Below are 144,179 nucleotides of genomic sequence, written 5' to 3'. Positions count from 1 at the left end.
TCCAAGAGTCGGACACGACTGAGCGACTTCACTTCTTCACTTCACTTCACTACCCAATCAGAAGCCATTATCATCCAACTGATAACAGGCCCCTAATTCTTTAGCTACTCTAACATACAAGAACCAGCTCCCCAGTTGGTGGAGCTCTTCTCTGTGATTATGATACTAGCAAGTTGATGCTACCTCAAGTGGAATGAACCGCATATGACTTAAGTATAGATTTGAAGTTATTTTTAATTCTGCTTTGTGTCAGAGGTAGTGTCAATGGAGACTTTTAATGCTCAAAACAGTAATAATTATGTTGTATCATTGTGCTTCTTAGATATCTAAGTGAAGTTGGTGAGTTGGTAGTTTGAGTGTTAAGCACAATAAAATGATCTGACCTAGAGATAGGGTCTTTGTATGGCTGTTAGTATAACTGATGCCATCCTGGACCCATAGAGTTCCTCCAGTTCTTCCACTGACTCTACTCAGGACTCTACTTTGTGGCAGATTACTTATCTGTTATCAAGGGCTTTGTAGTTAATACATATTGTTTAATAAACAGTTGACTGAGCATAGCACACACTGCACAGAACCAGGTGACTTCTATGTTCTGTTAATACCCAAACAATGATGAGACCTTTGCTGACATAATCCTGGCACCCATGAGACTGGTTACTCATTCATAAATCTTGACATCGGAATGCATATCTGATTTCCAAGCATGTACTCCTATACCCTAGGTTGACTATAAAACAGTCCCAATGGCTTCTAATTGGTGTGGAATGCATTTGCAAATGCTTTCCTATTATCCCACCCTGTGAGTATGTTACTCTATAATAAATTGATCCATTGATTATATGCAGCTGCCTTCCTCATTTTTCAATCTCAAGATGCCCTCTCACTTTGGTGGGCACTTTTTGTTCCCTCCATCCTCCAACAGCCCTCTTCTGAGAAAATAAAACCCAAGATTAAAGTAATGTTTTGAGATATTGATGTTTTTCTCCTCTGTGTATTTTCCTTTATTTATTTATTTTCAGAACTTTCCCTTAGCCATCTCCATCCCAGAAGTTGGTCCAGTTTAATTTTCTCAGGGAAGGAGAGCAATAGCAGAAAACACCCTGATAGTCTCTGGCTAAAACTCAAACTCACTAAGAAGATTAAGTGAGATGCCTCTGAGGGTAAACACCACAATAGAGGGAGTGCCTTTTAGTCTAAAGTCATAATTAAAAGTTCCTTTGGGCAGGGTGGGGCTGGGAGGAAGCTGGGAGTCTGGAGTTAGGAAGGTTCCAGAAGGGAATGGTCATAGCCTCTTAGTGTTGGTCCCCAAATCCAAGACCCAGAACATTAGGTAGGTCCTGAAGAGGGTCTGCTGATGATGCTCTCTGGGCAGAGTTGTTGACTGAGTGGGGAAAGGAAAGGTCAGTAAGACTCCAGAGAGATCTTAGGGGACCCAAGTCCAGTGAATAGCAGTGGTATCACAGAGATGGCCCAGAGGAGGCAGAGAAATATGAGGTGGGGTAGGGATGAACTAAAACATACTGGGATTAAATTTCCACTCTTCCTATGGAACAATGGCTTTGCTGGTGGTGGTGGAGCTCCAAATAGAAATTGAAGTAAATCTAGATGAAGTTATATTTCTTTTATATGAATCTGAGGACTGAGAGTCCTCCCTGAGACACAGATAACATCTTGTTCTTATCAATATTACACAGAAATGCAGAAATAAATACGACACAGTAATACAGAAGAAATGAAGGGGAGGAGGAGAGAAAATCTTGAGACACCAATGAGAGAGAACAGTCTTAAGGACCAAATTGATGTGCAGGGGAGGCAGGACCGGGGCGGGGTGGGGGGAAGAAGGAAATGGCATCTATGATGAGCCTCAGGTTTCTTGCCTGGGGCCTTGGTAGTAAAAGTTGGGGTCATTTACTTGAGCTTGGAACACATGAACGAGAGAGGCTATGTGAGCCTGGGAGATTGAGTGAAGGCACCTAATTCTCTCTCCTACTCATCTTTATAAAGTAGGGACAATGCTACACACCACAGGGCCCCGCCGATTTCACAAAGACCTGTTAGAATGCTGTGGGCTAGAGTTGATAACTGAGGAGAGGCTAACAGTTGAGAACAACAGGTGATGGAGAACATTAGACAGGAAGGAAATTTTTAAAATGAAATTTAAAAAACTTAAATTTAAGATGAAATTTTAAAAATTCTAAGTGAATAGATCAGAGCCAGAGACATTCCTTCCATTGGACACTACTGCTTCGTATCCATATCATTGCTCACCTTCATTAGATCTCCATCACCTGTAAAATGAGGATCACAGTGTGGTCCCAAGACAAGAAAGGGGCAGGGCACAACATTTAAAACGTTGACATTGTCCAAGGACAAGACACAAACTGATTAGAACCAGCTAGGTCCAAGATGGTGTACAAGTGGACTTACCCGAGACCTGGAGACTCAGTGTTTGCTCATTTTAGTACATCAGCAAGCTAAATGACACACCCACAGGTGTCATGACAGTTCTAAGACCGAACATAAGGTCAAAAAGTGGATGGTGGCCCAATTTCTGGAAATCCCCAACCCTTTCTCAAAATGGCTAGAATATTCCTCCCACTCATTAGCCTATGAAATTACTCACCCCTGTAAAAACTAACAACTCCATACCCTATTGCTTCTCTTGCCTTCCAAAATGGTCTACATTCTGTCTCTGGAGTGTGTTTCCTCCCTGAATTAACCTTCTTTCACGTTAGTATGGCGTGCTCTTGAATTTTTTCCTTGTGCAGCCAAGATCCCACACTTGGTGGCTGTTACAGGGACTCTCATGTGACCTGGGATGTGACCATTTTCTCATACCCCACTCTCTTTCCTATAACAGTCCCATTTCTAAGCAGGAGCAGTCATGAGGAGGGAGGGAAGGGGACTTCAGATAATGGTTGCTACTGATTGATCTGTCCTCAGAAGCATGGCAGCAGCCTGCAAGATGAGTATGGAGCCAAATCAGTGCCCAGAGAGGACTGGATGCTGCAGAGGGACAGAGGCAGGAGAGACATGAGACGTGGGTGAGGGGTGGGTGCCTTGCCGATGGTTGGGGGATAGTTGTGGGGGAGGGAGTTCAGAGATCGTCTATGACCTAGGAAAATCAGGGTGGTTCAGGACTGAGACTGCCACATCAGCCCCCTCCCTGGGCCCTGGAAAGCATTATCAGATTTAGGGCAGCCCCAGGATGGCAGTATTCTTTGAGAGGAAGGCATAGGACTCACAAGGCAGGCCCTCACCACAGGGTCCTCAGCGTAGACAGGAAAAGAGAAAAAGGAGATCATTGGCTTCAATGATCTCTGAGCTAAAGGGCACCCAGTCTGGCTCTGGACTATTTCTTTTTCTGGCTAATGTCATAGTGGAGTCACTAGACTTTTCTCAAAGGTAACTGGCAGGACTTTGAGGGTAAAAGCTCTTGTTCTTGCACCTCCTCTGTATTCCAAAGGCATGTATTCCAGCAAGGCATGGCAAGGAAACAGTGCTGGGTAAAGATACAGGTCTCACTCAAATAGCTAGAAAGGCTAGTTTATATAACAATAAAAATTCAAGACAGAGGGACTGTCACAGAAAGTAGAGAAAAGGTGGTGGGCTTCACTGGTGACTCAGATGGTAAAGAATCTGCCTGCAATGCAGGAGACCTAGGTCCAATCCCTGAGTTGGAAGGATCCCCTGGAGAAGGAAATGGCAATCCACTCCAGTATTCTTGCCTGGGAAATCCCACAGATAGAAGGAGCCTGGTGAGCTACAGTCCATGGGTTCACAGGGTCAGACACATGTGAGTGACTAACACTTTTCTCATGTAAAACATGGCCTTGAAGACAGGGGCTGGCCTTAATCATCTATTTGTAGACCATCTTGAGACATTGCTGTACCTTAGTAATGATTCATGAAAGGGAAACTGCTACCAAAAATGATATTTAGAGGAGGTCATGATAGCAGGGCAGTAGGACATGGAATTCATCTCTCCCCACAAATGCACGAAGAATACATCTACAAACAGAATAATTCTCACAAAGCACCAGCTGAACACTAGCAGAGAACCTGAGAGACTTCAAAGGACAGGAAAGATCCCCAAGTGACTGGGTAGGATGAAAGAAAGAAGGGGAAAAGAAGAGAGCAAGCAGGATGAGACTGGTTCCCAGGGGTGCGGGGATCTGAAGGAGAGGTTCCCACATCTGGGGAACTCCCCTCACCAGCAGGAACATCAAGTGGTACAGAAGGAGAACTTAGGGTGCTATCAGAGGAGAGTTCAGTAAGCGATCTGTGGCATGCAAGACAGAGTCAGACTTACACAGACAGTCTATGTCACAGCCCTGTGCACTCTACCCTGAGACATGTGTCTTCCACTGTGAATGGGGATTGGGGGCTGGAACCTGGGGTTGGAGAGCAAACCTGGGAAGAGCTGTGAGGAGACAGCCTGAAGGAGTGGCAGTGAGGAAGTTTGCAACTAGGAATGTTTCTGTAGAAAACTTGGACTGCCATAGAAGCAAAAAGTGAAGTGTTAGTAACTCAGTCATGTCTGACTCTTTGCATCCCCATGGACTGTAGCCTGTCAGGCTCCTTTGTCCATGGCTTTTCTCCAGGCCTTTATCAGGACATCACAGGTTCAAGTCCTGGGCCATGACCAGAAGTGAATATGCTCTGGGAGAACAGATCACATCAATCAAGTTCTCAAGAAAATACACCAACCAACACGCTTATTAATTGACAACTGCAGAGCCACCTGGCCCAAGATCTAGATCAGATTATCTACTAAATAAGTTGACCCTGGGGATTATCTTGTCTAGGGTAGAATTATGACTGTGTGTGTTGTGTGCTATTGCTTAGTTGTATCTGATTCTTTGTGACCCCGTGGACTGTAGCCTGCCAGGCTCCTCTGTCCATAGAATTCTCCAGGCAAGAATACTGGTGTGGGTGGCCAGCACCACTGTTAAGTGACGCATGAGGGGCGGGGTCGCCGTTGCAGCCTCTCTCCCCACATGGTAGCCTGGCCTCACGGGCACTGGCAGGGTCCCCTCCCAGGTCTGGCTCTCTCAGGCCCACAGTCTCTGGCTCCCTCACATGACTTGTCACTGGGACCAGCCCTCTCACGCCTGTGGCTCCTGGCTTCCCTGCATACCCCAGAACACCAGGGCCGGCTCTTTTGTACCAACAGCTGGGCACTAGGAAAGACCCCTGCTGGGGCTGATTTTCTCTCACCCGTAACTGCTGACCTTCCTACATGCCTGTCAGCACTAGGGCCAGCTCTCTTATGCCCATGGCCAAGCACTGGGAAGGACCCCATTGGGGCTGATCTTCTTGCACCTGGGGCTACCAGCTCCCGTATGTGCCTGTCATTGCCTGGGCTTCCATGACCCCATCCACAGAACCACCTCCACACTCCCTCCTTGAATGGGTGGACTTGTGTGCTCCAAGGAAACCACAGAAGCAGACCTGCTGTGGGTGGTCCACACACAGAGGTGGGGCTAAAACCATTGAACTCGAGCCAGCCATGCAGCTAAAGAAGAAAAGCTCAAATCTCTCCTTGAAACTGCATAAACAGTGAATTGAGAGTCTTGTAACTGACTTTGTAAGCTCAGTAACTATAGATCATCTATATGGGCAAGTGCTCCTAATAGCCAGGATGAGTCTGGCTTTAGTAACTCTATATTTTGTGGGTATATACACCCAGGGGTTGGACCAGGGTAGAATCTAAGCTGCCTCAGTAGCACCCACAGTGGGTCTAAATTCATTATTACTGCAATCCTGGGACCTGAATCCAGTGAATCTATACTGGTGGCCTGGTGAAAACAATGTCTGAGATACTAGGGTCAATGCTGGCATACCCACAGTTAAGTTGGGGCCAAGAGCAGTGCCAACAACAGTGTAATCTGAGAGCTCACACAAAGGGTGAAAGGTGACTCAATAGAGTACACCACACGTGAACAACTCCAGAGGAGGAATACTCAGTCACTTCCATCCCAGTGGGAGTGCTGCAATACCACCTATCTTACACTATGGATCAGAAACACAGTGAAGAAACAAACCTGGGGGCCTCTACTCCAACCAATAGGAAGCAGACTTCACTTCTGACAAGACAGTGACAAACACAGAACAAAGGGAAGGCCCTGCTCAATATGTAGGGCAGCCTCTGGTTATGACACTGGTCAAACCCCCATCAAGAGGATAATGGCACAAGCCTCTGGACCAATGTCATCCACCAGTGGGCAGACACCAGAAGCAAGAGGAACTATGATCCTGCAACCTGTAGAAAGCTGACCACAAACACAGTAAGTTAGACAAAATGAAATAAAGAAATATATTGCTGATGAAGGAGCAAGAAAAAACCTATAAGAGCACCTAAATGAAGAGGAGATACACAATCTATCTAGAAAAGAATTCAGAGTAATGATAGTGGAGATGATCCAAGATTTTGGAAAAAGAATGGAGGCACAGAATGAAAAGATGCAAGAAATGTTTAACAAAGACCTAGAAGAAAATCGATTATCCTCCAACTAAAAATAAAATTTTAAAAAGACCTAGGAGAACTGAAGAACTAAAGAACAAACACAAAAAAATAACTGAAATGAAAAATAAACTAAAAGGGATCGTTGAAGAATAACTGAGGCAGAAAAATGAATAAGTGAGCTAGAAGACAGAATGGTAGAAATTACTACCATGGAACAGAATAAGAAAAAAGAATGAAAATAAATTTCAGAGTATCTGGGAAAACATTAAACACACCAACATTGAATTATAGGGGTCTCAGAAGAGGTAGATAAAGAGAAAGGGTGTGAGAAAATATTTGAAGAAATTATAGTTGAAAACGTCCCTAATATGGGAAAGGAATTTACCACCCAAATCCAGAAAGTGTGGAGTCCTGTACAGGATAAACCTAAAGAGGATCATGCCCAGGCACATATTAATCAAACTGTTAAAACCGAATACAAAGAAAAATATTAAAAGCAAAAAGGGAAAAGCACCAAACGACATACAAGGGACTCCCCAGAAGATTATCAGCTGAGTTTTCAGCAGGAAGTCTGTGGGTCAGAAGGGAGTGACATTATATGTTTAACTTGATGAAAGGGATAAAATTACAATCAAGAATACTCTATCAGCAAAGATTTGACAAAGAAATCAAAAGCTTTACAGAAAAGCAAAAGCTGGAATTCAGCACCATCAAACCAGCTTTACAACAAATGCTACAGGAACTTCTCTAGGCAGAGGAAGAAAAATAGTTCACAACTAGAAACAAGAAAATCACAAATGGGAAACCTCACTGGTAAAACAAAACCTAAAGTAAAAGCAGGAAATCATCCATACACAAATATGACATCAAAACTAGCAACCATAAGAAGAGGCAAGCACAAATGCAGGAAATGGGGAATTGAGAGGCCAGCAATTTAAGCTTGAATATATATATAGTGGTTTCCCTGGTGGCTTAGTGGCAAAGAATCTGCCTACCGATGCAGAAGATGCAGGTTCAATCCCTGAGTCAGGAAGGTCCCCTGGAGAAGGAAATGGCAACCTCCTCCAGTATTCTTGCCTGGGAAATCCTATGGAAAGAAAAGCCTGGAGGGCTGTAGTTCATGGGTCACAAAGAGTCTGATATGACTTAGTGACTCAGTAACAACAGTGACACCATATTTATATGTATATATATACATACATATATATATATATATATATATATAGAGAGAGAGAGAGAGAGAGAGAGAGACTGCTAACCAACATCTCAGGGGAAATGCAAATTAAAAGCTATGATAGATACACACAAAAATAAGAAAGCAACCCAACCACAACACTAAAGATGGTTATCAAACCACAAGAGAGGAGAACAAAAGAGGAAGGAAAGAAGAAAAGACCTACAAAAACAAACTGAAAATAATTAAGAAAATGGCAATAGAAATACACATATCAAAAATTACTTTAAATGTAAATGTATAAATGGATTAAATGCTCCAGCCAAAAGACATAGATTGGCTGAATGGATACAAAAACAGACTGAAAGTTGGAAAAGGATATTTCATGCAAATGGAAATCAAAAGAAAACTGGAATAGCAATAGTCATATCAGAAAATAGACTTTAAATAAAGACTGCTACAGGAGATAAGGAAAGATACTACCTAGTGATCAAGGGTTCAATCCAAGAAGAAGACATACCATTGTAAATATATATGCACACAACAAAGGAGAACCTCAATGTATAAGGCACATGCAAACAACCATATAAGGGGAAATCAATATTAACACCCAATAGTGGGTGACTTTAACACCCCACTTAATCAATGGACAGTTGACCCAGTCAGAAAATAGATAAGAAAACACTAGCTTTAAATGACACATTAGACCAGATAGACTTAATTGATGTTTATTGGAGCATTCCATCTAAAAGCAGCAGAATACACTGTTTTCCCAGGTGTATATGGAACTATCTCCAAGACAGATCACATCTTGGGTCACAAATCAAGCCCTGGTAAATTTAGGAAAATTGAAAACATCATGCATCTATTCCAACCACCATGATATGAAATTAGAAATCAATTAAAGGGGGAAAACTGTTTTTAAAAAAAGCACACACATTCACATAGAGGCTAAACAATATGTTCTAAATAACCAATGGGTCACTGAGGAAATCAAAGAGGAAATTTAAAAATACCTAGAGACAAATAGAAAATTATCCAAAACCTATGGGATAGAGCAAAAGCAGTTCTAAGAGAGAAATTTATAGCAATGCAATCTTACCTCAAGAAACAAGAAAAATCTCAAATAGACAACCTAACCTTATACTTAAAGCAACCTTATACTTAAAGAGAAAGAACAAACAGAACCCCAAGATAATAGAGGGAAAGAAATCATAAAAATCAAGGCAGAAAAAAATGAAATAGAGACAAAGAAAACAATAGTAAAGATTAATGAAAATAAAAGGCGGTTCTTTAAGAAAATAAACAGAAGTGATAAATCTTTATTAAGCCTCAGCAAAGAAAAAAGGCAAAAGATACAAATAAATAAAATTAGAAATAAAAAAGGAAAAATTGCAAAAGACACTACAGAAATACAAAGAATCATGAGGTTTCCACAAGTTACTATATGCTAATAAAATGGACAACCTATGAGATTGAATAAATGCTTAGAAAAGTATGATTTTCTAAGGCTGAGCCAGGATGAAATAGAAAATATGAGTAGAAAACCACAGTACTGAAATTGAAACTGTGATTAAAAAAACAAAAATCCAGGACCAGATGGCTTCAAAGACAAATTCTACCAAACATTTAGAGAAGAGTTAACACCTATTCTTCTGAAAATATTCCAAAATATTGCAGAGGAAGGAACACTCTGACGCTCATTCTATGAGATGACAATCACCTGGATACCAAAACCAGAGAAAAATATCACAAAAAAGAAAATTACAGGACAATATCACTGATGAACATAGACACAAAAGTCCTCAACAAATTATTAGCAAACTGAAACCAACACACATTAAAAGGGTCATTGTCCATAATCAAGTGTGATTTACCCCAGAGATGCAAAGATTCTTAAGCATATGTAAAGCAATCAATGTGATACATCACATTAACAACCTACAGGATAAATACCACATGATCATTTCAGTAGATGCAGAGAAAGCTTTTGACAACATTCAACACTCATTTATGATAAAAAAAAAAAATTCTGTGCCCCCAGAAAGTGGGCACAGAGGGAACTTACCTCAATATTATAAAGGTAATATGAAAAACACAGCAAACATCATTCTCAGTGGTGAAAAACAGAAAACATCTCCTCTACGACTAGGAACAAGACAAGGATGTCCACCCTCACCACTTTTATTCAACATCGTTTTGGAAGTCCTAGCCATAGCAATCAAAGAAGAAAAAGAAATGAAAGTAATCTAAATCGGAAAAGAAGTAAAATTGTCACTGTTTGCAGATAACATGATACTATACAAAGAAAATCCTAAAAATGCTGTCAGAAAACTACTAGAGCTCATCAATGAGTTTGGTAAAGTTGCCAGATAAAAAATCTATACACAGAACTCTCTTGCACACCTATACACTAACAACAAAAGATCAGAAAGAGAAATTAAGGAAACAATCCCATTTCCCATAACAGCAAAAAGAATAAATTACCTAGGAATAAACCTACCTCAGGAGGCAAAAGACTTGTACTCAGAAAATTGTAAGATACCAATGAAAGAAATCAAAGATGATGTCCATCAACGGAGGAATGGATAAAGAAGACGTGGTACATGTATACCATGGAATATACTCAGTCATAAAAAAAGAACAAAATAATGCCATTTTCAGCAACACAGATGGATAGAGAGACTGCCATACTGAGTGAGGTAAGTCAGACAAAGACAATATATGATATCACTTATATATGGAATCTTACAAATGGTACAAATAAACCTATTTACAAAACAGAAATTGGGCCACAGATGTAGAAAACAAACTTATGATTACCAAGGGGGTAAGGGGTGGGGGGTGAAGGGATAAACTGGAATATAGGGATTGACATATACACACTGCTCTACATAAAAGACAACTAATAATAATCTACCATATAGCACAGGGAATTCTATTTGGTGCTCTGTAAGATGATGCTGTGAAAGTGCTGCACTCAATATGCTGGCAAATTTAGAAAATTCAGAAGTGGCCACAGGACTAGAAAAGGTCAGTTTTCATTCCAATCCCAAAGAAAGGCAATGCCAAAGAATGCTCAAACTACCGCACAATTGCCCTCATCTCATCTTCTAGTAAAGTAACGCTCAAAATTCTCCAAGCCAGGCTTCAGCAATACATGAACCGTGAACTTCCAGATGTTTAAGCTGGTTTTAGAAAAGGCAGAGGAACCAGAGATCAAGTCGCCAACATCCGCTGGATCATCGAAAAAGCAAGAGAATTCCAGAAAAACATCTATTTCTGCTTTATTGACTATGCCAAAGACTTTGACTGTGTGGATCACAATAAACTGGAAAATTCTTCAAGAGATGGGAATACCAGACCACCTGACCTGCCTCTTGAGAAATCTGTATTCAGGTCAGGAAGCAACAATTAGAACTGGACATGGAACAACAGACTGGTTCCAAATAGGGAAAGGAGTACGTCAAGGCTGTATATTGTCACCCCGCTTATTTAACTTACATGCAGAGTACATCATGAGAAATGTTGGGCTGGAAGAAGCACAAACTGGAATCAAGATTGCTGGGAGAAATTTCAAAAACAGATATGCAGATGACACCACCCTTATTGCAGAAAGTGAAGAACTAAAGAGCCTCCTGATGAAAGTGAAAGAGGAGAGTGAAAAAGTTGGCTTAAAACTCAACATTCAGAAAACTAAGATTATGGCATCTGGTCCCATCACTTCATGGCAAATAGATGGGGAACCAGTGGAAACTGGCGGTCTTTATTTTTCTGGGCTCCAAAATCACTGCAGATGGTGATTGGAGCCATGAAATTGAAAGAGGATCTTCCCAACTCAGGGATCAAACTAGCATCTCCTGCATTGCAGGCATATTCTTTGCCACTGAGCCACCAAGGAAGCTCGTTAGCTATTTCAAAATTTCCTGTACCCTCTCTGGCCTTTGCGAACACAGTGCAAGGTCTTCTACTGCAACCATAAAAGTCCTCTCATTAAGCCTGAGGGACAGAGGCTGCTTCTAGACCCTCCCTGAAAGGGAGTAGGAACTTGGCAATAGCAACCTCCAGATAAATCTTTTCGAAATTCTTCTTCCTCTTTCCTCTCTAGATACAGGCTCTTCTATATTCTCAAGTAGGCAACAGTGCTTGAGGACCATAGAACCAGATCTGGAAATTTCCTTTGTGAATTCTGCACATTGTGAGCTGGCCTTTACCCAAACTTGCTCAGGTCTCAGTTGAGACTGAGTCAGGAAAAACCCCATCTAACATGTCTTTGACATGAAGCTCTAGTAGGATGAGATGTCAGTTCAGAGATTCTCAATATGCTCACTTGTTTGCTCCCTCATCACTCACACAGCGCCTGTTCTTTGAGTCAGACACCTGGAAACACCTCCAGAGACTGTCCAACTTAACTGGACAGTCAAGTATCCTTTACTGCATTCAATTTGGATTGCTTCATCAGGTTTTAGGTGCAGCTACTGACTGGGACTGGGGCTTCCCTGGTAGCTCAGTGGTAAAGAAAATGCCTGCTGATACAGGAGACATGGGTTCAATCCCTGAGTTGGGGAGATCTCCTGGAGAAGGAAATGGCAACCCACTCCAGTGTTCTTGCCTGGGAAAACCCATGGACAGAGAAGCCTGGTGGGCTACAGTCCATGGGGTTGCAAAAGAATCAGACATGACTGAGTGACTAAAAGCAACAACTGATTGGGACTAAATTCAGCAGCATATGGAAGCAGTCAAGATGGCTCTGAAAACTTGGGGTGCAAATGTGAGCAACTCTCTTTTTTCCACTGATATAGCAAGTAACCTCCAACCACTCTGCCTTTCCTTGAGGTCACACTCCTCACCTGAGATGATCTGAGAAGGTCCAGGATGTACGAGGGAGAGAGCAGTGGGATCAACTGTCCTCCCAATGCTGCCACATGGTGGCAGCTGTTGAAGGTCCTGCAGCCTTCCACAAAAGGGCTTTTCTCTGTGTCCCCACAGAGCCACTCAGGTTCTCTGAAGGAGGATGAACCCATTCCTTCAGCAGTAACCTCAGCCAGGGGTGACCCTCCCACTGGAGCTCAGAAGGTTGCAGCTTAGCTGAGTTCTGCTGCCAGTTTTCTTTCACAGCTCCTGTTTGGGAGCCAGTTGGCCCCAGGATCCCCAGGGCAGCACAGGCTACCAGGAATCCCAACAAGTGTTTGTTTTCAACTCAAAACACAGTGTCCTGTTACCATCTCCTCTTCCTGGACAACCAAGATACTTGCCACTCATCTAGAATTCTGGAAAAAAGTAACCTCAGTAACTCTCTAGGGAATTTCAGCTTGCCTATCTCTTCCCTTCCCCTTCCCTCCACTTAAAGTTAGCAGCTCATGGAGTTCAAATTGGTTTTCTGTCAGAATCTACAGACCAATAAGAAGTTGGCACTCTTCTCACTTAAGAAAGGAACTGCAAATGTAATTTTTAGATTTTCCTTAGACATCCCTCAAAGTAAGAGGTGCCTCAAAGTCACTCTGCCTGAAAGTAAAAGCCTGTCTCACATGCTTTAAGATCTGGAACTGTCTATGGCCCTGATTTTCAGAGCAGACCTCTGGGAGTGCGTTTGAAAACAGTGCCACAAGACTCTACAGTCATGGCCAAGACTAAGGTTTGAGACCTTTGCAGCAAGAAGAAGGAGGAGCTGCTGAAATAGCTGGAGGATCTAAAGGTGGAGCTGTCTCAGCTGCGTGTGGCTGAAGTGACAGGTGGCATGGCTTCCAAACTCTCCAAGATCCGAGTTGTTCATAAAGCCATCGCCATCATTAACCAGACTCAGAAACAGAAATTCTATAAGGGCAAGAAGTACAAGCCCCTGGATCTGTGGCCTAGGAGAACATGTCCCATGGGCCGCTGACTCAACAAGCATGAAGAGAGCCTGAAAGACCAAGAAACAGAAAGGCAGGAGTGGCTGTACCTACTCCAGATGCACACATCTGAGCACCCAGGGGGCAATGGAACAACAAACTGGCAAAAAGAAAAAGGACATAGTGCAACAGTCTGACCTCTCTGACTTAGGAAATTGATTTTAGGTTCAAAAGGCTTGTTCATTCGTGGCAATTAGTTTTTAAAGCTTCACGGGATAAAGGTTAGTCCCCATGGAGATGCAGAATGGGGAACCCAGTGTTTTTGAGGCAGGGATGTAGGTCATGGAGTGCTGGATGTTGCATCAGTGACTAAGCCACTTCTTACCTTTACTCAGTAGGACCAGGCACTGAGGGGACCAGAGGGCTCACAGGGTGAGAATGAGACAGTACATCTTACAATCTGGGATAACAACAGTTAACATCTTTGAACATGGGTTATATGCCAAACATTTTTGGGCTTACTTTGCACATGTTCTTTCTTATTGTCACGAGCACTCTATTCGGTGGATGTTTATCACCCCCCATTTTACAGATGAGGAAAGTATCTCAGAGGAGTGAGCAGTCCAGTGTCACACAGCTATTAGAGGAATTGGGATTTAAACCCACTTTTCAAGACCCTACAACTCATTCTCTTCACACTGTCCTATGTGGCCTCTCAAGAATAGTAGCCATCTTGGAAGATGGATGACAAGGAGAAGGCAGCTGGGAATGGATCTTGCAGGGCTCCTTGTGAGATTTGAAGTTTAGAAAAATGATAGGCTTGCCAATAAGGTAACAGTGAAAATTATTCTCACCTACAGTCCCTTACAGAAAGAGTGGTAGAAGCCAAGGGCACAGAGTAAATGTGACCACTTCACTTCCTTGGGAGTGGGTGGGCTTCTTATTAATTTGGCATCCTCTTTCATGTCTCTGTAGTGTTTCCTCTGCTTCTTCCTTCTCTGGAGTTACCTTCAGCCCCCACTCTGCTCCCCTTGGAGAAAGTCTGACCATCTCCTCTGTGTAAGAGGCCTTCTGTGTAAGAAGGCCTTTCCTGATAGGTCCTCTAATATGTAGGTGGAGTTAGGAACTCTCTCATCTGTGTCCACATTGTTCTTGTGCAGGCTCTAGAACAGCATGCATTATTCAAAGCACAGTCATTGTTTAGGCCTGGGGCTAAATGCAGTGGCAGGGGAGTTATTTTTTACACAAGACAATAGCAGGTGCCAGGAATGTTCAGAGCCCCAACTATTCAAGAACGGGGAGATCTGAAGGGAGTCTACACGGCCCAAAGGCAGTTATGTTAGAGGATGAAGCTAGAGCCAGGAACCTGGAACCTGGAGAGGATGAGAGAAGCAAGCACTAGCAAGTCAAGCTGGAAGGTGCAGTATCTAGTGAGGGCCCTGCCTGTAGATGGCTGGTCCTCAGTAAGCAGGTGATAAATCGGAGAGGAACTGATAAAGTATGATGAGCTGCCTCTCTTAAGCCAAACCTGAGGCTGTATTTGTCACAGGCAGCTGCTAACGTGAAACTGGAGTCATAATTCTCCCAAGAGCTCATCATTTTCTTGAAACTTCTCCCTGTGTTTCCCGAATGACTTCCCCACAGGTTTGACCAAAGATCTGGACCACTTGAATTGATAAGCCACACCAACCATCCTGGCCAGCCACACTCTGAGAAACACTTCCCTCTCTAGGTGCCTTCATGCACAGCTAGAAATAGCTGAACCAAAATGACAGTTCAGTATAACTGAGATGCCTCATTTGGGAGTCAGCCCTTACTCCTGGTCATAAATCTACTTGTGCCCAACACCTCTTTTGTTCTTCTGGAAGTTGGGATTTCTTTGGTTAAGCCTCCAGGTCTTCCCTATTTCTGCATTTAATGAATTCATTTATTTTTCACCTAGCAGGTTTTAGGGCTGGTTAATGAATGGTGGGGTTCTCTTTAACTGCCCAAGTGGGCCAAACTCGGACACTTTTCTTGCTATTTCCAGCTTTCAAGTCCCCAGTGTCTCTTTCAGTCTCTCCTCTACTCTGGAAATTGCCTTCCTTAGTACAGTTCCAATCTGTGGAAATTTCTGCAGTACAATGATATGTAGGCCTCAGGTTTTGTTTTATTTATTCACCTATCTTCCCTTGGACAGTTGTTTCAAAATGAGCTTATTCTTTTTAAAAAGAAATCTGTGTTGAAGTGTCAGGGAGAGAGATTTGCTTTTAAACATAGTTTCTTCTCTGGGATTTGTCTGAAACTTTTGGTAGATTTTGGGGTGGGGGTTGGTTATGAATCCCAGAGAGATTTGCCAAAGGCTGTTTCAACCTCCTTTGGGTGAAGCTGTTATAAAGAGCTGCCAGGAGGAAACACTAATGAAAGGGAACTTAGAAGCCTCGCTTGGTGATTGACACCTGGGAAATTTTCAGCCTAGAGCAAATGAGTGTAGGGTCTGTGCAGCAAGAACAGGAATCTACAGTGACTCAATGGCTGACTCCGTTCCCAATAGCTCCTTGTGGTAATGACATCGCAGCTGCTTTATGGAATCATTAACCATAGAAAGTTTAACCCATAGGATCTCTGTATCGTTGATCCTGCTTGTGATGCCAATTGTCTTGCTATTCACACTGTCCGCACTGTTTGCTGAACCCAGGATAGGCAAGGTGCGAGCTAAGAGGCTGGAAGGAGACTTGAGGAGCTGAACTGCAGACACGTTTATTCTCCTCTGGCTGACACAGCAGCCGTAGCGGTGTTCACACTTTAGTCTCTGCTCTCATGGCTGACCACACAGACACAGCCCTGATGCAGCATTAATGCTGACACTTTTTAGGTGGATCTCACATGTACGTATAGCACACAACCCGTGACCAAGCAGGAACCTCATAACACTCATGTGCAGTGCTATAAGTGATCTCAGCTGTTATATAAACCTCGGGATGTGCGTGCACAGTGCTATAAATGAAGTCAGCTGTTATATGGTCATTATTTACAAAACGTAGGGAGAGAGAGCCTGAACACACTATCTTGGCCAATTTGCTCTCTCCCCACAATCTACTTATGTGTTTGCCCACCATCCTTTGATCTTCCATTCATTGATCTAGCTATCCATCCATCTATCCATCCAGTAAATGAAGGCTGACCACTTACTGTGAGGCAGGCCCTGGACTAGGTACTAGGGTGGCAGGAGGAACGATTAGACACAGCACCAATGAATAACTACAGGTCACCTTTGCACATTTCACAGTAAGGATTCTTGTGTGGTAGAGGCCAAAAGACAGTGGGGAGGCGATGGAGAATAATTCACAGAAACCTCAGCATGCCATGTTTGGGTGGTTCACAGAGTGATTGTTAACTCCTTGTCCCCTGCTGAATCTCTAAAGCTTGGGCACAGCACTCTGCCTCCTCAACCTCTGCTGCCTCCTATGAAGTCACAGCTTTCAACCTGCTTCTCCATGGGGTCTAGGCAGTGGGTAGCATTAGAGAGTCTGAGGTGCTTCCATCCCAGGTGAGATTAGAGAGACAAGCTCAGGTGGGGAGGCAGTCTGCCTTCATCTGTGTGCTGTTGCTGGGCTTCCCAGGTGGCTCAGTGATAAAGAATTCATCGGCCAATGCAGGAGACGCAGGAGACTAGGGTTTGATCCCTGGGTCAGGAAGAGCCCCTGGAGGAGGAAATGGCAACCCACTTCAGTATCCTTGCCTGTAAAAATCCCATGGACAGAGGAGCCTGGCAGGCTATAATCCATGGGGTTGTAAAGAGCTCAACACAACTGAGCACCTTAGTTTGCTAGGGCTGCTGTAACAGAGCACCACCTGGGTGGCTTAAACAGTAGGAATTTGTTGTCTCACAGTTCTGGAGGCTAGAAATCCAGGATGAGCGTGTCAGGAGGATTAATTCCTTCTGAGGATTATGAGAGAGAATCTGTTCCAGATTCATATGAAATCTGTTCCATTTTTCTTCTGGTTTCTGGTGGTTAGCTGATAATCTTTGGCTGCTCTTGGCTTTTCTTTTTTAGTGTAGAAATTCTTTTTTTTTTTACTTTTTTTTCCATTTATTTTTATTAGTTGGAGGTTAATTACTTTACAATATTGTAGTGGTTTTTGCCATACATTGACATGAATCAGCCATGGATTTACATGTGTTCCCCATCCTGAACCCCTCCTCCCACCTCACTCCCCATCCCATCCCTCTGGGTCATCCCAGTGCACCAGCCCCGAGCACTTGTCTTATGCATCTAACCTGGACTGGCGATCTGTTTCACACTTGATAATATACATGTTTCGATGCTATTCTCTCAGATCATCCCACCCTCTCCTTCTCCCATAGAGTCCAAAAGTCTGTTCTATACATCTGTGTCTCTTTTTCTGTCTTGCATATAGGGTTATCGTTACCAACTTTCTAAATTCCATATATATGCGTTAGTATACTGTATTGGTGTTTATCTTTCTGGCTTACTTCACTCTGTGTAATGGGCTCCAGTTTTATCTATCTCATTAGAACTGATTCAAATGTATTCTTTTTAATGGCTGAGTAATATTCCATTGTGTATATGTACCACAGCTTTCTTATCCATTCATCTGCTGATGGGCATCTAGGTTGCTCCCATGTCCTGGCTATTGTAAACAGTGCTACAATGAACATTGGGGTGCACGTGTCTCTTTCAGATCTGGTTTCCTCAGTGTGTATGCCCAGGAGTGGGATTGCTGGGTCATATGGCAGTTCTATTTCCAGTTTTTTTAAGGAATCTCCACACTGTTCTCCATAGTGGCTGTACTAGTTTGCATTCCCACCAACAGTGTAAGAGGGTTCCCTTTTCTCCACACCCTCTCCAGCATTTATTGCTTGTAGACCTTTGAATAGCCCCATCTGAGCCACCAGGGAAGCCCGTTTAAAAGCCAAGAGCACTGCTCAGGCTCCAAAGCAGTGCTGTTGGCTTTTAAACAGGCTTCCCTGGTGGCTCAGACGGTAAAGAATCTGCCTGCAATGCAGGAGACCCAGGTTCAATCTCTGGGTTGAGAAGATCCCCTGGAGAAGGGCATGGCAACCCGCTCCAGTATTCTTGCCTAGAGAATTCCATGGACAGAGGAACCTGGCAGGCTACAGTGTGTGGTGTTACAAACAGTCAGACATGACTAAGCGAATCTCTGTCTTCATTTTCACATGGCATTCTCCCTGTGTGTGTGTGTCTCTGGGTCTAAATTTTCCCTTTTAATAAGGGTACCAGTCATATTGAATGGACTTTAATGACTTAACTGATTATATCTACAGTGACCCTATTTCCCAATAAGGTCACATTCTAAGGTACTGGGGGTTAGACTTTAGTACATGAATTTTAGGGAGACACAGTTCTACTCATAACATCTTGTTTCTGACTTTATCCTCTTCTTCCTGCCATCAGCAGTGCCTTTGAAAAGGAGGCCACAGTGATTTGTGCTGGAGAGCAGCATGGTAAATTTAATTATTTAGAGAGTTCCTTGGTGGTCTAATGGTTAGGGTTTGGATCTTTCGCACCTGTGGCCCAGGTTTGTTCCCTGGATGAGGAAGTGAGGTTCCACAAGCCACACAGTGTGGCCAAAACAAAAAAATTAATCATTTATTCATCACCCTGGCAAAAATTAAAAAGACCAGTGACATCTTGTGCTAGAGGGAATGCAGGGGAATGAGCACTTAGTATACCTTGCTGGTAGGACTGTGAACTGTTGAAAGCTCCAGGGAAAACTAATCTGGTAATGTTTATTAAAGTCCACAGACTCAGCAACCCTATTTTTTGCTTTAATCATTTGATACCATTGAATCCATTATGTAAGTTTTATTTGTTTATTGAAGTATAGTTGATTTATGCTGCATTAGTTTCAGGTGTACAGGAAAGTGATTCAGTTTTATATATATATACATATATATGTTTTATTTTTCAGATTCTTTTCCCTTATAGGTTGTTACAAAATATTGAACATAGTTCTCTGTGCTATACAGTAGGCCCTGGTTGGTTATTTATTTTATACATAGTAATATGTTGGAGAAGGAAATGGCAACCCACTTTAGCATTCTTGCCTGGGAAATCCCTTGGATAGAGGAGCCTGGTGGGCTACAGTCCTTGGGGTTGCAAAGAGTTGGACACAACCGAGTGACTAACACTTATGGAGAAGAAGGGGCTTCCCTGGTGGCCCAGATAGTAAAGAATCCACCTGCAATGTGGGTGACCTGGTTTCTTTCCCTAGGTTGGGAAGATCCTCTGGAGGAGGGAATGGCAACCCACTCCAGTATTCTTGCCTGGAGAATCCCCATGGACAGAGGAGCCTGTAGGCTACAGTCCATGGGGTTGCAGAGTTGGACATGACTGAGCAACTAAACACTCACACATATGGGTGTGTATATGTTAATTCCAAACTTCTAATTCATCCCTCCCCCTGCTTTCCCCATTGGTAACCATAAGTTTGTTTCCTATGTCTGTGGATCTATTTCTGTCCTGTTATATAAATTTATTTGCATAATTTTTCCACATACAAGTAATATCATTTATTTGTCTTTCTTTGTTGGATTTACTTCACTTAGTATAATAATCTCTAGGTTGAGCCATATTGCTACAAATGGCATTATTTCATTTTTATGGCTGAGTAATATTCCACTGTGTGTGTGTGTGTGTGTGTGTGTGTGTGTGTGTGATATCTTCTTTATCCACTCATCTGTCAATGGACTTTTAGGTTGCTTCCATGTCTTGGTCATTATGATAGTACTTCAATGAACACTGGGGTGCAATTTCAAATTATTATGGTTTCCTCTGGATACATGCCAAGGAGTGGGCTTGCAGGCTCACATGGTAGTCTGTTTTCAGTTTTTTAAGGAACCTCCATACTGTTCTCCACAGTGACTGAACCAATTTACATTCCTACCAACAGTGTAAGAGGATTTCTTTTTCTCCATACCCTCTCTAGCATTTACTACTGTAGACTTTTTGATGATAGCCATTCTGACCTGTGTGAGGTGATAACTTACTGTAATTTTGATTTGCACGTCTCTAGTAACTAGCAATGTTGAACATCTTTTCATAACCTGCTGTTTATCTGTAAGTCTTCTTTGAAGAAAGTTTATTTAGATCTGTGCATTTTTTGATTCAGTTGTTGGTCTTTTTTATATTGAGCTGTATGAGCTGTTTATATTTTGGAGGTTAATCCCTTGTTGGTCACATGGTTTCAGCAACCCCACTTTAAGCTGTTCTTCCAGTGAGATATGAAAGTACTTATACCTAAGAATGTATGACAGGGGTACTTATGGAAGCACTGTTTGCTGTGGCAAAATACTGGACAATGCACCAGAATCTGTCAATGATAAATGGCCAAATGAACACTGTGCCTCCATGCTGTAGGATGTTACGTGACTATCACAAAGAAAAAGTAAATTAGATTTATCAACATATTCACATGGAGAAATGTTACTGTGTTAAGTGCAAAAGCAAGTTGTTTTTAAATGTACATACCATAATTGCATTTTTATAGAAAAACTGGTAAGCAAATAAAACACAATACTCATGCCTATTCTGTGTTTATATTTATAACATTTTGGAGAAGCATGGCTTAACAGCATAAATTGCCTCAGGGAATAAGAATAATAGAGTGATTTTTAACTTACCCTTTCTATACCTTGAGTTGTTTTGCTTTTTAGAAGAATCATGTTTTTGCTTTTTTAATTAAAAGCAATTGGTTAAAGGCAATTTTCAAGGGGAAAAAAAAGACAAAGTGCTTAAAACATTTTTGTGACTCACTGGAATCTCAGGTTAAAGTTCTTTAATGGACACACAAAGCCTGTGGGATCTGATGTCTGCATACAATAACAGCCTTTCCCCCCCTTTATTTTGCTGTTTCTCCTCTGTTCCCCAACTGTGCAGGACCAGGAGCCTTCTTGGCAGTATTCTTCCCTCTCTGCATACCTGGATCTCACTTCCCATGGGAATCCCTGAAACTGGCTTAAGTACCCACCTAACCATTCCTACAGCTCCTTGTGCCTATGTCCCTAATGGGATTGCTGTAATTGTCTGTTGGTTTCGTTTTATCCCCACTGGATGGTAGGTACCATAAAGGGAGAAATAGCTTTTTTCATGGTGCCCGCAGTGCCTTGTCCAGTTCATTGTGGGTAATAAATACAATAAAAGTTTGCTGAATGAATAAAGGAAAGACGAGCAAAATTAATGAATGAATGTCAAGCATTAGAGATACAAAGAAGAAAACATAGTCTGTGCCCTCAAAATTGCATAGTGGAGAGACAGGCATGTAAACAGCACAGTTATAATAGAAAAGAATGATTATTGTTATAGGACAGAAGGATCATAAGCTACCTAGAATTGCCCAGAGAAAGTCTGGAAGATTTCACCAATGAGGAAACATTAAATTAGAGATCTAAAGTATAAATAGACATTTACTAGGAAAATAAGAGGATGGCGTGATTTTCCTCGCACAAGGACAAGCTCCGGCAAGGGCATAAAAGAGCATAACATAGTCTGAAAAACCTCAATAGATTTAGCATTGCTTGAGTGTAAAGTTCAAGGTTGGGAAAAGAAGTATATGAAAGGTCATAAATGGAGGCAGTTTTATTGGAACCAAATTGTTAATGAAGTTCCCTGCTTAGCCATGACCATGACTTTAGAGATTACATGGGGAATTACTGAGGAAGACTTTAAGAAGGGGTATGATATGAGAGGAGAAGGCAATGGCACCCCACTCCAGTACTCTTGCTTGGAAAATCCCATGGACGGAGGAGCTTGGTAGGCTGCAGTCCATGGGGTTGCTAAGAGTTGGACACAACTGAGCGACTTCACTTTCACTTTTCACTTTCATGCACTGGTAAAGGAAATGGCAACCCACTCCAGTATTCTTGCCTGGAGAATCCCAGGGGTGGGGGAGCCTGGTGGGCTGCCATCTATGGGGTTACACAGAGTTGGATACGACTGAAGCGACTTAGCAGCAGCAGCAACAACAGCATGATATGAGAAGTTTTAGATCATACCTGATAAGATTTGAAGTTTGGGGCAGGAGATGATTATCAAATAAAGGGAGACTGGCCAAGAGTGCAACAGAAAGGAGGTTACTACAACCTTCTGAAAGTGGAAGTTGTTCAGTTGTGTCCAACTCTTTGCGACCCTGTGGACTATATCAGTCTATGGAATTCTCCAGGACAGAATACTGGAATGGGTAGCCTTTCCCTTCCCCAGGGGATCTTCCCAACCCAGGGATCAAACTCAGGCCTCCCATATTGCAGGTGGATTCTTTACCAGCTGAACCACAAGGGAAGTCCAAGAATACTGAAGTGGGTAGCCTATCCTTTCTCCAGTGGATCTTCTCAACCTAGAAATTGAACCGGGGCCTCCTGCATTGCATGCAGATTCTTTACCAACTGAGCTATGAGAGAAGCCCACCACAACCTTCTACTAGAGAAGTAATCTGGGCTGAACCATAGCAGAGACTACGCTTCAAATAGGAGGGATTGGTGAAGTACTAAGGAGGTTAAGTGCTTGATGGTTAAGTGCTGTAGTAGCCAAAAGTCCAAATGATGCCTCAAATTTCTGATTTGGCAACTTCAGAAATATTACAATAAGAAACATCAGAGTAGACGCATATATAAGAAAGGTAGGAAACAAATTCAGTCTGGCCCGTGTACAGGGTATTCATTTCCTAGGGCTTAAGTTCTAAAAACTGCATGGCTCAAATCAATAGGAATTTATTCTCTTACAGCTCTGGAGGCTGGAAGGCCAAAATCAAGATGTCAGCAGGGCCATGCTCCCTCTGAAGGCTGTAGCGGAGAGTTCTTCTTTTCTTGCCTCTTCCTAGCTTCCTGGTGGTTTCTCTCAATCTTCACAGTTACTGGGCTTTCGGCTTGAGTCTCTGCCTCTGCCACCCATGAACTTCTCCCTGTGTGTCTCTGTTTCCATACAGCATTTTTCTTTTATTATAAAGACTGGCCATATTGATTAGGATCCACCCTACCAGCCTCGTATTAATCTGATTATACCTGCAAAGATCCTGTATCCAAATAAGGTCATATAGAGAGATGTGGGGAGTTAGGATTTCAACACATATTTGGGGAAGATGAAGTTCAATCCATTACACTGAGTTTAAAGGGTGGTGGGACTTTTGGTGGCAGTGTCCAGGAGGCCTCCAGATAGATGGTTTAGGGCAGAGGCCTGGATTGCATACCTTTAATTAGAATCTGGTGGTTCAGATGGTAAGGAATCTGCCCACAATGTGGGAGACCGGAGTTCGATCCCTGGGTTGAGAAGCTCCCCTGGAGGAGGGCATGGCAAGCCACTCCAGTATTCTTGTCTGGAGAATTACATGGACAGAGGAGCCAGGTGGGCTACAGTCCATACGGTCACAAAGAGTTGGACATAACTGAGCAACTAAGCACGCACACCAGCAAAGTGACTGCAGGAGTGATCGCAGCAAACACAGAAGTGGCCTGGGAAAAGCAATCCTGGGGAAGGTTATGGAGCTGCAAGGGCCGGAGGGTCCCATGCAAGACATGAATGAGAAGGGCCACAGGATGAACTTCTTCAGGGACTCCTGTGGATATGGCTGTGACAGGGCAGGCAGGTGTCCATCCTTTGCTAATTGTCACCCACCGGAGCACTAGACTGTTTCCTGTAGCCTGGCTCTTTCGTGCTCGAGTTTCTTCCCCCTGCTTGACATAGCTTTTCTTTCTTATTTAGGAAGCATTTGAGCCCTGCAGCCACCTTCCAAAAGTGTCAGTGATGATGTTGTCAAGTCAACTGCCTTGCTAAACTCAGCACCATAGTATAGCACTGGTAAAATAAACAAGGGTGTCTTGTTTGCATTTTGCATTCCTTCAGAAATAAGCTGAATGTTTTATAATAAAACTGAAGGGGAAAAAAAAAACCACTGAGGAATTACACTCTACTGTATCACCAAAATATTCCCATATGGCCATAAAAGGGTTGTCAGGGTGTACCTAGTCTTTCCCTTTCAATCTTGAGCCTCTACTCCTAAGAGGCTGCAAAGCCAGATTTCAGTTATCAGAGAAAGTTGCAGATTCTAGAAAGTAGGACTGAAGGTCAGAGAGGACCAGAATAACTCAGCCAAGGGCATTCAAAAAGCGTTCCTTTCAAACGTGGTAGTATGTGCTTTCTGTTAGGGCAGAGTCCTTGACTGTTCACTGCTATAGCTAGCTCCTGGTAGGCTCATGGGAGTTTTTTTAAGTTTAGTCGCTCAGCTGTGTCCGACTCTTTGTGACCCCACGGACTGTAGCCTACTAGGCTCCTCTGTCCATGGGATTTTCCAGACAAGAATACTGGAACGGGCTGCCATTTCCTTCTCCAGAGGATCTTCCCAACCCAGGATCAAAACCGGGTCTCCCGCATTGTAGGCAGACACTTTACCATCTGAGCCACCAGGGAAGTCACATGTTAGGTGTTAGGCTCATGGGAAATACTTGAGATACTCACGAAATACCTCCAGGCTCTGGGCAGCCCAGGATGTGAGATGATTGTCAACACTGGGATCAGTAAATGGCTGCCCAGCAGTTTTCAGCTAAAGTGGAACTCCTACCTCCATCCTGAGTGAGCAGGAGTGAGATGTGTGCAGCGCTCATCTTTTCTTTTCCTTTCTGGGAAGGCCAGTTGTCAGTGCTCAAGCTTACTGCAGGTTAGCAATTCTGAGCCAAATCTTACTTGCTCCAGCAAGATTTATTTTCTCTGACTCTGAAAACTATTGCATTTTGACAATAAAAATAATGACTAATATTTATTGAGTGCCTGCTATAGATCAGGCTCTGAACTATGTGCTTTATATGTATTGTCTCAAGTAACACTTGCAACACTCTATGGGGTAGTGGAGTAGGTGCTTTTTTGTTTGTTTAAGAGAAGTAAGCTCCTATTTTGTTGTTTCACAAATAAAGCTGGCTGAGTTGATTGCTTTCTTGGTGATAATTCAAAGAAACCAAGTGCAGGTGTTATTATATCACCATTTGAAAACAAAAATGACATTTAAAATGATGAAGTCACTTTATTCAAGTTCTCACACCTAGAATGTGGTGTTAGGCATGTCTGAACCCAGACTCTCTGGAAATATAGTCCCCTTCTTGAAGCCCTTCATTGTACACATGAGTTTTGTCAATCTCTTGTTGAAATTTCTTGTGTACTCAGCAAGTTTAGCCCAAGAGATGTGACAAGAATGATGTGGACAGTTAGGAAGCCTTCAGGGAGGCTCCTGTCAAGTTCTAGGAATTAGAATACAACGTTGGCTTTGGGGAGAAAAACAGCAGTGAATTTAACAAGAAGTGCAAAGGAGCCTAGGTGCCAAGAGTCATAACTGCCTTGTAAGCTCTACATGACTTTTGGGCTGAGTTCAGCTATACAGGCCTACGAAGGGCATGGACTCACAGTGTGAGCTCCGTTTGTCAATTAGTGAATTGTGCATTAGAACCAGTGATTCATAGCCTCTGGGGACTGACAGGGCCCCCAAAGATAATCCAGTTTGACTCTTTGATTTCACAGGTGAGAAACCCGAGGTTCAAAATGCAGAGCAAGGACTATGGAGGTGAGTTCTTTACCACTGGGACCACCTGGGAAGCCCCATGGCAGATTTAAGATGGCTACAATTCTTTGACACTTGTCCTACTGTAAGTGAGAACTAAGCTCCTCCCCATGAATCTAGAGTCTATGACTGCTTAGCTAATAGAAAACTGCCTAAGTGACATTGTGCCAGTTTCTGGACCCAGGTCTTAAGAGACTAGCAGCTTCCACTTCCTGCTGTGTGAACATGGATTCTTCAAATACAAATGCCATGCTGTGAAGAAGCCTAAATAGCCCCATAGAGAAACATATAAAGAGGAACTGAGGTCCCTGAAGTCAACAGTCCTGGATGACATTGAGGATTTTGTGGCTAATTTGGAAATGTAGAGTCAAGGGCCTCCTGCTGAAAACTCATGGAACAAGAACAGCCATTTCTGTGTAGCCCGGCCCCAAATGCCAATTTATAAGCAAATTAAGTGCTATTTTAAGGCACTGAGATTTGGAATGGTTTGCTGTGCAGCAATAGATAATCAGAATAAGGTGTTCTGACCTTCAACCAGTGTTTATTTCACTCTAGTGCACTAATGCTTGGAGTTTGCCTTTGGGTCACGCAGCCCACTCACCAGTCTCAGTGGTCTGTGAAGCTGGAAAAATTGGTTTATTACCCCGTATGAGGACTGCTGAATGAGTGCGGGTCTTCAGCAAATGTCTAAGGATCGTAAGAATCCCTGGGGTTTGGGGCTTAAGTATATACATTATTGAGGCTCATTCTGTCATATATTGAATCACAATCCTTAAATGTGTGACATTTCTATTTTTTAAAGCATCCCCAAGTGATTCTGATGATCAGTCAGCTTTGGGAACCACCAATTAAGATTTGTTGTTGTTCAGTCACTAAGTCATGTCCGACTATGTGTGACCCCATGGCATGCCGGGCACCTCTGTCCTCCATTATCACCCAAAGTTTGCTCAAATTCATTTCCATTGAGTCACTAATGCTATCTAACCATCGCATCTTCTGCCACCTTCTTCTCCTTTTGCCTTCAAGTTTCCCAGCATTGGGATCTTTTCCAATGAGTCAGCTGTTTGTATCAAGTGGTCAGCATCAGTCTCTCCAACGAATTTTCAGGACTGATTTCCTTTAGCATTGACTGGTTTGATCTCCTTGCAGTCCAAAAGTCTCCTCCAATACCAGAGTTCAAAAGCATCAATTCTTTAGTGCTCAGCTTTCTTTATGGTCCACATCCATATATGACTACTGGAAATACTATAGTTTGACTATAAGGATCTTTGTCAGCAAAGTGATGTCTCTGCTTATAATATGCTTTCTATGTTTGTTATCACTTTCCTTCCAAGGGGACTTCCCTGTGGCTCAGCTTGTAAAGAATCCACCTGTAATGTGGGAGATCTGGGTTCAATCCCTGGGTTGGGAAGATCCTCTGGAGAACAAAAAGGCTACCCACTCCAGCATTCCGGTCTGGAGAATTCCATGGACTGTATAGTCCATGGGGTCACAAAGAGTCTGAGCTACTTTCACTTTACTTCACTTCCTTCCAAGGAGCAGACTTCTCTTAATTGCATGACTGCAGTCACCGTCTGCAGTGATTTTTGGATCCCAAGATATAAAATTGTTACTGCTTCTACTTTTTCTCCTTCTATTTGCCATGAAGTGATGGGACCAGATGCCACGGTCTTAGTTTTATGAATGTTTTAAGCCAGCCTTTTCACTCTCCTCTTTCACCGTCATCTAGAGGCTCTTTAGTTCTTCTTCACTTTCTACCATTAGAGTGGTATCATCTGCATACCTGAGGCTGTTGATATTTCTCCCTGAAGCCTTTATCCCAGCTTCATCCAGCCCAGCATTTTGCATGATGTACTCTGCATATAAGTTAAATAAACAGGGTGACGTATACAGTCTTGATGTACTCCTTTCCCAATTTTGAACCTGTCAGTTGTTCTATATATGGTTCTGACTGTTGTTCTTTGACCCACATACAGATTTCTCAGGAGACAGATAAGGTGGTCTGGTATTCTCATCTCTTCAAGAATTTTCGACACTTTGTTGTGATTCATAGAGTTAAAGGCTTTCATGTAGTCAATGAAGCAGACATAGACATTTTTCTTGAATTCCCTTGCTTTGTCTATGAGCCAAAGATGTTGGCAATTTGATTTCTGGTTCCTCTACCTTTACAAAATCCATCTTGTACATCTGGAAACTCTGGATTCACATACTTTGAAGTCTGACTTGAAGAATTTTGAGCATAACCTTACTAGCATGAGAAATGAACACAATTGTACAATAGTCTGAAAATTCTTTGGCACTGCCCATATTTGGGATTGGAATGAAAACTGACCTTTTCCAATTCTGTGGCTGCTGCTGAGTTTTTCAAATTTGCTGGTATATTGAGTACAGCACTTTAACAGCATCATCTTTTAGGAGATGAAATAGCTCAGCTGGAATTCCATCACCTCCACTAGCTTTGTTTTAGTTATGCTTCTTAATGCCTACTTGATTTCACAGTCCACTCACTAAATGAGTGACCACACCATTATGGTTATCTGGGTCATTAAGACCTTTTTTGTATAGTTCTTCTGCGTATTTTTTCAACCTCTTCTTAATCTCTTCTGCTTCTGTTAGAGCCTTACCATTTCTATCCTTTATTGTGTCCATCACTAAATGAAATGTTACCTTGATAGCTCTAATTTTCCTGAAAAGAGATCTCTGTCTTTCCCATTCTATTGTTTTCCTCTACTTCTTTGCATTGTTCATCGAAGAAGGCCTTCTTATTTCTCCTTGCTATTTTCTGGATCTCTGCATTCAGTTAGATATATCTTTCACTTTCTCCCTTGCTTTTTACTTCTCTTCTTTCCTCAGCTATTTGTAAATCCTCCTCAGACAAACACTTAACCTTGTTGCATTTCTTTATATTTGGGATGGTTTTAGTCTCTGCCTCCTGTGCAATGTTAGAACCTTTGTCTACAGTTCTTCAGGCACTCTGTCTACCAGATCTAATTCCTTGAATCTCTTTGTCACCTCCACTGTATAATCATAAGGGATTTTATTTAGGGCAGACCTGAATGGCCTAGTGGTCCTCCCTGCTTTCTTCAATTTAAGCCTGAATTTGGCAATAAGGAGCTGATGATATGAGCAATAGTCAGCTCCAGGACTCACTTTTGCTGACTGTAGAGAGCTTCTCCATCTTTGTCTGCAAAGAATATAATCAGTTTGGCTTCCGTATTACCATATGATGATGATCATGTGTAGAATCATCTCTTGTGTTGGTGGAAAATAGTGTTTGCTATAACCAATGTCTTCTCTTGACAAAACTCTGTTAGCCTTTGCCCTGCTTCATTTTGTACTCAAGGCCAAACTTGCTTGTTACTCCAGGTATCTCTTGACTTCCCACTTTGGCATTCCAATCCCCTATGATGAAAAGGATATCTTTTTGTTGTTGTTAGTTCAGGAGGGTCTTATAGGTCTTCACAGAACTGTTCAACTTCGATTTCTTCAGCATCAGTGGTTGAAGCATAGACTTGGATTACTGTGGTACTGAATGGTTTGCCTTGGAAACAAACTGGTATTCTTCAGTTGTTTTTGAGATTGCACCCGAGTACTGCATTTCAGACTCTTTTGTTGACTGTGAGAGCTACTCCATTTCTTCTAAGGGATTCTTGCCATAGTAAATATAATGGTCACCTGAATTAAATTCTCCCATTCCCGTCCATTTTCGTTAACTGATTCCTAAGATGTTGATGTTCACTCTTACCATCTCCTGCTTGACCAGGTCCAATTTACCCTGATTCATGGGCCTAAGATTTCAGATTCCTATGCAATATTGTTCTTTAACATTGGACTTCACTTTTATCACCAGACACATTCACAACTGTGTGTCATTTCCACTTTGGCCTAGTCACTTCATTCTTTGTGGAGCTATTAGTAATTGCCCTCCAGTCTTCCCCAGTGGCATATTGGACGCCTTCCAACCTAAGGGGCTCATATTCTGGTGTCATATCTTTTTGCCTTTTCATACCGTTCACGGGATTCTCAGGGCAAGAATACCAGAGTGGTTTGCCATTCCCTCCTTCAGTAGACCACATTTTTGTTAGAATTCTCCACTATGACCCGTTGTTTTGGGTGGCCTTGCATGTCATGGCTCATGGCTTCATTGAGTTACACAATTCCCTTTGCATGACAAAGCTGTGATCCATGAAGCAGAAAGCAAAAGTTACTTATTCTCTTAAAAGCTAGGTCCAGAATTGGAATGGCATTATTTCTGCTACATTTTATTTGTTAATCAGTCATAGAACCAGTCCAGACTCAAAATTAGGAGTAGCAAAATCTACCTCTAGATAGGGTAATTGACAAAGAATTTGCCATCATCTTTAAGGCACCACATTGCCTAATTTCCATTTCAAATATCTCCCAAATCACTCAAGAAGATTCTATGAGGCAAAGTAAGTCTATTAGCATTTCCAAAATATGTCTGGTTCTTTCTCACTTCTCTGTCTTGAGCAAACCTATCCCTCTTCATAAATTTTGCCCTCAAATACCTCTACCCTCTGGGGGATTCTAGACAGTCCGGATTGACCATTGATCAGTGTCTCCTGTGAAGTTTCATGACAATACAGTCATCCATTGGTATCTGCTGGTGATTGGTTTCAGGACACCTCACAGATATCAAAATATTCAGATATATATCCCTTATATAAAAAGGTGTAGTATTTGCATATGATTACTGCATAGTTTACTGTGTACTTTATCTCTAGATTACTTATTATACCTAAGACAATAAAAATGCTAAGTAAATGGTTGCTGGTGTGTGCAGCAAATTCAAGTTTTGTTTTTTTGAACTTTCTGAATTTTTTTTTAATAGTATTTTCAATCTGCAGTTGGTTGAATCCACAGACATAGAACCTGTGGATAGGGAATGCTGAATGTACATTTACCTGTTACTTGATACTTTGCAGATCTAAATACTCATTTTATACATAGTTTCTCATTGAATGGGCTTCTCTTGTGGCTCAACTGGTAAAGAATCCACCTGCAATATGGGACACCTGGGTTCGATCCCTGGGTTGGGAAGATCCTCTGAAGAAGGAAATGGCTACCAATTCCAGTATTCTGGCCTGGAGAATTTCATGGACTGTATAGTCCATGGGTCGCAAAGAGTCAGACATGATTACTTCCCATTGAATGGGATTTATATGTCATGGCTTTCAGCATTGATTGGTGCTTAGTAAGTATTTTCTAATTTGAGTGCTGTATTGTGGGACCTTCTCTGGTGGCTCAGATGGTAAAGAATCCACCTGCCAATGCAAGATACCTGGGTTCAATCCCTGGGTTGGGAAGATCCCCTGCAGAATGGCATGGCAACCCACTCCAGTATTCTTGCCTGGAGAGTTCCATGGACAGAGGAGCCTGGTGGGTTACGGTCCATGAGGCCACAAAGAGTTGGACATGACTGAGTGACTAACGCACATTGTGGGGAGGCAATGGTGGAAGGGACTTGGTATTCATTAAACACAGAGCCAAGCACGATGCTATGTTTATACACATCATTTCATATGTTCTTGATGGCCATTCTATAAAATGAGAATTTTATTCCCCTCTAACAGACAAGGAAATCAGTACTTAATTCATTTTATTTCACAGCTGGTAAGTGGAAAAACCAGAACTGAATGTAAATCTGTTTGAGGCCAAACTCTTTGTCTTTCATTGGTATCATCCTGCCTACAACTCCCTTGAAATGAAGCTGTATGGAAAAATAGGGGAAAACTATGTAACTAGAGACTGTAGTTTCTAGAGCATTTGAACCATGAACTTATGGTGAGGGCACACTCTAGTCAGCTTATCTGCATGCAGACATTTACTAGTTCTTAGGACTAAAGCTAAACATTAACTCATTTGAGATCTGCTTTTTCTTTTTGTTTTCAAATTCCCATGACTCTCAGCAGACTTGGTAATAGACCCTTTCCATTATTACTCCCTTTTAAACAGCTGCTGGGCCTCAAGACAGCACTTTTGGAAACACTGGGTCACATCTGTAGTGATTAAACTTCACTTATATGTTTGGAAACACCGGGGCACATCTGTAGTGAAGTCGCTAAAATGTTTGACTCCTAGTCTTCCTTAGGCCTCATGACTCCAGCATTGCTGGGGAGCCCCTATTTATGTCTCCACTTGAAGAATCTCAAGAGAGTGCTTGTGGCTCCTTCTCTCCAGCCTCAGAGGGGAGAAAAATTGCTGGGTAGGCATTTCCAGACAGCTTCAAGGGGATCAAAGAGAGAAAAGCAAACACTGAGGGAAAATGTGCTGTTTATTCTTGGAACACAGTTACATTGGCAGTTTCTCCTCCCCAGTAATACTTGTTTTCCTGAAAGGATTATGCATGAATTTGCTTCTTCCCAGAGGATTGAGATACCACTCAACTTGTGACCTGCAACTTCTATCTCCCACACCCTCTCAATTATGCTTTCAGTTTTCTCACTGGCTGGGCAAAATATAAAGAGATTAAAATCAACCATGAGAGAAAGTGGGTTAATGCAGCTGCTGCAAATGCCCATGTCAGCAATCCAAGTCAGCAGCTTTAATTAACTCAACCATGGGGGCGGTGTCCCTGTGCCATAGATGAGAAGATCCCAGAGATTTTAGGGCTCCATCCCCAGGGAAGCAATGAGGAGGTTTAGGCTAAGTGAGGAGGGCTGCTAAGTGGAAATATCTTTCTTTGGGAGAGCAATTCTGGATTTCTAAGCATACACATCCAGACTGGAGGTCAAGGAATTCCCCAAAAAGGAAAGAGAGAACAAGATTTCTGAGTGTGTTCATGAAATGTAAATGCCTGGATCCTGCTTTCCTACAGCACCCATTGCAAGGACTGCTGAAGGGCAGGAGGGGAGAGAGAGAGTAGAAATAACCAAATATTACAGGCTGTGGCCTTGAGAACCACAGGTCTCAGAAGTTACATGTAGACTTAGAAAATAAGCTTGGATATAGTAATGAATGTAGACAGGAGGGCCCTCCTTACATGCTCTGTATGGTACAAATCATCAGGGACCTACCCCTGACCTAGGGAAGAACCTAATAGTGACTGAGATTAAATTTCCCTATGGAGGGAGTAAAGAGCTCAAAGTGAATTAAATTTACCTTAGAGAAATAAAAGAAGTGTGATGGCTCTTGCATCTTACTCATGTGGTAGCACCTACTAGGTGCTAGGCACTGTGCAAACTCTGGATACAAAGCGATGAACAAGCACTTATTGCCCTCACAGGTGAGGAAACAAATTGCAGAGTTCACAGTGAAGACGTCACAGATGCCAGGGATCCAGGAGGGAGTGCTGCCTCTATTTGAGGGCAGGGAAACCTTTCTAGAATTCCCCACCTTTTTCCTGAGTCTCAAAAGATGATTTGGAATTCCCCAGTGGAGGATGGGGGTGGAGTAAAGGACAATTTTTACAGAGGTATAGAAGTGTGAAATAGCATGACATATTTGGGAGACGGTACAGAGGTTCACTCTGGGTTACCCAGAGTACCACCTGGGTACTAGTGGTAAAGAATCTGCCTGCCAATGTAGGAGAGTCAAGGAGCCTGGGTTCTACCCCTGGGTTGGGAAGATTCCCTGGAGGAGGGCATGGCAACCCACTCCAGTATTCTTGCCTGGAGAATCCCCATGAACAGAGGAGCCTGATGGGCTACAAACCACGAGGTCACAAAGCGTCAGACACGACTGAAGCAACTGAGCCTGCATGCAATGCAAAGAGGTTCACAGAGCGAAGCATTGCAGGTTGTTACAGGCTGCATGGGGGCTGACACTGAAAAGCTTTGAGCTCCATGCTAAGAAGTCTAGGCTTTATTCTGTATGAGGTGGACAACCCCCAAAGGATTTTAGTAACACGAACAGATGCATTTATCATGAATCAAAGCCAGTTAATGAAGGTCACAAAGGAGGAATGACCACAAAGATAGGAAGGAATCTAAGCGATGGGAAAGTGCAGAAGTGAAGGGAGTATAGTTTGTGAAGAAGAAAATGGCCAACAGTGGACAATACTGCAGAGAGGTACCAACATGAGCTCAGGGACAACCAATGGATTTTGAAATTTGGAGGCTATTATTGACTTTATTGAGGGCAATTCCAGTGGTATGTTGGGGCAAGAAAACAGGCAACAGTGAGCTGATGACTGAATGGAGCTTGAGAAAGTGAAAGTAAATACACTCATTTGTTTGAGAAATTTGGAAAAGAAATAAAGATATGGAAAAATATACATAAGTGGGTAATTTATGTGTTTCAACTGATGAGGAGGACTCAGGCATGTTCAAGATGTAGGAAGGAGGCAATGAGAGGATAAAAGATAAAGAGAGGGAAAAAAGTATTAGAAAGCAAGGTCTGGCAAGCAAGGGCTTAAAGCATGAAGAAGATTCCGCTGACCAGCCAAACTTCCCATATGCCCAAGGGGGTAGAGATTACATGCTAATTTAAAGGGTTCCAAGCATGGCCCTTTTGTTGAAGCAAATCGATCTGTTTTTTCATTTATTATCTCTTCTTCTGTTTGGACCATCATCTTAGACTCTTTTTTCAACCTAAAGTAGATCCCTAACTCCATTAGCTGTGTCCACACATAGGAGGCTGACTGTTTGCTAGATGCAGACATCAATTTAGAAATCACTTCAGTTTGGGCACTGGGGTAATGAACAAAGTGCCGTCCATTTGGTTTCATTAGATTTGGCACATCTGTGCATAAGGATACCATGTTCCAGAACTTGCTACTATGAAATTTATGAATCAGAGAACTGATTAATGAATGCACTGTAGGGTTTTGAGAAGTTTAGGGTCACCTCAACCATCTGTTCTGGTTAGTGCACACTCTTCAAAGAAATGAATAATTTGGTATGTTCTGTCATATGTTCTGTGTTTGCCTATTTATCTTTCAGACCAAATCAGTCAATTTCTCAGTCTCACACCTTTCACAGAGTTGCAGGATACAAGTCTTTGAGAAATTTGGAAGAGTTGCAGACTGTCTTGTAAAGGAGTACTGAAATAGAGCTCAGAATTTAGTTCAGTTATGTTATTATGTTGAGCTACTGTAATTAAAGTTTTATACTTTATTTTGAACTCTACTGTTTCTTATTCCTCTAAAAATGACTTTTAGTAGTTTGCTACGTATGAAGTGCATTTTTTTAAACAGATTGTTGGACTAAAGTTAAGTGTAGCAGAATGTCTCAAAATTGAAATGTCAATGACATTTTCAATATAAGAAAGACATTTATCTTACAGACAACACTTAGGGTCATATGTGTTGTGGATAGAAGTAAAATTCGCAATTTCTTAAAACACAACTATTAAAAATTTTACTAGGCATGTTTCCTGTTTCCATTGTCTCATTACTTATAATTAAAACCTCTCAGTTGCACAGTGACTTCCTGTTCATTAGAAAGAGAGTGTTTTCTATAAATGATTTATTAAAATTCTGTTCATGCTTATTTAGCCTGTTAGCTTCGACGAAAAAAGTAAAGGTCTCAGCCAAAGGATGAAAATCGCCCCATGGAAAATAGAGGGAATAAAAGAGAAGCAAATTTTTTTTTTTTTTGAGAAGCAAAATTTATACTCAGCTATATTTATAGTTTCACTGGTGAATATTTTTTGGTTTGAAACCCACCAGTAATCAGAAGTAATATTGTATTGGGCAGCAGAAACTGGCTAGAGAAATATTTTGATTTCTACTCTGTTACCTCAAGCAAGATATGGTGGTTGAGCCAAGAGGACTTAGATTTCTACTCTTCTGACTGGACCCATGGGGAAATAATTCAATGAGAGATAAGTTTACACTTTGCAGTAGAATAAAGACATCTTTAGTGGATGCTTGTTCCTCATTATTTCATCTATTTTAAGTGCATAATATTTTGAGAAAGATGGAGGAAATAATTAGAACACCGGGAGGGCAGCTGGGGGGGTTGGTGCTTAGCTGTGTGGCTTAAGTTCTCTATGCTTTTCAGTTTTATGAAATTTTTTTGACTAGTGCATCCAGCATTCCCTTATATTTCTCTGTATAGGTAAAACTTCACTTTCTGAAAATGAAGAAAAGACCAGGGACCATACATTTTTGGTTATCTGTCTCTGGAAACTAGGGAGGGCATAACAGTCAATATTGACTTATTTGGTGATCAAAGGTGAAAAAGCTGATGAAAGGTCTGGCTGTAAGTGTTTGGTGCTGCATTCTTCAACCTTTGGTGTCTAAGAGGTATTAGCAACTAATACTATTAAGGTTGGTGATAAAGTAACTCCAGTTTCAGACCATGAATTTTAAATCATTATAACTAGGCTCAAATACATCTTTATTAAACAAAATAGGAAGCATCACAATCACCATATTTTTGCCAATAAGAAATAAATTTGTTTATTCCTATAGCATAAAAATCCATACCGCAGAATTTGATGAACTCTTGGAAAGTATTTTCTGCATGCTGTTGGTTGTGGAAGTGTTTTCCTTTGCAAAAAGGCGTCAAGATGTTGAAGAACCAGTAGTTGGTTGGTGAGAGGTCAGGTGGATAGACCAGATGAGGCAAAACATTGTAGCCCAATTCATTCAACTTTTGAAGTGTTGGTTGTGTGACATGCGGCTGGATGTTATCATGAGAAGAATTGGGCCCATTCTTTTGAGCCATGTTGGCTGCAGGCATTGTAGTTTTCAGTGCATCTCATCAATTTGCTAAGCATACTTCTCAGATGTAATGGTTTTGTTGGGATTCAGAAAGTTGTAGTGGATCAAACAGGCAGCAGACCACCAAACAGTGACCATGGCCTTTTTTGGTGTAAGTTTGGCTTTGGGAAGTGCTTTGGAGCTTCTTCACAGTTCAACCACTGAGCTGGTTGTCTCCAGTTGTCGTATAAAATCCCCTTTGCATCGCACGTCATAATCTGATGGAGAAATGGTTCGCTCTCATTGCATAGAATAAGAGAAGATGAAACTTCAAAACAACAACTTTTTTGATTTTCAGTCAGCTCATAAGGTACCCACTTATCGAGCTCTTTCACCTTTCCAATTTGCTTCAAATGCTGAACAACCACAGAAGTGCCGACATTGAGTTCTTTAGCAACTTCTCGTAAGAGGATCAGCTTCAATAATCTTCTCAGTTGGTCATTATCAACTTCCGATGGCCAGCCACTATAATCCTTATCTTAAAGGCTCTTGTCTCCTTTGAAAACTTCTTGAACCACCACTGCAGTTCCTGGGCCAAATGTATCACTGATATTGCAAGTTGTCTCTGCTTCTTTAAGATCCATTTTGAACTCAAGTAAGAAAATCTCTCAAATTTGCTTTTTTGACTAACATCATTTCCCTAATCTAAAATAAATGTAAAATAAACAGCAAGTAATAAGTAATAATCAAGTAATGTCACTAGCAAAAAAAACATAAAATGAGAAATGCACATTAAAATGATGTATAATATAACCACATTTACTTTAAGAATGTAACCCAAATCAAACAGCAAATTTCAACAATGCAAAATCACAATTATTTCTGCATCAACCTAAATATCTATCATATGACTAGCATCGTTTCAGTGGGAAGTTATGAGGTGAATTTAAATGTCACCTGGTTAATGACTATCCATGGGCCTTAATGTAAATTTTATCAGTTTTCCAGGGAGTGTAAAGGTAAAAGTAAAAAGGTGGATTTTTAAAAAAATAGGGAAAAAAGGAAGCAAGAAACAAAGAGAAAGAAATTGTCTTGCATCCTGTAATATTTTAAATAATATTTGAAACAATGTTCAATATTAAACAAGATTATTTAAACAATAATCTTACTTTTATTAAGATTAATAAATATGAAAAGACTATAAGGTAGAACATTTTTAAAAATTCTCAGCTTCTTGATTTTCCTAATGTGACATCATTAATGGTGACTGTTGCATCACTGATGCAATGGACATGAGTTTGACCAAGCTCCGGGAGATGGTGAAGAACAGGGAAGTTTGGTGTCCAGCAGTCCATGGGGCTGCAAAGAGTTGGACAGGGCTGAGTGACTGAACAACAAAAGTCATGAGGCAATTTCTTTTGTCTTTCGTTTACATGTTTACATTACTGTCTTGCTCTGACTCTTAGAGATCATTTACTACTTCTGAAATTATAAGTGCTTGATGTATGAATGCTTCTTGTAAATAGCAGTGTCATAAGAGAAAGGACAAGAATTCTGGTTTCAATCATTTGTACTTTCTTAGGCCAGAACAAGATTTCCTACTCTTCAGCATGTGTTGATGACCTCACCTGCTCAAGACTGAGATAAGTCCAGGGATTTTTGATAGTTTGGTGTTATCTTAACATGCTTCAGTCAAGAGGGAGATTTTGATATTTTCCTTTTCTTGATGACTTCTGGTGATCATCCATTACTAAACAGAGCACCTTATTGTCTGCCTCATCTGTTAGGACCTAGGCTTTGTCTCTGCCTTTCCTAGAGAAATGCTTCTTAATCCTGACTGTAATTTTAATTACCTGCAGAGGTTAAAAAAATGGGCTCCACCCCTAGAGATTCTGATTCAATTGGTTTGGAGCCCAGCTTGCAATTTTAAAATATTCTCCAGCTCTCTGCTCCTGCCCATTTGACAGATAGCCACAACTTCCCTACTGTGCCAGCCGCATCCCTGAGACAAGATGGTGAAGGTCGGAGTGAAGGATTCAGCTGCATTGAGTGCCTGGTCACCAGGGTTGCTTTTGATTCTGGCAAAGTGGACATTGTCACCATCAATGACCCCTTCATTGACCTTCACTACATGGTCTATATGTTCCAATATGATTCCACCCACGGCAAGTTCCACGGCATAGTCAAGGTGGAGAAAGGGAAGCTCGTCATCAATGGAAAGGCCATCACCATCTTCTAGAAGCGAGATCCCACCAACATCAAGTGGGGTGATGCTGGTGCTGAGTACGTGATGGAGTCCACTGGGTCTTCACTACCATGGAGAAGGCTGGGGCTCACTTGAAGGGTGGCGCCAAGAGGGTCATCATCTCCGAGCCTTCTGCTGATGCCCCCATGTTTGTGATGGGCATGAACCATGAGAAGTATAACAACACCCTCAAGATTGTCAGCAACACCTCCTGCACCACCAACTGCTTAGTCCCCCAGCCAAGGTCATCCATGACCACTTTGGCATCGTGGAGGGACTCATGACCACTGTCCACGCCATCACTGCCACCTAGAAGACTGTGGATGGCCCCTCCGGGAAGCTGTGGCGTGATAGCTGAGGGGCTGCCCAGAACATCATCTCTGCTTCTACTGGCGCTGCCAAGGCTGTGGGCAAGGTCATCCCTGAGCACAATGGGAAGCTCACTAGCATGGCCTTCCGCGTCCCCACCCACAACGTGTCTGTTGTAGGTCTGACCTGCCGCCTGGAGAAGCCTGCCAAGTATGATGAAATCAAGAAGGTGGTGAAGCAGGCGTCAGAGGGCCCCCTCAAGGGCATTCTAGGCTAAACTGAGGACTAGGTTGTCTCCTGCGACTTCAACAGCAACACTCACTCTTCTACCTTTGATGCTGGGGCTGGTATTGACCTCAACGACCACTTTGTCAAGCTCATTTCCTGGTATGACAATGAATTCGGCTACAGCAACAGGGTGGTGGATCTCATGGTCCACATGGTCTCCAAGGAGTAGGGTCCCCAGACCCCAGCAAGAGCACGAGAGGAAGAGAGAGTTCCTCAGCTGCTGGGGAGTCCTTGGCCCACCTCGATCCTCTGCCACACTAAGAATCACCTGACCTCCACACAGTTTCCATCCCCAGGGCGCTGAGGAAGGGGAGGGGCTTAGGGAGCCCTGCTTTATCCAGTACCATCAATAAAAGTACCCTATACCCTCCCCCAAATAAACAAATAATAAAATAAAATATTCTCCAGATTAGGAGTGAGTGTAACATGCCTCTGGTGTCTAGGAAAATTCTTTGTGAAGGCAGGTAGTCTCCAGGAAATGGCAGATAAATTGAACCACATTGGTAAATAGGCTACAGAGGCCAGATGATTTTGAGTAAGGGTATGTCTGGACCTATTTCACTGCAAGCATAGTGCAGCATCTTACCTACATCATTTGGGGGTAAAATCATAGGGGCCTGAAGGTCTCACCTTAGATTCATTGTCCCCCTTTGGGTGTTGTGCCTTAATTTCCTCATCAGTAAAATGGAAATAACCAAAGTTTGAGGTCATAGTTTTGTTTGAGGCAAAAACCAGTATCAGTAAAGTTTCGCCACAATGAGCTTTGTGTAAATCATCAAACTGCGGTCATGCAAACACAGATGAGAGTTTGGGAAGTGGAAGCAGCAAAAATGTGTCTGGGGTCCTTGTTTAAGTTGAGTGACAGGGATCCACAATGATGTGGACTTGGAATCTCCTACTAAATCCTAGCATCATGACATTAGTGTTGCTGAAGAAATGCTACAGCCTCCACTGACTGAGGGTTAAAACTACCACTTCTTTTTTGTGTTAAAAAAAGGGGGGGCTCTGAGGACTGTGTTCAGTCACTGCAGTCTTATCAGACTCTTTACAACCCTATGGACTATAGCCTGCCAGGCTCCTCTATTCATAGGATTCTCTAGGCAAGAATACTGGAGTGGGTTGCCATTTCTTTCTCCTGAGGATCTTCCAACCCAGGTATCGAACCCTCATTTCTTATGTCTCCTGCATTGGCAGGCATGTTCTTTACCACTAGCGCCGCCAGGAAGCCCATGGGACTGGATCTCTTCCATGAGTCAAGACGTCCAGTCGCTAACCAGGACACCAGTGTGCAGGACGGTGGAGCCTTGCTCTTACCACCAGCACCTTGGGAGCCTAGCATACTCTGCAGGGAGGCCCACGCTTGTTGACATTCACATCAGCAAGAGTGCCTATAATGAGAGCTTAGTTCCCAGCTCTGGGCCTGGACCCATGCATGAAGTAGTTACTTCAGATTCTGCTTTCCCAGGATGAACACTTTTCCTCTTCTAATTCCCCACGCCTGCCTATAACTGGAGCCACAGGCCATGTCTGTGAGTATAGACTCCCTCCTGCTTCTACTCCTACCTGGATCATCCTATGGTCCTCAACCCCAGATTGTGTTTCTATTTAACTCAGGCTTAAGGCCAGTCCAGCAGTCCCATAACCAGGGGATTAGCTTCATAAGATAGCCACTGAGTATCTGCCATGGTCTAGGATACAGACTTAATAGCCCCTCCTCACATTCAGTCTAAAGTCTTAAATTATACATACTGCCAGATGGCACTAGTGGTAAAGAACCCACCTGCCAGTCCAGGAGACATAAGAGACACAGGTTCAATCCCTGGATTGGGAAGATCCACTGGAGGAGGGCATGACAACCCCCTCCAGTATCCTTGCCTGGAGAATCCCATGGACAGAGGAGCCTGATCAGCTACAGTCCATGGGGTCACAAAGAGTTGGACACATCTGAAGCAACTAAGCACACATGCACAGACATGGAAAATAGAGGATTCCCTCTTTTATGATAGTTGTGCTGTTAATGAAGTGCTGAACCCTCTCATCTTGGGATAAATCTCCCCATTATGTTTGGCTTCTCATCACAGTCTATAGTTTCTCTCTCCTCATCTCAGTTATGGAGGATCAAGCCATGCATTGCTTGCTTGCTTGCTTGCTAAGTTGCTTCAGTCATGTCCGACTCTTTGCAGCCCCATGAACTGTAACCTACCAGGCTCCTCTGTCCATGGGATTCTCTAGGCAAGAATACTGGAGTGGGTTGCCATGCCCTCCTTTAGGAGATCTTCCTAACCCAGGGATTGAACCTGTGTCTCTTACGTCTCTTGCATTGTAGGTGGATTCTTAACTGCTGAGCCACAGAGGAAGCCCTAAGCCATGCATAGTGTCTTGGTAAGCGGGCAATCAAGGACAACTTATTTTACATATGGGAAAAAGGGGGACAGAGAGTTTTGATGAAGTATAACTGTGACAAGTGAATGGGATCTGAAATAAGAACTCTTGTTTCTATCAAAATGGTGGTGTGGGACCCAGAGGAGTCGGGTGGAGAGGGAGGTGGGAGGGGGGATCGGGATGGGGATTACGTGTAACTCTATGGCTGATTCATGTCAATGTATGACAAAACCCACTGAAATGTTGTGAAGTAATTAGCCTCCAACTAATAAAAAAAAATTTTTTTTAAATGGTGGTGTGGGGGTAAAAGGCTGATGATCAATGTGAACAATGGTGGTGGTCAAGTGTACCACTTGAGAAACTTGGGTCGCAGGGACAAACATCTTCATTTAATGATATCTCAGTTTTCTCATTTATAAAACATGAAAACAAGAGTACTCAACATGTCAGGATGCTGTGAGGGTTAGGAAAAATATATGTGAAAAGAACTGCAGCAGGGTTTGGCTTTTGTAAGTAAGGCAGTAAGTGCAAACAGGTGCAACCACGAAGTGGGTAGCTTTGAAGAGTCCCTTTTCAAGGCTTAACCATATAGTCCAGAGATCTCTTGTGATAGCTTCTGGGAACATCAGTTCCTACAGGGCCCTGGAGCAGTCAATCCAAAGCCCTTCCCTCAGGTTGGTCTCTATGGAAGCATTCTCTTTGAAGAGTGACCCCTAAGACCCCCAAGAGGGTTCTCTGGCCACATATGCCCAGTTGCACAACCAGAGGCAGGGGCTGACCTGGATGCTGCCCTAGGGGTTGCTCTCATCCCTTTATATCTATGATTTCTGAAACTAATTGGACTGTATAAGTTCAACAGTATCTTCTTCATTATAATGAAATGAGGTTATCCTAAGCAGAGTATTTAGCTCAATGCCTGGTGTGTACTAAGCATTCAACAAAGGTTTTATTTTTGTCATTTTTTAGTTGCTAAGTTGTGTCTGACTCTTTGCGAACCCATGGACTGTAGTCCACAAGGCTCCTCTTTCCATGGGACTTCCCAGGCAAGAACACTGGAGTGGGTTGCCTCTTCTTTCTCCAGGGGATCTTCCCCACCCAGGGATTGAATCCACATCTCCTGTGTTGGCTGCTGGATTCTTTACTGCTGAGCCACCAGGGAATAGTTTTAAATCCTAAACTAGGTTTATGGGTCAAAGTGCTTCCAAATTCCAGAGTCCTTCCTCTAGATTAGGAAGGACCAAATCTGGGTTAGGGCCAGTTCATGGAAAGTCTATGCCACCATTATGAATGATATTTATTCATTCATATATTTATTTATACATTTAGTACACATTTACTGAGCATCACTTATGTGTGTTGCCCTTGCTCAGCACATAATTCTCTGATCTTTGGTGCTTATAAATGGCAGTTGCACACAGAGTGTTTTATTAGGAAAACCCACCTCTGAACATCACTTTTCCATTTACCTGCTGATAAAGCTAGCAAATTGGAAGGAGCTCCGATCATGGCACCTTTCAAGCCAAGGTGTGAAATCAAGAGTTAGTCATGTGTGTATTTTACAGATAAGAAACTGAGGCCTGAGAGGCCAGAGGCCCCAAGTTTGGAACAGTACTTCAGAAGCTATCTAAGGCTAGAATCTGATTCCCTGATTAGTTTAGGAAACAAAGGCCCTTTCCAGCAGACTGGTTGCCTCTGTACAAGGGTGAGATAATTGGTCTTTACATTGTCATTTACACAAAGGTGTTCTTTTTTTTCTGAAGAGGTGCCCTTCAAGGTTAAATGAAATAGCATTTGAATAAGTCTAAAACAGTGGTTTTTAACTCTGACTGTATTAGATCATCTGAAAAGCATTTTTAAAACACTGATTTTGGAGCCCCACCCCAGACCAACTAAATAAGCATTTGTGGGAGCAGGGGTCTGGGGACCGCATATTGTTGTTTAAAGCTCTCCAGGTGTTTCTAATTAAAAAGCTCCACAGTCTAATTAATATCCAGTCATTCTTATACACAGTCAGTGGTTTAGAGATCAGTGCTTCTGAAATTCTAATGCACATTTGCATTATCTGGGATCTTGTTAAAATTTAGATTCTGATTCAGTAGGTCAAATGGGGCTGGAAAGTTCCCATTTGCAACAAACTCTCAGTTCATGTTAATAATGTCGGTCCCCAGATCACACTTGAAATCGCATCCCCAGAAGGTGCTCTGGATTCTGGTCATTGACTAGTCACCAGTTCGTCCAGCCAGAGGCCTGGAAATTGCCTCTTTACTTCACCCACTCATCTGTAGCCCATCAGCTCTTGGTCACTAGTTCTTGTCAATGCCAGCCCACTGTTCTCTGTAGCTTGTCAACTTAAATGCACAACAAGAGAATTGCAAGTTTTATCTGCAGTAAAGTGAGAACTGCAACCAGGAGACAGCACCTCAGATAGCTTTGAGAAACTGCTCCAAAGAGGCGGGGGCGGGGGTGGGGGGGAAGGTCAGTATATATGATTTTTTGTGAACAGGGAATACATTCAATCAAACACATTATTTTTCCAGAAGGTTTCTATTAGTCTCGTGAAGCCTTCTCTAGTCGTGAGGAACAGTGTCACCATGAAGGATTTTAGTGTTCTAGATAGGAGGAGATGTAAGAATTGGGCTCATAAAAATCAGCTCCTGAGAATATCTATTTGAAGACCTGTCCTGTCAGTTTTCCTGGGGCACAGATTGCCTTATTTATGCTCCTCACCCTGAACTCCTTCAGGGGATGTTGTAAGTCAGCAGCAACAAATGATTTAATCCTTGTAAAGGTAAATGGCAAGCACCCATGTATGTGTGTTTGTGTGTGTGTGCTTAGTCAGGCAGTCATGTCCAGCTCTCTGTGACCCCCAAAGACTGTAGTCTGCCAGGCTCCTCTGTCCATGGGATTATCCAGGCAAAACTACTGGAGTGGGTTGCCATTTCCTTCTCCAGGGGATCTTCCCAACCCAGGAATTGAACCTGCGTCTCTTGAGTCTTCTGCATTGGTAGGTGGATTCTTTAGCCCTAGTGCCACCTGGGAAGCCCAATCACCCATGGTAAGTGCCAATCTGTAGTTGACAAGTTCTTAATTCTTTCTTGGTAGACTGGTCACCATTCTCTTCCACATTCATCTACCGTCACTCCCCATCCTGGCTGTGTTCTCTGATAGACCACCTCCTGATGGGGGTTTTCCATTCCTTCTTAGCTCTGTGCATGCCTTTTTTACTCTGTAGAAAGCTCTTCCAGTACTTGACCTATCTTGTAAGAGACCACAGAATCCTTGGGCCTCTATCTGCACTAGACACATATTACAATTGTCCAGGAACAACATGCCCTACTGGTTCTTTTCTAAGTTCCTAGAGCCCTGCTCAGCACTTATCAGGCTCTTAAATAAAACAGTCCTTGAATCTAAGAAAGAAAATCCCAAATTTGAATGAGCAAAACCAAACAAAGACATCAAATACTCTCCTCATCAAAATGAACATTCTTTCGAGATTACGCATTAGGTTTTACACATCCCCATTGCGGGGGAGGGGGGAGGAAGTAGCTTAATAGGGGCGCAGGTGTGTCCCTGGTGGTTCAGTGATTCAGATTCTGGGCTTCCACAGCAGGGGGCACAGGTTGGATATCTGGTCCTGGAACTAAGACCCCAAATAGGGAACTAAGTTCAGAAAAAGGAAACAAAACAAAACACTCCCCACACAAAAAAGAGCTCAAAGCAAGCGAGAGGACAGGAAGGAGAGGATGGGATGCTGGAAGCAGCTTGGAGGTCAGCTTTTAAATCTGGGCTGGTCCCAGCAAGGGCGCCTCTCATAGCTCAGTTGGTAAAGAATCTACCTGCAATGCAGGAGACCCCGGTTGGATTCCTAGGTCAGGAAGATCCCCTGGGGAAGGGATAGGTTACCCACTCCAGGATTCTGGTCTGGAGAGTTCGATGGACTGTATAGTTCATGGGGTCGCAAAGAGTCGGACACGACTGAGCGACCTTCACTTTTTTTTTCTTTCCTCCCAACAGGGGAAAAGGGAAGAGCTCTGGGCCAGGGTGGGGACAGTCCACGGTGAACCTTTCAGGGCCCTGGGGACTGTCAGAAGTGCGCGGAGTAGGCAGGAGTTTCGGAGCTTGAACTAACTTGCTGCGGAGGGAGGCGCCGCGAGCCGCAGCCATTCAGGTTTCAGGTCTTTCCAGCGTCCTCAGGGTAGCTGGTTTGGGGAAGGGGAGGGGATGGGAGGGCAGGTCCAGAGCAGAGTGGGTGGAGTGGAGGGGGCAGACTGAAGGAAATGAGACAACCTTTTCCTCCCACCGAATCGTGATCCTCCTGCGTCTGCTGGGGTTACCACCGCCGCCCGCGAGAGCCCAGGCCGGGACCGCGTGCCCACAGGTCTCCACTGGGGTTTCTTTCCGAATCGCCAGTGCCAGCCCCACCTTGGCCACAGCTTTGCTGCGTGCTCCTCTCAGGGATCGGCTCCCGGTACCCCGGCTCCGCCCCCAGCACCCGGAGCCAGGACCCCGGAAGTGCGCGTTGGCGGCTCCGGCGAAGGTAAGCGTTGCGGTTGAGCGCGCTCAGGGTGCAGGGGCGCCTGGCATCCCCAGCGGGTCGTGGCCTGCCCTGAACACCCCTGCTTCGGAAACACGTAGAGCACTTCTGACCTGAGGAGGCTGCTTTGTTCCTGACCCCCTGCCCAGGTGTTGTAGCCTGGGTACCCCCAAGGAACTTTGCTTACTGGCGCTTTTCTCTTTCTTCTTCTCACTTTCCTGTTGCTTCCTACCCCGCATCCCTGCTTCTTTTTCTGGATCCAAGAAGTCTCTGCTCCTTGCCTATTCAGCCTGGCTTCGGAGAGCGAGTCCTTCCCTAATCTCTGCGCCTCTCTCCTCCTCCGCCTCCGAGACCAGGGGCTTAGTTCCCAGCCGGCTACAGTGACTGGCTTTGGGACCTGCCAGGTCCGAAATTTCCTTGGCTCTAGTTGATTTCGTTTTGTTGTTCAGTGGCTCAGTCGTGTCCGACTCTTTGCGACCCCGCGGACTGCAGCACACCAGGCTTCCCTGTCCCTGACCTTCACCATCCCCACAGCTTGCTCAAACTCATGTCCACTGAGTCAGTGATGCCATCCAACCATCTCCTCCTCTGTTGTCCCTTTCTCCTCCTGCCTTCAGTGTTTCCCAGAATCAGGGTCTTTTCCAGTGAGTCAGTTGGCTCTTCCCATTAGGTGGCCAAAGTATTGGAGCTTCAGCCTCAGTTCTTCCAATGAATATTCTGGGTTGATTTCCTTTAGGATTGACTAGTTTGATCTCCTTGCAGTCCAAAAGACTCTCAAGAGCCCTCTCCACAGTTAAAAAGCATCATTTCTTCCATGCTCAGCCTTCTTTATGGTCCAACTCTCACATTCACACATGACAACTTAAAAAACCATAGCTTTGTTTTATGAATATTTTAAGCCAGCTTTTTCACTCTCCTCTGTCACCCTCATCTAGAGGCTCTTTAGTTCCTCTTCACTTTCTGCCATAAGGGTGGTGTCATGCATATCTGACATTTACCAGACTCCTTTCCAGGAACTCAGCCTGTTACACGCTTTTGGTGGCCCCCGAAATAAAAATGGATGGGGGGAGGGTGAAAAGGTAGTTGGTGGTCCCTAAATCCTTAGGGGGGATGCTCTGCTCGTGGAGAGGAGTGTAGTCAGCTTCTTGCAGTTCTGACTGGGTTTCCCAAGGATTAAGGTGTGGGGGAGGGGATGAGCACTGAATGTGGGATTCAAGGGTGGAGGGTGGAGGTAAGGAGGCTGATTTGGAAGGAGAGGGGAGGAAACCATTTTGTGTAAGCTTGCCATTTTGCTCTTATTAACTACCTGAGTTCTCACATCAAGCCTCTGAGTAGGGACTCCTATCCCTGTTTTACAAAGGGGCAAAGTGAGATGCACAGAGGGTGAGTAATGCTGCCAAGGCTATGCAGATGGGAAGGGATCCAGCCAGGATTTGGGAATCAGCTGGTTTGTACCAAGCATACCCACATCCTCCCCTACAAAGAGTTCCTCTATCCAGTTTGAGCAGAATACCAACACCTATCCCTGGGTCAAACTACATGGGACCAGGCTTTTTACTTTTTGAGCAAATACATCTTGATTCTATTCAAATCCAAATGATTTATTTAGTACCTACTATCCTCACAATTCAGTGGAAAGCACTGAAATTTCAGCTTGAAACCTCACTCTTGTATCTTCTGCCCGTCATCCAATCTGTCATCAAATATGTAATTCTTCCCCAGAAGCATGTCTTGAGTCTCTCTCCCCAAAAGACTGTTAGGCTTGTTGGCTAACCTAAACCCTAGAGTGGGACCACTAACATTTAAATCCTGCATGAGGTCTTACTGTAGTTTTCTGTGTCTGGAAAGTAGGGATGGGAGGATTTGAAGCAGAGGCTGTCAACTAGGGTTTCGGTTTTGCCTCCCAAATGGTATCTGGCAATTTCTGGAAACATTTTTGGCTCTTAACATGCAAGTGTTAGTGTCCTCCCACCCCCAGGTGACAGAAGAGATGAGAATCTGCACATGTTTTATGAGCACCGAGGTAGATCCTGTGCATATTAAAATTTGAGAATCACTGTCTCACAGAATAAAGTCTAACCTCAGATATTGGCCTACATGCCTGTTCACACTGGTCTCAATTTACCTTCCCAAATTCATCTCATGACACTTCCTATATGCACTTTCTATTCCACCCAACTTCCTATTCTTTTGGTATTCTAAGTCTTGACTTTTTGGAATGCCCGTCTTTCTCCGTGGCTGGCAAATTCCTCATTATTCTTTGAGACCAGATCTCAAGTCCCATGCTGGGTGAAGCATAGTTCAGCCCCTACAGGTGGTTTGGTTTTATCCCTCCCTGCTACCCTGTCCCCAGCCCTCCTCTCCCGTTTTTTCTTTTAATGTAGCTCTCCTGTAGTGTTCACTGGGCTTTATAGGGATCTCTTGTTCATCCCCTGACTGGTCTCTACCTGGAACCTAGCACAGTGCTGTCCTCAAGCTGGTGGTTAAACTTGCAAGCTTTGGAATCAGGCTGCCTGCATTCAAATTCTGGTTCTGCCACTTTGTGACCTTGAGACATTGACTCAGTCTCTCAAAACCCTGTTAACAAAATAAGAAGAAATAGTCGGCCTTCTCTGCGGACGAGTGTTATCAACTAGTGGGATAATAATTGTTCATATTAGCACCGAGTGCCAGGACAGGGTTCAATTTTAGCATTTTATATTTTTACTAATTTAATTTTTATGAGGACCCTATTAGGTTAGTACTAGTGTTACCCTATTTTCCAGGCAAAGAAATGGTATCCCGGGAAGCTAAGCAGTTTGCCCAAAGTCACACAGCTAATGTAGGCCAGGATTCACCAGACATCTGGACTGTAAAACACATTCTGGTAAAGGCCTTAAACCACATATAGTAAGTGCTATATAAACATGAGCTGGATTTGTTGTGTACATTGATAAGAGCCAAAGTCTATTGGGTTTTTCAACTGCACCGCCTTGTGATCTAAGACTGTGCCTTTCTTTTTACAATTCCTGCTCCTTTCCTCTCCATCTTGCCCCTAACCCAGTCACAGAGGGACAAGACATTGGGGTCAGTCTCCTGTCACAGTTCTAGGTCAGCACCAATGAACTTGATGCTAAATGGAGCCTTTTGTGAGCCAGGTCAGGGTCAGAACAGCATTCACTCTTTGCGGATGGGCCCGTGGAATCAGCACACTTGCTGGAGGTGGGAGGTGCCGAGGAGGAGTTAGGAGCTACCTGACTCCAGCTTTGTCCCTTCTAAGCATTTTGTGTTTTGCAGTGTGTACCTAGCACATCAGTACTGTGTTAAATCAATCAGTGAATGTGGGATGAATGGGTGAATGGCACTAGGTGGATCTCCTGCCTATACTTGATGATGCAGAGTATGCTTTTTCTTCAAGTGTTATATAGTAAAAGTAAAACTTGTTAAGAGAATTTAATGACTTGCACGGAGTTTTTAAGAACCAGATTTGGAACCTGTCACTGACCACTTATATGAGTTATGTGTGACACTGGATACTAGGTTACAGCTGATCACTTTATTAACTCAAGATCCTTTTCCCTGAATGTAGCCCTGCCTTTGAAAGCTGAAAGCTGAACCCCCTCCTTGCTGGTCCATTGGCCACTTGCTGTATAGGCCAGACTGTCTTACACAAATACCTGCACATTTGTGTTCTCTGGCTCCTTTCACAGCTGACTCAGACAGTTGTGATCCCCCTGAGTTTGCTTGTTTTGGCAGCTTGTCTCTCAGACTTTAGTGGAGTGAGGTTACCTGGTATGTGCAAGGCTTTGAGGTTTTGTTAGGAGGTCACAGAAATACTCTAGTAAGGCTGCTTTTGGATGGAGCAGGGTGAGAACTTCCCTGTCCATCGACATGTTACAGACCATTCAGATTCCCTGTAGCACTTCAGACCAGACTCTTACTGCCTCTGGTGGTAATGCTTCTGGCATTATCCCCTTTCCTGGGTCACCAGACGACTGATCTGAGAAACACGTTTCCCTCAAGTGCTAATGACTGGAGCGAAAGGCCAACTCACGATTTTGGGAGCATCACTTGTATTTTCACTGAGGCATTTATCTAGAAGATAAACTAGCCCAGGAGGGGAATGTCAGGCCCGGCACTATGTTTTCAGGCCTCTGATGTCACAGCTTGGCTGCCATCATAGGTAGTACCTCTTAACCTCTTCTACCTCTCAAGTAGGAGCTTGCTGGGTTTGTAGGGACTGGTAATCATAAGTGACAGATAGAAAGCTGTATGTAACTGGTATATAGCTAAAGAAGGGCCTGACAGATGGATAGGTGCATGGTGACTGGAGGACAAGAGATGGGTCTGGGAGATGGCTCTGACTTTCCAGCAGTCCAGGAATCTGTTTCTACATTTGGGGAGACAGTGGAGTGGGCTCAGGTATGCTGAGCTCTTTGAATGGTGGTTCTCCCTTCTGTTTCCTCCTGTGGCCGTGGAACCAGAGCCCAGGGGGAGGGACAGTGTGTACGGTAAGCAAAGAAACCAGAGTCACGAGGTTGTGCTCAGTGGTTGTAGGTTTGTTTGTTTGTTTTCCTTCAAAGCCCTGGTTAATAAACTGTGTGGATGCCTCCTCCTGAGTCTGGACTTTTGAACATTACCTTTAGAGAAGCCAAAAGTCTGTCTGAATTGATAAGTAATTGCTAAGTTTCTCTGGACTTAGGGAGGAAGAAAGCAAGAGAGAGAGACATGAGAGAGAGCTAGGGCACACTTGATCTATCAGGTCTATTTTTTGTAAAATCCAGCATGTGACCTAGCAGATCACTGTCATGGCTGATACATTTCCTGGGAATCATGTTCATAGTTGCAGTCCTTTTCTTTGATCCAAAAGCCTTTTGTCAAAACACACCTCAGGTGCTAGGTACATATGTTTGTTGAGTAGACAACTGATATAAGTGCTTCTATAGGTCATTCCCAGATTTCACTAGTTTATTTACCACTTAGTGACACCCTCTTCCCCCTCCCCGCATGCAAGAGATACTTAGTGAGTGATAAACAGTGAATGAATGCACTAGCTTGAAAGTCACATCTTGAACCTCAATATGTTCATGCCCTAAATGGGGAGATAGACAGCAAAACCAGCACAGCACAGTGGAGCAGTTCTGTGACAGAAAATACAGATGTGGAGGAAGACTAAGTCTATCCAGGGGTCAAGGGATGGAGGCAGAGGGAGAGGAGGTCTCTTTGTGGAACATTCTTCCTCCATGGAAAGTGGTCCCATAGGTGGTTCCTAGTGGTCAGTTGCAATAAGAGCACCTGGGAGTAGGTGCCAGAACCCATGTTAAAGGTTTTATGTGCCTTTATTGCGTTGATCCTCGTAACCATCCTCTGAGGTCAACATTAGAGAGGGAATCAGAATCCCATCCTTAGCTAAAAGGCAGATCTGGTATTGGATCCAGGCCCCTGGACTCTGAGCCCTTCAGCATTGCTCCAGACAGTGTCAGGGTGGTCATATTATCATCAAAGCCAATTAGAAAATCTAATTTTCAGAAAAGAAAGTATAGGTGTGTGGGTTTTTGTGGTCTGGGTGGGAGTGGCCCTTTCCTCTATGTTTTTCCCCCTTTCCCTCTCCCTTGCCTGATGTCTGAGGCCTGGACTTGTGAGAACTTAGAAGCTTAGATGCTGAGAAGCTTAGACGTCTAAGAAGTCTTAGATGCTTAGATGCTTAGAAACTTAGAAGTTAGACGCTGTCTGCTCTGGGGATCAGCACCTCTTTTTTCTACCTCTTACTTCCTCTTTCATCACCTAGGCATCTTGCACTTTTTTCTCCAAGGTGAGAGGAGGTGGAAATGCTGCTCAGTAGACAAGTAACCATAGAGTTTTGAATAAAAAAAAGCTTTCTTAAAAAAAAAAACAACTCTGCTGTAGTTTAAGCCTTTCCCCTTCGCCCTGTGCCATCCTGCCTGTGTAACTCGGATGGTTAATAGTAGGAGGAAACTGACTTCAGGAGCCTTGTTTCTACACCAGGGACCCTTGATCAAAAGGGCTGCCAAAACTTGCCTTACCCTAAGGACCTACACAAATCACAAATATGGCTGGCTTGTCTTTTTGCTTGCTCATATTGGCAAGACAGGCCACAGCAGCCCATGATAAGTGGCTGGAAGGGCCTCTTATTGCAAGACACGTGCACGATTTTCCTTAAGTGCCTATCCTATGTTCCACTAGGCTGAGCAACCTTTGATGTTAGTTTCCTTCCCTGCTGGAGTACACTTTGAGGACCTCATGAAAATACAGAAAACAATGACTTGGATGTATTAGAGTCTGGAAAAGACACTCATAAAAGTGAAGAGTGAGCCTGTAGATAGCTTTGTATGCTCACAGAGATAGCTTGGTGGCCTCGGTTTGTCTGCTTAGCTCAAACCGTCAGTGTTTGGGCTTCCCAGGTGGCTCAGTGGTAAAGAACCTGCCTGCCAATGCAGGAAACACCACAGAGTCAAGTTCAGTCCCGTGGGTTGGGAAGATTCCCTGGAGAAGGAAATGGCAACCCACTCCAGTATTCTTGCCTGAAGAATCCCATGGACAGAGGAGTCTGACGGGCTACAGTCCACGGGGTCACAAGAGTTGGACCCAACTGAGCACAGATGCTACATGTCAGTGTTTACTGACACCTCATGTCCCAGACATAGTTCTAGGCCCTAGGGTTGTAGAGATGAACAAGATGTTCTTCCTGCCCGTCAGGCTTCTTTGCCCATGGAGTTTTCCAGGCAAGAATACTGGAGTGGAGTGCCATTTCTTACTCCAGGGGATCTTCTCAACCCAGGAATTGAAACTGTGTCTCTTGCATCTCCTACATCGGCAGCTGGATTCTTTACCACTGGCACCAAGTGGGAAGCCCCAGTGTAGCCCCAATTATTACATTACTATCCTATATTGTAGTAGCATTACTATATTACTGTCTTGTATTACTATGCTATCCATCTCTCTCATTAAAGTAAATTCTCTGAAAGCAAGACATGTGTGCTTGTGCATGCTGAATTGCTAAGTCATGTCTGACTCTTTATGTCCCTATGGAATGCAGCCTGCCAGGCTCCTCTGTCCATGGGATTTCCCAGGCAAGAATACTGGAGTGGGTTGCCATTTTCTTCTTCAGGGGATCTTCCTAACCCAGAGATCAGACCTGCATCTTCTGCATTGGCAGGCAAATTCTTTACCACAGCACCACTGGGGAAGTTATTTCTCTACTGATCTCCAGTAGCATATTTGGCACCTACCGAGCTGGGGAGTTCCTCTTTCAGTGTCCTATCTTTTTGCTTTTTCATACTGTTCATGGGTTTCTCAAGGCAAGAATACTGAGGTGGTTTGCCATTCCCTTCTCCGATGGGCCACATTTTGTCAGAACTCTTCACCAAGACCTGTCCATCTTGGGTGGCCCTACATGGTATGGCTTGGTTTCATTGGGTTAGACAAGGCTGTGGTCCATGTGATTAGATTGGTTAGTTTTCTGTGATTGTGTCTCCATTGCTTGTCTGTAAATAGGTTCTTCAGTGCTATTTTTCTAGATTCTGTATATGTGTATATTCACAATCAATAGCCAGACAAAAAATAAAAAATAATTACAATTGCAGGCTGCAATGGAAACATGATTAACTTAACAATATTAAATAATTACATACAATTTGAGGGGTCAAGCAGAATGATGTGCGAAGTGGACGTACATATATTCACATGTTTTCATCTGCCCAGCCAGTCTTTGTCTTTTGATTGGTGCATTTAATCCATTTACATTTAAGATAGTTATCAGTATGTGATCCTATTAGTGTTTTCTTAATTGTTTTGGGTTTATTTTCTGTAGGTCCTTTCCTTCTCTTGTGTTTCCTGCCTAGAGAAGTTTCTTTAGCATTTGTTGTAAAGCTGGTTTGGTGGTGCTGAATTTGCTTAACTTTTGCTTGTCTGAAAAGCTTTTGATTTGTCCATCAAATTTGAATGAGAGTCTTGGGTAGAGTATTCTTGGTTGTAGGTTATCTTTCATTACTTTAAATATATCATGCCAATCCCTTCTAGTTTGTGGAATTTCTGTTGAGAAATCAGCTGATAATCTGATGGGAGTTCCCTTGTATGTCATTTGTCATTTTTCCTTTGTTGCTTTCAATATTTTATCTTTGTCTATAATTTTTGTCCGTATTAACGTGAGTCTCAGTGTGTTCCTCCTTTGGTTTATTCTGCCTGGGACTCTGTGCTTCCTGGACTTTGTTGACTATTTCCTTTCCCATGGTAGGGAATTTTTCAGCTATTATATCTTCAAATGTTTTCACAGGTCCTTTCTCTCTCTCTTCTCCTTCTGAGGCCCCTATAGTGTGAATGTTGGTGCACTTAATTTTGTCCCAGAGGTCTCTTAGGCTGTTTTCATTCTTTTTTTCTATATTCTGTTCTGTGGCAGTGATTTGCACCATTCTGTCCTCCAGGTCACTTATCTGTTCTTCTTCATTAAGTATTCTACTATTGGTTCCTTGTAGTGTATTGTTCATCTCTGTTTGTTTGTTCTTTCACTTTTCTAGGTGTTTGGTAAACATTTCTTGCATCTTCTCAATCTTTGCCTCCATTCTTTTTTCCAAGATCTTGGATCAATATCGCTATCATTATTCTGAATTCTTTTTCTGGAATGTTGCCTGTTTCTAATTCACTTAGTTGCTTTTCTGGGGTTTATCTTGTCCCTTTATCTGGGACATAGCTTTCTCCCTTTTCATTATGTTTAACTTTCTGTAATATGGTTTTTATTTTAGCTGCTTGGTGACCTCCAAAAGGGTTTATGTCAAAGGGGACCTTCAAGCCTTGCTGCTGCCATGCCCCTTTCCTGGTGGTGAGCCCCTGCCAACCCACACCTTCACAAGAGGCCCTCCAACACTAGCTTTGGTTCAGCAGCCTGTGGGGGTCACTGCTCTTTTCCTCTGGGTCTTGGTGTATGCAAGATTTTGTTTGTACCCTCCAAGACTGGAGTCTCTGTTTCCCTTAGTCCTGTGAAAAGTGAAAGTGAAAGTCGCTCAGTTGTGTCCAACTCTTTGCGACCCCATGGGCTATACAGTCCATGGAATTCTCCAAGCCAGAATACTGGAGTGGGTAGCCTTTCCCCTTTCCAGGGGATCTTCCTGAGCCAGGAATTGAACCAGGGTCTCCTGCATTGCAGGCAGATTCTTTACCAACTGAGCTATCAGGGAAGCCCTGGTCCTGTGGAGTCCTATAATCAAATCCTGCTAGTCTTCAAGCTCAGATTTCCTCAGGATTCCTAGTCCCTTTGTTGGATCCCTAGGCTGGGGAGCCTAACGTGGGGTTTAGAACCTTCGCAACAGTGGGAAAATTTCTTTGGTATTATTGTTCTCCAGTTTGTGGGTCACCCACCCAGCAGGTTTGGATTTGATTTTATCATGATTGTGCCCCTCCTACTGTCATGCTACAACTTCTTCTTTCTCTTTGGATGTGGGGTACATTTTTTTGGTGGGTTCCAGCCTCCTCCTGTTGATGGTTGTTCAACAGCTAGTTGCAGTTTTGTTGCTCTCGCAGGAGGAGATGAGTGCACATCCTTCTGTTCCACCAGCTTGAACAGGAAGGCTTAATTTCTAACTTTTTTGAAATTTAACAAAAAAAAATTTCTTTTTTTCTTGATGAATCTGGCTAATGGTTTGTCAGTTTTGTTTATCTTCTCAAAGAACCAGTTTTTAGTTTTATTGATCTTTCTTATTGCCCTTTTTTTTTTTTTTCCATTTATTTCTGCTCTGATTTTATGAGTATTTCCTTGTACTAACCCTGGAGTTTTTTGTTTCATTTTTTTCTGGTTGCTACAGATGTAAGGTTAGATTGATTGTTAGATGGTTTCCTTGTTTCTTATTTTTTCCCTTTTTAAAAAAGTTCATTTTTAATTGGAAGAAAACTGCTTTACAATATTTTGTTGGTTTCTCCCATACATCAACATGAATCAGCCATAGGTGTACATGTATCCCCTCCCTCTTGAACCTCCCTCCCACCTCACTCCATCTCTCAGCATTGTCATAGAGCACCAAGTTTGAGTTCTCTGAATCATGCAGGAAATTTCCAGAACAAAGTTAGTGGAGGTGATGGAATTCTAGCTGAGGTATTTCAAATTCTAAAAGATGATGCCATGAAAGTACTGCACTCAATATGCCAGTGAATTTGGAAACTCAGCAATGGCCACAATACTGGAAAAGGTCAGTTTTCATTCCAAGACCAAAAAAAGGGAGTGCCAAAGAATGTTGTAATAAACTACCTTACAATTGCTCTCATTTCACATGCTAGCAAAATTATGTTCAAAATCCTTCAAGCTAGGCCTCAGCAGTGCCTGAATCGAGATCTCCAAATGCACAAGCTGTATTTAGAAAAGTAGAGGAACCAGAGATCAAATTGCTAACATCTGCTGGATTATAGAAAAAGCAAGGGAATTAAAAAAAAATCTACTTCTGCTTCATTTGACTACAAGAATGCTTTTGACTGTGTGGATCACAACAAACTGTGGAAAATTCTTAAAGAGATGGGAATGCCAGACCACCTTAGCTGTTTCCTGAGAACCCTGTATGCAGGTCAAGAAGCAACAGTTAGAACCGGACATGTAACAGTGTATTGGTTCTAAATTGGGAAAGGAGTATGTCAAGGCTGTAGATTGTCACCCTGCTTATTTAACTTATATGCAGAGTACACCATGCAAAATGCTGGTCTGAATAAATAACAAGCTATCATCAAGATTGCCAGGAGAAATACCAACAACCTCAGATATGAAGATGATACCACTCTAATGTCAGAAAGTCAAGGGGAACTAAAGAGCCTCTTGATGAAGGTGAAAGAGGAGAGTGAAAAAGGTGGTTTAAAACTCAACATTCAAAAAAACCAAGATCATGACATATGGCCCCATCACTTCATGGCAAATAGATGGGAAACAAATGGAAACAGTGACCTATTTTATTTTCTTGGGCTCCAAAGTCACTGTAAATGGTGACTGCAGCCACGAAATTAAAAGATGCTTGCTTCTTTGAAGAAAAGCTATGACAAACATAGACAACGTATTAGAAAGCAGAGACATCACAGTCAACAGAGATCCATGTAGTCAAAGCTATGGTTTTTCCCATAGTCATGTACAGATGTGAGAGTTGGACTGTAAAGTAGGCTGAGTATCTAAGAATTGATGCTTTTGAACTGTGGTGCTGGAGAGAACTCTTGAGAGTCCCCTTGGACAGCAAGGAGATCAAACCAGATCAAACCAATGGAAATCAACCCTGAATATTCATTGGAAGGGATGATGCTGAATAGGGATGATGCATGATGCTTGACCACCCATGATGCAAAGAACTGACTCATTGCAGGGTACCCTGATATTGGGAAAGACTGAGAGCAGAAGGAGAAGGGTGGGACAGAGGATGAGATGGTTGGATGGCATCACTGACGATGGACATGAGTTTGAGCAAGATCTAGGAGTTGGTGATGGACAGGGAAGCCTGGTGTGCTGCAGTTCATAGGGTTGCAAAGAGTAGCATGTGACTTAATGACTGAACAACAATAATCTATTTTACATATGTTAATGTTTATGCTTCAATGCTACTCTTGATTTGTTCCACCCCCTCCATTCCCTACTGTGTCCACAAGTCTGTTCTTTATGTCTGCGTCTCTATTGCTGCCCTACAAATAAGTTCATCAGTACCATCTCTCTGGATTACATATATATGCATTAATGTACAATATTTATTTTCTCTTTCTGACTTAACTCTATATAATAGAGTATGTTCATCCACCTGATTAGAACTGACTGAAATGCATTCCTTTTTATTGCTGAGTAATCCATTGTCTATATATACCATTCATCATATGTACCATCCATTCATCTTAATGAATGTCTATTCATATCCATGGACATCTAGGTTGCTTCCATGTCTTCACAATTGTAAATAGTGCTGCAATGAACATTGGGGTATGTATGTCTTTTTCATTATGGTTTCCTCATGGTATTAACCCCAGTAGTGGGATTGTTGGATCATATGGTAGTTTTGTTCCTGGTTTTTTAAGGACTCTCCATATTGTTCTCCATAATTGCTGTATAAATTTCCATTCCCACCAACAGTGCAAGAGAATTCCATTTTATCCACACCCTTTCAAGTGTTTATTGTTTGTAGATTTTTTGATGATGGCCATTCTGACTGATGTGAGATGATACCTTACTGTTTTTTTGATTTGCAATTCTCTGATCATGTGTGATGTTGAGCATCTTTTCATGTGTTTATTAGCCATCTGTATGTCTTCTTTGGTGGAATGTCTGTATTGGTCTTCTGCTAACTTTTTGATTGAGTTGTTCGTTTTTCTGGTATTGAGCAGCATCAGCTTCTTGTATTTGGGGGGAATTAATCCTTTGTCATTTTTTCCTTTGCTATTATTTTCTCCCAATCTGAGGGCTGTTTTTTCACTTTGTTTAGAGTTTTCTTTTGCTGTGCAAAAGCTTTTAAACTTAATTAGGTCCCACGTGTTTATTTTTATTTCTATTCTTGAAGGTGAGTCATGGAAGATCTTGCTGTGATTTATTCAAGGAGTGTGCTGCTTATGTTTTCCTCTAAGAGCTTTATTGTTTCTGGCCTTATATTTAAGTCTTTAATCTATCTTGAATTAATTTTTGTGTATAGTGTTAGGAGGTGTTCTAATTTCATTCTTTTACATGTCCAGTTTTCCCAACACCACTTACTGAAGAGGCTTTATTTTCTCCATTGTATATTTTTGCCTCCTTTGTCAAAGATAAGGTGTGTGGGTTTATATCTGGGCTTTCTATCTTGTTCCTTTTGTCTACATTTCTGTTTTTGTGCCAGTACTGTGCTGTCTTGGTGACTGTAGCTTTGTAGTATAGTCTGAAGTCAGGAAGGTTGATTCCTCCATCTCCATTTTTCTTTCTCAAGATTACCTTAGCTGTTCACAGTCTTTTGGTTTCCATACAGATTGTGAAATTTTTTGTTCTAGGTCTGTGAAGAATACCATTGGTAGTTTGAGAGGGATTGCATTGAATCTGTAGGTTGCTTTGGGTAGTGTAGTCATTTTCACAATATTGATTCTTCTAATCCAAGAACATAGTATATCTCATCTGTTTGTGTCATCTTTGATTTCTTTCATCAGTGTCTTATAGTTTTCTGCATACAGGTCTTTTGTCCCTTTAGGTAGGTTTATTCCTAAGTATTTCATTCTTTCCGTTGCAATGGTGAATGCAATTGTTTGCTTAATTTCTCTTTCTGATTTTTCATTGCTAGTATATAGAAATGCAAAGGATTTCTGTGTATTAACTTTATGTCCTGCAATTTTATTATATCCATTGATTAGCTCTAATGATTTCTGTGTATAGTCTCATGTCATCTGCAAAAAGTGAGAGTTTTACATCTTCCTTTCTAATCTAGATTCCTTTTATTTCTTTTTCTTCTCTGATTGCTGCGGCTAGGGCTTCCAAAGCTATGTTGACTAATAGTGGTGAGTATGGGCACCCTTGTCTTGTTCCTGATCTTAACAGAAATGCTTTCAGTTTTTCACTGTTGAGAATAATGTTTTCTGTGGATTTGTTGTGTATAGCCTTTATTATGTTGAAGTAGGTTCATTTGGTACTTACTTTCTGGAGAGGTTTTTTTTTTTTTTTTTGATCATAAATGGGTGTTGAATATTGTCAAAAACTTTCTCTGCATCTATTGAATTGATCATATAGTTTTTATCTTCAATTTGTTAATATGATATGTCACAGTGATTGATTTGTATATATTGAAGAAACTTTGCATCCCTGGAATAAACACCACTTGATCATGGTGTATGATCCTCTTAATGTGTTGTTGGATTCTGTTTGCTGAATTTTGTTGAGGATTTTTAAATGCATCTGTGTTCATCCATGATTTTGGCCTGCAGTTTTCTTTTTTTGTGTGATATTTTTGTCTGGTTTTGGTGTTAGGGTGTTGGTGGCCTGGTAGAATGAGTTCAGGAGCTTTCCTTCCTCTGCAATTTTCTGTAAGCATTTGAGCAGTATAGGTGTTAGCTCTTCTCTAAACTTTTGGTAAAATTCACCTGTAAAGCCATCTGGCCCTTGGCTTTTGTTTGTTGAAAGATTTTTTATTGAAGTTTTGATTTCTGTGCTTGTGATTGTTCTATTTGTATTTTTTATTTTTTAGCTTTTAGTTCAACTTTGGAAGGTTATGCTTTTTCTAAGAATTTGCCCATTTCTTTGTGGTTGTCTGTTTTATTGGCATATAGTTGCTCACAATATCTGTTATAATCCATTATATTTCTGTGTTGTCTGTTGTAACTTCTCCTTTTTCATATTTAATTTTATTGATTTGAGTCTTTTCCCTTTTTTTCTTGATAAGTCTGGCTAATGGTTTGTCAGTTTTGTTTATCTTAGTTTTAGTTTTATTTAGCTTTTAGTTGTATTTGTCTTTGCTATTGTATTCATTTCTTTTTCATTTATTTCTGTTCTGATCTTTTTTATTTCTTCTACTAACTTTTGGAGTTTTTTATTCTTCTTTTTCCAGTTGCTTTATGTGTAGGGTTAGGCTGTTTATTTGATGTTTCTCTTGTTTCTTGACGTAGGTTTGTATTGCTGTAACATTCCATCCTAGCGCTGGTTTTACTGCATCTCTTAGGTTTTGAGTTGTTGTGTTTTCATTGTCATTTATTTCTAGGTATTTTTTAGTTCCTTTTTGATTTCTTCAATGACTTCTTTGCTTTTCAGAAGTGTATTTACCACCTTCCATATGTTTGGTTTTTTTGTTTTTAACATTTATTCCCCCTGTTTTGATATCTAATCCTGTAGCATTGTGGTCAGAAAAAATGTTTGATACAATTTCAAGTTTTAAAAATTTATGAAGGCTTGATTTGTGACCAATGATGTGATCTATTCTGATGAATTGTCCATGTGCACTTGACAAAATAGTGAAATCTAGTCTTTTTGGATAAACGTCCTGTAGATATCAATTAGGTACATCTGGTCCAACATGTCATTTAAAGTTTGTGCTTCCTTATTAATTTTCTGTCTGGAAGATCTGTCCATCCGTGTTAGTTGGGTGTTAAAGTCCCCACTATTATTATGCTGCTGTCGACTTCCCCTTTAATAGTTTTTAACATTTGCCCTATGTCTTGAGGCGATCCTATGTTGTGTGGATATATATTTAAAATTGTTATGTCTTCTCCTCGGATTGATCCCTTGATCATTATGTAGTGTCCTTCCTTGTCTCTTGAAATGGTCCTTATTTTACTTTCATTTTTTAATGATGAGTATTACTATTCTTGCTTTCTTTTGATTTCCATTTGCATGGAATAATTTTTTCCAGCCCCTCACTTTCAGTCTGTATGTGTTCTTAGGTCTGAAGTGGATCTCTCATAGATAACAGCATTGGGGTCTTGTTTTTTTATCCATTCAGTTCTCTGTGTCTTTTGGTTGGAGCATTTAATCCATTTCCATTTAAGGTGATTACTGATATGTATGATCCTTTTACCATTTACTTTATTGGTGAGTGTGTTTTTGTAGGTCTTTCTTTTTCTCTTGTGTTTCCTGTCTAGAGAAATTCCTTTGGCATTTGTTGTAAAGTTGGCTTATTGGTGCTGAATTCTTTGAATTTTTACTTATCTGTAAAGCTTTTGATTTCTCCATTGAATCTGACAAAGCAAAGTCTTTGCTGAGTAGAGTAATTTTGGTTGTAGGTTTTTCCCTTTCATCACTTTAAGTATATCTTGCCACTCTCTTCTGGCCTGCAGAGTTTTTGTTGAAAGATCAACTGATAGCCTCATGGGGATTCCATTGTATGTTTTTTTTTTTTAATTTTCCCTTGTTGCTTTTAATATTATTTCTTTCTGTTTGCTTTTATTAGTTTGTATAATAAGTGTCTTGACATGTTTCTCCTTGGATTTATCCTGTTTGGGACTCTCTGGGCTTCCTGGACTTGGGTGGCTATTTCCTTCCCCATGTTAGGGAAGTTTTTGACTATAGTCTTCTCAAATATTTTATCATACCCTTTATTTTTCTCTTTTTCTTTAGGGACACCTATACTTTGAATGTTTGTGTGCCTTATGTTTCCCCAAATGTCTCTGAAACTGTTCTCATCTTTTCTTATTCTTGTTTCTTTATTCTGCTGTTTCAGTTACTTCCACCATTCTATCTTCCAGCTTGCTTATTCATTCTTTTGCCCCAGTTATTCTGTTATTGGTTCCCTCTAGTGTATTTTTTGTCTCATTGTTCATTGCTGATTGCCTATTCTCTAATTCTTCTAGGGCCTTGTTACGCATTTCTTGTATCTTTTCAATCCATGCCTCCATTCTATTAATCTGTGCCTCCATTTTTATTTCCATGATTTTAGATTATCTTTAGTATCATTACTCTGAATTCTTTTTCAGGTAGACTGCTTATTTCCTTTTCATTTGTTTGGTCTTGTAGGTTTTTACCATTTTCCTTCATCTGCTGCGCATTTTTTGTATCTTTCCATTGTGTTTAATTTGCTGTGCTTGGGATTTCCTTTTTACAGGATTCTAGGTCATAGTTTCTCTCATTTATGGAGTCTGCCCGCCGTGGATGGGCTGGACCAGTGCCTCATGATGGTTTCCTGGTTGGGGGGATGGGTGGTTTTGTTCTAAGACAAATGGTAATAGCAATACTCCACAGACAAGAACACCCAAAGAAGCTCACATGCTCACAAAGGGAAGAGACAGAAAAAGAGAACAAAAAAGAGAAAAACAAGAACCAAAAGAGAAGAGAGCAGTGAAGCCAATTAAAAAACCCATAATTAAAACAAATATAAAAACTAGCAAAAATACAAAATCAAAAACATAGGATAAAATCCTATTTATCTACAGAGTACTGTAAAAATAGGAAAAATGAACAAGAAAAAAGATATATATATATATATATATATATATATATATATAGCAAGAGAGAGAGGAGGAGGAGGAGGAGTAAGAATATCCTCCTGTGTACTCTGTTGTCCCCATCACACAGTGATCGCCAGCCAATCTGCCTCCTCAGGCAGTCCTCCAATATTTCTAGGAAGGTGTCTGGACCTTCTGTGGGCATTCTGGGGTCAGCTCAGACCCAGATCTGTCCTTCTCCAGCTTGTACTTGCATCCAAAGTCCACAGTTGACCCCAAAGCAGTCTCAAACCTATTGTGGGGATTTGATCTGGTGTCTGCAGCCATGAAATTAGTACTCTAGTACTTTGTCTATCTGATGCAAAGAGTTGACTCTTAGAAAAGAACCTGACGCTGGGAAAGATTGAAGGCAGGAGAAGAAGGGGACAACAGAGGATGAGATGATTGGATGGCATAACAAACTCAACGAACATGAGTTTGAGCAAGCTCCAGGAGATGGTGAAAGACAGGGAAGCCTGGCATGCAGCAGTCCATGGGGCCACAAAAAGTTGGACACAACTGAGTTACTGAACAACAACGTGTTGCACCTGCAGCTGCAGTAATGCATAGCCTTCCTCTTCTCAGGCCACACAGCCCCGAGTGTTCAGCTTTGGTTTTGGCTCTGCCTCTGCTTGTAGGTCTCCCTTTGCTGTCTGTTCCACCCAGGCAGGAGGGGGCAAGAGTATCAGGTTCTTAAGGGCTCACTTGCTCCGTCAGGCTAAGGAGGGGGAGGGGTATAGCAGATACAGCTGGGGGTGTGTGAGGCGTGCCTGCTACAGCTGAGGCCTGAGGGAAGTTGCTGTAGTCTGAGGTGGTTCATGTGCTCTCCTAAAGGAATTGGCCCTGGATTGTGTGTCCCTCGGCAGAGCCAAGCTGCGTAGCCTCCCAGGAAGGTGTGGGTAGTGACCTGTGCCCGTTCACAGCTTGGTGGCAGCTGCCACCTCTGGGGTCGGGACAGCAGAGGTGTTTTGTCCCTTGCCTTTGGCACTCGCTCAGGCTTTGATGGTGGCCATTTGGCCTGTTTCCACCTTTGGAATTGAAAACTGCAGTCCCCTTCTAGTCCTGCTTCTGGCACTCATGCCAGCTTTGGTGGTGCTGGCCAGCGTATCTACCTCTGGGGTCACAGTCCACAGCTGCACCTTGTCCCACCTACGGCACTAGCGAAGGCAGAGTCCTGTGGTCTGTGAGTGTGTGGAGTTAGAGGGTCCTCACAGCAGTGATCTTTTGTGTCTCTGGCAGGCCCAGGCTTTCCCCTGGACTTCCTCAGCTGTGTCATACTAGCTCCCTCAGAGAATCTTCACAGCAGTCAACCCAAGTCCTTTACCTGGAGTCTGACCCCCAAAGCCTCAACCTTAGCACCCAGCCCCCATTTGCCACAGCAAGTGTGCAAATAACCTCTCAGCCTACAAGTGCTGGTTGGCAATGATCTCCGTAGTGAATTCTCTCCATTTTGCCTTCCAAGCACCTATTGCTGCATCCAGCTTTGAGGTTCTGAAGCTCCCTGCCCTGTCCCTGCCCGTGAAGGGGTTTCCAACTGTGTGGAAACTTTTCCTCCTTCACAGCTCCCTCCTTGAGATGCAGGTCTCTGTCCCAAATCCTTTTATTTATTTATTTTTTTCCTTATATCTTTTACCCTACCCCATTCTGTGGAGATAAGTTTGCGTTTTTGGGAGTCTGGGATCTTCTGCCAGCATTCAGGTGTTTTGTAGGAGTTGTTCCACGGATATATTTTTGGTGGATTTATGGGGAGAAAGGTGATCTTCTAGCCTTACTCCTTAGCCATCTTGAAAGCTACTCCCATTTAGCTTCTTAATATTGGGAAAGACTGACATTTCCTTATGAATGCTCTGTAACCAGGCTTGAAGGACAGTTCCAGCAAATTCTAAGAAGTGCTAATCTAGATCCAAAGACAATCTCCATGTTTTAATACATAGAATTCTTTCATTGCTTGACCAGAGGTAGATGCCACAGAGGGCTGAAAGCTTGATTTAAACAAGAAATTAAGCTTTGCCTTCATTCATGGAACTGACATCCCTGAGGCTGCAGGCTAGAAATAGAATTTGACTGCCAGCTTCGTTAATTTGCCTTGGTTGAAAAGGTGTCTTTGCTCTTCTTGGAAACATCTCAGTGAAATGCACACACCTCCACAGAAAGCCTTTGTGGATGGGGCTGTCTCTCAAAGAGACACTGTCCAAAATCAAAAAAGCCACACAGGAAATGGCCTTGGGATATTTTTTTTTCCCCTGCACTAAGCAGCAACCAAGCTGAATTATTTGCCTGATCTTGAGCTTCAGGTCTTAGGAAGAATGAACAATACAGCTTTCAAGAGTCACAGTCTGAGCTTAAAGATTTCCTCTGTTGGAGTCAAGGAAGGATCATTCCAGCCTGGCAGTCTCCCCCAGCCCTTCCCACCTAGGCCTCATCTGTATGTGGGCATGGTGTGTGGTACCTTTAGCTGGATGTGGGAGTGATGCATGGATAGGACACCCTCCTTAGGGATAGAGAGAAGAAGTTGCAGTAGTCTTGCCCACCTGTTCTTAGTAGAAAAGGAGTAGAGGATGTCTTTTTCCAAGAAGTCATGGTTGGGATACTGTATGGTTCATTGAAAATGTAGACTCAGTGACATAAAGCTATAACTTTATTTCATTTTAATGAGATCTGAATTTGAACTCATCAAAAGGGCTATGTAAACGTTCCACACAGATTCCAAGAACATGTGAATAGAACTGTATACATATTCCAAACATCCCCATCAAAGTGGTACTTGAGTTCAGTTCAGTCACTCAGTCGTGTCTGATTCTTTGCAACCCCATGAACCGCAGCACACCAGGCCTCCCTGTCCATCACCAACTCCCGGAGTCCAACCAAACCCATGTCCATTGAGTCAATGATGCCATCCAACCATCTCATCCTCTGTTGTCCCCTTCTCCTCCTGCCCTCAATCTTCCCCAGCATCAGAGTCTTTTCAAATGAGTCAGCTCTGCACATCAGGTGGCCAAAATATTGGAGTTTCAACATCAGTCCTTCCAATGAACACCCAGGACTGATCTCCTTTAGGATGGGTTGGTTGGATCTCCTTGCAGCCCAAGGGACTCTCAAGAGTCTTCTCCAACACCACAGTTCAAAAGCATCAATTCTTCAGCGCTCAGCTTTCTTTATAGTCCAATTCTCACATCCATACATGACCACTGGAAAAACCATAGTCTTGACTAGACGGACATTTGTTGGCAAAGTAATGTCTCTGCTTTTTAATATGCAGTCTAGGTTGGTCATAACTTTCCCTCCAAGGAGTAAGCGTCTTTTAATTTCATGGCTGCAATCACCATCTACAGTGATTTTGGAGCCCAGAAAAATAAAGTCAGCCACTGTTTCCACTGTTTCCCCATCTATCTGCCATGAAGTGATGGGACCAGATGCCATGATCTTAGTTTTCTGAATGTTGAGCTTTAAGCCAACTTATGCCTATCCAAACTTTTGGACCATCTGAATGCCAGAAGAATCCGAGGGGCAGTATCTGGTGTACTCAGAAAGTAACAGTTTTGATTCTTTAGATTATTTCATTGATATTTTTGTCTTTTCATACTGTTCATGGTTTCTTGCTGCAATAATACTGAAGTTGTTTGCCATTTCCTCCTCCAGTGGACTACATTTTGTCAGAACTCTCCACTATGACCAGTTGATCTTGGGCAGCCCTGCATGGCATGACTCATAGCTTCATTGAGTTATGCAAGCACCTTCTTCATGACAAGGCTGTGATCCATGAAGCAATATGTACTGAATATGACATGTCAGTTATTGGTGGGATATTATTCCAAGGAAGGAGTGCCTGCCCCTTGGATAGGGCTGAGGCAGCAATTCTAGAAAGCTTCATAAAGGAAAGGATATTCAAGAAGTATATTGAAGTACAAATAGAAGTGTTTTGTTGTTGTTGTTGTTTTTTATGTGGAAAGGGTGTGGTGTTGTTCTAGGTGAAGAGATTCTGGAGTGTTTTGGGGAGCTTTATTCTACAAGGAGTTTAGGATGCAAGTAGGGGAATGGTGAGAGTTGAGCCAGGATAGACTGGTTAGGGCCAATTAGCACAGCTTAGACTTCATCTTAGAGGCAAGTCACTGAAGGGAATGATGAGTTACCAAGGGGGAGTGTTCTAGAACAAATTACCAAGAGTACTGCAAGCTTTCTTAAAGAACCAGATAGTAAATATTTTAAGCTTTGCAAGCCATACTGTTTGTGTTGCAGCTACTCAGCTCTGCCACTATAGTGTGAAAGTTGTAATAGATGATACATAAGCAAATGAGCATGACTCTGTTCCAAGAAAACTTTATTGATGCAAACAGCCAGTGGGCCTGACTTACCTGTGAACTTACCAATTGCTATTCTACAATGACAGTTCTAGGGGCTCACTCAAGATTGGATTGGACCATGGGGAGAGAATGGAGACAGTGAGGCCACTTAGGCTCCACTGCTTTAATTCAGGGGAACTAGGAAGGACGGACCTTGAAGAGAATGGCTTGTGACATGCTCAAAAGTCAAAATGACAGGACTACATAACCAATTTGATGGAAAAAATGTCTAGCTGTTTCTTTAATGCTCAGTGGGCTGATTCTTCCAGTAAAGAAAAAACAAAACTGTAGACATTCTGTATTTGTGACTCAGAATCATGTGTACATCCTGGGGAAGTCACCTCCTGATCACAAGACACTATGCTGAGTGTATTATATAGATTATTATGCAGAATTCTTAAAAATATTGTTTTATTTCCTGTTTTTCAAACTGAATTCAAGTAGCTGGTAATTGGTGGAGCTGAGATTGGACCAGATCTGGGATCAAAACCTGTAACATTCTTAAAGTGTAGAATCTTCTCCCCACCTCTCATAGTGTGGCATGAAGCCACATTCCATAAACCTATGCCACTCTCTCCTCTCTGTCCCTGCTAAGACCCACTTAGCCCTTCAGGGTTCTCACTTAGCCTCTGGCATAGCAAGGACTGTGTTTTAGTTGTAAAACACAGTTAGGTGTGAGAGTATTCTTCTGTGTTTGACAAAGGACATGCAACAAAACTCAGACCCCAATTTGAGGTTCTAAGCTGATGATTTTTGCAAGTTACAGTTTGGAGAAAGTGTGGTATTAGGTTGTGGATTAGGGATTTCCTGAATTTAAGTGTCTAGATTAGAACATTGTCTTATCCACTGCCTAATCATGCAGGGAATGTTGTTAAATTCAGGTAATAATATCTGATAAGAGAAAACTTGTTAACTTAAACCCTGGAGGTCCAGGTTAGCCTCTGAAAGGACAAACAACTATTATGGTCAAGGAAATCAATTCAGTTACTGTTCTCCCTCAGGTTATCTAGTAACCCCACTGATTATTACTTTAGTGCCTTGTCCAGGTTCAGTAAGAGATGGTCTCTGCATTGAATATTTCAAACAGGCCTTCAGAGACAGAGAAATATCCAAAACCAAATGAATCATATCATGGATGCTGTGCTAAGTCGCTTCGATTGTGTCTAACTCTGTGAGACCCCATGGACTGTAGCCTGCCAGGATGCTCTATCCATGGGATTCTCCAGGCAAGAATGCTGGAGTGGGTTGCCATTTCCTTCTCCAGGGACTCTTCCCAACCCAGGGACTGAACCTGCGTCTCATGTCTCCTGCATTGGCAGTGGGTTCTTTACCACGAGCACCACCTGGGATGCAGCAGTCCTTTTAGTGAGACCTGTTGGACAGAGTTGGGTCACATGGTACACGGAATGGCAAAGAGATCTCTGTGATTGAAGTGAATCAATACCTTGGGCCAGGGAGGATGGGAAACAAAGTAGAGGTCTTCTGGTAAACGGTAAGGAGGACTGCATGTTGGAGATAAGCACCAGTGCCTGCCACAGGTTTTGAGCTGTTTGACTTCCAGCCTGTATTAGTTTCATAGGGCTGCCATAACAAAGTACTACAAACTAGATGGCCTATAACAACAGAAATTTTTTGTCTCACAGTTGGGGAGGCCAGAAAAAATATTAGCAGGCCCATGCTCCCTCTGAAGGTCCTAGGGAAGTATCTGTGCCAGGTTTCTACCCAGGCTTCTGGTAGCCTTAGGCACTTTTGTTTCCTCCCTGTGTCTCTTCACATTGTCTTCCTTCTGTGTATGTCTGCATCCAAACTTCCCCTTTATGTAAGGACACTAGTGGGAAGGACCCACTCTTAAAGACCTCATTTTAACTTGGTTAAATCTGTAGAGATCCTGTTTCCAAATAAGGTTACATTTTGAGACTTCACCATATCTTTTGTGAGGGACACAATTCAACCTATAACACAACCCTCTCTCAAGGAGAGTTCAGGACTGCTTCCTCATACCAAGGTGATTGAGTAGCTCTACCCTAAGGAATCTTCATCTGTGTTCTTTAGGCTACACTCACTGCCTTTGTCCTTCCAGCCTCCCCTTACTTTAAACTTTGCTCATTTATTTAACAGTAAGTGTTCATGTAACAGTAAGCACTGAGTTCCTGTTGCATTTCAGGTACTATGCTAAGCGCCCCTCTACCATGCTCTCCTTGCTTCCTTTGGAAATAGTACTCCTTTCCCCCAAAGTGACACTGACCAAAATTTGTTTGTCTTCATAACTCAAGTACTACTATCATGCCCGTGTTAATAGGTGCTTTATCAGTAAATGAGTGAATGAATGAATGAATGATTCCTAGACTATGCTGCACTTCCAGGCTGCATTCTTCTCTTGGTCTCCTTCCCTCAAAATCATGTCTAGTCACCACTCTTTTTCTACTTGCCCAGAGCAAGTAGCACATGGCATTCTTTCCATTATGCTGATACCTCAGCTATGCTGGTCGTAATCATCTGTGGATACATTTGGCTACCCATTGACCACCATCTCTCTGTCCTGCTTCACACAAAGAAAAGTCCAACTTCAGTTCAGTTCAGTTGGTCAGTCATGTCCAACTCTTTGCGACCCCATGGACTGCAGCACTCTAGGCCTCCCTGTCCATCACCAGCTCCCAGAGTTTACTCAGACTCATGTCCATTGAGTTGGTGATGCCATCTAATCATCTCATCCTCTGTCGTCCCCTTCTCCTCCCGCCTTCGATCTTTCCCTGCATCAGGGTCTTTTCTAATGAGTCCGTTCTTCACATCAAGCAGCCAAAGTATTGGAGTTTCAGCTTCAACATCAGTCCTTCCAATGAATATTCAGGACTGATTTCCTTTAGGATGGACTGGTTGGATCTCCTTGCAGTCCAAGGGACTCTCAAGAGTCTTCTCCAACACCACAGTTCAAAAGCATCAATTCTTGGTGCTCAGCTTTCTTTATAGTCCCACTCTCACATCCATACTTGACCACTGGAAAAACCAAAGCCTTGACGAGACAGACCTTTGTTGGCAATAACATCTCTGCTTTTTAATATGTTATCTAGGTTGGTCATAACTTTTCTTCCAAGGAGTAAGCGTCTTTTAATTTCATGGCTGCAGTCACCATTTGCAGTGATTTTGGAGCCCCCCAAAATAAAGTTTCTCACTATTTCCCCATCTATTTGCCATGAAGTGATGGGACCAGATGCCGTGATCTTAGTTTTCTGAATGTTGAGCTTTAAGCCAACGTTTTCACTCTCTTCTTTCACTTTCATCAAGAGGCTCTTTAGTTCTTCTTCACTTTCTGCCATAAAGGTGGTGTCATCTGCATATCTGAGGTTTTTGAAATTTCTCCTGGCAATCTTGGTTCCAGCTTGTGCTTCACCCAGCCCAGCATTTCTCATGATGTACTCTGCATATAAGTTAAATAAGCAGGGTGACAATATACAGCCTTGACGTACTCCTTTCCCTATTTGGAACCAGTCTGTTGTTCCATGTCCAGTTCTAACTGTTACTTCCTGACCTGCATACAGATTTCTCAAGAGGCAGGTCAGGTGATCTGGTATTCCCGTATTTTTAAGAATTTTTCACAGTTTGTGGTGATCCACACAGTCAGTCTTTGGCATAGTCAATAAAGCAGAAATAGATGTTTTTCCGGAACTCTCTTGCTTTTTCGATGTTCCAACAGATGTTGGCAATTTGATCTCTGGCCTTTTTTAAAACTAGCTTGAACATCTGGAATTTCATGGTTCATGTACTGTTGAAGCCTGGATTAGAGAATTTTGAGAATTACTTTACTAGCATGTGAGATAAGTGCAATTGTGCGGTAGTTTGAGCATTCTTGGAATTGGAATGAAAACTGACCTTTTCCAGTCCTGTGGCCACTGCTGAGTTTTCCAAATTTGCTGGCATATTTAGTGCAGCACTTTCACAGCATCGTCTTTTAGGACTTGAAATAGCTCAACTGGAATTCCATTACCTCTACTAGCTTTGTTCATATAGTGAAAGTAATAGATAAACAGGTTCTTCAACCAATTTTTATCGTCCTTTGACAGAAAGTACTTCCTCAAACCATATTGTGTCATTATGAGATGTTAATTATGTTATTAAGAGTATTGTGACTTCAGTGCCTTTTTCTATTAATGGGCTTCCCTGGTGGCTCAGGTGGCAAAGAATCCACCTGCAATGCAGGAGACCTGGGTTCCATCTCTGGGTTGCAAAGATCCCCTGGAGGAAGGCATGGCAATCCACTCCAGTATTCTTGCCTGGAGAATCCCCATGGACAGAGGAGACTGGTGGACTGCAGTCCATGGGGTTGTAAAGAATCGGACATGTCTGAGTGACTAAGCACAGCACAGCACAAAACCTTAAACACAGCAAAAAATATTTAATTTGGCATGTTGAGTCCAAACTTCAGTTGTCATTTTCATCACTGACATTTTGGCCTGCATTGCTGAGTTGGTCTTATTTGGATTTATAAAAGCCTTCCAAACACTGTAAGAATAAAACAAACATTAAAGGTACCAATACCACCACATTGCAACAGGTGATGTGGTCACTTATTACTATTACAGTTTACTATTCCCTCTTTATGTGAGCATGCACTCAATGGATATCCCAGAGTCTTATCTGGCATTTAACCGAGCTATGGCATACTTGAGCCAAAGTGGTGGTGGTGGGCTTACTTGTCCAGTTTTACAGAGAGAAGACTTGCAAGGATCTGAATCACTAAAGACATTTTCAGAACTACAGCTTTCCTAATTATTGATGTTTCTAATACATTCCCTGATGGCTCAGCAGTAAAGAATCTACCTGCCAAGCAGGAGATGCGGGAGACATGGGTTCGATCCCTGGGTCAGAAAGATCCCCTGGAGGAAGAAATGGCAACCCACTCAAGTATTCTTGCCTGTAAAAAATCCCATGGACAGAGTAGTCTGGCAGGCTATAGTCTTTGGGGTTACAAAAAGTCGGACATGACACAGCACAAGCTACCCTTAATATGTTCAAACATATTCATGATTTTCCTTTATTCAGAGCTTGTTTACATTTGGCATATCACACACTGAATGTATATGTTTAATGTTTTAAAAGTATTTTAAAAAATATAATTTGAGTCAAACATTTGTAGAACCCTGAAGCAAGTAGGTTGAATTTCAGTGTATTGGAGTATGGTGTAAGACAACGGTGGCTTCAAGGAAGCTGTGGAACTGACTTGTTGGCATCAGATAAATGTCTGCCCAGCTCATGGCTTTTCACCTTCTGGGTGTTCAGCAGTTTGTCTGCATTGCGTTGAATTGAATTGGCCCAGAGCAGGTCCTGTGTATCTGTGGACTAGTTCCCCCCGGAAGGTCTCAGGTGGAAGCTGTCTACCTTCTCAAGAATCCACACAGCTCCTGCCAAGGAAGGCTGGCACACCCCTACCTAGAATTTCCCTTTTCTCCAGCTCCCTGGGGGACTGGTGTGGGTTTCCAGACTCCACCTTGTTTTTGATCCACTCTTCTGACGTGTTGTCTTCTTTGGGCTTCCTTTGTGGCTCAGCTGGTAAGGAATCTGCCTGCAATTGAGAGACCTAGGTTCAATCCCTGGGTTTGGAAGATCCCCTGGAGATCTCACTCCAGTATTCTGGCCTGGAGAATTCCAGTGTCCCTGTACTTATGCTCTGGTTTTAATAATTATCATGGACTTAGAAGTCAGCTTGGGACTTGGGAAGCCAAAATGGAAAAGAATTATGACTGGTAATGCTTCTTGTCCCCATTTGTGTGTTTCTTGGTGAGGCATTATTTTTGTGAGTTCTCTACATTTACAGATGCCCCAGGTATACAGGACTTGGGAAGCCCTACTAGTGGCAGATGAAGCCTTTGCTTGAGGAATACAGGTTAAGAATAAAATGGCAAGTGGATTGCCTTTTTTAATGGCCTGGATTAAAGATCCACATGTCTGTCATCATGTTCTGCCTTGCTTGCAACCATAGAGAGAAAATCACACAGGATTTAGTCAGAATTATTCAAGCACATGTTGGTTGGCTGACCATCAGGACTGAAATTCTTTTCATGCCCAGTGTGGTACAAATGTTGTGATTCTGTTTGACTACTTCCTGCCATCTCCATGAAGTTTCTTCTTTCTCCATCTGACACTTGGCAGGCTAGTTTTCACTAGGGTTCAGCCATGAGTTCTTTCCTTTACCTTTGATATTCTTTGTCAGGGTTACCTCCTGTTTTCACACTTCAGCTGATGACTCGCAAATGCTTTTAATTATCATTCCAGGATCACAGCATGATTCCAGAATTCCTTTACGTTATTATTCCTCCAAACCTCTTTACATGTACAAGCTGACCAAATTCAATGTTCTTGGGTCTCCCTACATTTCCTTAATGAAGGCAAATCTGGTGTAAGGCCCCTAATTTCAAAGAACTTATATGGCCTAATGCAAAAATATAGGAAACACATACTTTTACCACATGCAAAATATTGTCACAGAGGGTTACAGGGCTGCAAGAGAGGGAGCCATTATGTATGATGAGGAGAATCAGAGAATGTTCTTACGGAGATGATGTGACATGGATCTTGAAGGGTGGATAGGACTCAGAAGTGCATTAATATAGATAAGAGCATTCAGCAGAGCAAAACCCAGAGTTAGAACTGAGTGGGAAGTATATGAGGAAGAATATGATTCCATTTGCTGGGATTTTGGCTGTGTTGGAGAGCTAAGTTGGGAAGAACCTATGAAGCGCCTTGATTTACAGGCTCACACTTGACTTTTACTCTGTAGGTGATATTAGAACAGAGGAATGGCATTATTAGAACATTGTTTCTGAATGCTCAGTCTGACACTAGTATATGATCTTGGGGTAGGAGAAGAAGAAAAGGGAACTCCTGTTAGGTGAGTGGCAATGAGGACCAAAGAGGGGATATGAGGTAGAATTTTCAGGCAAGGGAGAGGAAGGGCCCAAGACGACTTCCAAGTGTGAGTATGAGTGATTGGGAGGGTCAGGGTATTGTGAAAACTGTGGAGAAAATAGGAAGTTGTTTAGTGGGAGAATGAACTTAGGACACACTGGACTGGGGAGATCTCTGAGAAATCCAAGTGGAGACTCCCATCCTGCCTTATCCATCCTCAGTCCTTTAGACTCCCCTTTCAGGTTAAGGTGGTCTGGCTCCCTGCCTGGCTCTCCAAGCTAGAATCAACCCCAACTTGTATGCCCAGGCCTGTCTTACTTGGGGCAGTAAATATTTAAGAGGATCCCCTGACCTCCTGGGCACATATATTTGGGCATCAGTCAGGAGTCAGACACAACTGAAGGGACTTAGCACAAACCTAACGGGCCAGCCTAGGGCTAATCCTAAGAGCCTTGCAGGTTAGACCACCTGTAACCCACGTGGTCTACTTCATAAGACTGGTTTTTGTTTGTTTCGCTTTCAAATTCTTGTCCCTTTGCTTGTGTTCGCACTCCTGGGACAGAAACCCCTGCTCCCAGACTAGTGCTAGGGTCCTAATACACATAGACAGAATCCAGAGACTGAAAGTTACTCTTTAAAGATAGCTTCCTGGATTCTGATCATTTTTAAGGCCCTTAGAGTTGACTCGGGCTTCCCAGGTGGCGCTAGTGGAAAAGAACCCACCTGCCAATGCAGGAGACATAAGAGACGCAGGTTCAATCCCTGGGTCAGGAAGATCCCCTGGAGGAGGGCATGGCAACCCACTCTAGTATCTTGCCTGGAGAATCCCATGGACAGAGGAGTCTGGTGGCCTGCAGTCCATGGGGCCGCAAAGAGTCGGACAAGACTGAAAGTGCCTTGGCTCTGGCACTAGAGATGACTCCGCTCTTCTATCTACAAGATCAAATCCTCAGTGCCTGTATCATCCTTAGGGATGGGCCCTGGTTCTCTTCCCACTTCCAGGTGCTACTTCAAGCCCAGTACCACAGCTCACCAGTGGCTTCCAGGACATGTGAGGTGTCCAACATGTGCATGGCACACTCTGCATCTTGCACCTATCTGGGACCTTTTATGAAAGCATCTTGCATCCTGCCTCCCAAGTTTTGAACATTCCTTTAGATCCTCACTCTTCCCTCTGTTGTACTCTAGTTGACCTCCCCCACGACTGGACACCTGACCTTCATGCCATACTGGAGGTATTTGGATTGCTGGTGCTTGATATTCCCCATTTTGGTTGTTTTTGCTGCTGGTTGCCCTTTGGTTCTGACAGTGTCATCATTCAATTCCATGGATACTTCCTTTATGTTTATGGTTTGGAGACTTCAGAAATAAACTGAAACTGTGGAGGAATCCGGGAGTATCCAGAGCCTTTTCAATTGCTTTAGTCAAACATCTTCAATCACTTTTTTCTCCTAGTGAAGACTTCACATAATTAAAACCATTCCTGGCCAACGCCAAATAAATTTTTCACATTCTGCTTGAGTTACTGTGCAATTTTACCCTAGTGTGGCTTTGTCTGAAATTAATATTTCACTGAAACTCTTCCTCTGGATAGGCTGAAACCAGAAACAGTGGAAATTCAACATTTGCTTTGTACAATGAAACTTTACGACAGGACTCCCCACCCCCCCCACCCCCCCACCCCCCCCCACCCCCCCCCCGCACACACATTTCTTAGATATGTAGCTCATTTGGAGGGGGGGGAATCATTCCTTGGCAGAATCCATGTAGCATGAGCCAAATATCCTAGCTTGTGTTTCTATATACTCAGGTATAAAGTGATGGAGAAAATGCAATCCTAAATGCCCATCATATAACATTGGTGTATAAAAGTTAGGATTACCATTTATTGAGTATCTACTATGTGCCAGGCATCTTACCATGCTCTTCATCCTCAAAAACACCCTGTGAGTATAAATGTGCCAAAGCTGGGCCTTTTGGCTTTCTGATCCATACTCTGCCCTGCATAGAAAGGACTAAACTGGAGGCTGCCTTTCTCAGGCTTAAGGGTGCTCTGATTTCCTGCTAGGTTCGGTCAGTAGAGTCACCAGTGAATGGTTGGAGGGTGAGGAAAGGAGGAAGCTGGAGCATTTCCTTCCTCCCTCTTTTCCTCAGGCATCTCCTCCAGTAGTGGCTGCATCTCCATGGTTCCAACTTCCACTATTTCAGTGCTCCATGGTTCCAGATTCTTCCTGGTGACCCTGGCTCCTGGAAAACACAGCATTCTCCCTGTGTCCCTTCAGCTGGCTCCTGCTTATTGTTGCTAATCTTTGGTTTATCTCTGGCCCATCTTGTACAGTCTTACTCCAGCTATTTTCCTCTTTTTAAAGTTCAAACCAATCTGAAAAGATTTTTAAATTCGTGACTTTGTCATCTATTATAGCAGTCTTCAAATCTCAGCTTCTCTGTTACCTTCAACCTGTATTTATATCTTTATCAAATGCAACCAGTTCTCTGAAATAAATTTCTTTTGTTGTAAATACTTGAAGCAGTTTCTCTGGTTAGAAGGGGATTGATGGATTGAAGCCAGAATCATTAGCTTCATTTTAAGGATGAGGAAACAGAGGATCACAGAGGTTAACTGATTTGCTCAGTCTTAAATATAGGAAATAGAACTCTGGTTTAAACTCATGCTTGATCAGTCCTGAAGCTTGTGCCCTTTCCCCTACGTACATCTGTTCGGCTTACTGCTGCCACACAAATGGAATCTAATTTTTTTTCTGTATAAATTCCTTCATCTTCTGGAAAAAGAAAACTTTCATAATCTCCTTCTCCAAGATTTCCGCAGTTGAAATGTTCTATATCTCTTCAACTGTTCCTTATGAAAGAGAATTTTGGATTTCCCAAGAATCGCTCTGTGGCCCTTTTATTGCCATACTCACTTCCCTTCTGACCCTAACCCCTCCTTAATCCCTAAAACCACTAATTTACTCACCATTTCTATAGTTTTGGCATTAAAAAAAAAGACTATTACATAAAGTCATACAATATGCAAACTTTTGACACTTTTTTTTAGATTCACTTTTTAAAAATATTTATTTCTTTTTGGCTGCTGTGGGTCTTCGTTGCTGCATGCAGGTTTTCTCTAGTTGCGGCAAGTGAGGGCTCTTCTTTGATGTGGTGTGCGGGCTTCTCATTGCATTGGCTTCTTGTTGAGAAACACAGGCTCTAGCTGCGTCAGTAGCTGCAGCCCGTGGGCTTAGTAGTTGTCGCGCATGGGCTTAGTTGCCCCACAGCATGTGGAATCTTTCTGGACCAGGGATTGAATTTGTGTCCCCTGCATTAGCAAGTGAATTCTTAACCACTGGACCACTAGGGAAGTCCTGAAATCTTCTTGGATTGCGTTTTTAACTCATAATTTTTTGGCGATTTATCCAGGTTGTTGCGTTTGTTAAAAGGCTGTTCCTTTTTTCTTGCTGAGTAGTATTCCATGGCATGACTATCCCACAGAACATTTACCCCTTGGAGAAAATTTGGGTTGTTTTCAGTTTGGGGATATTACAAATAAAACTGCTTTAAATATCTGTGTGGGTTTTTGTGTGAATGTAAGTCTTCCCTTATTTGGAATAAATGCCCAGGAATGGTGCAATGGCTGGGTTATGTTGTAGTTTTTTGAGAAACTATGGAGCTGTTTTCTAGAGTGGCTGTCTAATTTTACATCCTCACTAGTAATGTATCACTGATCTAATTTCTCCATATCTTTGTCAGCAATTGGTATTGTCTCTATCTTTTAGTTTTGCTGTTTTGATAGATATGTAGTGGTATCTCATTGCTTTAATTTCATCTTCCTAGTGACTCATGATGTTGCATATCTTTTCATGTGCTTATTTGCTATTTCAGTATCTTCTTTGGTGAAATGTCTCTTCATGACTTTATCCCTGTTCTAAATGGATTGTTTGCTGTTTTTTATGGTTGAGTTTTGAAAGTTCTTTATATATTCTAGATAGTAGTCCTTTTGACAGATATATGACTTGCACACTTTCCCCCATTCTCTAGTTGTCTCTTCATCCTCTTAACAGAGAGAATGTTTTTAATTTTGATGAAATCCAGATTATCAATTTTCCCTGTCATGCATCGTGATTTTGGTGTCAAGTCTGAGAATTCTTTACCTAATGCTAGATCCCGAAGATTTTCTATTCTTTTTCTAAAAGTTTTGTGGTTTTATGGTTTGTATTTGGTCTGTGATCCACTCTGAGTAAACTTTTATGTAATATATGAGGCTTAGGTCAAGGTTCACTTTTTTGCCTTTGGCTGTCCAGTTTCTCCAGCACGATTTGTTGTAAAAGCTCTTTCCTCCATTGAACTGCAAAACACCTTTGTCAAAAATCAGTTGGGCATATTTACGTGAGTCTATTTCTGGGTTATTTATTCTGCTCCATTGCTCTGTGTTTCTCTCTTTCAGAAGTAACACACAGTCTTGATTAATGTAGCTGTATACTAGTAAGTTTTGATATAGGTAGACTTATTCCTCCCACTTAATTCTTTTTCAAACTTGTTTTAACCATTCTAGTTTCATTGCATTTTTATATAAATTTCAGCAAAATCTTATTTATATCTACCAAAAGTCTTGCTGGTTTTCTTGTTTGTTTGTTTTTTGGCTGGGGTTTTCATAAAAATTCATTATACTTATATCTTTTTGGCCTTTTATACAGCTCTCACAGCAAGTATACTGGGGTGGTTTGCCATTCCCTCCACCAGTGGATCACGTTTTGTCAGAACTCTCTGCTATGACCTGTCTGTCTTGGGTGGCCCTGCATGGCATGGCTCATAGCTTCATTGAGTTACACAAGCCCCTTTGCCATGACAAGGCAGTGATCCTTGAAGGGGACTGTATACACAGAAGAACTGTATAGAAAGGATCTTAATGAACTGGATTACTACGATGGTGTGGTTAGTCACCCAGAGTCAGACATTCTGGAGTACAAAGTCAAGTGGGCCTTAAGAAGCACTGCTGTTAATAATGCTAGTGGATGTGATGAAATTCGAATCCCTAAAGGATGATGCCATCAAGGTTTTGCATTCAGTATGTCAGCAAATCTGGAAGACCCAGCAGTGGCCATAGGACTGGAGAAGGTTGATCTTCATCCCAGTTCCAAGGAGGGTAGTACCAAAGAATGTGCTAACCATTGGACAGTTGCACTCATATCCCATGCTAGTAAGGTCATGCTTAAAATCTTGCATGCTAGGCTTCAGCATTATGCAAACCAAGAAATTCCAGATATCCAACCTGGGTTTAGAAAGGAAGAGGAACTAGAGATCAAATTGCCAATATTCACTGGATTATAGAGAAAGCAAGGGAATTTCAGAAAAACATCTTTGACTGCATGGATCATGACAAACTATGGAAAGCTCTTTGAGAGATGACTCCTTGGACCAGCCCCTGATGCTGGGAAAGATGAGGGCAGAAGGAGAAGTGGGTGTCAGAGAATGAGAGGGCTGGACAGCATCACCAATGCAATGAAAAAGAACTTGGGCAAACTTCAGGAAGTTTGGTGAAGGACAGAGAAGCCTGGCATGCTGCAGTCCATGGGGTCACAAAGAGTCGGAATTGAACTGACAGTTCAGTTCACTGAACGACTGAACTGAACTGACAGGGCAACTGAACAACAACAACAAAATACTTGTATATCACTTTGGGGAGAATTAGTATCTTCATTCTATTGAATCTTTCAGACCACAACCATGATTTCCTTTCATTTTTTAGATCTTTGATTTCTCTCTGCAGCATTGTATAGTTTTCAGCTTTAGAGTTCTGTACATGTTATGTTACATTTGTAACTAAGCGTTTCATTTTTTGAGCAATAGTAACTGGTATTGTGTTTTTAATTTCAGTGTCCACATGCTCATTACTAGCATTTAGAAGTAAACTTGATTTTTGTATGTTTTATCTGTTTATCTTCCCTGTGATATTGCTGAACTTACTTATTAGTTTTAAGGGTTTGTTGTCGTTGTTGTTGGCTTTTCTGTTTTGTGTTTTTAGGTTCCTTGGTATGGTCTGTGTAGACCATCAATTCAGTTCAGTTCAGTTCAGTTCAGTCGCTCAGTCATGTCTGACTCTTTGAGACTTCATGAACCACAGTACACCAGGCCTCCCTGTCCATCACCAACTCCCAGAGTCCACCCAAACCCTTGTCCATTGAGTTGGTGATGCCATCCAATCATCTTATCCTTTGTTGTCCCCTTCTCCTGCCCTCAATCTTTCCCAGCATCAGGGTCTTTTTCAATGAGTCAACTCTTTGCATGAGGTGGCCAAAGTATTGGAGTTTCAGCTTCAGCATCAGTCCTTCCAATGAACACCCAGGACTGATCTCCTTCAGGATGGATTGGTTGGATCTCCTTGCAGTCCAAGGGACTCTCAAGAGTCTTCTCCAACACCACAGTTCAAAAGCATCAATTTTTCGGCACTCAGCTTTCTTCACAGTCCAACTCTCACATCCGTACATGACTACTCATTTTCAAATGAGTCCATCATCTCATCTGCAAATAGAGACAGTTCTGTTTCTTCTCTCTAATTTGTATCTGATCTGTAGCTAAGGACAGGTCAGTTCAGTACAGTCGTTCAGTTGTGTCCGATTCTTTGTGACCCCATGGACTGCAGCACACCAGGCCTCCCTGTCCATCACCTCCCAGAGCTTACTCAAACTCATGTCCATCAAGTCGGTGATGCCACCCAACCATCTCATCCTCTGTCATCCGCTTCTCCTCCTGCCTTCAATCTTTCCCAGCATCAGAGTCTTTTCCAATGAGCCAATTCTTTCCATAAGCAAAAGTATTGGAGTTTCAGCTTCAGCATCAGTCCTTCCAATGAATATTCAGGACTGATTTCCTTTAGGATGGACTGGTTGGATCTCCTTGCAGTCCAAGGGACTCAATAGTCTTCTCCAATACCACAGTTCAAAAGCATCAATTCTTCAGCTCTCAGCTTTCTTTATAGTCAAACTCTCACATCCATACATGACTACTGAAAAAACCATAGCTTTGACTAGACAGGCCTTTGTTGGCAAAGTAATGTCTCTGCTTTTTGTTTGTTTATTTATTTATTTATTTTTGTCTCTGCTTTTTAATATGCTGTCTAGGCTGGTCATAGCTTTTCTTCCAAGGAAGAAATGTCTTTTAATTTCATGGCTGCAGTCATCATGTGCAGTGATTTTGGAACCCCCCAAAATAAAGCCTCACTGTTTCCATTAATTCCCCATCTGTTTGCCATGAAGTGATGGGACTGGATGCCATGATCTTAGTTTTCTGAATGCTGAGTTTTAAGCCAACTTTTTCACTCTCCTCTTTCATGTTCATCAAGAAGCTCTTTAGTTATTTTTCTCTTTCTGCCATAAGGGTGATGTCATCTGCGTATCTGAGGCTACTGATATTTCTCTAGGCAATCTTGATTCCATATTGTGTTCCATCAGATAGCTCTAGCTTAATTTACTTTCAAGATTTCTTTCTTTGTTTTAGTTTTCAGAAATTTAATTAAAATGTGTTCCGGGGACTTCCATCTGCCTGCCAGTGCAGGGGACATGGGTTCGATCCCTGGTCCAGGAAGATGCCCAGGGAAACTAAGCCCGTGTGCTGCACCTCCTGAAGTCTGTGTGCTCTCGAGCCCATGCTCTGCAACAAGAGAAGCCATGACAGTGAGAAGCCTGCACACTTCTCTAGTTGTGGTGAGCAGGGCAGAGAGTAGCCCCCACTCACCACAACTAGAGAAAGCCCACATGCAGCAACGAAGACCCAGTGTAGCCAAAAATAAATACATAAAAATAAAAAAAATTAAATGTGTTTTACCATGGATTTCTTTTTTGATAATAGCTATTTTTATTTGTTTAAGTTTAAATTTTTATTGGTGTATAGTTGGTTTACAATATTGTGTTAGTTTCAAAGTAAATCATTTATGCATATATCCTTTCTTTTTTAGATTCTTTTCCCATATAGGCCGTTACAGAATATTGAGTAGAGTTCCCTGTACTATACCATAGGTCCTTATAAGTTATCTATTTTATATATAGTAGTGTGCATACATCGATCCCAGTCTCCCAATTTATCTCTCCCGCCGCTTTCCCACCTGGTAACCATAAGTGTGTTTTCTACCTCTGTGACTCTATCTTTGTTTTATAAATTCATTTGTACCATCTTCTTTAATATTCTACGTATAAGTGATATCATATGATACTTCTTTCTTTGACTTACTTTACCCAGCATGACAATCTCTACTCCATCCATGTTGCTGCAAATGGCACTATTTTTTCTTTTTTATGGCAAAGTAATATTCCATTGTATATATGTACTCCATCTTCTTTATCCATTCCTCTGTTGAATAACTTTTAGGTTGCTTCCATGTCCTGGCTGTTATAAACAATACTGCAATAAACATTTGGGTGCATGTATCTTTTCAAATTATGATTTACTCCAGATATATGCTTAAGAGTAGGATTGCTGGATCGTATGGTAACTCTATTGTTCTTTACTATTCTTCATAGTGCCTGTGCCAATTTACATTCCCACCAATGGTGTGGGAAGTTTACCCTTCTCCACACTCTCTCCAGGATTGATTGTTTTTAGATTTTTTGATGATGGTCATTCTGATCATGGTATGAGCTGATGTCTCATTGTAGTCTGGATTTGCTTTTCTCTAACAATTAGCATGTTTTTTCAGAGCTCTCCTCTGTGACCCGACTGTCTCGGGTGGCCCTGCACAACATGGCTCATAGCTGAGAAGAGGAGTGAAAGGCAAAGGGGAAAAGGAAAGGTATGCCCATCAGAATGCAGGGTTCCAAAGAATAGCTAGGAGAGATAAGAAAGCATTCCTAAGGGAACAATTCAAAGAAATAGAGGGAAACAATAGAATGGGAAAGACTAGAGATCTTTTCAAGAAAATTAGAGATACCAAAGGAATGTTTCATGCAAGATGGGCACACTAATGGACAAAAACCGTGTGGACCTAACAGAAACAGAAGATATTAAGAGGAGGTGGCTAGAATACACAGAAGAACTGTACAAAAAAGATCTTCATGACCCAGATAATCATGATGGTGTGATCACTCAGCTAGAGCCAGACATCCTTGAGTGTGAAGTCATGTGGGCTTTAGGAAGCACACTACAAACAAAACTAGTGAAGGTGATAGAATTCAAGCTTAGTTATTTCAAATCCTAAAAGATGATGCTGTTCGTGTGCGGCACTCAGTATGTCAGCAAATTTGGAAAACTCAGCAGTGGCCACTGAAAAAGGTCAGTTTTCATTTTCACTCCCAAAGAGGGCAGTGCCAAAGAATGTTTAAACTACTGCACAGTTGCACTCGTCTCACACACTAGCAAAGTAATGCTGAAAGTTCTCTAAGCCAGGCTTCAGCAGTATGTGAGCTGAGAACTTCCAGATGTTCAAGCTGGATTTAGAAAAGGCAGAGGAACCAGAGATCAAATTGCCAACATCCATTGTATCATAGATAAAGCTAGAGAATTCCAGAAAAGCATGTACTTCTGCTTCATTGACTATGCTAAAGCCTTTGACTATGTGGATCCACAACAAACTGTGGAAAATTCTGAAAGAAATGGGAATATCACCTTACCTGCCTCCTGAGAAATCTGTATACAGGTCAAGAAGCAACAGTTAGAACCAGACATGGAACAACAGATTGGTTCCAAATAGGGAAAGGAGTATGTCAAGGCTGTATATTGTCACCCTGCTTATTTAACTTACATGCAGAGTACATCATGAGTAACATTGGGCTGGATGAAGCACAAGCTGGAATTAAGATTGCTGAGAGAAATATCAATAACCTCAGATATGCAGATGACACCACCCTTATGGCAGAAAGTGAGGAAGAACTAAAGATCCTCTTAATGAAAGTGAAAGAGGCTTAAAGCTCAACATTCAGAAAACTAAGATCATGGCATCTGGTCCCATTACTTCATGGCAAATAGATGGGGAAACAGTGAGAAGCTTTATTTTTGGGGGCTCCAAAATCACTGCAGATGGTGACTGCAGCCATGAAATTAAAAGACACTTACTCCTTGGAGGAAAAGTTATGACCAACCTAGATAGCATATTAAAAAGCAGAGACATTACTTTACCAACAAATGTCTGTCTCGTCAAGGCTGTGGTTTTTCCAGTAGTCATGTATGGATGTGAGAGTTGGACTATTACAAAAGCTGAGTGCCAAAGAATTGATGCTTTAGAACTGTGGAGCAAGCGTCTTTTACAGCACTTTCACAGCATCATCTTTTAGAATTTGAAATGGCTCAACTGGAATTCTGTCACCTCCACTAGCTTTGTTCGTAGTGATGCTTCCTAAGGCCTACTTGACTTCACATTCCAGTATGTCTGGCTCTAGATGAGTGATCACACCATCGTGATTATCTGGATCGTGAAGATCTTTTTTGTATAGTTCTTCTTGTATTCTTGCCACCTCTTCTTAATATCTTTTGGTTCTGTTAGGTCCATACCATTTCTGTCCTTTATTTTGCCCATCTTTGCATGAAATGTTCCCTTGGTATCTCTAGTTTTCTTGAAGAGATCTCCAGTCTCTCCCATTCTGTTGTTTGCCTCTATTTCTTTGCACTGATCACTGAGGAAGGCTTTCTTCTCTCTCCTTGCTATTCTTTGGAACTTCTAGCAGATGAAACAAATCAGGCTCACTTGGCTAGAGGGCCAATATTTACGGAAATGACACTAGGATTTTAACTTATCCTTGACAAACTGTAGTTCTCAATTTCTTTACCTGTTTTCAAAATTTATATTTTAAAAAGATGGCAGAGATAAGGTGTTCCCCTGAATACCAGATAAGAACATTTACATTTTGAAGGTACAGGCAGATTTCTCCTAGGATGACTTTGTTTTCCCTCTGTTTAATACTGACAAGCCTTTTGAGAAAAATAAGGTCTTAGGAGTGGTAAAAAGGATTGGGGGGCCTTGGATTACTTTTGGAGCCACACTTCTCGTCCTATAAAGACTAAATTTGTAAAACAAAGATGGTTTTGTTTTTATTTCTCTCTCCCTCTCTCTCTCTCTTTTTTTTTTTGAAGTTTGGGTGGCTGCCCCAGTGATATGGAAGGACTGACATACCCGTTTGCCTGTGCTGGAATGTTTTAGTTTTACTCATTTAGCTTAAGGGAGAAGGCCTTCACCTAAAATTCCTATCAGGCTCCAAATGTTAGCTATGGTTAGTGTGAAAGTGAAAGTGTTAGTCACTCAGTCATGTCTGACTCTTTGTGACCCCATGGACTGTAGCCCACCAGGCTCCTCTGTTCATGGAATTCTCCAGGCAAGAATATTGGAATGGGTTGCCATTTCCTTCTCTAGGGAATCTTCCCCAGTCAGGGATTGAACCTGGGTCTCCTGCATTGCAGGCAGACTGTTTACCATCTGAGCCACTAGGAAGTCCATGATTAGTGTAGTGGCCTCCCATTTTGGTAGTCTATTTACAAACACTTTCGAGGATCTTCCCTAGGCTTAAGAAATTTGTACCTTATATTTAGACACTCTTAGACCCTTTTGCGTCACCGACTTGGTGGACATGAGTTAGAGTAAACTCTGGGAGTTGGTGATGGACAGGGAGGCCTGGCGTGCTGCAATTCATGGGGTCGCAAAGAGTCGGACACAACTGAGCGACTGAACTGAACTGAACTGAAACCCTTTTTACTTAATAATCATTGGCTGGATATCTTTAGCCAATCCCAGAACCTTGCTATTCCACCTTATAGGGTCTACTAAGGCTTCTATTTTAGTTTCAGCTTTTATCTGTTACTTTCTACTTTCTGTTAGAACCACTTGGTGATGAGGGTGGTTACCTTGCCCGTCAAGAAACAGAGAAGCCCCTAACTTGGTTAATAAATAAATCTTTTCCCATTAAAGGGATGGGACAATTAGGCACAAACAGAAAGGAATGTAAAAACAGCTGGCCATTGATTTTGCACAAAAGAGGTTTCTGGGAAAGTGTGCCCCTTCTTTTTCCCTGACACCCTCATTACATACTCTTTATGGTTACTAAGGTTTCCAATACTTTGGGTTAAGGCTGAAAAGGTTGCACCATATTTAACATATTTCTCTGGGTATGTTAAGACTTTCTGGCCATATCACTATTATGAAAACCAAATAAGCCAATTGGAACAAATCATCCATCAGTGTCTGAGGATCAGCAATTGTTTTCTGAATTTTGTTCCTGGGGCAGACTGGGGTATGAAATGCATAAAAAAGGGCCTGTCCCTCGGGGGAGGAGGTATACGTGTTCATGTACCTCCTGATAAGCTCTGCTACCTTGGAAGACTGCAAGACTTTTCTCCTGTCCCTGTTGAACCTCTTGTCTCAAGCTTCCATCTTGTACGTGGTCCTCTCGTAGTCCTGAGGAAGTACCCAGCTTGCCACCCAACTCATAACCAGTCAGCCCTGGTGTCCTTTTAGTCTTCAAAGTGGCTCACTCTAAAATCTACTCAGAAATACTCTCTGAGACTTATTTACGCCCGCAGAATGTTGTTAGGCACTTAGTCGTTTCCAACTCTTTGCGACCGCATGGACTGTAGCCCGCCATACTCTTCTGTCCATGGAATTTTCCAGGCAAGAATATTGGAGTGGCTAACCATTCCCTTCTCCAGGGAATCTTCCTGACCCAATGTCAAACCCTTCTTCTGCATTGCAGGTAGATTCTTTACTCTTTGAGCCACCAGGGAAGCCCTTATGCATACAAAGCTCATGCCTAATTGCTCTTTTTGTTTTTCAACCAGCTAGAATTTATTGAGAACCTTCTTTCATCAGGTACCATGCTAGGTACCAGGATAATAAGGATTTGTAAGATGCCTCTTCAGTAAACCTATAATTCCAGTTACAATAGCATAGGTGCAATATTAGAAAAATATTTGGATACTTTGATAGAGAAGAAAAGAGTCTGGAGCATTTGAAGCTTTGCTTCATTAGACTATTCTTTTTTAAAAAGAATCATGAATTTTTATTAATTTTTACACAAACACAATTTTACATTCAGTGACATGTTTCTCCTCTTAATCTATAAATGTGATAGAATACAGTTATTTACATTAAATTTTTTATAAGTGAGATAATGAAAGCTTTTACATTAAGTTAAACCAGATTAGAATTGTATTGAATTCAACTTTTTACATCAAAGTGTAGTTTATATATAATATTCTATAAATTACAAGTGTACAATATAGTGATTCACAATTTTTAAACATTATATTGCATTTTTAGTTATTATAAAATATTGGCTATATTCTCTGTGTTGTATAGTGTATCTTTGCAGCTTATTTTATATATAATACTTTGTATTTCTGAATCCCTTGCTCTATATTGCTCCTTCCCCCTTCCCTCTCCTCACTGGTAAACACTAGTTCTCTATATCTGTGAACCTGCTTCTTTTTTGTTATACTCACTAGTTTGCTGTATTTTTTTAGATTCCACATATAAGTTATATCATGTAGTATTTTGACTTCAATTTTAATATCACTATAATTCTATTATCATTCCTGTTAACTGAAAATCAATATTTGATTACAAGATTCTCTAAAGAATCTTTAAAATTTAATGTTTAAAATGTATTGTGTACCTCATCAACAGCTTATATTATTATTAATTTAAAGATTGTGAAAATTTCCTATTTTAGTCATTTTTAAATGCACAACTCAATGGCATCAAGTACACTTGCTTTGTTGTGCAACCATTATCACTATCCATGTCCAGAACACTTTTCATCTTGCAAAATTGAATCTTGTACTCTGTACCCATTAAGCAGTAATTTCCCATTCCTGCCTTCTTCCCACCCCTAACAGTCACCATTCTTCCTTCTGTCTCTGTGAATTCAACTACTCTAGATACTTCATATAAATGAAATCATACTGTATTTGTTCTTTTGTGACTGGATTATTTCATTTAACACAACATCCTCAAGATTCATCCATGTTGTTGCATGTGTCAGAATTTCATTCCTTTTGAAGACTGTAAGTAATATTTCTTTGTATGCATATACCACATTTTGCTTATCCATTTGTCTGAGGATAGACACTTTGATTGATTTATCTTTAGGCTGCTGTAATACTGCTTCATAATTGATAAACAAATATCTGAGCCCCTGTTTTCAATTCTTTTGGTTGTAGACCCAGAGATGAATTGCTGAATCATATTTTTAATCTTTTTTTTTTAGAAACTGCCATACTATTTTGCGTAGTGCCTTGACAATTTTACCTTCCCACCAAGAGTACAAGTGTTCCTCTCAAATCCCCTCAAATACTTGATCCTTTCTGTTCTTTTTTTTTTTCCAGTAGTAGCCATCCTAATGGATGTGCAGAGGTATCTCACTGTTTTGATTTCCATTTCCTTAGTAATGTTGAGCATCTTTTCATGTGTTTATTGGTCATTCATAAATCTTCATTAGAGAAAGGGGTATTCAAGTTCTTAGCACATTTTTAAATCAGATTGTTTGTTTTTTGTTGTTGTTGTTGAGTTGTAGGAGTTCTGTATATAATCTAGATATTAACCCCTCATCAGATATATAATTTGCAAATATTTTCTCCCATTCCATGGATTGCCTTTCACTCTGTTGATTATATCCTTTGATGCACAAAAGTTTTAAGTTTTGATGTAGTCCAGCTTATCTACTTTTATTTTGTTGCCTGTGCTTTTGATATAAAGTTCAAGAAATCATTGCCAAATTCTGTGTCATGGAACTTTTCCTCTATGCTTTCTTCTAGGAGCTTTATAATTTTAGCTCTTCCATTTAGGTCTTTTATCCATTTTTAGTTAAATCTTTTAGTATGGTGTAAAGTAAGGGTTCAACTTCATTCTTTCACAGGTGGATATCCAGTTTTCTCAACAAGACTATTCTTTTCAAGTTGTATGGTCTTGGCTCCTTTGTTGAAAATAATGCAACCATATATATAAGGTTTTATTTCTTATAAACTCTCTATTTTATTACATTTATGTATATGTCTGTCTTCATGCAAGTACTATATTGTCTGGGTTACTGTAGCTTTGTAATATGTTTTGAAATCAGGAAGGGTGAGACTTCCTGCTTTTTTTGTTTGTTTAAGGCTGCTTTGGTTGTTTGGATTCCTTGATATTCCATATGAATTTTAGTATGGATTTTTCTATTTCTTAAAAAGGGAAGTCTGTGAGATTTTGAGACTATCATAGAACTTTTGAATTATTTCTTAAAAGAAACATTAGCCAAACAGACAAAAGAGGAGGGGCTTTTAGACAAAAGAAAGAGTATAACAAAAAGCATGAAAAGATAAAAAGAGCTTAGTATATTTGGGGAACTGAAAGTAATTTAGTATTTTTGAAAGTTTAGGCATATTTCTATCTCTGTGTATATGTGTAAGAGTGTAGACTTGATTAGGAGATGAATTAGGAGCTAAAATACAGTTCATATATTGTGAAAGTAGATATATGTTGTTAAGAAGTTTAATGAGGATTAGTTGAAGGGTTGGACTATGGAGTGAAGTGATCAGATTTGTACTTTATAAAGATAATCTTATTGGTGAGAGTGGGTGCTAGGTTGAATAGGAAGAGTTATTGGCAGAAGCATCAGTTAGGAGACTATTAGAAAACTCACAGAAATGAAATGAGATTTGCACTATAGTAAATCTTGATGGGGATGCAAATGAGGGAGTGGACCTGAAACAGCTTTGTCTCACTACATAATCCATTTTTCATTGACCTCACTTTCTTCCTAGGTCCTGAAGTCCTTAGACCTTCAGTGTATGGTGGTTCCAAGCCTTCACCTACATCATCTAGTTGTCACCATTTAGGAACTCAAATGGCGTTGAGGGCTCAGAGATACAGGGGTCCCTAAACAGTATCTAGCCCCCTCTCAGAGCCCCCTAGCTCCCACTCCTCATCCTGCTTCTCTCTAGGCCTCTGGCTGCTCCAAGGACCTTACGTTGGTTTCTGTGGGTTGGGCTGTCTTTCTTTGCTTTAGTCTTCCATAAGCCCATTGGAATTCATCAAAGTGAGAGTTGCCTTATCTGTTGTGACCCGTTCCATCCACCTATGGAACTGTGGTTCTCCAAGCCCTCTAATTGTAATCCATGTTACCAAATGTCTGTGACCCATCTGAGAACCTGTTTCTTCTGCAAGTCTGGAGCTTTCTGCTTCTCTTACTTTCCCTAGGGCTTCCCTGTGGCTCAGCTGGTAAAGAATCTGCTTGCAATGCAGGAGACCTGGGTTCAGTCCCTGGGTTGGGAAGATCCCCTGGAGAAGAAAAAGGTTACCCACTCCAGTATTCTGACCTGGAGAATTCCATGGACTGTATAGTCTATAGGGTCGCAAAGAGTCAAACATGACTAAGTGACTTTCATTTCACATCACTACTTTCCCCAACCTGACATCCCTCCATACCCTGTGACTCAGTTTCCTGTTTTCATCTGGAGAGTGACACTGAATAGGAATCATTAAAATCTTTGCCACTTGAAATCCTCAGCTGTCTGCCAGGGCTTCATTGAATCAACTGGGTAATGATAATGCTGGACCTGAGCAACAGCAGCAGCTGGGGAAAGAATGTGTTCCCAGCCAGAGGCTGAGCCACTGAAGACTGAGATCCCAAGTTCTTGTTTGGAACCCCAGTGATGCAGTTCCTTTGATGGGTAGTTCATAGCACTGCCTGTGTGCCCACCACTGTCACAGTGGAGTCATGGAGCTAGGTGCAGGGAGCATGCTTGAGCTCCCAACTTCTTGGGGGCATTTTAGAACTGGAACCACTTTAGCAGTTCTAAAATAGCCAGCTCTGACCCATTTCCAAGAATCCACATCTGGTGATATGTGGGATGAGGCAAACTGACCAAAGTACCCAAGTGCCAACAATACAGGCGAAAGCAGAGCCAAGTGAAGAGCAGCCTGTGGCTTGGGGTTAAAATGCAGTGACTAAAATGATGATGGACTGCACCTCATAGACAAACCAGCGAGAATGAAATGAAACATATCACAGAATGATGAGGGAGAAGTGTTAAAATGGGAAATTGGAAAGAGATGGGGGAAGAGAAGGGCTTCTCAGGTGGTGCTAGCAGAAAAGAACCCACCTGCCAGTGCAGGAAACATGGGTTCAATCCCTGGGTCAGGAAGATCCCCTGGAGGAGGGCATGGCAATCCACTCCAGTACTTTTGCCTGGAGGATCCCATGAATGGAGGAGCCTGGTAGGCTATAGTCCATAGGGTCACAAAGAGTCAGACATGACTAAAACGATTTAGCACGCATGCATGCCAGGAAGAGAAAGGAAAAAGGCCAGGGAAAAGTAACTTAAGGAGTTATTGCTTCTTTGAAAGCCAAGAATCTGTTATAGCAAAGGGAATAAGACTTCAGGTCTTTGCAGCCCCCTGGCTGGGAAATTGGACTGACTTTTGTTCTTGAGCCCAGGCTACCTGGAACACAGCTTCAGGAAATCAGAACGTGTTCTCATCACTCACTTTGTGTTCCCAAACAGAAGAGAAGAGAGGGAGGGTGGCCACCTTGATCCAGCTAAAGCATCTCCAGGAGGCCTTCTCTGGATGTCACATCAAGGCTGCCCTTCTGCCACAACACGGAACTGGTGATCCCCGAGCGCACGGACATGGCTTTGCTCAGCAATATCCTAGCGGCCTATTCCTTTGTCTCAGGTAGTTGTCCAGGCTCAGCTGGGCCAGGTCTGAGGCCTTGGGCTGGGCAGAGTCATTTCCTGAGTGGCCACCTCTGGCCTTTTACTCAGGAGAAAAATGGTATGCAGACTTAACAGAGGGGCTCTGTGTTACTGAGTTTTGAATGGAAAATCTTCTGGTTTGAAAGTTAAGTTTTCTCTAATTTGGCAAATGGGAGGAGTTCTAAGAGCTTTATATAATGTTTGGTTTCCTTTTGGGCTCAAGAGAGTGAGTGAAGTAGCCTGGGGCTGCTGTTGGCTTCTGTCATTAAGCATTTAACTGTGATATGAAAGGCCAGAATAGAGTATCCTTATCCTGATTTTTTCTAAGCAGTGGTTCTCAACCCTGCTTAGGGTGTGTGTGTGGGGGGCGGGGCGGGTGACGTCTGTGTTTGGGGGGCTATGTGGAGAAGTTTGATAACTCTCTGGGAGACACGGAAACAAAAAGTATGTGAGTCTGGGAGAGTCTAATATTTGCCTCTTCCGTGATTCCAGGTTCTTTTCTTTTAGGAAGATGGCTGACTTTCTCAAGATCATTTCTTGAGAATAGGTGCTGTACATATAAAAGGAGTCATTTAAAAATACATGAAAATATACCTCAATAAAGCTGAAAATTTTTAAAAATACATGAAAATGCTCAGTGGTTTGAATGACCAAACTGATTTTCTGCTGCTTAAGTGAGTTTTTAAGCTTTGGTAGTTGACTTTTCTTTATCTTATGTCTCTATTGTATAAAAAGGAAGGGACTGAGGTTCTGAATAGATTTCCTTTGAGAGCTTGGTTTTACTTTCTAGTTCTCTAGTCAGGGTTGACATGTGATGACCTTAGAGTTCAGATACAAAACCTGACTTTTCTATTTACAATGTCAAATCTGAGCCAGGACTGAGGATAAACGAAGTTCACAGCTTCTTGCTGAGAGAGCATCTTGGATGACATGCAATCTGATTTTAGAATGGAAGACTTCTCAGGAGCTTGGCTGGCTCCTTAGTGGTTGGCAAGATGCAGCATGTCATCTTCACATGTTTCGAGTCCAGGGTTCTCCCTTCTCAGATCAGCAAAGGCTCAGGTCATCAGTCAGCTCCTCACCTCCCAAAGTGATGCCGAAAGCTCAGCTTCTCTATAAATTGGTGCCAGATCGAATCTCAGAGAGTTTTAGGTGAAGTAGAAATGGATAGCTTTGTTACTTTGCCAGGCAAAGGGGGACACAATGGACTCCTGCCTCAAAAAACTATGTGTCCCCACTTGAAGATAGAAAGTTTATAGTAATTGTTCAAAGAGGGCATGATCAGCTCATGGGCATTCTTCTGATAGGTTGATGGTAAGTAGGAGTCAGCATCATAAACTTTCAGGTTCCAACTGGTCTGGGTCTACATACTTGTGGTCAGCATACCATTATTAACTGTTAATTTATCCCACTCTAAGGGGGGGTTTCAGTATCTGAAAAACAGCTCAAAGATATTGTGTGTATCTGTTGATGAGGAACCAGGACTGTGCCCCAAGGCTGAATAACTTGTTTCTCTTGACTGTTTCTCCCTGGTCTTGCAGCCTCTCCCTTCCCTAATTAACAACTGCTAGAATCTACCCATTGGAACTCAGCAAAGGTCATGGAGGCTGAATGAAGGCTATTTTCTGTAATCAAAGAAATGGGAGACATAGAAAGGCTTTGTGCCCAGGAGACCCAGCGGACCCTGCTCAGTATCAAAAGGAAGTTCTAGTGCCAGGAGCCTCCTTACCTGGGTACTCACACATCAAAGGAATCTCAGTTCTGCTCTTTCTTCTAGGCTATTCTGGGGAGAAAGGACACTGGAGCTGGAAAAGAGATGTTTGAAACTATGGTATCATGTTTTCACAAGCAATTGAATGATGGTCTCCTCAGTTCTATAGTGAAGACCCCCAAAATGAAGTGGGGTATGGCAGGGAGGGTCTGAAGTTTTCAAGGTCTCAGATGACCCTTGCAAATAAGCTGTTGTAAGAAAATATCTCTGGTGAGAACAAACAGGCTATTGGACTTTGAAACTGTTCTCAGCACAGGAAGTCCCTGGCAGATTTCCATTTTGGCCAGCATAACCCTGAGTGGTGATCATTGAATGTGGTAACTCATTGAATGCCCTGGTGTTTGCCATGTGTCTTAAGGTGAAAGGGTACATGGCCCTGTTTTTCTTCTTCCTTCAAACTTTTTCCTTCCCACTCCATATTCTGGAATTAAATATTGCTTAGGGTACAGGAGGACTTCCCTGATGGCTTAGAGGGTAAAGCTGCTGCCCACAATTAGGGAAACCCAGGTTCGATTCCTGGGTCAGGAAGATCACCTGGAGAAGGAAATGGCAACCCACTCTAGTACCCTTGCCTGGAAAATCCCATGAACGGAGGAGTCTGGTAGGCTACAGTCCATGGGGTCTCAAAGAGTCAGACACGACTGAGTGACTTCACTTTAGGGTACAGGAAAATAATTTTTCTTTTAAGTGTGGGCTGAGATAAAAAGAGAATGCAAGGAAATGGAAAGTAGAGTAGCTAAAATAAAATGCATTAGAACTAGTAAGTAGATTTGGTGGCTAAAAATTCATTCCAAGTGTGATTTAGAACACTGCCTGACTATAAAGGAAATGAATTAAAATATTTAAAATATGAAAGTGTTGACTTAAAAAATATTCACAACCTATTAATAAAAATTGAGAGTAATATTTTTTTCAGTGGAAATTTGGGGGATTTCAAGCCTGGAAGACAGCATTTCAAGTGACCCTGAGAGAACTGCTCCCAGAAGGTGAGGGAGGAGCCAAGTTATATAGAAGTTTTGCAACAAGGGGCAGGTAGTCTTAACATCAGAAGATGATTTTTAATTAAAGAAAACCAGATACTCCAAGTTAAAGAATTTAATGCTTTATGGCAGGAAATATTTCATTTCTCAAAGGTGAATATAATATCCCCTAACCTCTCCTAGTTTCTCTCAGCTTATCAATTGCCTCATTCATGTGGTCCATCATTTCAGCAACACCCTTGCTAATACACATAATTCCCTTATTCCCGGGGGCTTCTCTGGTAGCTCAGATGGTAAAGCGTCTGCCTACAATGCAGGAGACCTGGGTTCGATCCCTGGGATAGGAAGATACCCTGGAGAAGGAAATGGCAATCCACTCCAGCATTCTTGCCTGGAGAAATCCATGGACCGAGGAGCTGGTGGGCTACAGTCCATGGGGTCGCAAAGAGTCGGACACGACTGAGCAACTTCACTCACTCCCTTTTTCCTGTGCCTCGTTTCTGACTAAACCAACAGGCAAAATTCCAACTCTTAAGTGAATCCTTCTTTCTCCCTTTTCTTTCTCTGCACTCAAGAAACCAGATAGTGTTAAAACTTTGAGGATTGAAACAATTAGAAATTCATAGAATCCAGCCTTTGCTGAGCCTAAAATTGCATCATTCTATTTGCTTTTGGATACATCTTATTCCCATTCTTCACATTCTTCCCATTCTTCACCATTTCAAACCTTAACCATTCCAGCATTTAAAATATCTGTTTATCAAAATGTACCCTTAGTTGGCAAATGCAACTAAGAATAAAATGTGGCATTAATGAAGAAAGGTTAAAGTTAATATGTAAAGAGCTCTTACAAATCAATAAATGTTTTAAAAGAAAAGGGGCAAAGGATAAGAATCAGCAGTTTGCCAAAGAAAAAATCCAAATTGCTGATAAACATAAGCATCTCAGGTTTTAGAAATTAAATGCAAAATGAAAACAACAGGTTAACATTTTTATTTTATAAAATTGTCAAATATTTGAGTGATTATGTTTATAATTTCAGTTTTGGAGAAAGTGTAGGGAGATGAGTATTTGCACATATGCTAATGACATTATGAATTGCCACAGCCTCTCCAGAAAATGATTTGGGAACACCTGTCAAAAGCCTTAAGACAATATTTAGCCAGCAATTCCACAAGTAGGGATTTATCCTAGTGAAATAATTAAGGTTATGGGCCAAAATTTTACTGTGAAGACAGTTTGTCTCAGAACTATTTATAGTAGTATAAAAAAATCATAAAAGTAGGTGAATATTAATTTAAATAGATGTTTATGATGTGCTATTAAGTAAACAAAGCCTGCTACCACACAGCATTTGCAGTATAATCCTGTTAAGTGCATATGTTCATATGTATATCAATTGTATATATATGTATTTTTTTACTACAAACTGTATCTGGATGCTGGGATTGTATGAATATGTCTGTGTATTTTTAATTCTCTTTTGCTTAGCTGTATTATTAAGTATTCTATACTTCATTGATATTGCTTTTGTAGTAAGTAATGTTATTTTATTGGAATTTAAAAATTTGATGCATATATATACCACTGCTTTACTCTTTTTCTGACTTCTCTAGCTAAGTATCTAAATGTCATGAACATTACCACTTAGATGTGCCATAAGCATTTCAAATTCAGCTTGGCCTGGAATGGAATATTATCCTCTTTAAATATATATATATAAAATCTTCTTCAGATCCTTTTCCATTATAGATTATCACCAGATGTTGAGTATAGTTTCCTATGCTATATAGTGGGACCTTGTTGTTTACCTATTTTATATATAGTAGTATTAGTATGTATAATGTATAATTAATTCCAAACTTCTATTTTATCCTTCTCTTGCCTCTTTTGGTAACCATGTTTGTTTTTTAAAATATCTATTTTTATTTATTTATTTGGTTGTGCCAGGCCTTAGTTGTGGCACGTGGGCTCTTCAATTTTTATTGTGCCATGTGAGATCTTTAGCTGTGGCATGTGGAATCTAATCCCCTGACCAGGGACCAAACCCGGGCCCCCTGCATTGGGAACATGGAGTCTTAGCCACTGGAACACAAACTTAGAAGGAGGTCCCTCTCAGTTGTTTTCTGTGTCTGTGGGTCTATTTCTGTTTTGTAATTAAGTTCATTTGTATCATTTTTTAGATTCCACGTATAAGTGATATAGTAAGATATTTATCTTCCTCTAATTTGCCTCACTTAGTGTGATAATCTCTAGGTCCATCTATGTTGCTGCACATGGCATCATTTCTTTTCTTTTATGGCTAAGTAACAGTCCATTATGGTGTGTGTGTGTGTACACACCATATTTTTATCCATTCACCTGTTGATGGGCATTTAGTTGCTTTCATGTCTTGGCTATTGTAAACAGTGCTGCTTTGAACATTGGGGTGCATGTGCCTTTTCAAATTAGAGTTTCCTCCAGATATATACCCAAGAGTGGGATTGCAAGATCATATGGTAACTCTATTTTTAGTTTTTTAAAGGACCTCTATACTGTTCCCATAGTGGCTGCACCAGATACCTTTCTCATCAACAGTGTTAACACAGTTCCTTTTTCTCCACACCCTCTCCAGCATTAATTATTTGCAGGCTTTTTAATGATGGCCATTCTGACTGGTTTTGTTTAGAGTTTTGATTTGCCTTTCTCTAACAATTAGTAGTGTGGAGCACTTTTCATGTATTTGTTGGCCATCTGTAGGTCTTCTTTGGAAAAATGTTTATTTAGGTCTTCTGGCCATTTTTAAAAATTTTTTTAATATATTAAGCTTTATGAGCTGTTTGTATATTTTGGAAATTGATCTCTTGTCATTAGCATCATTTGCAATTTAAATATGCTCCTTATATTTTGTGTTCCATCTAGGACATCACCTACACCAGAAGTATGATTTTTAGCCTTTGATGTATCTTCTTCACTGCCCATATCCAATTACTTACAATTTCATTTATGAGATCCATTTCACCTTTCAATGTCTCTGAAATGCATCCTTTCTACTTTATTAGCACTATCACTGAGTTGACTTAAGCTCATTTATGTTTTTGCCTGATTTGCCATAGTGGTATTTTCCATGGTCTACCAACCTCTATTGCCTGTGTTTTGTAGTGAAATGATCTTTCTAAAATGTAGATATGATGATGAAATTCTTTTTACTTTTTAAAATCTAGGAAAAAATCCAAACACTTTTGTATGCTTTAACAGTTAGGATTGTTTTCAGCTGAAAATAACAAAAATCTTCAATTTGGTGGCCTAAATGCATAGGAGTTATCAAACCCACTCCGATGGGAGAAGTCTGGAGGTAGGTGATTGCTAGCATTAGCTCACAAATGTAGGGGCAGCTTCTCTGACTCTCATGGTCTTTCTTTTATGCTTATCATCTCATGGTTGCAAAATTGCTGCTGTTGCTTTTGCCTTTCAAGTAAGGATTGAAAGGATGAAAAAGGAAGGAAGTTCCAATAGACCCCCTCTCATGTTTCATTGGCTGTGTCACGTGGTGATTTCTAGCTGCAAGCGAGGCTGGAAAAGTGAGAATTCTAGTTTTTTCAACTTCCAGACCAGTGGTTCATAATCAGGGGTGATTTTGCCCTATAGGGATTTCTGACAATGTTTGGAGATATTTTTGGTTGTAATAACAGGTAAGGGTAGAGAAACATACTGCAATGCATAAGACAACCCCAATGACAAAGAGTTAACCATTCCAAGATGTCAGTCATGCTGGGATTTAGAAAACATGCTAGAAGAGAGACAAGCAAGGGAGAAGGGATTTAGGGATAGTTTGAAGTACTCCAATCTGCAGTTTTTTATATGGCTTACCAGGGCTTTTAATGCTTACCTTGACATCTCCATACTCTTATTTAGTTATAGTCCTCCCTGACCAAGACCTCACTTTGGTTATTCTGAACCACCTGCCTGGCCATTGCTCATCTCTTTGCTTTTGCACAGTCATTTCCTTTCCCAAGAATTATTTCACTCAGTCTTGGATTGGTTAACTCCTTCCTAGACTTTAGAACTCACTCAGCCATCTTCTCCCCTCACTCCCCATTCTGACCTAGGTGTCCATCCACCTAAGAATCATCCATGTGTTCTCCCTACACATTTAGTTTCCTCTATGTCAGCACTTGAATTAGAGCAGTAAACTCTTCTTGTTTTAACTTCTTGTTTTAAGGGGTTGAAAGCAACCCCTTGAGATCATAATATAGCAAATTAAGGATATAATCTCATCAATAATAACCCTATTAATAATTAATATTAATAACTTCTAAGTACATTGTTTAGAAAATTAAACTGAATGGTTGCTCTTTTTTAATTCAATGTTTTTAATTGATAATACATTCTGCAGCCTCACTCTTCCATTGTTAGATTTTTTTTCCTTAAAAATCACCTTCTTAGTGAGATTCTGGTCACTCTGTTAGCCTCCTTGCCTCCAGCATACATTCAATACATTGTATCTTCTTTCCTATTTTTTCTGTTTTCTCATTGTCACCATCTAACATGCCACCTATTTTATTTATCTTGTTTATTATCTATCTCCTTACTAGTTTACTAGAATGTAAGCTCCTAGGAGCACAGAGATTTGTGTTTCTTTTTTTGACTGCCATATCCTTAGCACAAGAATAGGGCCTGGCACCTATTAGGTATTCAGCAAGTTAGTGAATGAATATTGTTCAATGATCAAATAATATAAAAGGATATATAGAAAGAGGTCTTACTCCAGAGCTGCCCCTTCCTTCCAGTCCCAAAGTTTGATGTATTACCAGTCTTCTCTGCACCTTCCCAGTGCTCATTGTGCAGATGTAAGAAACTCTGAGCCCAACCGTCTCATCCTCCCCACTTTTACAGACAGGTAGCATATCCTATGTACTGTATTGTACTTAATTTTTTTTCATTGAACATATATTATAAAAGTATTTAATATCAATATATAGAGCGCTTCCTCATTCTTTCAGACAACTACATACTGTTCCATTATATAGATGAATTGGTTTAACCAGTTCTCCAGTGGGAATGATTCAAATCTTTTTGAATAGAAAAACAAACCCATAATAAATAACCATGGCATACATACATGTTCAAGTGCATTTGTAGAATAAATTCTCAAAAGTAGAATTGCTTGATCAAGTATAAATAAATTATTGATTAAGATAAGTATCACCAAATTGCCATTTGAAGAGTTTCACAAATTTATTGCTCATAGATGTGTGAGAAGACCCTGTTTACAAGCTGTTGGGTTTTTGACAGACAGATAGAGAAAAAATAGTATCTAAATGTCATTTAATTTTTTTTCTCCAGGTTACCTGTCAGTAAACTTTCCTTTAAAAAACCAGATAGTAAATATTTTTAGGTTTGTAGGCCACATGCAGTCTCTATTCTAACTCGCAAGTCTGTTGTAGCATGTAGGCAGGCATAGACAAAGCGTAAATGAATGGGCATAGCTATGTGCAAGTAACAAAACAGCTAGCTAGCCAGATTTGGCTTGTGAACCATGGTGTGCCAACCGCTGCTTTCAGTGAGCATCTTTTCATGTGTTTTAAAGAACCATTTGTATTTACTTTTCTTTGAGTTTTATTAATATTTTTTGTTCATTTCCTTTATTGATTGTCCTTTTCTTAATGCTTTTTCTAGGTACTCTTTATATATTAGCTCTTCATCTCTGTTACATATTTTAAATATTTTTCCCAGTTTAGCATTTGTCATTTAACTTTGCTTATGGTAATTTTTTCAGTGAATAACTTTTGGGGAATTATTTTTCTATTTAACCAATATTCTTTGGATATTTAGCTGCCAGTATAGCTGTACAGGCCATGTAATATTTAACCAGAATTTGAGTTACTGTTCCTTTGAGATTGACCTGAGGGAAATGATCTCAGCAACGGGGGAGTGTAGCCCACCATTGCTCAATTGATAGTCACAAATTTGGGGATTTAAGAAAGTATTGTAATTTCTATTTTCTAGTATTCTCCTTTATATGGAAATCTGGTGAGGGCTAAGAACCTTGTCTCTAGGTCAAAGGCATTGTAGACTCACAATAAATTTTTGTGAAATAAAGTAACTGTTTACTGACAAAAAATTAAAAAATTTTTTCAACAGTTGGAATATATCTTCTTGGAGAGTTTGGTGAAAGTGGTAATTTCATACATAGCTGTTGACAAGATATATTGTTGTACCATTTTTGAACATTCACTTAGCAATGTGTTTTAAGAGGTATAAAATTATATACCCTTTTGACATGAAGATTTCTATTCTGAGAATCCATTATAAAATCTATAAGTGAAACAAGCATAAAAGGAAGTAGGTTTAAGCACAAAAATGCTGCTTCCATCATTTTTAACATAAAAAGAAATTGGCAACAACCTAAATATTCAAAGGTAGGAAACTATTTTTGTAATGTGTGGTGAATTCACTGGGTAGAATACTATGTAGCCATTATTAGGTATGATTGACTGGAAGACTATGGAGCAATACAGAAAGACATTTACATTATATAAACTGTATATCCTTGGAGAGAAGGATGAATAGGTGGAGCACAGGAATTTTAGGATAGTAAAAATGCTCTGTATGATGGATACATGTCATTTTTTGAAACTGATAGAAAGTACATCACCAAGAGCAAGGCCTGGTATAACCACTGGCCTTTGGGTTATTATGTGTCTATGTAGTTTCATGTAATAAATGTAGTAATTGTACCAAATGTAACAAATGTACCACTCTGCTGGGACATGTTGATAATGGGGAAAGCTATTGCATTTTTAGAGTAGTTTTACATTCAGAGGAAAATTAAGAGGAAGGTACAGAGATATCTCTGTAAATCATTATAAAAGCAACCAAAAGGTATATCCAGAGAAAAATATATAAGTTGTATGTAAACTGACAATGAACAAATATAAATATATACAGGATAAAGAAGGGAGAAAATTCACTTCACTGTACTTCATAGTGTCTAGTTATGTTCAGGTTGTGAGATTATAATGATTTGATAGATTTTTTTCTGTTGCCATCACTTCATGGCAAATAGAAGGAGAAAAGTGGAAGCAGCGGCAATTTTATTTTCCTGGGCTCTGAAATCACTGTGGATGGTGCCGCAACCATGAAATTACAAGACTTGCTCCTTGGAAGAAAACTATGACAAACCTAGACAGTGTATTAAAAAACAGAGACATCGTTTTACCAACAAAGTCCATATAGTCAAAGCTATGGTTTTTCCACTAGTCATGTACGGATATGAGAGTTGGACCATAAAGAAGATTGGTGGAGAAGACTCTTGAAAGTCCCTTGGACTGCAAGGAGATCAAACCACTCAATCCTAAAGGAACTTAACCCTGAATATTCATTGGAAAGACTGATGCTGAAACTGAAGTTCCAATTCTTTGACCACCTGATGCGAAGAGTTGTCTCATTGGAAAAGACTTGGATGCTGGGAAAGATTGAGGGCAAAAGGAGAAGTGGGTGGCAGAGGATGACATGGTTAGAGATTATCACTGACTCGGTGGACATAATTTGAGCAAACTCTGGGAGATAGTGGAGGACAGAGGTGCCTGGTATATTGCAATCCATGGGGTTGCAGAGTCTTAGCGACTTAGCGACTGAACAGTATTCTTTTAATATTTCAGCCTCCTTCTCTCTTCTTTCCTTTCTTTTTTTTCTCCCTCCCTCCCTTCCATCCTTCCCTTCCTTCTACCCTCCTTTCATTCCTTCCTTCCTTCTTTTATTTCTTTAATTGAGATATAATTTGACATATAACATTGTATAGATTTAAGATTTATAAGTGTATAAAGTTATACATTTCTGTATTGCTGCATGATCACTCTTGTAGCATTAGCTAACACCTATTTCATGTCATATAATTACTCTTTTTTTGTGTGTGATGAAAATTAAGATCGTGTCTCTTAGAAATTTTCAAGTCTATAATAAATATTGTTGTGCATAATGACTATGCCATACATTAGGTCTCCAGGATTAATTTATCTACTAGTTGCTAATAGGTACATTTAAACTACATGTCCACAGTTCTCTCACCCCTCAGCCCCTGGTAACCAGCATTCTATTCTGCTTTTCCACATGTTACTGATATCATACATTATTTGTCTTTCTCTGATTTATTTAATTTAGCATAATGCCTTTGAAGTCCATCCATGTTATAAATGGCAGAATCTCCTTTTTTTTAATGACTGAATAATATTGTAATATATATCACAGTTTTTTTTTTATTTATTCATCAGTTGATAGGTTGTTTCCATATAGGAAACCATATAGGTTGGTTGCTGTGAATAATGCTGCCATAAATATGGGAATGCAGGTATCTCTGTAAGATGATGATTTCATCTCCTTCTGTTTCCTTGATCATCTCAATAGATGCAGAAAAAGCATTTTACAAAATACAGCTTTCCTTAATGATAAACCCTAAACAAATTGAGTATAAAAGGAAGATATCTCAGTATGGGCTTCCTGGGTGTAAAAGAACCTGCCTGCCAATGCAGGCGATGCCTGAGACAGGGTTTGATCCCTGGATCAGGAAGATCACCTGGAGGAGGTCACGGCAACCCTTTCCAGTATTCTTGCCTGAAGAATCCCATGGACAGAGGAACCTGGCAGGCAACAGTCCATAGGTTCACGTGACTGAAGTGACTTAGCACACATGCATGCACTCAATTTAATAAAGCCAATATATGACAGGCCCAAAGCTAACATACTAATTGGTGAAAGACCAAAAGCTTTTTGTTCACATATGAAACCTCCACCATTTTACTCCCCTCTTTACATTTTGATGTCACAGTTTACTTCTTTTTAATATTGTGTATTCTTTAACAGATTATGTGGCAACCCACTCCAGTACTCTTGCCTGGGAAATCCCATGGACAGAGGAGCCTGGTGGGCTGCAGTCCATGGGGTCACAAGGAGTTGGACACAACTGAGCGACTTCACTTTCACTTTTTACTTTCATGCTCTGGAGAAGGAAATGGCAACCCACTCCAGTATTCTTGCCTGGAGAATCCCAGGGATGGGGGAGCCTGGTGGGCTGCCATCTATGGGGCCACACAGAGTTGGACACGACTGAAGCGAGTTAGCAGCAGCAGCAGCAACAGTGTTATAGTTATTAGTACTCTTTTCCTTTAACCTTTAAACTGAATTAAGTGGTTAACATACCATGCTACTACAGAATTAGAGTTTTCAAAATCTGAAACTGTATTTACAGTATACTTACCTTTACTGGTGTGTTTTATACTTTAGTATATTTTCATGTCACCAATGGCTTCCCTCATGGCTCAGATGGTAAAGAATCTGCCTGCCGTTTGGGAGATCTGGGTTTGATCCCTGGGTTGGGAAGATCCTCTGGAGGAGGGCATGGCAACCCACTCCAGTATTCTTGCCTGGAGAATCTTCATGGGCAGAGGAGCCTGGAAGACTACAGTCCACGGGGTCATAAAGAGTCAGACACAACTGAGTGACTACGCATAGCACAGCACATCACCAATTAGCTATTTTCTCCTTGATATCTGAAGGATAACTTTGCCAGATAAAATATTCTTGGCTGGCTTTCTTTCTTTCAACAATTTGAATATATCATTCTGTGCTCTCCTGACCTATATAGCATTTCTGCCAATGATCTTCTGATAGCCTAATGAGGGTTCATTTGCAAGTTTACTGTCTTTTTTCCTCTAGCTTTTTAAGGATTCTCTCTTTTTCTTTGATTTTTGACAATTTCATTATAATGGATTCTTGGTAGTCTTTTGCATTGAGTTAGTAGGATGACTTATTAGTTTCATAAACTTGGATTATCTATGTCTCTCTTTACATTTGTGAAGTACTTAGCTAGTGTTTCTTTAACTAAACTTTCTGCCCTTCATTTCTCCTTTTGGAACTCCAATTATGCTAGATATTTGTATGTTTGATTGAATCCCATAGATTATGCACACGTTCTTCCCACTCTTTCATTCTTTTCTCTCTGCTCACCTCTGATTGGGTTATTTCAAAATCACTATCTTCCTGGTTGCTAGTCTTTGATCTACCCTATTGCAGATTCTCTCTATTGCATTTTTATTTTAATCATCAAATCTTCAGTTTTGGGATTTCTGTTTGGGTCTTTTTTTATGGTTTTTAACTTTTTGCAGAATTTCTCATTTTGTGCATGCCTTTTCCCCTGGTTTCACTGAATTGTCTTCTGTGTTTCTTGTAGTCTGTAGTTTCCTCAAAACAGCTATTTTTAATTCCTTATTGGCTCAATTATAATTTTTTTTCTGCTTTTTAGCTCAGTTATTGATGGATTATTATCTTTTGGTGATGTGTTTTCTTGATTCTTCCTTTCTTGTATCAGACACTTCCTCAAATCTTCACTAGTTGCCTTCAGATAGGGTATAAACTGTTTGTTAATCCTGTTTTATCTGGGGTTCTCTCTGACCTCATATTTATACACCTGCTTTGCACTTCTTGCTCCCTCATGTGGCAGAATTCATAAGCTTTTATGTCTTCCGTGGTTCTTAGAACTCACATGGCTGGCTGCTAGAAACCTCTCCTGTTTTCCAGAAAGTAGAGCTATAGCTCAAGTTTGTGTTTTCTCTTTTGCCAACAGATCCTGGTCTGTTTTTGTCATAGCACTGCTTTTACTATACTCACTCCTGCTACCAGTCTCTGCTCACAGAAGCCACCCGAGAGTGAGGGGAGGTATGGTTTTAGTTCTTGGGACATTGAGGGTGACCACCCGCTAGTGGGGAGATCCTTGGCTGAGCCTCCCAGAGGCTCCTAAGTGGACTTGCTGCTGAAGCTCTGAGCACAGACAGCAGGACCCATGACCCTTTAGTGCCTTTTGATGTTCTTATTTAGCCTTTCCTGATCTCTCCCCTGCCTCCCAGTAATGGAGGTTCCGCTTGTGCTGGACAAAAGTGGATTTCTTGTGTGCAGCATCTAGTACAGCTGGGGTAGCCATGCACTCACTGCATCTCCTTTTCACCTGTGGAGAAGTCATCATGAGATAGTTCCGTCTCTTATTGTGTCAGCTTGTGGGGAAGGGCAGAGCTGATCAAGTTCCTCTTTCCCTCTCTGCTACATTCAGACTTGTGTGTGTGTGTTCCCTCCAGTGGTGTGCTCTGATCACCTCCATAGGGCTGGAATTTTACAAATTCTCCCTCATCTGTGGGTATTTGCCCAAGTCAGAAATCTCCAGGTTTTCCCCAGTTATGGCTGGGAGTTGTTGGGGCAGGTTTGTTCACTCTGCTGATTCTGCAAACCAAACCAAGGATTTATCTATTACCAGATGAACAGGTAGGCGAGGCTTCTCCCTGGTCCCTTGGTTTATGTTGATAGATCATGCTGTGCCCACAGAGGCACTCTTATTTGTGTTTGTTTAAAAAGAAGGGACAAAAAGTAGATTTACACTACCAGGAGTTGATGTCACTCCTTTTTCACTATATTATACTGTTTGTTGGCTACTCTTACGTTGACTCTTTGTGTTTTCTATTTTCTTCTCTATTCTTTTCTTCATAAAAATACCTATAATTTGTATCTGTTTTATACATGTCACTGTCATTTCAGTGGGGATTTCAGAGAGAAGGAGGGATCATAAACACATGGGTTCAATATGCTGTGTTCAAACTGATATAACCTTTTTTAGGTAGAATTTGAAATGTATAAATCCTCAGACTGCCTAAGCCCTTTGATGCAAAGTTCTGTTTCTAGATTAATTAACCTGTAGAAATAATTTTGCTGCTGCTGCTGCTGCTGGGTCACTTCAGTTGTGTCCGACTCTGTGCGACCCCATAGATGGCAGCCCACCAGGCTCCCCCGTCCCTGGGATTCTCCAGGCAAGAACACTGGAGTGGATAGAAATAATTCTACATGTACATAAAGAGATGTGTACAAGGACACAAAGATATGACTCTAGCATTGATCGTAACAGTGAAAAATTGGAAACAGTTTATATGCTATCAACAAGGAAAAGGTTAAATAAACTTTGATGTCTATACTACAGAAAATATGAAACAGTAAAAAAAGAGTGCTATTGGTATATGTTGAAACCTCTCTAATAAATATTTTTAAGTTTAAAAAGCAAATATAAATAATATATAATCCCACTTATATTCTTTAAAAACATACAAATACAGGGTTTTGAACACATCATACAGGGATCATCACTGGGCCCACTAAGTATATTGCTTATCAGCAGAATGTTTATTTCTTTCTCTCACCAAGGAAGGGCTTAAATTACTCCCCCACAAATTAACCTAATGAGGTCATTCAAAAATGCCCACACTGGCTTTCAATCTATGATTGAAAAGATAAGTTGTCTATTGCTGCACAGTAAATTACAGATCTTCCTTAACTTACCCATTGTAAATTGAAAATATCATAAGTCAAGATGCATTTACTTTAAAAAAATTATTTTATGTTGGACTATATTTACAATGTTGTGTTAGGTGTACAGCAAAGTGATTCAGCTGAAAACATACATATATGTTCTTTTTACAATTCTTTTCCCATTTAGGTTATTACAGAATGTTGACCAGATTTCCCTATGCTATACAGTAGGTCCTTATTGGTTATCTATTTAAAATATAGTATTTTGTGTATCTCAGTCCCACAGTCCCAGTTTATCCCTCTCCTCTACCTTTCCCCTTTGATAAGCATAAGTTTTTTCTAAGTCTGTGAGTCAGTTTCTGTTTGGTAAATTTTTAGGTAGGAAGTTAGGCATGAGCAACTGAGGGGTGGCCTAGCTGAAAAAGATTCAAGCTGATATCTAAACCCCACCTCAGTTGCTTTACAGACAAGCAAGAGATAAGAGAATTCAGAACCACTAAACCAGTTTTACAACAAATGTTAAAAGAACTTCTCTAGGCAGGAAACACAAGAGAAGGAAAAGACCTACCTACAGAAAATAAACCCAAACCAATTAAGAAAATAGGGATAGGATCATACATATTAATAATGATCTTAAATGTAATGTATTAAATGCACCAACCAAAAGACATAGACTTGCTGAGGTGGATACAGAAACAAGACGCATATATATGTCATCCAGAAGAACCCACCTCAGACCTAGGGACATCTACAGACTGAAAGTAAGGGGGTGGGAGAAGGTATTCCATGCAAGATGAAGTAGCAATACTCATATCACACAAAATAAACTTTAAAACAAAGACTACATAATGATAAAGGGTTTAATCCAAGAAGATATAACAATTATAAATATATATACACCCAACATAGAAGCACCTCAATATGTAAGGCAAATACTAACAAACATAAAGGGAGAAATTAACAGTAACACAATAATAGTGTGGGACTTTAGTACCCTATTTTCATCAGTGGACAGATCATCTGAACAGAAAATTAATAAGGAAACACAGATCTTAAATGACACTTTAGACAAGTTAGACTTTACTGATATTTATAGAGCATTCTACCCAAAAGCAGCAGACTACTCAAGTGCACACAGAACATTGTCCATGATTGACTACACGCTGTGCTGCAAGGCAAGCATGGTACGTTTAAGAAAATCGAAATTATATCAAGCATCTTTTCTGATCACACCACTATGTGATTAGAAATAAAACTATAAGACAAAACCTCTGAAAAACCCAAACACATGGCAGCTAAATAATATACTACTCAATAGCCATTGATCACTGAAGAAATCAAAGAGGAAATAAAAAATACTTAGAGACAAATGAAAATACAATGGTCTAAAACTTATGGAATTCAGCAGAAAGCAGGTCTAAATGGGAAGTTTATAGCAATACAATTTCATCTCGAGAAATAAGAGAAATCTGGAATAAAAACTGTCAGCCCATGCATGCCTAAATGAGTATGTAAAAGCCTCTCTTGAAAATCTCTGTGCCTCCTCATTCTGGCACTGGTGCCTCTCTTGGCTTGGCCCACCTCTCCCTTGAGGTGTTCTTATAAGACCTCAGATTCTTCTTAGTGTTCTTAAGAAGAACTGAGGTCCCACAAGGGGGGATCCTCTTCAGTTCTCCCTGTATCTGCTAATAAAAATAGGCTCATTTGTATCATTTTTTTGGGTTCTGTATATAAACAGTATCGTATGATATTTGCCTGTCTCTGTATGACTTACTTCACTTAGTATGATAATCTCCAGGTGCATCCATGTTGTTGTAAATGACATTTCATACTTTCTAATGATTGAATAATATTCCAGTGTATATATCCATATATATATGGATATCCATTCATCTGTCAATGGAGATTAAGTTGCTTCTATGTTTTGGCTATTGTAAACAGTGCTGCAATGAATATTGGGTTGCATATATCCTTTCAAACCATGATTTTCTCCAGATATATGCTCAGGAGTGGGATAGCTAGTTCATATGGTAGCTCTGTTTTTAGTTTTTAAAAGAACCTCCATACTGTTCTCTATAGTAGTTGTACCAATTTACAGTCCCACCAACAGTGTGAGAGTTTTCCCTTTTTTCTACGCCCTTTCCACCAATTATTGTTTATAGACTTTATGATGGCCAGTAGTCAAAGCTGTGATTTTTCCAGTAGTCATGTACGGATGTGAGAGTTGGACCATGAAGAAGGCTGTTGTTGTTCAGTCGCTCAGTCATGTCTGACTGTTTACAAACCCATGGACTGCAGCATGATGCTAGGCTTCCCTGTCCTTCACCATCTCCCGGAACTTGCTCAGACTTATGTTCACTGAATCATAATGGGTCCATTATGATGCAGTCATAAGGTCAATGATGCCATTCAACCATGTCATCCTCTGTTGCCTCCTTCTCTTATCCTCAGTCTTTCCCAGGATCAGGGTTATTTCCGGTTGAGACAGCTCTTCATATCAGATGACCAAAGTATGAGGGCTTCAGCTTTGGCATCAGTCCTTCCAATGAATAGTCAAGGTCGATATCCTTTAGGATTGACTGGTTTGATCACCTTGCTGTCTAAGGGACTCTCAAGTGTCTTCTCCAGCACTGCAATTCAATCATCAATTCTTCAGCACTCAGTCATCTTTATGACGTACATGACTACTGTACACATCACATCTGTACCTGACTACTGGGAAACCATAGCTTTGACTATTCAGACCTTTGTCGGCAAAGTGATGTCTGTTTTTTAACACGCTGTCTAGATTTGTCAGAGCTTTTCTTTCAAGGATCAAGTGTCTTAATTTCATGGATGCAGTCACTATCCACAGTGATTATGGAGCCCAAGAAAATAAAGTCTCTCACTGTTCCTATTGTTTCCCCATCTATTTGCCATGAAGTGATGGGACCAGATGCCTTGATCTTCATTTTTTGAATGTTGAGTTTTAAGTCAGCTTTTTCACTCTCCTTATTCACCTACACTAAGAGTCTATTTAGTTCTTCACTTTCTGTGATTAGTGTGGTGTCATCTGCATATCTGAGGTTATGGCTATTACTCCTGGCAATCTCAATTCCAGCCTGTGATTTATCAAGCCCAGCATGTCGCATGATGTACTCTGCACATAAGTTAAATAAGTAGGGTGATATACAGCCTTGACTTACTTCTTTCCAAATTTGGAACCAGTCTGTTTTTCCATGTCCGGTTCTAGCTGTTGCTTCTTGACCTGCGTACAGATTTCTTAGGAGGCAGGTAAGGTGGTCTGGTATTCCCATCTCTTTCAGAATTTTCCACAGTGCGTTGTGATTCACACAGCCGAAGGCTTTAGCATAGTCAATGAAGCAAAATTTGGTGTTTTCTGGAATTTTCTTGCTTTTACTATGATGCACTGGATGTTGGCAATTTGATCTCTGGTTTTTCTGTCTTTTCTAAATCCAGCTTGTACATCTGGAAATTCTCAGTTCAAGTACTGTTGAAGGCTAGCAGGAAGGATATTGAGGATTACCTTGCTAGCATGTGAAATGAGTACAGTTGTGCCCTTTTGGGGGACTGGGGTGGAAACTCACCTTTTCTAGTCCTGTGGTCACTGCTGAGTTTTCCAAATTTGCTGGCTTATTGAGTGCAGCACTTTCACAGCATCATTTGTTTGGATTTGAAAAAGCTCAGCTGGAATTCCATCACCTCCACTAGCTTTGTTCATAGTAATGCTTCCTAAGGTCCACTTGACTTTGCAGTCCAGGATGTCTGGCTCTAGGTGAGTGACCACACCATCACAGTTATCTATGTTATTAAGATCTTTCTTGTACAGGTCTTCTATGTATTCTTGCCACTTCTAATTTCTTCTGCTAGATCCTTACTGTTTCAGTCCTTATTCTGCCCATCTTTGCATGAAATGTTCCCTTGGTATCTCTAATTTTCTTGAAGAGATCTCTAGTCTTTCCCATTCTATTATTTTCCTCTATTTTTTGTGCATTGTTTACTTAACAAGGCTCTCATCTCTCTTTGCTGTTATTTGGAATTTCGTTCAGATGGGTATATCTTTCCCTTTCTTTGCTTTTCACATCTTTTCTTTTCTCAGACAAACATTTTGCCTTCTTGCATTTCTTTTCCTTTGGGATGGTTTTGGTCACCGCCTCCTGTACAATGTTATGAACCTCTGTCCATAGTTCTTCAGGCCCTCTGTCTATCAGATCCAATTCCTTTAATCTGTTTGTCACTTCCCCTGTATAATCATAGGGGGTTTGATTTAGGTCATACTTGGATGGCCTATTCATTTTCCCTGCTGTCTTCAATTTAAGCCTGAATTTAGCAATAAGGAGTTCATGATCTGAGCCACAGTCAGCTCCTGATCTTGTTTTTGCTGGCTGTATAGAGCTTCTCCATCTTCTGCTGTAATGAATATAATCAATGTGATTATGGTATTGACCATCTAGTGATGTTCATGTGCAGAGTCATCTCTTGTGTTATTGGAAGAGGGTGTCTACTATGACCAGTACATTCTCTTGGCAAAATTCTGTTAGCCTTTGCCCAGCTTCAGTTTGTATACCAAGGCCAAACTTGTCTCAGAGTAACAACTCCAGGTATCTCTTGACTTCCTACTTTTGCATTTCAATCCCTTATGATGAAAAGCACATCTTATTTTGGTGTTAGTTCTAGAAAGTCTTGTAGGTCTTCATAGACCCATTCAGCTTCAGCTTCTTCAGCATCAGTAGTTGGGGCATAACTTGAATTACCATGATGTTGAATGCTTTGCCTTGGAAACGAACTGAGATCCTTCTGTCATTTTTAAAATTTCACCCAAGTACTATATTTCAGACTCTTGTTGACTATGAGGGCTACTCCACTTCTTCTAAGGGATTCTTGCCTATGGTAGTAGATATAATGGTCATCTGATTTAAATTCTCCCATTCGTCCATTTTAGTTCACTCATTCCTAAAATGTCGATGTTCACTCTTGCCATCAGAATTGCCATCACTCTTGCCATCAGAATTCCAATTGTGGTGCTAGAGAAGACTCTTGAGAGTCTCTTGAACTGCAAGGAGATAAAACCAGTCAATCCTAAAGGAAATCAACCCTGAACACTCATTGGAAGAATTGATGCTGAAGCTGAAGCTCCAGAGCTTTGGCCACCTGATGTGAGGAGCCAACTGATTGTAAAAGACCCTGATGTTGGGAAAGATTGAAGGCAAAGGGAGAGGGAGGCAGCAGAAAATGAGATGGTTAGATAGCGTCATTGATTCAGTGGACATGAGTTTGAGCAAACTCCAGGAGACAGTGAAGGACAGAGGAGCCCGGCATGCTGCAGTCCACGGGGTCGTAAAGAATTGGACACAACTTTGCAACTGAACAACGACATTCTGACTGGATGAGGTGATATCACACTGCAGCTTTGATTTGCATTTCTCTAATAATTAGTGGTGTTGAGCATCTTTTCATGTGCCTCTTGGCCATCTGTATGTCTTCTTTGGAAAAATGTCTGTTTAGGTCTTCTGCCCATTTGTTGTTTTCTTTTATATCGAAAAAAAAAGGCATTTAATACACCTAACCCTTGAAACATCATAGTATAGCCTAACCTACCTCAAATACGTTTATAACACTTACATTAATCTGTAGTTGGGCAAAATCTAATCATCTATTTTATAATTAGAATCTCATATAATTTATTGACTACTGTATTGAAAGGGTTGTCTAGCTCCAGAATGGCTGTGATCACATGGCTGACTGGGAGCACAGCTTGCTGCTACCCCCCAGCATGAGGAGAGAGTATTATACTGTACATTGCTTGCAAAAGGAAAGATTAAAATGCAAAATTAGAAGTACCGTTGCTACTTAAATGCATATTGCTTTCACTCCATTGTGAAGTTTAAAAATTGTTAAGTCCAGCCATTGTAATTCAGGGACAACACTCTGTGTCTCAAAACAACAAGTATTTATTTTCTCTCAGTTTCCGTAAGTCAGGAATCTGGGATTTGCGTAGCTGGGTTCTCTGTTCAAGAGGTCCCACAAGATTGCTGCAAGACCAGGGTTGTGGCCACCTCAAGGATCCAGCAGGAGATGATTCACTTTAAAATTTTATGTCTCAGTAAAATAACATGACTTATTACAAATGTGATATCAGTAAGTATAGAATACTGAAAACATATAGCTAAGCAAAAGAAAATTTAGAGGACATATACGCATATTCATACACATCCAGGCTCACTTACACGGCTGTTGGTGCAATCCAGTTCTTTGAACGTTGTTGGTCAGAGGCCACCCTTGGTTCCTCACTATGTGGGCCTCTCTGGTACAGCTCACAGCATGGGAACTGACTGCTTCAGAGCAAATGGGTAAGAAAGAGAGCATGAGTAAGTTGGAAGTCAGTCCTAGGTTACCTAATCTCAAGTCATCCATCACTTTTGTTAGAAGTAAGTCACTAGGTCCAGCCCCTGGGGGGAAGGTCATATGTAACAGTATGACTACCTAGAGGTAAGGATCATCTCTGAAGTTGCCTACAACTACAGTTAAAAGATAATTCAAGGAGTTTCACGAGAAAATTCAGAAGCAAAGATTTGTGTAATATAAGCAAACGGCTTCTTAAGCACAGTTACTTGCTTATAGTAGATGCTAAACAATATTTTTTTCATTTCTTAACTTCTCATTTTGAAATAATTTCGAAGTTAAAGTTGCAAGAATAGTGAAAGAATTCCATACAGTCTTTATCCACACTATTTGTTGAAAATTATATTTGAATACATTATGCAGTTTATCACATGAGAAGGCATTATTTGTAGCCATCAAAGCTCTGGGGCCTGGTGAGAGGGGTCCATCCTGTGCTGAAGTCATATTTGCTCTCTTAGTATATAGTTCTCATCTTTCAAATGTTCTCTTTTTCTTCCTTCTCCAACAGAAAATCCCGAGGGAGCAGCTCTGTACTTTGTCTCTGGTGTGTGTATTGGACTGGTCCTCACCCTAGCTGCCTTGGTGATGAGGATCTCTTGCCACACAGACTGCTGTCAGCATTCCCAGAAGCTTCTGAAGGACCAAGAAAGCAGCAGCAACAGCAGCGACAGCGAGGATGGCAGCTTGGATGCAGCATCTGACATCTCAGTCAGGAGACATCGGCGCTTTGAGAGGACTTTGAACAAGAATGTCTTCACCTCAGTGGAGGAGCTGGAGCGAGCCCAGCGGCTGGAGGAGCGGGAACGCATCATCAGGGAGATTTGGATGAATGGCCAGCCTGAGGTTCCCGGCACTAGGAGCCTGAACCGCTACTACTAGGGGCAGGAGCAGGAACCCATACCCCACTGTTTAGCTGCCTGGGAGAGAAAGGGCCCCGCAGAGACAGTGGGCACTAAGAGTTGAATGCAGTTCTGCTAATGTTATGGTGGCAGAGATAAGCAGGACACTGTCATTTTTGAGACAGTAAGACAGATTTGTCCCTTTTGGCTACATGGAGAAGTAGAAAAACCAAGTCGTTTTATCAACCTTTCTAGATCTTGGAATGGTGCTGAAAACCCTCTCCAGCAATGTGGATGGAGATTAGAGGAATGGGACTTGTGGTGTGGTTTCTCTTGATTTCTGAGGATCTCAGAAGTTTCTGCAGACTTCATTGCTATGTTTTATTTCTATAGAAAAGGAAATATTATTATAGCAAGAGGGCTAGGGAGAGCAGGGTTACCTTAACTTAGTAAATGCAGCTTGAATGACTGCTTGCCATGGAGGTGATTTTGATCCAGATAGCATGATCCATGCTTATTATTTAAGGCCTGTTTTCAAATCTTGTATTGTAATTGCAATCTCTTCCATTTTAAATGGCACCTCAGGGATTAAAATCCTGTTTTTTATTAGAGCTACCACTTCACTCATGAAAATGAATAATGTATTATAGGAGATGTGTCAGTGAACTAGAAAAATGTCAATAACCTCAAAGGATGAAGGGTTTTATTTTAAATAGCTTCTAAGAACTATATTAACGTGCATTTAATGCTATATGCATTTGAAAATGCTGCAGCAGAACAAAAGCTGTGTCTCCCCCCTTTTGGAGAAAAGAAAACTTTATGACTCTAAATAATCATGACTTTAAACATTTTGTTAAAAAAGTAAAAACCATGTTTGGATTTATAGTAAGAGAATGGGAATGGGAGGTTAGGAATAAAGCCAAAATCAGGTTGGGATAAAAAATAAAAGTTACATAAAATATTTTTTGCTTCATGTTTTGTTTCTGTGGTTACACTTACTTTAAACAGCAGCCCTTTTATAGGTGGGTATGGTCTTTTGCCTGATCCTTCAAATAACTGGAGAATTTTGAGAAACAGAGAAACCAGAAAGTGGAGAAATGACACCCAGGGGCTTGTTATTTTATGTATGTTTCTAAGTTGATATAGGACTAGAAGACTTACCAAAGGCTAGAAATAATAGGGTGTCCTCATATGGAGAGGGGAAGTTGGTGAGGAAGGGAGGCAAGGCTGAACCACATTTAGAAATGGGTTACAGAGGAGGATGCAGCAGGAATAATGTTAGTTCTATGTGACTGTCAGATCCCTTTTCTTGCCATGCAGTAGATTCCTTAGTCTATCTGGATACTCCAGAGCCTTCCTACTAGATTTCTCCTGTTCATTAGCTTTGTCATCATACCTGAGAGGCTGGTTGGGAGACTTTCTCTGCTGGACTCTCTATTAATGATACTTGGCAACCCACTCTCTGTGATAGGGGCTTGGAAGTCTGCCTTAAGGACTGAGAAGTTACAAATACATGTTTCCCAAGGGAGCAACAGTTTGCTTGAAATCCTCAGTGGCTGGCTTGATTATACCTCTTTGAGTGACCTCATTGGCAACTGCCCAAAATCTTGTTAAATCAAGCATCTCTGAATCTGGTTTCAGCTCCTTGCCAACAAGTACAGGAATCATATCATTTCCCCTGAGCATTTTATTAACAACATCTATACTGGTCTCTGCCTCTTTTTTAATTTTTAACTTTATTTTATAAATTAATTTTTATTGGGGTGTAGTTGCTTTACAATGTTGTGTTAGTATCTGGCTGTACAGAAACATGAATCAGTCATACATATATCTACTCTTTCTCAATTCCCTTCCCATTTAGGCTACCACAGACATTGAGTAAGAGTTCCCTGTGCTATACAGTAGGTTTTAATTAGTAATGTATATATTTCAGTCCCAATCTCCCAATTTATCCCACCCTGTCCCTTCCCCTCTTGGTAACCATAAGTTCTCTACGTTTGTGACTCTATTTCTGCTTTGCAAATAAGCTCATCTCTACCATTTTCTAGATTTCACATGTAAGTGTTACTATATAACACTTGTTCGTCTCTTTCTGATTTCACTCTGTATGACAGTCTCTAGGTTCATCCATATCTCCACAAATGGTACTATTTTGTTCCTTTTCATGGCTGAGTAATATTCCGTTGTTTATTTGTCTTCTTTCTCCATTCCTCTTTCAGTTGACATTGAGGTTGCTTCCATGTCCTGGCTATTGTAAATCATTCTGCAATGAACATCAGGATGCATGCATCCTTTTGAATTATGGTTTTCTTAGGATATATGCCTAGAAATGGGGTTGCTAGGTCATATGGTAGCTCTGTGTTTTATTTTTTAAGATATCTCCATACTGTTCTCCACAGTGGTTGTGTCAATTTACATTTCCGTCAACAGTTGTGGGATGGTTCCCTTTCCTCCATACCCTTTCCAACATTTATTGTTTGTAGAATTTTTGATGATGGCCATTCTAGCTGGTGTGAGGTGATACCTCATTGCAGTTTTGATTTGCATTATCCAATAATTTAGTGATGTTGAGTTTGTTTTCATGTGTTTGTTGGCCATCTGTATTTTTTCCTTTGGAGAAATATTTTGGTCTTGTCCATGTAGGTCCGTGACCGCTGTTTGATTGGGTGGTTTGTTGTTTTGATATTGAGCTGAATGAGCTGTTTGTATATTTTGGAGATTAATCCCTAGATGGCTGTGTCATTTGCAAATATTTTCTCCCATTCTGAGGGTTATCATCTTGTTTATGATTTCCTTTGCTGTGCAAAAGCTTTTAAGTTTAATTAGGTCCCATTTGCTTATTTTTGTTTTTATTTTATTTTCATTACTGTAGGTGGTGGATCAGAAAAGGTCCCATTATCACTTACATCAGAGAGAGTTCTGTCTATATATTCCTCTAGGAGCTTTATAGTATCTGGTCTAACATTTAGGTCTTCAATTTGTGTGTGGTGTTAAAGAGTGTTCATTTTTTAACATGTAGCTGCCCAGTTTTCCCAGCATCATTTATTGACGAGACTGTCTTTCCTCTATTGTATAGTCTTGACTCCTGTGTTATAGATTAATGGATCATAGGTGCATGGGTTCCTTTCTGGCCTTTCAATCCTGTTCCATTGAGTTATATTTCTATTTTTGTACAAGTACCATACTGTTTTGATGGGCTGTAGCTTTGTTGCATAGGCTAAATTTAGGAAGCCTGATTCTTCAAACTCCGTTTATCTTTCTCAAGATTGCTTTGACTATTCAGAATCTTTCGTGTTTCCATACTATTTGTAAAAATTCTAATTCTGTGAATATTGCCATTGGTTATTTGACAAAAATTGCATTGAATCTGTAGATTACTTTGGGTAGTATAGTGATTTTGACAGTATTGATTCTTCCACTTCAAGAATATGGTACCTCTCTCCATCTGTTTGTGTCTTCTTTGATTTCTTTCATTAGTATCCTACAGTTTTCTGATCACAGGTCTTTTGCCTCCTGTGGTAGGTTTATTCTTAGATTTTTTTATTCTTTTTATTGCAATGGTAAATAAGATTGTTTCCTTAATCTCTCTTTCTGATCTTTCATTGTTAGTATATAGGGATGCAAGAGACTTCTGTATGTTAATTTTATAGCCTGCAATTTTACCAAATTTATTAAGGAGCCCTAGTAGTTTTCTGATAGCACCTTTAGGATTTTCTATGTATAGTACTGGGCTTCCCTGGTGGATCAGTGCTAAAGAATTTAGATTCTGTGGGAGAAGGTGAGGGTGGGATGATTTGAGAGATTAGCATTGAAATATGTATATTACCATATGTAAAACAGATGACCAGAGCAAGTTCCATGCATGAGCAGGGCATTCAAAGATGGTGATATGGGACAACCCAGAGGGACGGGGTGGGAAGGGATGTGGGGGGGGGGCGGTTCATGATGGGGGACACATGTGTACCCAATGCTGATTCATGTTGATTTATGGCAAAAATCATCAAAATATTATAAAGTAATTATTCTCCAATTAAAGCAACTTAAAAATTAAATTAAATATAACTTTAAAGGCAAAAAAAGAAACTCATTGCCAAGCAGAAGTCACAGACTTGACTCCTGGGTCAGGGAGATCTCCTGGCAAAGGAAACAGAAAACTACTCCTGTATTCTTGCCTGGGAATTCCCATGAATAGGAGAGCCTGGACAGTCCAAGAGGTCACAAAAGAGTTGGACATGACTTAGCAACTAAACAACAACATGTATAGTATGTCATCTGCAAATAGTGACAGTTTTAGTTCTTTATTTCCAATTTGAATTCCTTTATTTTTTTCGTATCTGATTGCCATTCTAGGACTTTAAAGCTATGTTGAATAAAAGTGGCAAGAGTAAACATCCCTTGTCCTGTTCCTGATTTTAAAGGGATTGTTTTTCAGCTTTTCACCTATGTTGTTGGCTGTAGGTTTGTCATATATGGCCTTTATTATGTTGAAGTAGATTTCCTCTAAGCTTCCTCTCTGGAGAGTTTTCGTATATGGGTGTTGAACTTTGTCAAAAGATTTATCTGCCTCTATTGAGATGATATTATGGTTTTTATTCTTCAATTTTTTAATATGATGCATCACATTGATTGATTTGTATATATTGAAGAATCCTTGCATTTCTGGGATAAAGCCTATTTGGTCATTGTGTATGATCCTTTTAATGGTTTGTTGAATTCTGTAGGCTAGCATTTTGTTGAGGATTTCTGTGTCTACGTTCATCAGTGATATTGGTTTATAATCTTCTTCTTTTGTGATATCTTTGTCTGGTTTGGGTGTCAGGGTGATGGTGGCCTTGTAGAATGAGCTTGGGAGTATTCCCTTCTCTGCAATTTTTTTGAAGCATTTGAGAAGGACAGGTATTAAGTGTTCTCTAAATGTTGAAAAGGATTTCATATATGAAGTCATTTGGCCCTGGGCTTTTGTTTATTGGAAGATTTTTTTAATAAGCGTTTCAATTTCACTACTTGTTATTGGTCTGTTCATATTTTCTGTTTCTTCCTAGTTCAGTTTCTGTAGGCTATATCCTTCTAAAAATCTTTCCATTTCTTCTAGGTTGTCCATTTTATTGGCATATAGTTGCTTATAGTAATCTCTTATGATTTTTTGTATTTCTGTGGTAGCCATCATAACTTCTCCATTTTCATTTCTAATTGTATTGATTTTTTAAAAACCTTTAATTTGTACTGGGGTTTGTAGCCAATTAACAAGCAATGTTTAATTTTATTGACTTGTTCTTTAGAATATTTATGTATTTGGCACCACCAAGTCTTCATTCTGGCACACAGGATCTTAGATCTTCTTTTTAGCATGTAGGATCTTGAGTTGTGTTGTGTGGGATCTAGTTCCCTGACCAAGGAGCAAACCTAGACCCCCTGCAATGAAATCATGGAGTCCTAGCCACTGGACCTCCAGGCAGGCCCCTAACTGTATTGATTTGAGTCTTCTTTCTTTTTTCTTGATGAGTCTGGGTAAATACTTAAGAATTTTGTATATGTTCTAAAAGAATCAGCTTATATATATATATATATATTTTTTTTTTCTTTTTAAATTATGAAAACATGATAACACATTTACAGGAGACTTGGAAAACAAAGAAGGTTACATATGGTTCTACTATATATTACAATTATTTTTTAAATATATAAATTAAGGTTTTTAGTTGGAGTTTCAATGTCAAACACTCAAAAATTAATGGAATGAGTAGACAGAGAAATAGAAAGATATAGTAGACCTGAAAAGCACTATGAACAAATTCACCATAATTAAGATTTATGCAGTTTTCACACAACAGTAGGATACAAATTCTATTCAAGTTCCCATAGACTATGAACTAGGAGACACTAGAATGTATCCAGAAACATAAGACCAGGTTCAAAAATTTCATAGTCTAAAGCTATTGAAATTATAGAATCTGTTCTCTTATCACTGTGGAATTATGTTAGAGATCAATATCAAAACCTTTTGAAAATAACCCACATATTTTCAAGTGCAATGTGACATTTACCAAGAGAGATCTTTGACTTAGCCATTGAAAGCCTCAATAAAGTTAGTGGACTGAAAAACCACAGAGGGTGATTGCAGAGAAGAAAGCTTTTAAATGAGAAATTAATATCAAAGATACCAAAAAAATCCCCATGTGTTTGGAAATTAAACCTTCACTTTTAAATGATGGGCATATCTAAGAAGTCATAACAAGGAAATAGAAGCTGTGTGAGAACCAGCTTTTAGTTTTATCGATATTGACTGTTTTATTTCCATTTCATTTTTCTGCTCTGATCTTTTATGATTTCTTTCCTTCTACTAACTTTGGGTTTTCATTTGTTGTTGTTGCTGTTGTTCTCCTTTCTCTAGTTGCTTTAGGTTTAAGGATAGGATGTTTATTTGAGATTTTTCTTGTTTCTTGAGGTAGGATTGTTTTGCTATAAAATTCCCTCTTAGAACTGCATTTGCTACATCCCATGCATTTTGGATTGTCATTTTTTCATTGTCATTTGTCTCTAAGTATTTTTTCATTTTCTCTTTGATTTCTTCAATGACCCACTGGTTATTTAATGACATATTGTTTAACCTCCATATATTTGTGGGTTTTACAGTTTTGTTTTTTCTGTAATTGATTTTTAATCTCATAGCATTGTGGTCAGAAAAGATGCTTGATATGATTTCAATTTTCTTAAACCTACTGAGGCTTGATCTGTGACCCAAAATGTGATCTATCCTGCAGGATGTTTTGTGTGCACTTGAGAAAGTGTGTTCTGCTACTTTCAGATGAAAATGTCCTATAAATATAAAATAAGTCTATCTGTTATAATGTACCATTTATGGCTCATGTATCCTTATTAATTTTCTGGCTGGATGATTTGTCCATTAGTACAAGTGGGGTGTTAAAGTCCCCCACTACTGTGTTACTGTTTGTCCCCCTTTTTTTTTCAATTAATGAATTGTTGTGTTGCTCAGTTGCTCAGTCATGTCCGACTCTTGTGACCCTATGGACTGCAGCATGCCAAGCTTCCCTGTCCTTCACCATTTCCCGGAGCTTGCTCAAACTCAGGTCTATTAAGTCAGACTTAAATTGAAGAAAGTAGGGAAAACCATTAGACCATTCAGGTATGACCTAAATCAAATCCCTAACAATTACACAGTGGAAGTGAGAAATAGATTTAAGGGACTAGATCTGATAGATTGCTTGATGAACTACGGGCGGAGGTTCATAACATTGTACAGGAGACAGGGAGCAAGACTATCCCCAAGAAAAAGAAATGCAAAAAAGCAAAATGGCTGGCTGAGGAGGCCTTACAAATAGCTGTGAAAGGAAGAGAAGTGAAAAGCAAAGGAGAAAAGGAAAGATATTCCCATTTGAATGCAGAGTTCCAAAAAATAGCAAGGAGAGATAAGAAAGCCTTCCTCAGTGATCAATGGATAGAAATAGAGGAAAACAATAGAATAGAAAAGACTAAAGATCTCTTCAAGAAAATTAGAGATATCAAGGGAACATTTCATGCAAAGATGGGCTCAATAAAGGACAGAAATGGTATGAACCTAACAGAAGCAGAACATATTAAGAAGAGGTGGCAAGAATACATAGAAGAACTGTACAAAAAAGATCTTCATGACCGAGATAATCACGATAGTGTGGTCACTCACTTAGAGCCAGACATCCTGGAATGTGAAGTCAAGTGGGCCTTAGGAAGCATCACTATGAACAAAGCTAGTGGAGGTGATGGAATTCCAGTTGAGCTATTTCAAATCCTAAAAGATGATGCTGTGAAAGTCCTGCACTCATATGTCAGCAAATTTGGAAAACTCAGCAGTGGCCACAGGACTGGAAAAAGTCAGTTTTCATTTTAACCCCTAAGAAAGGCAATGCCAAAGAATGCTCAAACTACTGCACAATTGCACTCATCTCACACACTAATGCTCAAAAATTCTCCAAGCCAGGCTTCAACAATATGTGAACCGTGAACTTCCAGAAATTCAAACTGGTTTTAGAAAAGACAGAGGAACCAGAGATCAAATTGGCAACATCTGCTGGATCATTGAAAAAGCAAGAGAGTTCCAGACAAACATCTATTTCTGCTTTATTGACTATGACAAAGTCTTTGACTGTGGATTACAATAAACTGTGGAAAATTCTGAAGAAGAAGGGAATACCAGACCACCTGACCTGCCTCTTGAGAAATCTGTATGCAGGTCAGGAAGCAACAGTTGGAACTTGACATGGAACAGCAGACTGGTTCCAAATAGGAAAAGGAGTACGTCAAGGCTGTATATTGTCACCCTGCTTATTTAACTTATATGCAGAGTACATCATGAGAAACGCTGGGCTGGAAGAAGCACAAGCTAGAGTCAAGATTTCTGGAGGAAATATCAATAACCTCAGAAATGCAGATGACACCACCCTTATGGCAGAAAGTAAAGAACTAAAGAGCCTCTTGATGAAAGTGAAAGAGGGGAGTGAAAAAGTTGGCTTACATTAAAAAGAATACATTTGAATCAGTTCTAATGAGATGGATAAAACTGGAGCCCATTACACAGAGTGAAGTAAGCCAGAAAGATTAAACACCAATACAGTATACTAATGCATATATATGGAATTTAGAAAGATGGTAACGATAACCCTATATACAAGACAGAAAAAGAGACACAGATGTATAGAACAGACTTTTGGACTCTATGGGAGAAGGCGAGGGTGGGATGATCTGAGAGAACAGCATCAAAACATGTATATTATCAAGTGTGAAACAGATCGCCAGTCCAGGTTGGATGCATGAGACAAGTGCTCGGGGCTAGTGCACTGGGATGACCCAGAGGGATGGGATGGGGAGGGGGATGGGGAACACATGTAAATCCATGGATGATTCATGTCAATGTATGGCAAAAACCACTACAATATTGTAAAGTAATTAGCCTCCAACTAATAAAAATAAATGGAAAAAAAAGAAGACACAGAAGCCTCTTAGTCTTTTCTAGAAAGATTTTGTAAAAAAAAAATAATAATAAAGAAAAAGTTGGCTTAAAGCTCAACATTGAAAAAACTAAGATCATGGCATCTGGTCCCATCACTTCATGGCAAATAGATGGGGAAACAGTGGAAACAGTGGCTGACTTTATTTTTGGGGGCTCCAAAATCACTGCAGATGGTGACTGCAGCCATGAAATTAAAAGACATTTACTCCTTGGAAGGAAAGTTATTACTAACCTAGACAGCATATTAAAAAGCAGAGACATTGCTTTGCCAACAAAGGTCCATCTAGTCAAGGCTTTGGTTTTTCTAGTGGTCATGTATGGGTGTGAGAGTTGGATTATAAAGAAAGCTGAGTGCCAAAGAATTGATGCTTTTGAACCGTGGTGTTGGAGAAGACTCTTGAGAGTCCCTTGGACTGCAAGGAAATCCAACCAGTCCATCCTAAAGGATATCAGTCCTGTTCATTGGAAGGACTGATGATGAAGCTGAAACTCCAATACTTTGGCCACCTGATGCGAAAAGCAGACCCTGATGCTGGGAAAGATTGAGGGTGAGAGGAGAAGGAGATGACAGAGGATGAGATGGTTGGATGGCATCACTGACTCAATGGATATGAGTTTGGGTAGGCTCCGGGAGTTGGTGATGGACAGGGAGGTCTGGCATGCTGCAGTCCATGGGGTTGCAAGGAGTTGGACGCGACTGAACTGAACTGAACTGAACTGAACCGCTTGCCCTGGGTACGAGATAGGCATGAAATAATGCTGCCACCTTGTGGGTACTGCATATAACAACAATTTAAAAACCAGTGCTGATGGGCTCTTAACATTCATAAGCCCTGTGGGGCTTCTTCCCAGGTGGTACTATGGTACCACCTGCTAATGCAGGAGATGCAGGTTCAGTCCCTGGGTTAGGAAGATCCCCTGGAGTAGGAAATGGGACTCACTCCAACATTCTTGCCCTGGGTGATCCCATGGACAGGGGAACCTGGCTACAGTCCATGCGGTTGCAGTCGGACATGACTGAGCACACACACTCTAGATGAAAAAAAAGAAAATCTCAGCAAAGAAGTAGAAGTACATCTTTTTAAAAGAACCAAATGGAGGGAACTTCCCTGGAGGTCCAGTGGCTAAGACTCTTTGCTCCCAATGCAGGGGGCCTGGATTCAATCCCTGGTCAGGGAACTAGATCCCACATGCCACAACGAAGATTGAAGACCCCACATGCTGCAACCAGGACCTGGCACAGTCAAATAAGTAAAATTTTTAAAAAGAACCAAATGGAAATTACAGAATTGAAAAAAAAAAAGCGTAATAGGTGAAATTCTAAAATTCACTGGCTGAACTCAGTAGCACAGGGGAGATGAGAGGATAGATTCACAGAAGCTGACTTTCAGAATAATTTATAGTAACCTTTCAAGGTTGACATTTCAGAAGAATTTATCTGATCTGTGTGATGGAGAGAAAACAGACCCCATGCAGGTAGGGCTCACTGTGATGACCATTTTGCAATATTTACAAATAGTAAGTCATTATGCTAGACACCTGAAACTAACACAATGGCACATGTCCATTATGTATCAATGAAAAAGATATGAGGAATTCTATAGACCTTCACCAGTTAATTTGTAGAACTTCACCAGTTAATATTTTGTGTTATGAACTCTATAATAATAATGAGTTCCATGACTTTCTTATTGTCACTCAATTCAGAGGCTTCAGAGGCACTAGCAGGAGCTGTAGGGTCACCTGTATACAGAGAAGTGCCTGCTAAGGACACACTAAATAATACTTCTCACTCTTTTTCTTTTTAAATTATTATTTTGGTTGAACTAGGTCTTTGCTGCAGCACACAGGCTTTCTCTAGTGGCAGTGTGAATGCTACTCTTGTTGCAGACAATTGGCTCTTGAGTGCTCAGACTTCAGTAGTTGCACCTCGTGGGCACAGTTGCTCCATGGCATGTGGAATCTTAGTTCCCAGACCAGGAATCGAATCTGAGTCCCCTGCATTGGAAGGTGGATTCTTAACCACTGAACCACCAGGGCAGTTCTCTGACTCTGCTTTATCTTTTCTTTCAGCAGCATCTTCATGCAAGAGTCATAAAGCTGTTTGTTGCTAAATGAATCTTCATGCTGCTCCTTCAGAAGGAAGGAGAGGGGAGGCTGTCCTTATCTGGGGGTGGGAAGGGGAGAGGTATTTAGACTGAGAGGAAAGATCTGGAGGGCGGGGGTCTCCTGGGCCATCCTGTCTCTGCCACTGACACACATAGAGTCTGAGGGTAAGACCCCTGGGTTTGGATTACAATTCTTCATTCGTGAAGTGACCATAATCACTTTCCCAGTCCTTCCTTCATGAGGAGGTTCAAGGAATCTAAGCAGTTTGAGTAAGCATGCTGTTTCCGTGTGTCCACACAGGACTTGGTCTCAGAAGCTCATGAGATGCTCATGAAATGTTGGATCTCCTCCCTCCACCTACAGTCATCCCTTCCCCATTGTTCCTCAACCCAATCATAATTCCTTACTGAAATCTCAGATTGGATGGGGGCTTTCTCTGCATTACTTTCTGCCTCTTGGAGACAGTCCTTATATCAGCCTGAAAACCACTGTGAACTTTTTGAAGGAAAATAACAGTTTGGGGTTTTGAGTTATGATCCAAACACTCGTTCAGAAAGTACATATTTCTTGGTGGTAAGCATGCTAGACTGAGGGTCAAGGAGGAAGGGAAACACAAGAGCCAAGAGCAGGAGAAGGGGACGGGAGCGGGGTGGAAGGAAGGACCACACTGATGTGGGAGGGAAGGAGCGCGGCTCTCAGGCTGCCAGAGCCCCTCCCGGCAAGGACTGCACATGGGATGGGATGATCCTCCCTGTTCTCCACAAAGTGCTTTGTTGTCTTTTGGTTTCAAATACCTGGGAGGAGTTGCGCCTGCAGAAGGGCCACCAGGAGAGTGAGGCCACAGCCAGGCTGGGGGAAATTCTCTATCTCTGCTCCTGGGCCTCATGCTCACCAGCAATGGGCCAGGCACCCCAAGGACAGAGGCTGTCCTTGGTTTCTTTATCTGCTTCTGTGTTCCTGGAATTGACTGAGTGTAACTAATCGATGATCCCACTTTCTATCCAGAACAATCACACATCAGGAAGGAATGTCCTCGATGAAACTGTCAGGTTTTCCCTCCGTGGCCTCAACCCGCTATAGCCATTCATTTTCCTCTGGAAGAAGTGAGCCTGGGGGCACAACCACTCCTCTGCCTGTTCCTGGAGCCAGCAGCTGAGTCACAGCCCCACCGACTCCCTGAATCCGCGGTGGCTATAACATCAAGTGGGTTTTTCTGGTTGGCTCCTCACTCCAGTCCCCCACTTCAACCTCTGAGGTTCAGACTCCGCAGGTATCACCCGGTCCCAGAGAGGTTTGCTGTCTCCCCAGGCCACGTGTCTCTCAGAGGCCACACCTGCTCTGGGTTTTCACTGCATATGAGGGTGAGTCCTCCCACACCCGGTCCTCTCATTTCCTACCAGTCCTCTCTTCCAGCGACCTGCCAGAAACAACAGCCTGCCTGTTTCCAAATTTCGTGGTCAGCTCACCTCTCAGAAACATGTGACACGGGTGGTCACACCTGGCTTCTTGATGCACCTGCCTCCAGTGGCCTCCGGGTCTTCCCGCGCCCACCCCTGCCAGTCTCCTCGGTCTCCTGGCCTGAAATACCACCCACCTGCTGGCCACTCCCAAGTGCGTCCAGCTCAGATTTTCCTCCCAGCTCCACACTCGTGTATCTAGCAGCTTACCTGACCTCTCTGCTTGGAAAGCTGACAGACACCTCCAAGGCGGCATCCCAGAGCTGAACTCCTCCTACCCAAGCTCTCCTCCAGAAACCCGCTTCATCTCAGACAAGGCCAGCTCGGCCCTTGGTTTGCTCGGGGCAAAACTTGGAGTTGCCTGGACTTCTTTTCCTTCCACATCTTCTATCTGATTGGGCAGGCTCTGCAACCACCACGTATCTTGACTGTATTTCTCACCACTGCTACAGCCCAGCCCTGGTCCCAGTACCACTGAACTCAGCAGGAAGACGCAGCCCTGGATCCCTTCTCAGCTGAGCAACCAGTGTGGCCGTCACATCCTCCTCTGCTCTGGAACACCCGGGGGCGGGGAGCGGGCATCACCCTCAGGAGACCGGCCAAAGACCCCGTCTTTTGGGGGGATCCAGAATTCGTTTTAATCAGGCGTGGTAAGACTCGGAGACACGGGAATGGCTGTCACGAAGGGAGAGTCTATATTGACACATCCCTAGAGACGGGCAGCACGCACGCTTGGCCACGAGAGGGAGCCCAAGGGCCAGTCCGGAGGTTCATTCCGTGGGGAAATGCTGCCAAGAATCTTTACAGTGGTTTCAACAGTGTAGGCACCTGGGGTTGAATAACTAGATAAACTGCCCCTGGCTTTCTGGTTCCTGGCCCCGGGGTGAGCAGGCCAGCGGAGCAGCGTCCTGGACTGTGAGAGCCTCTGGAGAAGGGGCTGGGTTGAGCTGTGGATTGGGTGATTTGCCTATTTGCTGCCCCTGGGGATTAGCTGACACGGTAAGAAAACACGCTTCGTACCCTGGCGCCTCCGCGAGCTGTGGCCCCACCGCGCGCCTGGACAGGACCACTCCTTCCCCGGTCCCTGCAGGGCTCTCTCCTGCCTCCTTGTGGTCTTTGCTCAAGATGACACCTTCTCAGTGGGGTCTTCCCTGCTCACCCAATAGTATAAACTTCCATGCCGACTCTGTGCTCCCAACCGCCTACCCTGCTCTGCTTTTTTCTTTGCTTGCACTGACACTTTCTAATACATCCCATGATTTACTTTTTCATTGTTCACTGTGTTTCTGTCCTCTTTGACGACAGTGGGTGCATCCCCAGGCCTAGAGCAGGGTGTGGCGCAACGAGGACCCAAGCCAACAAGTCTCCTGAACTACAGACGGAACCCCTGTGCTACAGCTTTGAGGGTGAGTTAATTCAGGCAGCCCCTCTGCAGCTCCTGAGGAAACCAAGTTGTGACTTAGGGAAGAAGAAGAGGCAAAGAGTCAGCATGGACGGGGGACCCCCTCCACAGTTGTAGGTTTTTCTCCCACGTGGCCAGTAGCTTCCAGCCTGAGCCAAAAACGAGCCCCAAACTCAGGGGTTTCCCATGAAAAGAGTGGCATGAGGCTCTGCGCTTCTATTGTGTATCTGTTAGTTCTGCTGTCATGTTTGTTTTTCTGTTGAGATGTATTTCACAAATCATAACATTCACCCTTCTAGAGTGTGCAGTTCACTGCCCAAAGCTATGCATTCACACCCCCCATCATCAATTTTAGGAATTTTTATTGCCCAGGAAGACATTGCACACCCCTTCCCTGGAACCCCAGCCCTAGGCACCCAGACTCTCTCCCCATGCCTATAAGTTTGCTGCTCTGAATGCTCGTGGAGAGGCAACCACACTCTGCCATTGTGCTGGCTTCTTTCTGTGGCCACTGTCCCTGGGTGGTGAGAGGCAGAAACTGAACACTGATCAGGAACTCTCCAGGCTGCTTGAGGCTGCGATGGGTTTCTGAGTAGGCAAGGGCTCCTGGGCTGCCAGGAGTCTGCAGTGAGGGTTTACTTGCTGGCATGGAGCACGGGAGGGGAGACGAGCCTCAGATCCCCTCCAGCTTGGTCTTTGAATTGGGAGTGTTTTAAGGGAGAGGAACAAAGGGGCTGGGATTAGTCATAATCCTGTGACATGTCTTCACCATGATTTCAGGAGTCAGGATATCTCTGGCAGTTCATGGCTCAGGGGTCTGTGAGCTCATCTTGCACTGGAGAAATGACCTGCGTGTGTGACCTTAACACTTGTAGCGGTTTTCATTAGTATGACTGTTATGTACAATCTTATCAACAATAGCAATCTTAATCACCTGAGCCTGGTTGATTAGTGTTCAGTGAGCACAGGATGGAGGTCAGAGGGGACAAGAAAGGAAATAAAGTTATGGACAGAGAGGTTAATCATAGATGTAGTGAGGAAGCTCGGTTTTAGGGGGACTCAGTTTCAGAAGCAAGGCTGCATTCCCCAGGGCCCTCACAAAGGCTCAGTTTCAATGTACAGGCTTTCTGGCTGGCTGCTGTGATCCCCATCTCCATCCGCACCCCCCCCCCCTCGGTGGCAAGGGAAGGGACAGGAGGAGCCGGAGCCTGGACCCGAGATCGAGATTGCTGAAGAAGCTCCGGGTCCCACCTCTGGGGCTGGCAGCAAAGCGTTTGCAGAGTGCTGCACAAGGCCTGCTCCAGACCCCAACTGGCCGCTGCCTGAGGCCCTTGCCAAGTGTGAGGTCAACAGAGCCCTCCTACTTTGGCCCAGCTCTGAGCAGACCTGGAAACTGGCCCTGGAAGGATCTCCTCAGCTGAGCTCTCTGCCCTCAGTAGATCACAGGACATGCCCCAGAGTGGCACTCCCCAGGTCTGCAGGTTTAGGCAGAAACCACCATCGTTAGGTATTATATAAGGGAGGTTTCTCCCAGTCATCGACTGTGGCTGGTAAGTAGGTCTGTTTTTCTTCCAGCACATTCGCTGAACTGCGGGCAGAGCTGCTGTAAACACTGCAGTTCTGCTGGGACAGACCCCAGGCCTCAGCCGGTTGTTTGTAAAGAACTTGCCTCGCGGCAGGACAGGGCCAGCTGCTCAGAACATGGTGAAACCTGCAGAACCAGACGCGGCCTGTCCTGGGGAGGAACCCGCTCCACCCAGGCAGTACAGTTAGGCAGAAATGGATGCCAAGGCTGGGCTGGGGAGGAACTGTCATGAAGACACTGTTCAGAGCCTGTCGCTGCGTGTGTAGGAAGAAGGAAGGTGTGTGAAAGGAGGAGAGCCAGGTGGGGCTTGCAAAGTCCCCCAAGCAGGGGGTGTCCCAGGGTGTGGTCACCACGTGCCCCACCTGATGAGGAGCAGCAGACCGACAGGAGGGGGCCGGGCCTCGGAGGGGCTCAATTTCCCACTCACTGTAGGACCCTGAGCTGTCACCAGCCTCAGCTGACTCTGAGGTTCTGTCACCTGTGCCAGAAACTCCTCAGGTCCAGAAGACTTCCATCATAAACACATTCCTCGTTAGATTAACTACTGGAGGCTGGGGACCAGATGGCCTTTATCTCTGCACCCCAGTATGTACCTGCTACAGACCAGGAAATTTTATAAATTCTGGTTACAATGAATGAAATGACAGGTAAGGGAGAGAGGGTGTCGATACTAATTTTGGGAGTTTGGCTATCGCTTTTTCCTGGAAAAATATTTTTCTGTTGTTCAGAGATACTTGGCCGTAGAAGAACTCTTACAAAAGAGCAGTTTTGTGAGAGAAGTGTAGACCGTCCAGCCCATGTGGATCAAATTTCCCTGTAAGTCCAAGAACGTTCTTTTACAAACACAGCAGAGATGGGGGAGGGGAGAAGGCTTTCAGAAGGGAAGACTATTAGAGCTTACCCAATCCAGTGCAGGAGAGGGAAGAGGTGATGGTGTGCAGTCCAGAGTGGCTGGATTCTGTTCCTGTATGGAGAAGTGGGTACTGAAACACACTGCAGCTAGTTAAAACTCGCGCCACGTGTGATTTTCTGCTGACTGCCCCTCCCCCATGCCTGCTGACCCCAGCGCTAGCACTGCAAGATGAACAGCTTTAGTTCAAGTTCTATGGCTGTTTTGGCCTATGTGAAATAAAAATATCTATTGCCATATTAATAAACAAGAAACATCACAGCCATCAGTGATTTCTGGCTTCCGAATGTGAGTGAGGGCTCCCGAAACTGTCATCATACAGATGCTGCCACCCCCATGGTGATTGCTGAGGAACTGGGGGGAATGCAAGTAGCAAGGTGAACAAGGATACAGGATTAACCCCAGAAAACTGAGGTGCACATGAAAAGAATGAATCCAGTGAGCCCAGAGACTTGCATCTTGCCATATGTAGAATGTTAAATTCCTTAATTTGATGCCTTCTGGAGTGTGAAGTCAAGTGGGCCTTAGGAAGCATCACTACGAACAAGGCTAGTGGAGGTGATGGAATTCCAGTTGAGCTATTTCAAATTCAAAATGACGATGCTGTGAAAGTGCTGCACTGTATATGCCAGCAAATTTGGAAAACTCAGCAGTGGCCACTTGACTGGAAAAGGTCAGTTTTCATTCCAGTCCCAAAGAAAGACAATGTCAAAGAGCTACTTACTGCACAATTGTACTCATTTCACACACTAGCAAAGTCATGCTCAAAATTCTCAAGCTAAGCTTCAACAGTTTGTGAACCGAGAACTTCCAGATGTTCAAGCTGGATTTAGAAAAGGCAGAAGAACCAGAGATCAAATTGCCAACATCCATTGGATCATAGAAAAAGCCAGAGAATTCCAGAAAAACTTCTGTTTCATTGACTACACTAAAGCCTTTGACTGTGTGGATCACAACAAACTGTGGAAAATTCTGAAAGAGATGGGAATACCAGACCACCTTACCTGCCTCTTGAGATATCTGTGTGCAGGTCAAGAAGCAACAGTTAGGACCAGACATGAAACAACAGGCTGGTTCCAAATTGGGAAAGGAGTATGTCAAGGCTATATATTATCACCCTGCCTGTTTAACTTATATGCAGAGTACATCATGGGAAATGCCAGGCTGGATGAAACACAAGCTGGAATCAAGATTTCAGGGAGAAATATCAATAACTTCAGATATACAGATGACCCCACCCTTATGGCAGAAAGAGAAGAAGAACTAAAGCACCTCTTGATGAAAGTGAAAGAGGAGAGTGAAAAAACTGGCCTAAAACTCAACATTCAGAAAACTAAGATCATAACATCCAGTCCTATCACTTCATGGCAAATAGATGGGGAAACAATGGAAACAGTAACATATTTTATTTTCTTGGGCTCCAAAATCACTGCCAATGGTGAGTGCAGCCATGAAATTAAAAGAAGCTTGCTCCTTGGGAGAAAAGCTATGACCAACCTAGACAGCATGTTAAAAAGCAGAGACATTACTTTGTCAACAAAGGTCCATCCACTCAAAGCTATGGTTTTTCCAGTAGTCCTATATGGAGGTGAGAGTTGGACCATAAAGGAAGCTGAGTGCCGAAGAATTCATACTTTTGAACTATGGGGTTGGAGAAGATTCCTTGAAAGTCCCTTGGACTGCAAGGAAATCAAACTACTCAATCCTAAAGGAAATCAATCCTGAATATTCATTAGAAGGAATGATGCTAAAGTTCCCATACTTTGGCCACCTGATTTGAAGAACTGATTCACTGGAAAATTCATTGGAAAATCTTTCCCTGATGCTGGGAAAGATTGAAGACAGGAGGAGAAGGGGATGACAGAGGATGAGATGGTTGGATGGCATCACCGACTCAATGGACTTGAGTTTGAGCAAGCTCTGGAAGTTGGTGAAAGGCAGGGAAACCTGGTGTGCTGCAGTCCATGGGGTCACAAAGAGTCAGACAGGACTGAGCGACTGAACAACAACTTTGATGTTCAGACTACCTGCTCTCTTTGTTGCAAACTTGTATATAACCTGACTCCCCCTCCCACCTCCTTGGAGAAGTTTTCTCAGAGTTACTGAGATACTGTCTCCTGGCTCAGAGTCCTAAAATTCCCACCGAATAAAATAGCTCTCTACTTCCAGGCTGTGACTATGTTTTTAGTCAACACCTAAAGGAATCTGAAAATCAATATTAGTGACACAGGCACCATTCTCCAAGAAATGGAACCAGAGCTCCTTGGAAAAGGGACAGATTCCAGGAATGAGGGAAAGGAGTGACCAGAAGATCCTAAACAGCTTCTGGGGCCAAAAGGTAAGAAGAGCTCAGAAGTCAGCTGGGCTCATCAACCTGAAGGAATCCCTGCCGGGGCCACATGCACAACAAGATAAACAATGATAATTGTGGATTGAGATCCCAATAAAATCAGCATTCTAGAGTCCACACCACTGGGAACAGGTGACTTCATTGCATGCGCTGAGCCTCATCAGGGTTGGGGCCGAGCTGCAGCCAGATTGCGCGTCCCTGGAGGAGCAGAGGCCATGGTTAAAGGCTGTCTACTGTCAAACACTGGGCGCCTATGAGCAATGTGACTTACAGGGTGGATTTCACAAACAAGCCCTTTCCTGTTCACACTAACATGCTCAGGATTAGCAATGAAGCAGAGCTGTCATCCTCCTCCCAGCGATCATCCGGGGTCAGAGGGGCAGGGTCTGCCCTTGCTCTAGCAAAAGTCCAGGCCCCCAAACCCTTCCCACAGGCTGCCCCCCTAACACCGCACAGACCCCGAGACACCCAGTTACCACGGGACTGAGCCCAGTTGGCGAAACTGTCTACACAAAGTACTGAGATATGAAGGCCAGAGGCTGGGAGATAAGGAAGTGCCAAAACTCTCAAAATTAACCATGAACCCGTCTAAATTACTCTTCTGTGATATTTTTTCAGAAATTTTAAAACACAGAATCATCCCTCATAGTTTAGGCTTTTCCTCCAAAACTTGACCTGCTCTCCAGCATCGCCATGCTCCTCCCCTCCTTTCCCTCCCCCCTCCAGCACTGGCCCTTCCTGACCCTGGAAACCCTTCCCTTGTTTTGTGACCCTGATGTGACCCTTCCCATGAACAGATGGCCATTCCAAACACCCCAGAACCCAGCACCCAGGCCCCAGCCTAACAAGCCTCCAGGACCCATCATGTTGGTGGCTGATCTCCATCTTGGGGGCTGTCCTCTTGCCACTGGCCAGCCCGTCACAGCTGCCCCCACTCACAGCCTGAGCAGAGCACTATTCACAGAATGAGGGCTTGGTGAGATTAAAAATCGTGCCTGGTTTCTGAGGATGTGGGAGACATACTGAATGTAAGTTGGTGTGACCTCTACAAAGGCAATTCAGCAATAATTGCCAAAGTTTGAAATACACACATCCTAAGACCCAGGAGTTCTCATCAGTGATTATCCTAGAGTTTTACTGCTGCAAGTACAACACTCTGCTTTAAAAACATATTCATTGTAACATCATGTGCACTTACAGGCTTATCATTGATTCTGGCGATCGTCCATCCTCTGTCGTTCAGTCGTGTCCAACTCTGTGATCCCATGGACTGTAGCCCACCAGGCTCCTCTGTCTATGGGGTTTCCCAGGCAAGAATACTGGAGGGGGTTGCCATTTCCTCCTCCAGGGGATCTTCCCGACCCAGAGATCAAACCCACATCTACTGTGTCTCCTGCACTGCAGATTCTTTACCGCTGAGCATATCATATCAGTGGTTACCTGGTGGAATAAATCACACGCCCTCTGCATGTGGAATAACACTCAGATGTTAACAGGAAAGCGGCAGGGCCAGTACCCTGGTACAGGAAAGGTTGCTGGACGTCTGGCAGGTGACAATAGCCGTGAGCGCAGCGCAGTACCACCTGTGTGAAAACATATGCTCACAGAAGCCCGTAAACATGGACTGTTTCTCACAGGATTCCCAAGAAGCCTGGCAGTGGTTGACTGAGGTAATTAGACAGAAAGAAAGGTCAAAGATAAAGGAAATCTCGCTTTTCTCTTCACAGAATTTTAACTTTACAATTTTGTTCATATGTATAGTTACTTATTCCCAAAAAATAAAATAATATAAAGGTATATATAGTTTTGTCTCTATAAACTTGGGGGATGTGAGAGGGTTACTGAATTTAATCCCCGTGGGCCTTGTACTTGTTCCTTAAGAGTCACAGAGAAGAACATGAGGCGGTCTCCTCTCAGAGGGAACCGGCCAATGTGGCCCCCAGCAGGTCCTCCAGGGGTCAAGAAGTGGACAGGAGCCAGAGGGCCCTGGGGGTGGCCTGGTCACCTCAGGGGAATCCCAGCCCCGAGTTCTGCTCCAGAAGTCATGCGTTTTTGCTTAATCTGCCAGCATTTTTGGAGAATGGTCACTGACCGGGGGGCTCAAGGACACAGAGGTGAGCAGGTCTATGTTCCAGGAGCAATGTTGACTCTGCCAGGTCAGCTGGGCCACTCCCAGTCATGACACAGCCGAGGGAGGGGCTGCCTTTGGCCGCCAGCTGGTGAGTCACAGTCTGACCCTCCCTGTGGCCCTGGTTCTGGGCCACCCCCACCCACAGCGCTGCCTGTGGCCCTGCAGGCTGTCTGCCCACTGTCTTCCCTCCACCCCTCCCCCGGCCCAGGCCTTGCACCTGTCACCCACCCCCCGTCCTGCCTCCTCAGCAAGGCACCCTCCCGCCCAGCTCCCCCAGCTCAGGCCTTTGTTCTGAGGGTCACACAGCTTGACGCCTAACCACTCCTGCACTGTCCCCATGTAAGTCCTCTTTCCATGGAAGGTGGGGACTACATCACTCCATGGCAGCACCCTGTCCAGCACCTTCCAGACTCCCACTTAGGACATTTCCAATAATTGAATGACTTAATCTCCTCCTTCCTGATCCCCCATCAGGCTTGGTCCTCCCCAAGGCCATTCCCTGGGCCACACTTACAGGGATATTTAAAGAGAAAGCTGTTTGCTTCTTATTGAACTAGGAAAATAGAGGAGAGGCTAGTCTGTCCTTGCCACCATCCTTAGAGGAGAATCAGCTGAGGAAACGAGATGGCCTGGTCTCTCCCGACGGGGACGAGCCCCTGACCTGCAGGTCAACATCCTGAGGATGGTAACGACCATCCTCCGCCTGACGGTGACAGTCCCCCTCATGTCACACAGGCACGGGTTCCCCCCCCAGAGCCGTGTTTCTGGGATGCTGGTTTTTCCTGTCCCTGGGGTTCTTTGTGTGTCGCCCTCCCCCTGTGTCTGCAGGCATCACATGCCCATTTCAGCCTTCAGGGGGTCTCAGGTCTAGGAGCCAAGCCCACTCCTCTCCCAAGAGGAGAGAGCCCGGTGCTCCCACCGTGTACACACAACCACACCGGCCACATGGGGTCAGGCTGGGTGAAGCTCACACCACGGTCAGGCCTTCAGTCCCCTCTGGTTCTTCTTCCTGAAAGTCTGTGCTTCTCCATTTCCCAGGAAAGTGCAAACGCCATCTCCCCATCACCCCATGCACACACGCACAACACACGCACACATGCACACGTGGAGCACACATACCGGCTCCTCTGACGAGGAAATGTGATCATCTCATCCAGATCCTGGGCCCACAGCTGCCCCAGGTCGCTCTGTGGCAGCACCCTGTGGACTGCCCCCACAGGGACATAAATGGGCTTTGCTCAGCCCTGACAGTAGCCCAGGACAAGAGGCACAGCCCACCTTCTGTTTTCCCCATCTTTGCTCAGCTTTTGGCTTGACGGGCTGTGAGGTGGCTCTGGATCCCCATTCATATCAGTTTCCTGACGTTAGCACAGTCTCTTAACCCCATCCCTGCTCTCAAATTCCCTCCAGACCAATGAAATCAGGATCTCTGGATGTGGGACTCAGAAATCGTGGTATTTTGTTTTCTTCTGTTTTCTTCACAGCTACCAAGTGGGTGTAACTTTCAGCTGCTGTAACTGAGAACCACTGCCTGGTAGTAATTAGCTGTGTCAGGTTAGGACGCTCGAGGCTGCGAGAAACAGGAAATCCCAGTTTAAAGAGAAAGAAATGTCCTCTGTCCTCTAACAACAAGTCAAAGGTGAGGCAGATCCACGGCTGCTATAACAACCTGATGTGTTGGCATCACTCCCTGGGTGCTCAGCTCGTCAGCCTGTCCCTGGCTCCTGACAGCACTTCCTCACATGGACAAGTTTACAGGGTGCGGCCTCCTCACCTCCCTTCCGGGAGTCAACTCTCTGGACTTGTCACACGCACTTGGGTCCTTTTCATGACTCAGTCATATTCCATTGTGTATGTGTGTCCTTGTACACAATATATATATATACCACACCTTCTTTATTCATTCCTTTGTGATGGCTATTTAGGTTGCTTCCATGTCCTGGCTGCAGTGAACCCTGGGGTGCATAGGTCCTTTCAAACCATATTTTTCTCCAGATACATGCCCAGGAGTGGGATTGTTGGCTCATATGGTAGCTCTGTTTTTAGCTTTTTAAGGAAGCTCCATCCTGTTCTCCACAGTCACTCAATCGTGTCCAACCCTGCAACCCATGGACTGCTGTACACCAGGCCTCCCTTGTCCATCACCAACTCCCAGAGCTTACTCAAACTCATGTCTGTTGAGTCGGTGATGCCATCCAACCATCTCATCCTCTGTCGTCCCCTTCTCCTCCTGCCTTCAATCATTCCCAGTATCAGAGTCTTTTCAAATGAGTCAGTTCTTTGCATCAGGTGGCCAAAGTTTTGGAGTTTCAGCTTCAGTATCAGTCCTTCCAATGAATATTCAGGACTGATTTCCTCTAGGATGAACTGTTTTGATCTTGCTGTCCAAGGGACTCCACAGTTCTCCATAGTAACTGCACTAACTTACATTCCCACCAAGAGCACAGGAGGGTTCCCTTCTCTCCACAGCCTGGATGTGCATAGTCTAATTTTCATAAATCCTACCAAAATGCCCTCCAGAAATGTGCCCCATGTTACTCTCCCAAAGGCATATGAGAAACCCTGTCTCCCACACCTCCACCAACAGCAGGTCAGCATCCTCTGAGGTGCCTATTGAGCTGACATATGAAAAATCATCTCACAGCTATGATTTGTGTTTCCTCCATCATGATCCTGGTAAGAGTAATGTTTTAAGTGTTGTGTAGATAATAAGCACAGCACCCTCCATTTGCTGCCTGGGTGGGGGCCGGGGGGAGGGTAAAGAAGTCCGGTTCCTATAAAAGCAGAGAGGCCCATTGCTGGCTGCCCACCATGGTCTGACACTGCAGCGTTCTATGGATGGAGCTGGGAAGACCACCACCAGGATGATGTTTGGGTTGCCAGAAAAGGTGGGAAATCTACCCAGGGCAGGCAGTCTCCTGCTGGGCACAAGGTCTGCCCAGAGACACCCAGTTCCCCCTCCAGTCTCTGTCCTGAACTGACACCCACTGTGAGGTCTTCAGTGGGTTCCAGGGACCCTCCTCAGTCCTCAGATTGCCCGGGGAGGAGGACGGGTGGTGGGGCCGGCCGGTGATTCTTTCTTCCTGGACCAAGTACTTCTCTGAGCACAACTGGTGAGACAGAAACCGACATGATACAGTGGGAGCCCTGGGGAAGGCGGCCAGCTCTGGGAAAGGCCGCCAAAAGTCTGAGAGAGATCCATGGCGAGGGGAATTTAGGGCTCACTCCAATCTCTGATGATGTTCTAGAAGCAGCCTCCTCTCCCCACCACTATAAGTGCCACAAAGCAGGCCCTGGGCCACCCACCCCACAAGTCCTGGGCCAGCACACAGCAGGCACACAGTCAGTGCTAGCGCAATACAAGAAAGGGCTGGGGGCAGGGACCACCATGGTGAAAAGCCCCTTTCCCAGAATGCTGGCCTCTCCGTGGCGAGTGGTTGTGGCCAGGCAGGCAGCTGGTCCAAGGGCAGGGACCACACTGCCTGGGAGCAACCCTGCTTTCTGGGTCCTCACTGCTGAGACTGGGGACAAGTTACAGCCATCTGCCAGTTTCCTATATGTGAAGGGGGATAAACCAGACATCCAAGGTCAGGGGAAGGGGCAATCCACTACATTACATGAAGTGCTTGCAACAGTGTGACCGTCGTAACAGTCCATCAATTTCCTGTCATCTCATGAGCCATCGACTCCACCAACCCACCTGTTCCCTCTGCCATCGACCCCAGGAAACTGCCTTGGGGTCCTAAACCTCCCCTGGAGGGCAGTCAGATCTGCCAAGTAACAGTACAGAGCAGACAGTCTAAGAGCATCTCCGTCACACCATACTAACATATTGTTCACCACTTATCTGAAACCCAGCTTTAACTGGGCAGCCTGTATTTTATGCAGCAACCTGACTGCTGGACATGCTGTCAGAATCCTCCTTCTCCCCTACAGAAAAACCGTGAAGTTATTACAGTCCTTTGGAGTATTTTCAAAACATCATCTCACTACTCACAGTAATGTGTTTATTCTTTTCCAAAGAATGTTCTTTGCACCAGAACTGTTTCCAAAACTGGTCTGATTAAAAGATGAGCCTAGAATCCTGGACCCCCCCACACCAACCAGTCAGCGTCTCCAGGAGACAGCCTTGGAGGCATGTTTTTGGCAAGCATCTCAGAGATCCTGAGACACAGGAAAGGTAGGTCTGGGAAACACTGGGCTGAAGTGGATGGAAAGAGTGTGGAAGAGTAAGAGTTCGTGAACCTCTGATGGCAAAGCAAACGATGATGCCTCCCTAGTGAAGCAGACCACAGCTGTGCGAGCCTCCCCGAGGCCACGACTCAGCACACTGGGGTCCCTGAAGTCACGCAGCTGCCCTGGCTGTGACTCTCCAGGACGGCCCCTGAATCCCAGAGTTTCAGTGCTTCATCTTTCAAAATCATCACAGTCCTTGACTTCCTCCCCCTCTTTTAAAGATTTTTTTCTGGAGGGGACCACTTTTAACGTCTTTATTGAATTTGTTACAAAAAACATTGCTTCTGTTTTATGCCTTTTGATTTTGTAGCCTGGAGGCAAGCTGGATTTTAACTCCTCAGCCAGGGATTGAACCCACCCAACCCCCACTTCACATTGGAAGGTGAAGTCTTAACCCCTGGGCTACCAGGGAAGTCCCCCACTCCACTGTCAAGGGGCACCCAGGTTGTTCCTAATTTGTATTATTGTGCCATCGTGTACTTGTCTTCTGGTGAATGTACTGAAGGGTGAAGACCCGATGCCCCACTAATACCACTTTGACATAATGACTCTTTGGAACTAAAGGCACTTGAGAAATAGCAAGTGTGGGAAAGTCTCTCTGACCCCTTTTGAGATAAAAACAAGTCACAAAATTTCCCATGAGAAGGACAACCTCCCTATACCAGGAAGAAATATCCTTATCACCAGCAACTGGGAGTCTACACTGAAACAGGCTATACAAACAAGCCTCCTAAATCACCCTTCACCCCAGTGGGTTCCCAGGTATTTCCAGATCCCTGTCTCACAACCCACCACTCCTAGAAGCTTAAATCTTTTCTTCTGTCTTTTTGCTCCACAAACTTGCTGTTTTGTTAAGAGAGTATCAGTTTAGTTCAGTTCAGTCACTCAGTCATGTCTGACTCTTTGTGACTTCATAGACTGCAGCATGCTAGGCTTTCCTGTCCACCACCAACTTCCAGAGCTTGCTTTAAGTCATAACCATTAAGTCAGTGAAGCCATCCAACCATCTCATTCTCTGTCGTCCTCTTCTTCTCCCGCCTTCACTCTTTTCGAGCATCAGGGTCTTTTCTAATGAGTCAGTTCTTCATATCAGGTGGCCAAAGTAATGGAACTTCAGTTTCAGCATCAGTCTTTCCAATGAATATTCGGGACTGATTTCCTTTAGAATCTTGCAGTCCAAGCGATTCTCAAGAGTCTCCAACACCACAGTTCAAAAGCAGTAATTCTTCAACACTCAGCTTTCTTTATGGTCCAACTTTCACATCCTTACATAACTACTGGAAAAACCATAGCTTTGACTAGACAGACCTTTGCTGGCAAAGTAATGTCTCTGTTTTTTATTTTTTTTGTTGTTGTTGTTGTTTTATGTTAAGAGTTTTATTTATTTTTTTTTCCATTTATTTTTATTCATTGGAGGCTAATTACTTTACAATATTGTAGTGGTTTTTGCCATACATTGTGTCTCTGTTTTTTAATATGCTGTCTAGGTTTGTCATAGCTTTTCTTCCAAGGAGTAAGTGTCTTTTAATTTCATTTAAGAGACTATAGAGGGATAAAAGATGGCTCAGTCCTACCTGCTTTTATGGCCCTTATTTTTCCTTTTTTTTAAATTGTATTCATTTTTGGGCTTTGCTGGGTCTTCTTTGTTCTCATTTTGGGTCCTCATTTTGGTGGTTTCTCTTGCTGCAGAGAATGAGACCTTGGCTCATAAGTTTCAGCAGCTATGGCGCATGGGCTTAGTTGCTCCAAGGCATGTGGGATCTTCCCGGACCAGGGATCAAACCTGGGTCAGCTGCACTGGCAGGCAAATTCTTAACCTCTCAGCCATCAAGGAAATCCCTATTACTTTTCTTATGAAGGCTTCCATGAACACATAAAAAAATTAAATAAAACTGTAGGTTTTTCTCCTATTAATATGACCATGTCAGTTTAATTCTCAGGCCCAGTCACAGAACCTAAGGGGGTAAAGTACCTTCCTTGCAGACCTGTGCCTTTACTGGTGGGATGCTGGGTCCCTGGGGTACGGTGCTCAGCTCTGACAGACAGTGTCAGAGGCAACGTACAGGGCATGCTCCCAACAGCAAGGTTTGAAAGTCCCACTTTCTCCACATTTTTACCAAAGCTAGGTGTTATCACTCTTTTTCATTTTATTTTAGATAGGTGTAAAGTCCTGGGACTTCCCTGGTGGTCCAGTGGCTAAGATTCCATGCTCCCATTGCAGCAGACGGGGGTTCAATCCCTGGTCAGGAAACCAGATCCTGCATGCCCTAACTAAAACCTGGGGCAGTCAAATAAATAAAAATAAATTTTTTTTTTTAAAAGAAGAAAAGTAACCATTTAAAATGGAAGCATACAGATTAGAACAAGGAAGGTTTGGGCAAGAGGTGAGAGTCACGTGGCTAAAACGTGAGCATGAGTAGGGGGTGGGGCCTGACTGAAAGGTGTGGCTGAGTCTAGGCGGCCTTTAGTAATGATGATGACGAGTGGTCACTGTGTGTTTCTACATGCTCCCTGTGTATTGACACATTGAGTTCTACAGAGAGAGAGAACCACTATTACTAGAGCCCTCACTCTATACATAAGACGCAGAGAAGCTGATAACCTTCCCCAGGTCACCCAGCTTCAAACAGAACTGCCACTGTCTACCTATACTTGACCTATGACATTATTCTGTCCTGGAGCCAAATTCACACTGGGTCCCTGTGCTCACAGCTGAGCACGGGAGGAAGCGCTGTGGCTTGCCTCTTGCCCTGGGGTCAGACAGTTGTCTCCAACTGTTTGGGAACCTTCGGGGTCATTGTCAAACTGAGCTTTGAAAACTGTGTAAAATGCACCTTCACATTCCTGGGCTCCAGCTCAGATACCTGATACTGTTTCACAAAGTCTGGAGTAGAGTGTGGTCCCTGGTAATGTTATCAAGTCCAAGCTCACTCTGCTCGCTGCACGACAGGCCAATGAATCTGAGAGACAAGATGTTGAGGCAAAGAAAACGAATTTATTCGGAAAGCAGCTGACCGAGAAGATGATAGCCTAGAGCCATCTTATCGGCATCTGGATGCCAGTTTCTTTTGTAAGTCAGAGATTGGAAGAGGTGAGGAAGCAAAGTACAAAGGCCATTAGTCTCGCAAACATCTCCTAGAATGGCAAGCCTCAAACAGGGAATGTGTTAATTTCTTCCTTCCTGCCATCTACAGGTGGACAGGGTTCTGAACAAAGGCACTTCAGTTTAACAGTCAGGCAGAGGTGCTGTGCTGTGGTGTTGCTCAATTATGTCCAACTCTTTGAAACCCCATGGAGTATAACTCTTTGCAACCTTGCCAGGCTCCTCTGTCCATGGGGATTCTCCTGGCAAGAATACTGGAGTGGGGAAATGCTTTCAATTTTTCACCATTGATGATAATGTTTGCTGTGGGTTTGTCATATATAGATAGCTTTTATTATGTTAAGGTATGTTCCTTCTATTCCTGCTTTCTGTAGGGTTTTTATCATGAATGGATGTTGAATTTTGTCAAAGGCTTTCTCTGCATCTAATGAGATAATCATATGGCTTTTATCTTTCACTTTGTTAATGTGGTGTATTATATTGATTGATTTGCAGATATTGAAGAATCCTTGCATCCCTGGGATAAAGCCCACTTGGTCATGATGTATGATCTTTTTAATATGTTGTTGGATTCTGTTTGCTAGAATTTTGTTAGGGATTTTTGCATCTATGTTCATCAGTGATATTGGCCTGTAGTTTTCTTTTTTTTGTGGCATCTTTGTCTAAAATCAGGAATAAGACAAGGGTGCTCACTCTCACCACTACTATTCAACATAGTTTTGGAAGTTTTGGCCATGCAATCAGAGCAGAAAAAGAAATAAAAGGAGTCCAGATTGGAAAAGAAGTAAAACTCTCAAAAAAAAAAAAAAAAAAAAAAAAAGAAGAAGAAGTAAAACTCTCACTGTTTGCAGATGACATGATCCTCTACATGGAGAATGCTAAAGACTCCACCAGAAAATTACCAGAGCTAATCAATGAATATAGTAAAGTTGCAGGATATAAAACAAACACACAGAAATCCCTTGCATTCTTATTCACTAACAATGAGAAAACAGAAAGAGAAATTAAGGCAACAATTCCATTCACCATTGCAATGAAAAGAATAAAATACTTAGGAATATATCTACCTAAAGAAACAAAAGACCTATATATAGAAAACTATAAAATACTGATGAAAGAAGTCAAAAAAGACACAAATAAATGGAGAAATATACCATGTTCATGGATTGGAAGAATCAAAATAGTGAACATGAGTATACTACCCCAAGCAATCTATAGATTCAATGCAATCCCTATTGAGCAACCAACGGTATTTTTCACAGAACTAGAACCAATAATTTCACAATTTGTAAGGAAATACAAAAAACCTTGAATACAAATAAAAAAAAATACAAATACAAATACAAATACAAAAATACAAAATACAAAAAATACAAACACAAATACAAAAAAATACAAATACAAAAAACCTTGAATAGCCAAAGCAATCTT

The 144,179-nt window shown here is 42.0% G+C and overlaps 1 protein-coding gene and 2 pseudogenes across 4 annotated transcripts; all 3 read left to right on the top strand.

The window, feature by feature from the left end:
- Positions 1-13,266: 13,266 nt before the first annotated feature.
- LOC136163998 (large ribosomal subunit protein uL29-like) lies at positions 13,267-13,674 on the top strand (annotated as a pseudogene).
- A 22,756-nt stretch (positions 13,675-36,430) lies between these two features.
- LOC136162899 (glyceraldehyde-3-phosphate dehydrogenase pseudogene) lies at positions 36,431-40,096 on the top strand (annotated as a pseudogene).
- A 5,481-nt stretch (positions 40,097-45,577) lies between these two features.
- Positions 45,578-115,422, top strand: EVA1A (eva-1 homolog A, regulator of programmed cell death). Of its 4 annotated transcripts, none has more exons than XM_065927322.1 (3): positions 45,578-46,408; positions 91,957-92,227; positions 114,131-115,422. In XM_065927322.1, the coding sequence occupies exons 2-3, from the start codon at positions 92,083-92,085 to the stop codon at positions 114,499-114,501; spliced, it is 516 nt and encodes a 171-aa protein (XP_065783394.1). In that variant the 5' UTR covers positions 45,578-46,408; positions 91,957-92,082; the 3' UTR covers positions 114,502-115,422. The 4 variants fall into 4 exon arrangements, with proteins under 4 accessions (XP_065783394.1, XP_065783395.1, XP_065783398.1 ...); XM_065927323.1 differs by having other exon boundaries at positions 45,578-46,414; positions 91,960-92,227; XM_065927326.1 differs by having other exon boundaries at positions 45,587-46,408; positions 91,957-92,128.
- Positions 115,423-144,179: the final 28,757 nt, after the last annotated feature.

This window comes from Muntiacus reevesi, chromosome 3 (assembly GCF_963930625.1).
Source record: "Muntiacus reevesi chromosome 3, mMunRee1.1, whole genome shotgun sequence".
Classification (NCBI taxonomy): domain Eukaryota; kingdom Metazoa; phylum Chordata; class Mammalia; order Artiodactyla; family Cervidae; genus Muntiacus; species Muntiacus reevesi.
The sequence above is the reverse complement of the archived record's forward strand: the minus strand, read 5'-3'. Positions and strand labels throughout refer to the sequence as shown.

Excerpts from the sequence above, each read along its gene's own strand:
- EVA1A (XM_065927322.1), top strand. The coding sequence starts at position 92,083 with ATGGCTTTGCTCAGCAATATCCTAGCGGCCTATTCCTTTGTCTCAGGT. Across the intron at positions 92,228-114,130 it reads TTTTACTCAGGAGAAAAATG|AAAATCCCGAGGGAGCAGCT; the intron begins GTATGCAGACTT and ends CTTCTCCAACAG.